Below are 144,179 nucleotides of genomic sequence, written 5' to 3'. Positions count from 1 at the left end.
CCAAACACATTTCCAAACGTGGAAAACTGTATTTCATTTAGAGAAAAAGAAAATAACGTATAGTAATTTTCTTTTTTACATCAATGACTACTAGTTTTAGAAGAGTAGCAAAGAAGTAGGAACAACATTAAATTATATTAATGTTGTGCCACCATCCCAAATCTCTATTTTCAAATTAATGTTACATAAATAAATGGAATGTCACTTAAACTGAAATAGTTCTGAATGAAGATGATTTTACATACCTGAGGTACCCATTTGGATGAAACAAAACTGGTCACTTCTATTGCAGGCAGGCCTGTTTTGGAAAGCTGGTTGATGAACTCAATTTTTGTATCAGTTGGGACTATCATCTATAGACATGAAGATATACTTTAGCGAAGTATTTCATGCATAAGAAACTTTTGTAAGACAAATGTTTCCTGTACATAATCAATACTTTTTTAAAAATAATGAACTAGACTTACACATTTTACCATAATTACCGTTTCCTGAAAGAAGGAAGTATAAGGAAGGTACTAGGCAGTATACAATGATCTTACTCCATTTTCTGTCCATCACAAAAGGAAGCACTTCTGTGTAACTTATTATAGACCTGTCCTCGTTATTTCTTATTAACTAAACACCAAACTAGCAAGAACTGACAAAGGAAATACTAACAGTGTGACCAGCAAAAAATGGGAGGAAAAAAGTTGCACAGCTGAGGCAGAGTAACTCTTATTCTGCTAATACCACTAGTATCTCTGATATCAGTAACAATGTATGTGATCTTATCCTCCCATTTGTGGAAATAGATGACTGTTTCTACACATGTACCCCATAATCTCTTTCAATCTTCTTCCCTGCTTCCCTACGAAGCAATTTCCCTTCCCCTCCCTTCAGGCAAATAATGCTATCAAAAGAGCAATATTTTTTTTCCCCTGTCTCTCCAGCAAGACGCATGACAAAACCTATTTCACTACCCCTTCTACATTAACACTTGAAGCAGAAACACAAGTTACAAAGATAGCCAGTGTTTCATAGTGTTTACCAATTATGTCATGACAGAATGTTACTGACTGACAAGACAAATTCCAGTAAAAAGAAATGTTGAGTAACAGAAAGGCTAGACAGCCAAGTATAGAAAGAAATTACATGATCTGAAAGCTGGGTAAATAGGAATACACTTTCATTCTAATATAAAGGAAAGTTATCAATATGAAAATAGATATATTTAACAGGATGGACATGTTCTACACAATGAAAATAATGCTAACATCCAAGTCAAAGCACACACAAAAATAAAAAGAGAAAAGTTACCTTTTCATTTTGTAAACCATCCCTCGGCCCAACTTCTACAATCTTTATGTACTCAGGCAGACCAGATGCTTGAGGTTCCTGAAATAAAAATCAATACTGAAATAAAAACCCATTAAGGTCACCAAGATCAAAAGGCACAGCTTGTACTTGTCCTTTTATATGATTCAGGGTATAAAGTTATATTATCAACATTAAGTTTGCTCAGCGCATTTAAAAATCTGTGAGAGTATGTTCCACACCTTGACCTAAGGAATAAAAGTTAAAAACAGGAGTTAGTGAATGTTCCATTGCTCCTTTTTGGTCACAAAAGTTTATTAAAAATGTATATAGAACCTTAAATGAACATTGAGTTTTACAGAGAGAAATATTTCCATTTCAAAAATCTTTCCAATGAACAATCCAGTCCTCCAAACTTATAACTGAATGTTCTCAATTTAACTAAACAGGTACTTCTTTGTAAACGTTTGCAAGACTTGGCTATAAATCTGAAAAGAACATAGCAGTCAAGAAATGTTAAAGAGATTATTAATGAAAAATTAAAGTTATTTCTCTGACTGAAAATGAAGGTTTTAAAAAAGGATTTAAAGGAGAATAAGAAAAGCCTCTAGTAGAAAAGAATTTTTCAGGTGTAAGAGCAGCTATGGAAAGGCAGGCAGGAGGCCGACAGAGACAAGAGAGAAGGAAGGCAACAGTAAGGTTAAAGGGCTAAGGAGAGTATGGGGAACTGGAGGGGGAGGAAGGAGAAATTAGAACAGGAAAGCAGGTGAAGGGAAATGAAACTTCCTTTTTTATTATTTAGCTGCTCTGTGATTGAATCAAGTTGACAGGTGTGGCAGTTAATGTAAACTGGACCTATAAATCCTGAAACAGTTCAGAGCAGTTGGCTGGATTAAACCCCAAAAGCTGTGTGCCCTTAAAAACACACCCCATGGCTAATTTGGGGAATGCTGCCCATGCTCAGGAGTGGACAGGAGAGACACAGGCAGCCTCGCCAGAAGCTCTGGAAATTTGCTGTTTTCTGTATTGCACTGAGGACAGAAGCCAAACCAGTTCTCCATTCCAGTGTTGAAAGCCTGAGGTGGGATTAGCATGAGCTACCTGCAGGACAGCTGCTCCACTGAACCCACCACCTCTCCTGGGATTCTAACACCACTGGAAGGGTGACACTGTCAGCTCAGGGAGACAGCTCCTGGCCGTGGGAGTAACAGCTCCTCCAGACCAGAGACGCTCCGTAAATATAGCCACTAATCTCACAACATCCACAGCCAAAGGAAAACCCCATATTTTACTCCTCCCTGACTAGTATCATCAGGGTTGTTCTAACCACACAGCAGCTAATTTCTCCTCACTAATGGAAAATGAGCATGCCTATGAGCACCCTTGGTTTCTCCCTGCATTCTTGGTGCCTGTGGGCAGTTCTCTGCAGGACTCGCCAAAATACAATAAATATATTTCAGACCATTTACTGTGTATTTATCTGAGCCCGGTAAAAAGAATGGGAAACAGCTGTATAGCATCTATTTGATCACATGGAACATCTGGTAAGTTGAAACTCTGTCAGGCCCTGCTAAGCCCACACTCACTGACAGTATAAACCTACTTAAATGTGAAGGTAAAACCTTCACATCTGCTGCATATTGTTCCTCTTAAGTTATTTTCACAAATATGGCACTGCTTCAGCACTAAGGGCATAAATCTGGGTTATTTCATGATTATCAGATCCTTCTTGTTGCAAGACAAATGCCACAGCTGTGCTATGAGTGAAGCTGTGACTGGAAAATAAAGAGAGAGCTGAGATAGATTATGTGAACCAAAGCATAATTTAGAGCATGGAAAATGTCCATAAACTTTGAGAAAAAAAGTGTTCATTTTCTAGACCAAATCTTGTAAATCCTGTTTAGTGCCTACTGTGGCAAAATTTTGTGGATGTGAAGAGCTGTACTTGTCTTTTCAGAACAGTTCACACAGACACATCAGGTGATGTCCGCAGCCCTTGGAGTTCATAGGGGTCAAAAGTTTGGAGGGCATATTGCAGAAAGACATTCAAGTATTGGTTTTATTTTCTGTCTGTGATATTAGATAAACAATCTCTCTGGAGCCATAGTCCAGGCCTCTCAGCCCTTGATTTTCTCTATAGCCTTCCTGTTCACTAGTCAGTCTCAACTTCAGTTCACTGTTCACCAAGTGAGAACAACACTGAGAACCACATAGGGAATGATTCCCGCATACTGGAAACTCAAGGCAATACTATAGACAAATTTGTATACTCTTCAAGCTGATGAACTTACAACAGCTTAGAGTAAACTTCTTGGTTCTGAGTCCAGAAGAGTCTTGTTTTACATTGTATTTAATCTAATTTTATTTATGGTACCTTGATTGCTCCTATCTTCAATGTTACTTAGTTTCTCCTGTGTGGCATCCAATGTTGTACTGAAAATGTCTCCTGTCCTTCTGTTATCAGCAGATATTACCACCTCGATACTTTCTTGTGAAAACTTTTGGACTAACATCATTACCTTATTTTAGTACAAACATATATTATCTCAAAAAAAAAATAGATTAGAAGAAAGATGTTTTAAAAAAATCATGGACAAACTCCACCAGCAATGTCTTTCCAGTCTAATAAATCTGCTTTCAATATTATCTCCTATTTCCTCCTCAGCCAGTTTCTTATTCATCTCACAAATTCTGTTCTGATCATCCTTCTCACCAGCATAACTAATAATTTCTCTTGTGCTTCATTCCTAAAGCTCAGATAAGAAGCAAGTCAAAGACAGGCAGAACACTTAGGTTCAAATCCCAGTGTACTACTTATACATTTTACAGTCCATTGCTGCTGGATAGAACTCAGAAAAAAATTGGAGACTATAAGAGTATGTGTACCATCTTCTGCTAAAGTGACTAGCATTTTTCTATGATGTGGCCCAAGTTGAATCCAAGGAACAAAGGAATCTCACCTGTCCTGTGAATAATCTGTAACTCTTGGGACATTCTTCCAAGAGAAAGAAATATGTACTTGACAAAGCTGTTGGGAAGAAAGAGGAGACTCCACTTTCTAGGAAGTTTTCTGATCACAGTTGCACACTTGCAGAATATCTGGACATTACTTAAATAACATCTGAAGAAATCACCTGAGTCACGAGTCACATTCTGTGCCAGGCTCAATGCCATCTGCACTTACTAGTCAAGCTCCAAATGTACAGAACACACTGAAGTCTGTAAGAACTTAGGCAGAGTTTAAACACTTATCTGTTTACTACCTGGATGGCATCAGTCCATTGAATTGAAGGACTCATTTCCCCAAACTCTAACTGGAGCATTTCAAATGTACAGCACACCCTTGGGCAAAAGGGATGATTTTCTGAACCAACGAGACCAACTTAGAGAATTTCAACTCCTTTAAGTATGGTATTAAATGTCCCACAGATAATAATTAGAAAATAGAAACAGAAAAATGAAAACAAATTTCTATATTTTCAATGAATGAGAAATTGTGAACTTTGCAGAAATACACAAGTACCAATTTTAGTACGACTAAACATGCCAGGTATACAATTTTGTTTCAGAAAAAATATTTACTAACTTGAACTATATGAACTGTTTTTATGTAATAATATATGAAAAGTAGTAATGGCAAATACTTAGGGGTGACTGCTTATTGAATAATACAGGGTCTCTGTTAAAAAAGTATCATGTTTTAAATATCAAAAAGGAAATAGCTGACATAAAAGACTAAGAGCCTGGAAAATTTTTTTTCCATGTATCAAGTCTTGCCAAGGGAGCACAAAAAGCATATAAAACCACACAAAAAAAAAAAAACCCTGCCTCCCTCAAAACAGAATGCAGCCAAAGAGTATTTTTAAAAGAAATAGAAAAAGGAAAACCAAACCATTTAGCTTGAGACATTGAATGCCAAATTTCTGCATGGAAACATTTTCTCCCAACTATAAATAGCTGCAAATTCAGGTTCATTATAGAAAACCCTAGTAACTTTTAATTAAAGCAGTAAAATCTCCCTAATGTAACAATAAATGTAAACAAATTAAATAAACACACCTTTTAAGCTCTGTCACTATTTCATTACTTCTACTGAAGGTGCTGAGATTCCTTCAGCTTTCTGATTTTTATTCCATGAAGGTCCTTCATAAGGACAGACACAGCAATGGCAAATATTCTCTAGAGCTTCTCAAAAGTAACTGAAAAACATAAAAGAGAAGGATCTGGAGGTTCAAGTCTTTTCATTCCTTCTAACCAAGCAAGCTAAAGCTCTGCTTTCCTTTTCCACAAGGTGGTGTTCTGGCATAGAGGACAACTGAACTAAGGTAGGTCCATCTTGTACAAAGAAGAACAACTCAGGAAAACAGTTTTCAACAAGAATCAGCAGAGAGGTGGCATCAAACTCCATAATGCATATCTGCAGTGACATGGAAAAATACCCAAAAAACCAGGAGAAGGCTCTATGATAAATAATATGATTGCTGGAAGGAGAACAAAGAAAACTGGTCAATCATCTGAACACATAGATGTCTCTAAACTTTGCAAGACCTAGAGGAAATAAACGGGAAGAAATTAAAATCCTTGTTGACATAGCTCACACTACTAGAAGGAAGATATAAAACATATTCATTCCCATCTTAACTAGATAAAAAATGGAGAAGATTCAAAAAACAGTGGGATGCACCTGAGGAATATCCCTCAGTAAAGATAAACTGAGCATTCTGTAACTGCTGCTGTATGCTGCTGACATGACCGCTCGGTGAAGAATAGCCATGAATGGACCATGACTAGCAAAAACACTCAACCCCAGACAATCTTTCTTCAAATGAAGTTTTCTTATGATATCACTTTATATGCATGACCTGAATGTTAACACAGACATACCCCAAAAATCCCATTGACATACCAGATGTGTTTCAATAACAGCAATACATAAAATAACACTTAGGACCCTCCATATTGTTTCTGATGCTAAGTAAAAAAAAATGAAATGGCAAAACTGATCCTGGGCTATAAACTAGATGTCATAGATAAAACAGTAGCCTGGCATAGAAATATTGGGACTTCTTACTTCAAAAAATAATTCAGTCAACAGAGACATGTCCAAAATATAAAAAGCAAGTAAATCATCACAGAATAAAATTAGTTAAGAGCAGATATAACTTATCTGAAAGAAACCAAATAATTGTTGAGGTCAGAAGGCCCGTTTGAGCTCATGAAAGAGTAGTGATTTACATATATCAAGAGATTGTCTGAATTGACAGAGAAGTCACTGTAGGGATTGCTATGGTAAAGTATTGGTCCTAAGATTCTTGCTGCCATTTATGTTAATTATTAAAATCCAATATAATCTGATAGTACACTACTTATTGTTGCAGAGTTGTTTACATTCTTACAAATGTAAGAAATATGATTTTAAACAGAAAGAAATTTAACTGAGCTACAAGAATTATGCTTATGCTGCTGGAGTGGCCAGTTGTTTTCTCTAATCCTGCTGACAAAGAGGACTTTAATGGTAAAGGGAAAGGTGACAAATAACAAATAATATTAACTAATAAACAAATAAAGAAAAAAAACCTATTACTTCTATTTAGAAAATAGAAATTAAGACTTGGAAAAAAAATCTGACAAGTATTCTGATTAGCTGGAAAATCAAAAGGTAACAAATTACATAAATAATGAATGCCCAAAAGAGTGAAGAAAAATGTTGCCATATTAAGAATATTATTCTTATACAAAACTACAACATTCAAGTCACACTCAACTGCACTACTCATGAACACAGCTACAAGTTTTAAAAAGCAATAGAATAGGTCTTCTAAAGCTACAGCAGACAAGGTATTCAGATCAAGATTAAGAAACTGCACCTCACTGCTGTTGTCTACATAGATCTACCTGGAGTCATTCTGGATGACTTCAAGAGTTCTGGCCTCCAAGTACTGCTCAGAAAGGGAAGGGTCCCACTTTGTCCATTTAATGCAGGTCTCATTTCAAATCTATCAAGATGTCTTTAAACTGGCAGGCACTTGAAATGGCACTAGAACATCTGTTTGACAACTAACTGAGCATCTAAATGGTCCCCCCATGCACGTTTATGAAGGCATAACAGATGTCTAAATTGCCATTTCCACTGAAGAAGCTCCAATATGGCTGATGGAGATAAAAAATAAGTCAGGTCATCCTAAGGTTCACACCTAGTGGCTGATGATCTCAATTGCCAGGTATGTTTAACTGCTAGGAGACCGAATGACACTCCAGAAGGGCACAAGTGTCTTGTGCGTTTTTCAATCCATAGAATATCACTACACCAGAAAGACGTCTCATGTACTGTTTCAAATGGCATTAGGCACCTATGCTTAGGCAATTGAGTCCTGTCCCATGACTGCAATGGCTATCACAGGAACTTCAGGTAGAACTGTACATACTTACTTATGTCTTAATTCAGGTGCTGTAATCTCAAGGAAACATTTCCTTCATATGAACTATGTATCATCTATAGATGATTTCAAGAGAAATCAGAGGAACTTCTTTGAGTTCCTCATTCCTTCAGTAGGGAATATATTCTTTCCATCATTCTAAATCAAGTTTTCAGTCTTCCTTGCTGACATAATTCCCAATCCATCCTGCTGCTGATTTCACCTTTGCCGTTAAATTCTTCCTCACTGAAAAACTCGAGGGCATATAAATATGTAGAAAGGATGAAACTTCACTGTTTGCAGCAGACAATCCAAAATGTACTCTATGTAACTGTCACCTTAAACATCAACAATTTTCCAGGTACATGAAAGGCATCATATAGCACGTGGATACTGAGGTAGCATCAGGCCAATAAAGATACTAAGTCATTTCAGACCATCTCTTTGGAGCAATTGGTATGATCTCCATTCTTCTGCCCAAACAACACCTTAGAAGCAAATCAGACCAATTTAATTCTTGCCTCCTTGTTTTCCTGTGACTCCTCTGTAAACAGAGAATTCACAGTGATCCAAACCTAGACCCATGGACCAAGTTTGCAGTTTGACCCTGGATCTCTCTCATCACTATGGATCTGCCTGAGGGGTACAGGGTTGCATGGCCAACTCTGCTTACCTCCACTGGACAGAAGTCAGACCATGACTCAATGACCTGCACTCCCAGCTGTAACCTTGGACTTCCTTTAGCATCACAAACTCGCCCAAATGACCTGGACTTGTGCTTGAACCCTCTCTAGGCCTACCCTCTAGGATACCACCTCTAGGCCTACCCTTCACATCCTACTTAGCTCCCATGGAATGCCTAGGGACCTGCCTGTTACCACCCTCAGGTCCCTCCCTTAGGGAGCTGCTGGCCCTCACCTCTCCCTGACAGAGGAATTTCTTATTCTAGAGCACCTTGTAATATCTGAACCTTGTTCCTTAACATCCAGTTCAGATATATACTCCTTGAGTATTTCTGTACCCCAAGTCAAACAGGCTGGGATTAGAATGCAACCTATATCTCCCTTTCTTTGCCCCTTTCTATCAGTTGCATCTGAAACAAAAGTGTAGTAGTTGCTAATACCTAGCATCCTAAGGATAAGCTTTGTTGATGGAGGCCAGAAATACCACACTTTTCAAATTAGAGTAGCAGCACTCATAAAATACATCTGAACATTAGTGTTTTGTGTATTAGCTCTCTCTGATTTATCTCCTTATCCACTGGAGGATACAGCTATCAGATGTTATGACAGTAATCCCAAATAATAATGTTTTATTCAAGCAATGAACAAGGGTTTGACATTAAAAAATACACTGAAATCCAATAGTAAAAGAGCTCTGTCTGATACACAAACAGAACCATGTTTATAAAAGAGAAAACTTTGGTATAATATGCAATTGTGGTAAATCACCTATAACACAGACAATTACCACACAGGTACTAAGTTTGCAAACCAATTTCATAGTACTTTCCTGACATTCTAAGCAGAATGCAGTGAGATGTAGCAAAACAAGTAAGGAACTCCTTTCTAAAAGAACGAACACTTCTTTCAGACAAACACAAAATAGCACATTTTCTAAAGAGCTACAGAGTTAATAAATCAATATAATCTCTGTCTGCAGGAGTCCGAGAGAGGGGAAAGGAGGAATTCCTCACTTTCTAGACTATTTCCTTTATATTAGATCAGAAGAAATCAACTGTCACATAATTTGGTCAAACACCTGCAGATTACTTTCTATGATTTGTAGTTTACTATTTTGCTTACAGTAGATGTACTTAATGGATGGGAAACCAGAACCTGCAGCTGCCCCCAGTACACAATTTACCTCATATGACCAACTGAAGTAAACTCAGCTTGAAATATGAACACATAAACTGAAAGCCTGGAACTGTTTGGTTTAATTGAAAGGGCAGTCATACATTTGAATACTGTTTGGAGGTGTCTACTTTCATTTTTTAAAAAGCATAAGAATAAAATATAACAATAATACATTTTAAAATGTATGAGAGGGTGAAAGCTGTTTTCTGTCATACTTTTCATATCACATAAAAGACTAAACTCATGCTCCTTCTTAGGTTATTACTCATTTTTGCCTTCTAGGAGGAAGTGCATAGTTCAGAAGTAGTAAACAAGCTTAAAGAATCTTCACTGTTTTTTTACCATGTCGCGTGTTTGGAATGCATTCTGAAACTACTACTCTTAGTCAAACTAATTACATGGGTTACCATAGTGATCTTATAACAATATTATTCTGTATTTCTTTATGACCTTCTCAGTTTCTTCATAAACTAGATATTCTTCTGGATCTCTAGATTACTTGAAGACAACACAAAATATAAGAGTGTTTCTTCCAAAACTGACAAGTTACACTGAACTACTACACCAGGCAAGTGTTCTTCTGAGTAGCAGGATATAAAGCCATGATTTGTTAGACAATATTCTTTAGCTTTACTCCTGATTAAATCCTTCCTTTCTAACTTTTCATGTATCACTTTCAAACTCCAAAACCCAACAAACCATAGATATGGTGAAATGATAGCACACAACTTAACTGGTGGTGTTATCTCAGGGATACAGTAAAGGCTATGATGAATAGAAAATCAATAAAACAGTATTTCCCACTTTATATAATAGTCATGAGCAAAATATATTAATATACACATTTATGAAGAAATATGTAAGTTTTACATAAAATACAATTACTGGTACTATTTGAAATAATATAAGTAAATATGGAGAAATTTAAGCATATAATTATTAACATTTAAGATTTATTATGAATTTAGACATTTCATTGTTATTTTCACAACTCAATAGAAACAAAGCCAGTGAAAATATACTGGAAAATATCTATGAAGCAATTTTGATGTGAAGATAGTTATAGACCCCCAGAAGTTTTTCCCTTTATTAAGCAAAGGGAAGAAATATGAATTATATACATTGAATTTTATACATTGAATTATATACATTACATATTTTAAATTGTGATCATCAAAATCATGAGAGTCCATGCTACATTCTAACAATGTGGCCAAGGGCAACTTGTCAGTATAGAGTCACACAGATATCTCGTGTAGTCATGGCTTAAAATTTACCAAACACAAGCTCCAGTGGGTCAGAAAATCCCACAGGCCTATGGCAGGTTAACAAAACTGATGTTTTGAAAGCTCTTCAAAGAAAGAAATCTCAGGAACTGGAGACTGAGTGTCTAACAGAAGCAGCCACTAGTTCTAAGAGTAACTGGAAACTACGTCCAATGCTCTGCTAGGTTGTTGGATGCTCTTAAAAAAAATGAAGTAGCATAACAGGATGAACAGAAAGATAAAAACAAGCCCAAAGATTGCACACTACCTCTGAAAACAAAGAAATACCTTCTTTAATATTAATGTCTATATTTTACAAAAATTCATTCATAACCTGACAACAAAAACGACAGGCTACATTTGTCAAATAACAGTCTCCTGGATGAGATTGAACTTTCTGAATTATCACTGACAACTCGATACCTTCTAAAAACCATTTGTTGCTGTTTTCAACAAATGTAGAGTGCATTTGTATACCCAGCTCTGAAGATCTGAATACCCAAATTACAGCAAACAGTTCTGCAACCTAAGAAAGCACATAGCTGTTCTGAAGTCACAGACTATTTTTGGTAACTTGAAAAATAATGATCAAGGAATCAATTAGTAGTGTCAGGTTGTAGCAGAGGCATACACAACCAGAGTAAGACTTGTGTTACAAGGAAACGAATAATAAATGGTACTAGATACCTCTATTATTAACAGGAGGCCAACACAGCCACTCCCTTCAGCAAAAATTAAAAATGTATTTTCAGGACATGGTGTATACATTACTTTTTTCTATTTCCCTAAATGCTTCCCTTGGCTAACAAGCAGCATTTCTCCATTAACCAAGCTGATTTACAGCCAACTCACTTTCATCCATATCCCTATCTTGGTCAAAGCCTGGAAAAGCAATTATACTCTGCCATCTGGGCTGGATTAAAATGATACAGAGAACAGAGATCAACAGCACACTGATGACACTGGAGCCAAAACCTCCCACACTTTCCTTTACTATTATTTATGGTAATAGTATTATGGTGTGTACAGTGCTTTACAGGCAAGACTAAAGACAGAATTCTAGAAGGCAGAAAGAGTGGTGTTTTTCCACACACATTGAAAAAGCAGAGGCATGATCATCATTACAAATCCAACATGTGCAAGTAATTGGCTCTTTAAAATACTTTGGGATATCACTGACAGGGAAAATGAATATAATGACAATTCAGCCCATCCACCCTATCAGGTAAGTGTCTCTGAATAATTCATTGTCAATAAAAGTGAGTTATGCATAGTTCTTTAAGAATTAAAATTAAAAGCCGAAAGTAAATCAACTATTCTTCATTACTATTGCAATCAAAATCATCTTCTGTGTCCAAATACTGGGCCTAAAAGATCAAGTAAATCATGAGTTCAACTACAGGTGGCCCACCACTATGCTCTCCATAGCTCTTTTTCCAAAAGACACTGATTAAAATGACAGTATTTTAATGGCTATTTATTTCATCACTATTGGCAACTCATCCTGCAGGAGAATTTGAAATTTATAAAGTTCTTTAGAAAAATAACATCTGTAAAGTGTTACCATAATAATTTCCCAATAATGGTAAGGAAATTATAACTTGAACACTACACCATTCTTGATGTTATAAAAATCTTCATATAAAAATCTGTTATAAAAAACTTTCACTATGAAATTAGTCAAATGTGAGCATATTTAAAGAATATAATTTTCTTCCTATTTAGCTGAAAATAGTTAAAGGCATTAAAAATTTTCCTTATATGAAATATTAAAAATGTATAGATATAAGGTGCTAGTTTTAAAATAAACATTTAAAATAAATTATCACATTCTATAAGCTTACTAAAATATACTCATGTAATAAGGATATGTCACAGCATCTTCTGAACTGGTTAAATTTCTAATTTATTACAGTAAATAGTAATGTAATAGTAATTTTAGCACATTCTAATCATGCAAACCTGAAAACAGTGAAATGAACAAGTGGAAGAAAATATAATGGTACTGGAGGAACTATGACAAACTCAAATTGGTAACATATCACTTCAGACAGTTTGAGGAGATTAAGGGTTGTCACGACAAAATGAATCATGGTATTTCCTGATTTTTTATTGCTTTCCCTTCTAGACTTTCAGGAAGTTTGGGGTTTTTTAAGCATCCATATTCTGAATAATAAAGTGATGAGAAAGAAATGTATGTTATTGTAAAATGGGTAATAACACCAGTGTTAAGGAAGGACAAAAAAAAAAAAAAGATATCTAATAGTACTACTAATTGCTGTATTTTCATTTTACTGTGACACATAATCTTAACTGAAGGATTTTTCCCAACACTGACAAAAGATAATGCTACATGGACTAAATGGCAATGCAGCCATACCACTTTTTAAGTTCAAAATGTCCTGAAATGTTCTTAATGATAGGACTCAACTGGACTTTAAAACACCTGAACTTAAGTATCTACAAGTTATGTCTACAGGTGTCCTAGGTATCCATGTACAGCCAACATAAATATTAGCATAAACTGTCATAAGATTCCCTAAACACAGCATGCAGGACATAGGACCTGTGGCTTTTCAGAAGCTGGAAATAAAGGAGGATATTATGGGGCATGGTGTCATCAATGAAGAATGGCCAACTGAATTAAGCCTCTTCTCAGCACAGTCAGAAATGGCCAAAAGTATATTCAACCACTCAGCTAACAGTAGGGGCACAAGTCAGATGGCTAATTACAGGCACCCTTGTGCATTTGGGATGCATCTGACTTGACCTCTAGCCATTGTGCCAGAGAGCACAGGTCTCCTGTAAATCCTGTTCGGTACCTGCCAACCCTATAAGCCATCTCAGCTACCTTAGGGCATCTCACATCTAGTGCTTAGGAAACTGAATCAAGTCATGAATATCAAAAAATGGCAAGGAGACAAGACAAAATTCTCAATCACCAGTTGATTCCTCTCTGCATAGCCAACAGCAAACTGACTTAGTAGCTTGACTTTCCATCATCTTCATTCATCCCATTCTGGCAAAAGTGATGTGCCAAGGCCAATGAACTGGCCTATACTCTGTCTTCTCACTCCCCAGTAGAGTATTCTAGTAAGCTAGTATGTAGTTCAATTCAAATTATGTTTCCAGGGTTTTAAAAATTCAGCTGTGATCAGCTGCAGATTCTGTTAAATCTCTTCCCTAATCCCAGTGTTCCACATGATATACCTTCATCGCTTACCTTGTTCCTCCATTTCTCACATACTAACACCTATATTTAATCTCATCTTAACTGCTTGCATTAAAAGTAAGCCCTAAAGCCACATACAGTTCCTTTCCAGATGCTGCTGTTGAATTATTTCCCTATGGGTTTCACCTAACATTCCAGCAATGTCCTCTGGCGCTTCAGTCCACACATCTCATCCATTCAAAGCCTTTAAATGTGTTTTTCCAAGAAACTCATAAACTAACACCTTTATTCCCACACAAAACAGCTAACATCTGTGGACAAAAAAACCCCACTCAAAGAAAGAAAAAATGTCTACACAGCACAGTTTTTTCACCAGTGCACCTTTTAGCAGTTTTTGCATGTAATAAATCTGTGTTTTTGTCACAAGAGCTGCTGAGAATGACTCTCATAAGCATATTTAATCCAAATAAATTCATGTGTAATGCCACAATTGGAGTAATTTTCATTCATTTACACTAAACTGTAAAACAAATCTCCATTTAACAAGGGAATTATCTAAAAATAGTATCAGCTACAACAACACTGCAACAGTAAGCACAGTTTCCTTCTGATCACCTGCAGCATCTTTTGCAACATTAGAATTTTGTCCCAAATGTTAATCAAAATCTTCACCATTGATATGATGCCTAAACCAGTAAAACGTAGAAAAGCAAAGCTGTAATAATCTGTAATAAACTCAAGTATGAAAGGCAACCCTTAGAACTGTCCCTGGAAGTACTTTTTTGAAATGTAGACCATGCATTTAGCAGTTTTCTGGTATCTCTGAAGTGATTGATTAAAATAACAGATAACAAAATATGTATCTGATTAATAATCTCTTTATGTAATAAATTTTTATTATTCATTGCATGGTATGACCCTATCAACATATTATAAAACAGAAAAAAATCCTTCATTTTTATTGCACTGCTTAATTTCAAAACACATGTACTGTTTTGGCACTTCTACCATCAAAAGGGTTATAGAAACATATGTTAACACAGCAGTAATAAAATATTTCCCTTTTGCTGAAAACCAAAGATGCTGAATTTTTTTACAGGTATTTAACACAGTATGAAATTCTGATTTTAATCATGCTCTTATCTCAAAAATTTCAGATCAACCAATAGAGCAACATCTCTCAGAATTTCAATATCCTGATGAGTTTCCCTAACAGACAGAAGGTAGATGGATTAGATAGAACCTTTTCCTACAAATTTCTGCCTGATTTTTATTCCCATTCTTAAAATTATTATTTTGTTCTGTTTTAGCATTTTCTGAGGTTCTATTAATTGATGAGCCTTACTGAGTGCATAGTACATGACACGTATGTCAAGGTCCACATTTGCATTATCATGAGCACCGGCAAACTTTTAAGGCAGCACATTTTTCCCAGCAAGTTCACAATACCACATAACATCATCTCTTTCATACTTCATCTATCTTTTTAAATATATATTTGGGAAAAGAAGGATGATACAGAAAAATATTATACCTTTGTTAAATGAGAGATTATGCCTTTGTTAAATGAACGAGAGAGCTAAACAATAGAAGCGAATTCAACATAGCCTGAAGTACTAAGTAACTACTTTTCTGAAGCCCTCCACAGTTTCCTTAAAGATACCTACTTTCATACTTGATACATGAAAGATACTCAATAGCCTTCAGTTCCTAAAATTTCTGAGAATCATCACTTTGTTTAAACACCTCAAAAGTTTATGTAAGGAAAGCAGTACAGATGACAAGAACTCAGGTTTATCTCTGGACTGTACCTACAGTGCACCAGTTTCTTACTGCATGATATTCACATATAAACTGAAGTTCAAACACACTTCCATAAACATGTGAGTCTTTCAATCCAGGTGCTGCAAGAGTTGAAGCTACCTTTTTCCTCAGAAATACCAAAAAATAGTCCTATCATTAAATGTAGAGAAAATAGGTATAACTTCATCCTACGTACCCAGCATTCCACCCTTAAGCATTCTAGGTATTCAGCATTCCTTCTAAATGAAAAAACCCTAAGGTGACATACAAGCCACTCCACTGACAACAGTTACTACTATTTATTAGTAACCACATCAGACAGTTCAAAACCTGAAGATTTGATTAATCAGGAATAGTAAATATTTTGCTTTATGATAACTTCTATGTCTAACCAGCTGATACAGTATTCGTCTAAGGTGAAATTTCCTTACCAAAACTTAAATACAGAAGATCCACAAATCGTAAATAAGATCCTTATTAAAAGATACTTTCATTTATTTTAGTAGGAATTAAATTTGGATGTGACTGATCTTTGGCAATTCACTTATCTTCACTCTCAGGTAAAGCAATGAGAAAAGAATTATCTCAAGATGCATGAATTTTAAAATGATGATTTGACATGCGGGGGGTGTCTTAAATCAATCCTCCTCCTTGAGCTGGCATGCAAGGAAATGAACATCATTGTGCCCATATTTAGGCTTTGAAGGAGATGGAGGTGAGTAAAGTCAAAAATGGGATCTCACCAAAAAACAGATATGGGGTCTGAGTAAAAACTTCTGTGCACTTTTTGGTTCCTAAATTTGCAAAGCAAATACTTTACAGTATTTCCACCTTTATTATAAAATTTTAAACTCCCTTAATAATCCCAGTATAGCAGAGCTATTTATCAACTAAAAAGTTCCTGTTATCTGTCCAGTATTTACAGGCCAATGGTATATAAGAACTGAACGTCAATGACTGCTGTAGGTTTGACCTACACCTTATTACCAGCTTCTTAACTTCTAACAAGCTGTTTAGCACCCCCAACAAACTAGCTGCTCAGCCCTTTCCAACTGTCTCTCTTCAGCGTTCTGGAGATGTTATTCAGCATATAAAATACCTGACTGAAAAAGTTGCCACGAGTCTAGTGACTGCATCTTGACTTCAAAGAACATTTTACAAAGACCTCAGCATTGCACTCTCCCTACTCCAGTTAAATTCAGTGTGAGGGCATTTTATTTACCTTCAGTGTCAGTATGTATTATATGTCATTCATAATTTCAAAAATCAACAAGGAAAAGCAGCATGCTGATACAAACAATATATATTGATATCTCTCTTCTACTTTATTCTTCTATTTATTTTATTTTTATAATAACTTTATATGCTTTACATCTTATGAACACTAAGAAAATAAATGTTCCTTGGAATATGCAGCAAAGCAAAAAACGAAAGTCCCATTCTTGGGACATTCTTGTATTCACTGAGGAAAAAAATCCATTTACTGGGTTCTGTATTGACAGGGCCTCTACATATAGAATAATACGGAAGGGCTAGAAGAATGTAGGACTGGAAACCTGGAATTCTGTAGTGTTTTAGCAATCAATTATTTGGTCTTAGGTTATATGAAAGACAACATAAGATCAGGATGAAAACACAGACTGAGGTAATAACAGTGGGCAAAGGAAACAGGGAAAAATATCTTTGTCCAATGAAATTAACATATTTTTTCTATAAAGATTTAATTAATTATCTTTGAATAATGCCATCCTTTGAAAGAGTTAAGAAACAAAAACTGCAACATAGTCCAGGAAATCTACCTTGTTTTTTCTCTACTTATATGCAAATTTCATCAGATAACAAAAAAAAAAACCAAAAAAAAAAAAAACAAAAATAAAAACCCCAAAAAAAACAGCAACAAGGGTGCAAAAAATAATGTATTGTAATTGTCATATTATATTAATAAATTTTCAATATTGTTATCAGCAATTTTGGTAGTACTTCTTAACTAGATAAATTAAATTAAAAAATGAAAATAGCCTAAATAGTTCTTTGATGAGAGCCTGCAAATGTTAATTTATTCCTGGAATACATAATTAAATGGAGATAAAAAGAACACGAAATACAGTATGTCTCAAATCAGCTCCTCTGAGGTGTACCTAAAAGACTCAAATAAAAGAGATCTGCTGTCTCCTCCCAGGCTGCATAATACCATATGCCTCATTTTTCATGATGTAATTTGAATCAAAAATCAAACATAAGTGAGTAAGACATATATAATTGTCACATGGACTGTGGGTTTTGTTATTCTTGAGTTAGTTTAAAAATAAATGAGAGGTTTCTAGCACATGCTTAAAACATGACAATCTGTTACAAAATCTAAACTAGCAAATTAAAACTCCAAAAGTAAGACACTTGTGTGCATCTCTTGATCCAAGAGTGTCATGCAGTGAGGAGAGGAGGGAGTCTTAGTCTGTGCATTTTCAGTCTGGATATTTAGGCATATAACATACAAATCATTGCAGTCAAGGCTCTGAAACAGAAGTTACCTGTCTAAATTAGAGGACCCAAGTTTTTGCTCATTATTTTACATATTTAGCATCTAGCATTTCTGCTAGCTGCTAAATAACCTCTCCAGTTATAGAACTTTCCAATGGTAATATCCTGAACAATTCTGGATAATGATTCTGGATATTTTATTCCATATGACAGCCTTTCTGTGACAGAAATCATACAACATAACATAGCACACATTAGAATTGCTTAGATTACACTTCCAAGAGGCACAGCTACATCCAGCAGAATAAGAGACTAGAGTCTTATTTTTGACTTATTTTTGCTTTATTTGTTGTTGGTGTAGGTAGCCCTCATCAATCCATATGACTCCTAATACATTCTTATTTTACTATACCCATTAGTACATCTAGGTAGTAGTACATAAATGCAAGGGTTTAAGAAAAAGATGCTTATAATTTAGCTATGTTTAGCCACTACCCTCTTGCAGAGTAGGATTCTCCAGGTTAAAGTAGCAGATGAATACTCATGTTGAAGTTGACAATCTGACCTTAACAAAGTATAGTAAGCCATGCAATATAATTTTAAAAACTGGACATGGAATTGTCTCTATTTCAAAACATTTAAATATCTAGTCCTCTATTTTTTATTATATAATCTTTAAAAGATCTTAAAAACCAAATAATTTTCACTACTGTGGAAACCACATCATATAATCCTTTTAGGAAACCTAAATCATATCCTCATTACTGTGATTACAAAGCTCCTAAAGAATTCCACCAATGGAAAATTGCCTTTTAAATTTCTACTTTATATTTATTATATGGACTGAGTATAAGTTTGTGTTTGTGGGTTGCAACGTTATCCTTTATTTTAAGCAGCTCTTCCCACCCTGCACATCCTTCAGGTCTTAACACTTGATACCAAAAAAGCCCAAGTCACTTTACATTTCACCACCCTTTTCCCAATCATTCCAGTGGTGCAAAACCTAACTTATCCCTTAGCTAGAATCAAATTTCTTGAACATGACTAGCCGAAATTGAACAGATAACTGTTCCTTTGAAATGGCATCAACATCTCCCTGTTTGACTGGAAATACTTGATCTACTCTATTTGAGGACCTAACTTGATTTTTTTTTAACAACAATATTAGCAGCTCATAGTCATCCTTTGATTTGTGAGGATTCCAAAGCTCTTCTTCAATCTCTTCTGACAATAAAGTCAAAGTTTCTAGTTTGGCTTATAGGTCTCAAAGCACCTAATTATTCTGTATCCTTGAATTTCATCCCAGTCTTCTACACTTTTTTAGCCATCCAGCTCTTCCATGCTGTGTCCTCAGCATATTCCATTCTAGCCTACATGAAAATAGAACATTAAGTCTGTAGGATGAGACTAATGTCAGTTACTCTCAGACCATCTCCTCTCCAGCAAGAAGGTTCCTGCTAAACCAGAGGACACCATCAGCAGAAAAACACCTTCCCTGCTGCTCAGCCTGAGCATTTCACAAAACAGACCATAAAGTACATTACATTACACACTCTGGTCAAATCCTGTCAGTCACCATCAGTAATGACCTTGATTGCTGCAGAAATATCCCCAATATTGCAATATCTACAGCTACCTCTTTTCTCCATAGATGCAAACACATTTTACAGTTCGGATATAAATCCATGTCTTTGACAAATTCTGATATGACTGTAGCTCTTATTTAGTAAAAATAAATCAGACCTTTAATATTCAGTTAATCAGGCCTGTTTATAAAAACCATATACATTGGGGCAATGCTAAGCAAATGAAGCTGTATTCCTTGTGTGAATCATTACAGAAGCGTTCTGAAGCAAACGGTTAGGAAATTAAGAAAATGGAGAAAGATGAACACACTGCAACAGGAATGTGGTGTCTCATTGACTAGTCAGGTGTTCAGTAATTTTTTGACGCAATACAGACTAGTCTAAATAAGACTGAAATAGGTATTAATAACTTCTACAAATAGGAGTAGAAAATTCTCTTTACTGTCTATTTAGTCATCTAGCCAAATTACCTATTACTTTTCATCTCTCCTTTTTAATAACTTTACTACTCAAGCAAGTTTCTCTTTCAAAGACAAATATTGTTATAAAATACCACAAAAATGGCTGGCTAAATGAAACAGAAAAAAGAAAGGGAAAACAAAAACTAAGACATTCCACTACCCACTTTAGAACCCATTATTTCACCTTCAGTACAGCTTCAAGTGGTTAAACCTGGACAGGACTACAAATTAGTAAGCACAGTATATAACTAAATTTTTATATATTTGGGATTTTTAGACAAAATAGAATGATTTTATTTTTACAAGAGCCCTGGCAGCAACATTTACATTTTACTTGGTAGTTAAAGAAAAATCCTGAGGAACTCCTGAAAATATTTCCAGCAAGTAAATAAACTCTTTATTTTTATCAGCCATGAAAGCATTATTTCTGGGAAACTGCTCTTGCACCTAAACTCCCTTTCCTATTTTATTTCTTAGTGTACCCTCATAAATGTCATTATAGTGCTGCTGCCATAACTATCTTGCATACACTGGTCATAAAAAAAAAGGACCAACAAACCTTTTTACAACCATTATTTGAGCCAGTATAGTTTCTAGATCAAGTAACAAGAAACACTTTTTTTCTTGAAAAGGATTGGTATGGAATGCACTCCTACATAAGGAAAACCTCTGTGGGTTGTTTAAGAATCCACGTGAGAAAAATGGAAATTTGAACAGATTCATGTAAAATCACAGCAAGGTAATGCAGAAGCAAATGTTAAAACAAACAATGACCAACTCTGGATTTAATTAGTGCACTGTGCAGCTCATACCCACATCTATGTGCACAGGGAGGATGTTTGCTGTTAATTCTCATGTTTGCTGTTTACTGATGAAGATATCTTTCTGTATCCTTGGAGGAAGAATAATGGTGATGAAAATGAAAGAAGAGCACTGCAAAAATTAAGTAAAATGATCCATTACAATAAAGAAAACCTTTTTTTCTTTTAATTTCTTTTCTAAAAAGATGTTAATGATAGTTTTTGACTGCTAATCCACTTTATTGCAAAAGCCTTTTCAAATGCTTCATCTGATAGGGGGGGAGAGAGAGACTGACACAACCAAGTGGCATATCAAGGTATTTTGAAGGAAACTTTTTAAAAATGTTCAGATCTTTTGAGAGGAAACGGTGCAGCAAAATGTAGCAAGGGCACATGAACGGAATTATAGTGCTTTGCTTCAGCCCTAATATATAAAGGTCCATTAATTCTATTTTATTTCTTTACCATAAAAAATATTTTTTTCCACTAAAAAAAATAAAAGTTTATTTTTTCCCCAAAATTTAATGCTACTGGATAGACACTATTCCCAGGGAAATATGATAGCTGGAAGCTGTATGGGCTTTACCTATACAAAGCCCTATGCTCACAGCATTGCTTTGGGTATTCAATATATGCATTTTCTGAGATATGTGGCCCAGACCACCTGAAGCAAAATTAAAATGCTGCCACTCAGAACATTTTTCATCATCTCTACCTCTGAAGACACATTGTTACCTAGTAATTAAATTTCACTTTCTAAGAGTGGAGAAAAATGGAAGATGATCCCACCGCCTATCTGAAAACAGAAGATGCAACAAACAAGAGGTACTCAAAAAACAAAAAAAAAAAAATTAAATGTAGTTTAAACGATTTTGTTCTAGGCTTTGCTTATGTTTTTAAATGTTTGAAGCACTGACTGCTGAAGCTGGACTCAATGACTATTCAAAGAGGGTATGCGGGTAAACTTTCCTTCACTTCTTCCTCTACAAAGGAATGTTTAGGACAGTCATGGCCTACGGTGTTGACCCGGCAGCCTGCCTGGGCGCCTCATGTGTCCCTGCAGCCGCTGTCCTCACCTGCTCACAGCTCACAGCCCGAGGGTGAGCAGCCCTCCGTGACAGTGCTCCGGCTCTGCCCGCGCACCCCTGCGGCTGCAGGGACTCCTCCCTGGACAGCAAGCACGCCCGCCGCACTCGCCCGAGCAACACCAGCTGTGTGAGCAAGAGCGGCGCCGTGGCCCCGCCCAAACGCGTGTCACCCTGCCATTTTATGATTTTCACACAGTGTACGATCACGCGTGGCGAGGACCACTGCTGGGTGGTTTGCCACTGCCTCTCCACTGTCTGTGTGTGAACACCCACCTGCGTTCGCACTGCCTGGAACACGGTGTAACACCGGCCGTGTGCTGAAACACTGCCCAGGCAAAGCCCAGCGGCGCGGGGCGTGTGATAAGGGGCTACCCTCTTTCTCCCCCCCTCCCCCGCTACCTGCCAGGGGGCAAGGGCAGCAGCTGAACGGGGGACGAGCCGGGGGACGAGCCGGGGCGGCGAGGGGGCGGCGAGGGGGCGGCGAGGGGGCGGCGAGGGGGCGGCGAGGGGGCGGCGAGGGGGCGGCGAGGGGGCGGCGAGGGGGCGGCGAGGGGGCGGCGACCCCCTGGTGGCGGCCGCACTCCGTGGGGCCGGCCCCGTCCCATCCCTTGACCCGCGCCGGGCGGTACCTGCGCGGGGTGCGCGGCCGCGGGCGGCTCCGCGATCCACAGCTGCTCCTTGAGGAGGTGCTGGTAGCTGAGGCAGTGCTTCAGCGCGGACGGCACCGTGCCCATGGCTCGCCCGGCAGCCGCCGCCGCAGGGTGGGCGCAGCCTCCCGGCCCGCGCGCGAGCAGCCCCGCGATTGGCGGAGCGCGAACGCCGCCGCGTCCCCTCCCGCGCGGCTGCGGCGGCCGCCGCCTCACGCCCGCCAGCCCCGGGGCTCGCCTCTTGGCTCTCCTCGCCTGCTCCTCTCGCCTCCTGCCCCCTTCTTGCCTCCTGCCCCCTTCTCGCCTCCTGCCCCCTTGGCCTTCTGCCTGTCCTCGCCTCCTGCCCCTGTCATCGTCCCGGCTGAGGAGCCGCGGCCGTGGGTGGTGCTCGGCGGGCGCCGCAGCAGCCTGCAGTCGCGGGGTGTGCGTGCGGGAGAAGCCGCTGAGGAGAGCCGGGAGGGCAGAGTGTGGGGACCGCCAGCCGTCCTGCTCCACGTCCCCCCTGGCGCCCCGCACGCCCCCGGGACACCGGGCCCAGCCTGACCTGGCAAGGCTTTGGGCAGCAGGGGGGAAAGAGAGGAGCAGGGAGAAGGACAGGGCTGCTTCCAGACCAAGCCTACGTGTCCTGTTCGGCGTCCCGGAGCTGGGCAAACGATGCAAGATAATCCGTGTCGTGCTCGCTCGGGCGTACAGGTGACACGAGGCTTCGTGCTCACAATGGCATTTCTGCTTTCCGTTTAGGTAGCAAAAACTTAGAGCATAGCAAATGGAGTACTGTTCAGGTTTTAACAGCTTTCTCCACAGCAGCAAGTTATATTTTGTCTGTTCCCTTTCATTGTGTCTGCCAACTTTCCAAACTCCTCTCAAGCACAGATTGTTTCTGGATCATTCCTTTTCTGGGGTATCAGGGATATTTGGTTTAATTTATTAACCTTTCCATCGATCATTTTCTGCAAAAGATTATCACGTTTACCACCAAGTCTCTGTTCCAGTTTTTCACAGATAGACATGATGCTCTCAAAGCCCCATATTTCTTTTGCAGGTTTGCATTTCATCTTGTTGTGCTGTACATCTAAAAGTTGTATTTCCACAGCCATTGTAAATCAAAACTGGATGCTGATTGATTGGCTGGGAAGCTTTTGTTTTTCAAGGATAATAATGGCTTTTCAGAAATAAGATACTTAAAATACAATGTAAAAAATTAAAAATGCTACTGGTGTTCATCTTTGCAATTTCAAATCTGCCTACTGAAAAGTGACAGGAGTTTTTTTTTTACTGACTACTATCTGATGCAGTTAGTATCTTTTCTGCCTTTTTCCAGCAAAATGTTTGTGAATTCAACAGTATTTTATTTTCACAGTTCAAAATTCCACTAAGCTTCCATTAAATGCTTGCTCTAGGTACTTGCTTTGGTCTTGTAACCTCTATAGTTAGGGATAAAATATAGAGAAGCTGGCAAAAAATCATGCCTTTGTTTTTTGTGTCTCAGTGAGAGAAAGTTTATCAATGATGTGGTATATGTGAAGGGAAAGACTTTGTTAAGATAAAGTTAATTTCTTTATTATAATAAAATTAAATAGTTAATTAAAATTAATAATTTAATTTTCACTTTTCTGTACATTTCATAGACAACTGAAAAAAGGATAAAAACTGCAATCACAAGAAAGTTAAGAGTATGTGAATAAAGTGTACCTCTCCTACCTACCTCCCCTGTTCTCTAGTTACTCCAGTTCCAAAGCCAAATTTCATATGGCCTTTAATCATCTTTCTTACAAATACCTCTGAAATTAGCTGTGTTGTAATTCTTTTCAGGTAGCTTATATGTCAAACTGCTACTTTCTCCACATTAAATCCCTTCTAATGGTATTGTTTTTTGTCTGTTACTGTTTTGTTTTTGTAGGGTCTAAAACCTTGGTGTGCTCTTCCAGCCTACATCCAGTGTAAATGTTTACTGTCACAAACATGCTTCAAGACTCAGAGTGCCACTACGTATGCTGAAAAAGAATATCTTTATCTGAAATCCTGGTGTTGTTGGGCAGAGAAGGAAAATACAACATAGACATTTAAACTAATTCTAAACTGAGTTCTCATGCAACAGTTTCTCATTGTTTCTTTTCTGTTCCACCTCTCATTCTCCCTGCAGTCAGAATTTTTCACCCTTGCTGATTTTGCACTGAATTTTTCAACTGGTCCTTCTAAATGCAAGGAGTTGTTTCAAAAACAAGAGACATATAAATAAAACACATTCATCTGAAACACACATGTTTCTTGGGAGAAGGGTGTGATAACTTTTTCTATTGAAAAGGGCCCTGTGTGTTAAAACCCTCAGAGCTAAAATGGATTGTTGTTGCTGAACATGAGTCATATTGGACAGCACAGAGAGAAAGAAGCTCCAAGAGGATTGTGTCTTAGGCACACGGAATCATCTTGATACTCTGCTTGCACAGGCTACAAAACTTACTCCACCCCACTTTATGAGTTAGCATGAAGGCAGATACCCTTGTCCTGTGATAGTACCAGTGTATTTCTTTACGAATTGAAGGGTTTGCAGGGTCATGCAAAGAACAATGGATAAGGGGCTGGCAGATCTTTCTGTAACAGCAAGTGGGCCTCTCGTGGTCTGGACTTTTATGTGCCCTGTGCTGCTCCTTATTTTATTTCTGCATATCTTTTGTTCAGCAGCAGCATTTTGCAGCCACTTCAGTTTACTAGAACACATGGAAGGGCTCAGATGTGTTTAGTGCTGTATCAGGATAGTGAGTAGAAATTGTGCACAACTGGCTTTTGGCTTTCCATCTGTCTCTTAAAACTGTTTATCATTCTGATACTCCTCCAAATTTATCATTGTCATTGGCTCACACTGTGTTCTGGTCAAAGGTTTTAAAACGTTTATTAAAAGGAATGCTTTTCACTAAAATAAATAATATCTCATAGAAGTCATGCCACCAAGCCAACCAGATGGTGAGAACAGGCATATTTGTGTAATATGCAGAGTAACTCCAAACACTATCACAAGAGATGTTTCTGTACTCCTTATTGTTCCCATGCAGTTACACAGGTAGTTGGCAGTCAGATCATTAGTGGAAACATAAAGCTGTTGGATTTCCTGCAGTGTGACACAGAACCTTGGCCAAGAAAGGCAGGGTAAAAATAGGTTGATCGTTTATAAGCATCTAAAAGAAAATAAGAAAGTTGTTTAAAGAGTGATTTGATGACAGCAAGAAGGACAGAATCAGAAGCAAGGGAGCTATTCATACTGATGATAATCATAAGTGCCAAACTGGCAAGCAGCCAAAGTGCCTACTAGGCAGGGATCAAAGACACATATGGTGAGTCTCAAACAACAAGTAAGCCATAGAATTCTGGCAAGCATTGCAGAAATAATATGCTCCAGCCCTGACAAAGATGAGGGCTAAAAAAAAAAACAATGGGGCTACCAATACTGGATCATACCTCAGGGAAAGCAAACCTTTCATCATTTCAGTTTTATTGGAGAAAAATGTAGATAACTTCTCACATATGGTAGGTCTGGTTGATCTAAATTGATGGGAAGTGTAACACAATGTTAAAAAAAAATCCTTTACAGTTGTGGCATTAAATCAGTATTCCATTAGCTGCAGCATCATTCGGAGACAGCATTCTTCAGAGAGTTAGTAATAGATTTACTTCGCCAAAGTAAAACTATATCCCAGGTGATAGACACCTGGCATTTGAAACACACACAATCAAGAAGAAAGTCCAAGTTCATGTCTTGCCAGATGTTGGAGCCTGTTCTTTTCTATTCTTTCACTAATTTGGTCAGATGGCAGGGTTTATAACAATTAGAGTGCAATGTAAAACAAGCAAACACAAAAAGGGGCACATTTTAACTTTATTCTCACGCTACTATGCAGCATCAAATAGGAAAAGAAGGAAATTCTGTGAGTTTAGACCTGCTTTCATAGTTGTACACCCATACACAGAGTCATTATAAAGGGGATGTGTCATAGGCTGTGTTATTTTTAATTTTTAAAGTGTGCTGGCTTTTACACTGGCAAGAATGGTACTCGGCAGCCCTTTGGGTCTTTGGGTGGTCTCCAAAGAACCAGCAGTATATAGCTTCATAAAATTGTGATGAGGCATATCAAGGACAGCAGAGAATTGTAGCAGAAAGTGCTTATTTATGGCTAACCTTTTCCATTTGAGATATTTCCATAATTGACAGAAGTGCTGCTGAACCAAATGTGTTCCTTGTCCGACTCCATCATTTAGACTGGCATTCCTTTGTCTCAGTGACCTGACCTACCACTCGACAGTATCAGGAGAAGCTATGAGCCAATTCCTGAATGGATTTTCAAGGTGCTATTATAATATTTAAGAAAATATTTCCTTTTCACAGCAAGTGTTTTTCCTACTGTTATATAGACTTTGTTTATGTCTCTTTTTTTCACATCAATGTACTTAGTATCTGCATCTCCACCCAGCCTCCTCTGCCAATAAATACTGACATGATTTCTTATAGGGATTATAAGGTGCAATATGCAGTAACCTCTGGTTTCCTTCCTCTCTTTATGTTATTAAGAGACGACAAAATAATACTGATTGTTACTGAAGCCAGTTTTCTTGTTTTTCAAAAAAGTAACTCTTTTACATCATGTAGGATAAAGAGAAACTATAAGTTACTCGTAGGAGTAATGTTTATTGGATAAAGAAATGCTGTGACAGCTTTTATGCTATATCCATTGCTTCTCAAATAGAGAGCAATTATCGGAGTTTAGTCAAAACAGAACAAAATAGCCACCTGAAAATTGTGCCTCTACTGCATTCTGGTAGTAGTGCTTTCCAAACAGGAAAGAAGAGTTAAAGACCTGAACCTTTTCTGTTCTCTTAGGGAAAAATTATTCTGATTTATTTTAAATATATATTTTAGTATCAAATGAGCCATCTTCTACAAACCATATGAAATTTCTCAATTCAAACTTGTCCAGCAAGTGTAAATGAATTAGGCATTATCTAATAAAGCACAAGTGTATGTATGTGCTATGAACCCAAAAGCTAAATTTACATGTTCTTTTTAAATTTTATTCTTCTAATTGCTAGGTTAACACACAAAACATATTTTGTATACATACCAGAAATAAGTGAGGGTTTTTTGAAACATTTGCCATATAACTGTACTTTTAAAATTACCTGCAGTATGTCCATATTGCTATACATCTGTCATTAAATTTTTCCAGAGCAATAGCAACAGTTTAAAGTCTGACACTAGAATTTTTCTGTTTCTTCTGTCACCAACATTATTCAACTTAGGACAAAAAAGCCCAACAATGGAGAAATTGTCTGGTGCAGTATAAACTTGATTAATTTGGCAACTAAACAGTAAAAAAAGCAGAGTTATTACTTAAGAGACAAAGCAAAGTTTGTGTTTGCACATAAAGGATGTGCTTGCCAAGGTAGTTTCCTCATGTTTAATATGGCAGTTTCATGTTTTTCAATTTACTTGATATAATTTTGTTGAAACAATGTGCAGTTAAAGTGTATATCCGCAGTAACTGAAAGCAGTTTTTAAATTATCAACACAACAAAAACTTTTGGACAAAATACCAGTAAATAATGAAAAATAAATTAGAATAGCGTATAATGTAGGATAAAAACAAATATCACGTGTGCCATAATGCAAAGTAATCTGAGATCATCAAGTAGATGTGTGCATCATTTTTTTCTCCATTTCTGTTTGTATTTAACTTCAGAGTCAGATTGAAGTTTTTAGCTGAGTCCTATAGTCTAAAATCCTCTTTAGTAGTATGCATAAGTAGGACATAGAATTGTGTCTTTTGGCTTCAACAGTAAAGACTGAACCAGGCAAATGAATACTGTAACTCTAGAAGAAAGACTGACATCAGAATTACTGGAATGGTATTGACATTCAGATATTTCCTTTTTAGCAGAATGGTAGCAACAACACTATAAAGTAAAAAAAAAAAAAGTGAAAAAATTTGGAAAAAGACAGGTTTTTTACATCTTGTTTTGCTATCTTCATCACTAATACAAGATTTAGTCACATAAAAACTGATGTGCACTCCTTCCTGTTGCATTTGCAACAAAAAGCACATGCTTGAATCCACAGCATTTCTAACAAAAACTTATCTGTAAACTTCATCTGGACAGAAAAAACCTACAATACCTTTAAATTGAAATGCTAATGTCATATTGTGAAGCAGAATAGTCTTACTTTTGTTATGTATAGGACTCACAGTGTTGCTTAAGCAATATTCTGTGAAACAGAACAGTGTTCTTTTTCATAATAAGAATGCTATTTGCAGTAAGAACCATTCCATGCTAGCCTTAATTATTTCTTTCCCCAATTAAAAACACAATTCACCTCCAAAGCAGATGTTTGTATATAAGGATGAGATTTGTTTCACATACTACATCTGGGATTTTTAAACTTTATGTGTCAGCTCATAGAATTATCTGCGAATCATAAAATTGCTTAGGTTTAGAAAGACTTTTAGAATCATTCAGTTCAGCCATTAACCCAGTACTGCCAAGTCTATCACTAAAACATATTTCTAAGCATCATAATTACTTGACAACACAAGAAGTATAATTTTTTTAGGAAAATGCATAATTTTCTTATGTTTTTGATTGCAAATAATGACTTTTAGAACTGTTAGTGTGGTTGTAGTACAACAGGGTGCTAGTTTTGGCTGGTATGGAATTAATTGTTTTCATCACAGCACAGTATGGTGCTGTGTTTTGGATTTGTGATGTAAGCAGTGTTGATAAGACACCCATGTTTTATTATTTTATTCCTGATCATTATCAAAGCCTTCTCTGTTTCTCCCAGTGGTAGACTGGGGGAGGGCAAAAAGTTGGGACACAGCTGGGACAGCCAGCCCCAAAGTGATCAACATATTAATAAAAGATGAGGAAGGAGGAAACAGGGTTATGGCATTTATCTTCCTAAGTTGTATGTGATGCTTTGCTTTGCTGAAAATGGCAGAACACCTGCCTGCCAATGGGAAATGCTGAGTCAATTCCTTATTTTGCCTTGCTTGAATGCACAGCTTGGCTTTCCCTATTAAACTGTCTTTATCTCAACTCACAAGTTTTCTCACCTTTGTGCTTTTGTTTCTTTGCCCCATCTCACTATGGGGAAGTCAGTGAGTGTAGGGCTGAACTGCATACCAGGGTTAACTCACAACAAACAGATCCAATCTGCATGAGACTTCCCGCAGAGGAAAAAAATAGACATGGACAGCATTAGTCAAACCTGCTATTTAAGGCACTTAAATTAGGCAGTGCAGCATTTATAAGCCTCTAGAGAGATTTAAGCTGCCTAAGCTGAATTTTTTCCAGAGTAAGTGGAGGGATCTAGGTGTCCACATCACCCTCAGGAAGTGTTTGCTCTAGTTTGGCTACAGACTTGCTTTTCCAGTGTGATGAAGGAAACTTCCGCGTTTTCTAACCAGAGAAACATCTGCATATGTTGAACGGGTAGGCTCTGAATTTTGGCCAGTAGGAAACATCAGCACAGAGGAATAGCTAGAAAGTTCCTGGTTGAGTTTGAGAAGCCTTCAGAGTATTGGACCTACACTTCACATTTACTAGGAGAGATTCCTAAATGCCAAACCAAATATTGACAGTGCATCACTGTATAGCCAGGAATTTGAGTGATAAGGAATCAAAAACAATGTATAGAATGTTTCATTAAGTTCTGTAGTAATACATTAGTGTTACTGTTCTGACTTTTCTTTGACCTTTACATTTCATGGGTCCTAGTGCAGAAAGATTCTTTAAGATCTATAGTTTTCCATGAGGTCCACAGGTAAACAGACTTTTGGAATTAAAACTACTGTGTTTGGGGTTTTTTTTGGTTTGGGCTTTGTTTTGTGATTTTTTTGGTTTGGTTGTTTGGGGTTTTTATTGGTAAAATGTTTTGTTCCCTTTCTGCTCATGCAGAACTTCAATTAAAATTTTTGAAGTGTTCTGTGTCATGTTAAGGAACATCATTTGACACAATGCCTCAATTATAAATTATATATCAGATTTGTTATTCTGAGCTCAGGGAGAGTGCTAACAGAGATTGGAGGTAGTATGAGTTTTTGTAATTCTCTTTCAGTGGGTCTGTTGAGATGTATGAGCAAAGGAGAACAGGTCACCATGGGGTGCCAGAAGACCCAGTGCAGACAGGAGAGACAGCATTGCAGCCACAGAGGCAGTAGGACTGCTCCAGTGCTTGACAGCCAGGAAGGGGAGCTTTAACTTTCTTTCACAATTGGTCCCAGAGAGACTTTGGCTCTTCAGCCTCATTAGCATCCATTTCCTGATCCTTCTCATAGTCTTGTCACCACATATGTTCATGAGACAATGACCCTGTATTCCCATTGTAAACACAGTGGTGTTTACCCATGTTACATCTGGACCTGATGTAGTGACCACTCTATTTAAGTTGCCAAAACTTTTCTGTTACAAAAGTATGTCCAACTGTTTCAAAAAGGACAGAGATCTCCATGTCTTGTAGCAAGCATTTGGAGTTTAGCAGTGGTATAGCCTGGAGTCAGGAACATGTCTTCTGTTGTCTCAGTGAAAATCACTTTAATTTCTAAGATGTTAAGAAATGTCATTTTCTAGCTATGATTTACTCTTTTATGTTTACCAAAGACTAACAGCTAAGCAGTTTAATATTTCAGTTGCTCTGAGCAGATTTTGCTCTTGCATGTTACTCCAGCATGGGAAACAATACTGAACCTACATCTGGAGCCCACATAACTCAATTCCTGCCACTGCTCCACAACAAACACTCTCAAAGAGTAAAACTTAGTGAGACACTAAAGAGGAGTTCTGGAATGACGATAAAATTTCATGCTTTTGGGCTTCAGACAATCTCTTAAGTATCAGGGTTTAGGATGAGACCTTCTTAATAGAGAAATAATCCAACATCTGCCTACTGTAGGGGGGTTTTGCACCTTTATGTAAGACATCTGGTGCTGGCTACCATCACGGACAGGATGCTGTGCTTCAGAGATTACACATTTGATACATATGTTTTTTATAGTATGGATAGAAAGTTTATAGAATGCTAATTCAGAAAATACAAATTCTAAAGGAATTTGGTTGTACCTGTAGACTATTTTATTTCTACTAAAACAATGATTTCCAGCCAGAGATCATTCAGGTAATGTGTATAAGATGCTAATGATGAACATATGACAATATAGCCATACTTGTGTGCTTGCCTTGAGATTGACTGTATCCAGACATAAAACATGTTTCCTATGCCAGTTTATCAAAAGAGAATAGAAATATGGTTAGAGAAAGGTAGTCAGAAAAAATACCAACTTTTAAAATCCTGTTATTGACAAAATAATATAAAGTATAGCCAGCCCTGTTCCTTTTAGACAGAAACATCTAGGAAAATATGATAGACAGAGTAAAGGATTTCTTGCTGTTCTCTGTTTATCTGTGAGTAGATTTTAGGAGTTAACATGTTGATTATGAAGAAGTTACATTGTATGCAATTGTTACAAACATTTTAACAAAACCAAGAAAGATTTTTATTTGTCATAGTTAGATATCTGAATAAATCATTGCTATGGCATTTGAATAGTGATATGGTACAAAGGGATTTTGTTCAGCCATTCTTAGAGGGAAGAAAGATCAAAGCCAGCTCTAGCAGCAGCAGAATGGGGGGGGATATCTGAAGCTGGAGGTAAAATACTAGCCAAGACATAAACTTCTACTTCAAGAGATAAATCTGATGAAGGCTATACCCAGAAAACAATTGTATAGAAAAAGCAAAAATAGTTGAAGTGTCTTTTTTTCTGGAAAATATGCAACAATCAGCTAAATTAATGAGTACTGCCCGATGAATAATTCACCACCATTATTCTCGTTAATCCTCTAGTCTGTCCAAACAGATTTGAGATCATTCTGTAAAAATGTAAATGGCCTGTTGCATTATATTCAAAGTGTGGTTTATCTGAAGTATACAGTCATGAATTATTGTCCAGATGGTACTATATACACACATGGAATAAAATAATTCATTAAGGAATTAAAGAAATATAATTTTTTATTGGACCTTAAAGGTCTTTATGAACAACACCAGTGATTTGGGCTTTCCAAAGTATGAATCAAAGTGAGAGTGAATGAAGCCCACAGTCTATTAGATGCACATTCAGGATTAACTGATCATAAAATAAGTGGCCTATTATTCTACATATTCCAACAAAAAATGGAGACTTGGAAAAAAGCATATTTGAAAGAAGTCTTTATAAAAACAGTAATATGCCTTGCTTAAATAGGTTGTGTCGCTAGTCTGAGAGAAAAAAGTGGGGGGAGATATAACTGAAAACATATTTCTTAGGAATAATATCTGAAAACAGTGATTCAGTTTTTAAAAACAAACTGCAAATTATATCTCCATACCATTAAGAAAACAAGTGATTCTTTTGATTCCTAATACTTCATCATGACAAATCAGGAAATTATGACTTTTTAACCAAGGTTAAAATTGAATGTGTCACATTTTCCCTTAAAACTTCAAAACAAGGATGTATCGCATGCCAGGCAGAACACTTTAAACTCGTTACAATGTTCTTATTACAGTACAAATTTAGACAATTCTTAACTTGTAGGGATTGTTTTCTTTGTCTAAGATATCTTGGAAGCTAAGAGCTCATCAGAATTCTAAGAAGGACTACTGCCTATATGCAAGAAAAGATAGCTACAAAAGAAAGTTTAAAAATATAATAATTATTTATCCAGTGGACATTAGCTGGAATTAGAGACTTCTACTTAGAAACATATTTAAATTACTGCCTGATTTCTTATAGTAACCAATGGATTCCAGATCCTGAGGCAGTTTATTTCTTAGTGAGACTTTACAGCTGTTGTTAACTGTACCTTAAAGAAAAGGTATCTTAATTCATACATCTGATGTAAACAAAACACATCATATGCACCAATATACAATGTTACATTTTTAATATGGATACCAATCCGGTCCTAATTTTAAAGACTTGGTTGCTCCCTTTTATGTTACCATAAGGAAGCCCTTCCGTCTGTAGCGCTACAAAACATAAGACTATATACAATAGCTGAACAGACAATAACCATGATAACATGAGCATCACATGCTCAGTTGTGACTTCACCTAGCAACACAGTGAGGGATGATGTCAGAAGTCCATAAAGTTGATGGATCTGTGGCTGTGATAAAATCAACTCTCTCCTGAAAATGCTGCCTAGCAGCAAAGGATATCCAGGCAGCAGGGGATACCTGAGTTCATACAAGATATGAATCAAGACTTTGATAGTGAGTCATCTTTTGGGGGGTGGCTAATTAAATGGAGCATTCTATTTTTGGTCACTCAGTATTCTGCAGAAGGAAAAAAGCTCGCTAGCAGCTGGTCATTGGGCTGGTAATTCTTAGCCATTGTACACTGGTCTGTACAGATACATACCCTCAAAGTCTCTTATACTGCCCTGTGCTGCCAAAATGCAAGTGCAATGCAGGAGTAATCTTGGCCTCAGAAGTAGGATTTGCTCCTAGGCAAAGAGAAAAAGGAGAAAAAAGGAGAAAACACACTTTTTTTTCCCCCTTGAAAAATAAGAAATCCTGAAATCCTGCATAGTGACGAGATAGTTGGCCTTTGTACAGGAGTTACATCTAGGTTCTGGAGGAAGACAAGTGGCCACATGTTCACTTCTGCTCTAGTCTTGCACTACCCCAATGAGTATTCACAGATTCACAGAATCAATTAGGTTGGAAATGACCTTTGAGATCATCAAGTCCAACCTATGACCAAAACACCACCTTGTCGACTAGACTGTGACACTGAGTGCAACATCCAGTGTTTCCTTCAACACCTCCAGGGGTGGTGACTCCACACCTCTCTGGGCAGCCCATTACAATGCCCAATCACGCTTTCTGTGAAAAACTTCCTAATGTCCAGCCTAAACCTCCCCTGGTGCAGCTTAAGACTGTGTCCTCTTGTACTGTCACCTGGGAGAAGAGACCAAACCTCAGCTGGCTACAGCCTCCTTTCAGGCAGTTGTAGAGAGTAATGAGGTCTTCCCTGAGCCTCCTTTTATGAACAACCCCAGCTCCCTCAGCTGCTTCTCATAGGACTTGTGATCCAGACCTTTCATCATCTAGTTGCACTTCTCTGGACATGCTTCAGCAGCTTAACATCCTTCCTAAACTGAGGAGCCCAGAACTGGACACAGTATTCGAGGTGTGCCCTTATCAGTGCCAAGCAGAGAGAAAGGACCACTTTCCTAGACCTGATGGCCATGTTATTCCTGATACAGGCCAGTATGTCACTGGCCTTCCTGGCACACACAGTTTCATTTTCAGTCTGCCATCGATCAATACCTCCATGTCCCTTTCTATCTATTGTCCAGCCATTCTGTCCCTAGGCTGTAGCACTGCAGGGAGTTGTTATGGCCAAAGTGTAGGACTCAGAACTTGTTCTTGTTAAACCTCAGCTATCTATCCAGGCTGTCCAGATCCCTCCCAGGGCCCTCCTACCCTCCAGCAGACCAACATTTCCCCCAGCTTGGTGTCATCTGCATATTTGCTAGTACTATTCATAACAGATGCAAAGCACACCTTTTTATGAAGCCCAATATACTGTCACCCCTATTTCCTTACTTATCCCTTCTTAAGAGCACTCATATAATTTAACACAGAAATTTTATACATGAAAGTTCTTCTGCCACACAAGGCTCAAATATATCTTAGGATAACATCTGTGAAACTCTATGTGCCTGGGATTTTACACTGCTATCTCTTCCTGCAGTGTTTGATTACTTAATATATAGAATCAGTAACAGCAATTACTTTCGGGGGGGGGCGGGGAAAAACTCCCTTTGGACTAGTTTGTTCTTGAGAGGCAAGATTATAGTTGCTAATTTTTGTTTATATGGATATATTCTTAAATACTAACACTAGAAGCAGTGTTGTGACTGTGATAGATATGCACAAGAAGTTTTTGGTCAGATGCAATATCTTTAGTAGTATTCATCAATATTTTTAGAAAAAAACAGACGATCTCTTGGGCACATTAAGCCATCCCAGTCCATCAATTTCTAGCTACAGGGTTAAGGAAGTTGACTAGTTGACAGATTCAGTGTTTTTATGAGCAAACGACAAGTCAGGGTTACAAATATTGTTTTGCAGCGGCAAGTTTCTTCACAGAAGGATTTTGTTAATGGAATAAAAAGTTTCATGTTGTAAAAAAAAAATAAATCTGTTTTGTCTAGTCTTACCAGATTAACTGGTAAAACAAACACAAAACTTAGTTCCTCTGGAACATGATCCTGTAAATTTCTGTGTGTTGCTGTTAATTTAATGCTTTGTATGTACTTTTACAGCTGGATTCATGAGCTAAAGCTGTTAAATTTAATTTCTACCAAGCTAAATAGCTTATGGTCTAGTTTTATTATTATTCATATTTCTGAACCTTAAGCAATAAGACATTGCCTGCAGGGATGTTTTAAACCAACACATGACCAATCTGCCCCACAAGAGCATGAGCAAAGGAGTGGCAATATATCCATAGCAGATCCCCAGTGACTTTTTCTCATTATTCCTGCAGTCAAAATAGTATCATTTTAAAATTAGTATAATAATAGAGAATAAAGATTGGTGACTAACCTGATGAACTGTTTAAAAAAATTAGTAAAGTAAAACAAGACTGAAAGATAAAGTGGACTGGAAAAGATCTTCTTGGTATCATTCTTCACCTTTGACACACTCACCTGCTGTGAAAGGACATTTCCCACTGAGATGTTTGAGACCCTGATCTGCAAGTCACAGAGTAAGGAAACCAGTCTGAGGTGTCCCTTACTCTCGAACTGGAATTTATTTCAAATCATTCTGGAATTTTGCGGGTCCATATTGTTTTTTATACCAATATTAATCTTAGTGATAAAGTATATTTTTTCAAATGAAGCACCAGTCTTTATTAAAACAGTCATTCTCTTTTATATTTAAAGTCCACTTAAGTGTTTTTCAGCAAAATACAAGTTATGCATATTTTTTTCATGAAAAAATGAGTCAGACTGCAGTTGTGTTATTTGATGTATGAGTTATGCTCTAAATTACAACTTTCAATTTGACCCATTTTGTTTAGGGGAAAGCCTCTGTATGGATGAAACCTACCTCATGTCAGATGAATGCATCAGACACTTGCCTCCCAAATTTGATAGCTCAGCAAAATTGACAGGCTTACGTCTGTGATAATCCTGGTGTGGCCAATCAGAAGCAATGTGGAACAGGAAAACAGTACTAGGGATGGTTGCTTAGTATTTCTGCAATATATTTGTTTTTACCAAAGTGCAGCTGGTGGTACAACATTGTAAACTGGCCTCTTACTGTAAAGCAGCAGCAACAAACCTGAAAACAACAAGCCACCAAAACATGTGAACAGTACAAAATTGATACCTAGTCTGAAAAGTGTATGTTTAATGTTAAAATAATGAAACACAACTTTATGACTGTGTTGCTTAAGAACTCTCTTTTGTGAGCTGCTGAGCACTCTTAAGACATATAATATCTTATAATGAGGAGCTGTGCAAGGCAAAAAGAAAGACATTTCAATATGTCATCAGGTCTAATAACCCAAAATGACAGTGATTGAGTGCATATATCCTATATACCAACTTTATATGAAAGCTATTAAAACTTAAAAGCATCAAGTCCATAACACCTCCAGTGTCTGAGCAGATTCATTATTATTATTTTGTTCTATATAATAAGGCTGTTACACTAGGAAAGCATTAGTACTGTGTTTAATGTAAAATTTAGAAATCTAAATAAATGTAGCAAATTTTACATAGGAAAGGTACCTATTGATCCCAATTGGATTTTATAAGCATGTGAGTTAGATGACGGTACATAATGCATATCAATAATGTATGTTAAGTTTAAAGAAATAGTTCCTTCTCGATATGTGCAAAAATGTAGTAGATTAGGATTTCCAATAATGTATTTCCTAGGGAGAAAATTTGCACATGTAAACGCATGCACGTACACACACACCACAGAAACACGAGGGAGATGTTATTGAGACATGAGCTTGCACATCATTCACTTATATTTCTGCCAATATTCACATGTTGATGTATCTACATCTAAATTATACACAGTACTTGTTTACCCACAAAAGCACCACCAGATATAACCAGTGAACCATCCATCATAAACTCTTGCAAGGACCAGTTTCCCTTATGGCTTCTTCACAATTAGTTCGGCAGTGACTCAGGTTCATAAACATGGATGCCTGATACCTTTAAGCACTGTAGTTACCAAGTTGTTTTTGTGAGGATTACAGACAAAATTAGAGGATACTTTGAATGGGGTTGGCAGACATACGGGACTGTGACTGCTGCCTTTCTAGAAGGTCTGTGCATCTGCCACAGTTGCCTAACAAGTGGTTTAAGACTAAGAGTAGCAGTTTTGGGTCCTCTGAATTTTAAGCTCATACTCTGTCACAAAAGCTTCTGGTTTTATTTTCTAATGAACAAAACTGAAAGAAAAGAAAGGGCATCCATATATATCACTCCATCTTACTTATTCAGCTGAGTATTTTGCATAATTCAGCGAAGTCAAACAGCTTTTCGGTTTCATCAGTCCTTTTGATTTCATGTCTCTCACGTGGCCATGGGGAGTGTCAAAATCTGTAATATAATCTCAGAAAGATTTGTTCTTCTCATTCTGAGGGTCATCCACAGTGTTTTTGTTCAGCCAGAATTAATGATTTTTTTCATTTGCAATTATATGTTTTGGGCTTAAAAAAATTGCATATTGCCACAGTGAGAACTGATTTTACTGGGTGCCAGCAGTGTCAAAAAGCCCCAAAAACTTAATTTTCCAAATTAAAAAAGATAAACCATAAAAAATAGTAAACCTGTATTTTGATATTTTCCCTCTTTTTATATTTTGAAGGGGTATTTTACTTTTATTATTTTCACAAAAAAATACATCTAAAATGCTGAATTTATCCATAACTCCAAAAGCCCATATTTGAATTACAGCATATGAGCAGGCAGTTCAGAAAACTGGCCTCTTTAAACATTTCAGAATAGCTGGAAATATCATCTGCCAAAAACACATAGAACACCTCTTAAACAGATGCAGATCAGCGTGCTACAGAGGACACTGAATTCAAGTGCTCTTTAAAACAGTTATCCACCCTTAAATACAAGCTGAAATGAAAATCAAAAGACATTCATGAGACTGAAACAGCTTGGACTTCCTCAAGCTGTGTGCTGAAGAAAACGCTGGACTATAAAAGTCATGAGCTGAGCTTCCATTGACCTTTGCTCTGCCCTCTTAACTGTGAAGAGTGCAGTGCTTCAGGACTGTAGATAATTGTAGTCATGCTTCAAGAAGAGATATTCCAGATTCAGGATACCTGCTAATGTGCACATAAGTACCAGAGAGGGTAAAAAATCAAATCCTCAAAGGTAACGTATTTCTACTAGGTAATTAAGCAAAATAAAGTGGTTTAGGAATATCACTTGTATTTGATAACGAAATTTTAAATTAATTTTTTTTCTAACTCTATGCTAGTTCCTTTTTTGTTCCGGATGTTCTCCTGTGTTGGTTTAATGGAAATATTACAGAAGCTGAAAGATGGAAAACCACCCTCATTTTTGTAGTCCAGATTATTTTCTATAGGTTGAAAGCACAATCTTGAAAGCAGTCCTGTTTTGCCAGATCTCATGATGGAAGGAAAAAGAGTAGCATGGTCCATTTCTAACTCCTTTTCCTTCCTTCTTTGCCCTTTTCTAGTCACCAGTTGCAAGAAATTTCTGTGTGGCCTCCCCAAGCTTATACTCTGTGGAATTCTTTTACTTCCTACTGAGTTTCACCAGCAACAGCAGAAGCAAATTTGTTACCATGATCTCAAGGGAACTACTAAGTTATGTCTTGAACTTACAACATAACTAAAGATTTACCGAAAATCCAGAAAAAAGTATCAAATACTACTCCCTCCTAACTCTATTATTGATCTTACCTGGTGCAAGATGGAGTCTCATAGATGTATAAAAACTTATGTTGTGTATGTGAAAGACTTATAACTTAAAGTTTATTCATTCCTGTGATCACTGCAAATAAAAAACCAATTATCTGGTGGCATTTTGATTCAAAAGCATAATTTACTTTTTTTTTTTAAAACAACTGTTTTTCACAGTTTAAGTTGTTAAGAACTGCACCAAATTCTTCCTATAACTGTTGATTTCCAGCTGTTGAGATTTGCACTCTGCCAACACTTGTGAATCTCTGCAAACTGCCTGTAAGCAAGGTGTGGGACCAGGAGGCCTTCAACTCTCTATTGAAGAAAGACAGCAGAAAGGATAGCTGGTAAAATGATTAAATCAAAAGAGAAAAACTTTCAACAGGTAAGAAATACAAGTCAGAGAACAAGAGAGAAAAATGCTCCTCAGGAGCGTCACGGAAGGGTTCACTTGCTCCCACTGACATGAAATGAAGGTAAGACAGAATGACAGAGAGTGGGAAATAGGTGATTAGCATTTCAGAACAGCTAGGAAACAAGAGTCCCACTGGAAGGGACATGAGCCACAAATATGATCCTTATATTTATTTTTCAAGAGTAAAGAAGAACTGATATGGAGTACTTCAGGGAGTACTTGTTACTTGTACTTTCACTAAAGAGAAAGTACAAGTAACAAGTTGTAACTTGGAGAGAGAGATGTTTTCTCTACATGGGACAAGCACCTACATAGAGCTTAGTCCTGTGAATTCACATTCCTTTTGAGTAGTTCTGTTGAAATCAGTGGACTCATTCCAGATCAAGGAAAGGCATAGACTCCAGTGGGCTTTCAGTTTTCACTTAGGTGTGAATATAGAGGGTAAGGGGATGTTGTCAGGGCTGGGGACAGTTCTTTGTTTTGGAATCAGGAAGGTCCTGAAAATTTAATGTTTTGAATTGTGGAATGATAAGAGTGTCTTTCTCAAAAAGAATCCATTAATGATATGTATCTCATGTCAGAACATCAGTGAAACTGGATTTGATCCCCTACTAAGTTAGCAGTGGGAGATTTTTTTTTTTTATTTTTAGCAGAAGGCAGAGCTTTTAAAACCTACATGGAATCCAGAGGTTTGCCTATGTGTTCCATAAAAATACTTTGAAGAGAAGATGGAAGTATCTCTTTTCCACCCTTCCCCAGTGCTACACCTTCCATAAATTATGTCACTGTATTTGTGAAGGGCTTTCTTCAAGGTTATAGTGGGAAGAGGTGAAGCAACTATAGGTGAAAGTCAAGTCAGCACTCAAAGAGAGTGATAACGGTGTCTGCTTTTAACATTCCTCAGCATCCTCTCTTTCCCTTGAACTCAGGCCCCTCAGTACTTATTATAGAAAAGTTGCTCTCTTCCTGTAAGCTGTGTGTAAGAGTCTGATTGCTTCACCATATTGAAGGCAAAATACATACTTTGAAGAAAGCACAGTTCATATTTTAAGGTATTTCATCACTCAAGACCACAGCTGGCCAATACCAAAAGAATGATCAAGAAACTAAGGACTGTCAACAAAGAAGAGTTCTCTACATCAGAGAATCAGACACATTTGCACTCAATTAACACTTTGCTTAAAAATAGACAAAGATAAGCCCTAAAGAGTGTGGTTCTCAGCAACCCCATCATTATATATACAATAGCAATGCATAGCAGCAGTTATCATCATGCCTTACCACTCCATTTGCTATAACAACAAAAACATCCACTATCAATTCCTTATCATGTTGGATATATTTGGAGATATTATCATAAAGCTGTGTCTGAGTTATGGTCAAAGGGATGATAATCTAGTTTGTTTTAAAAGTGAAATTTGTATAATCTTATTCTTTTCTACTTAAATTCCTTACTAAGTGCTGATTAAGAACAAGCCCCTGTCATGTATGGGTGGGAAAGATGGTTTTATGTCACTTTCACTGTTTTTGAGGTTCAGCAGAAACTATTTTGACTGTTGTTGAAATTAGCTCTGCTTCAAAATGACACAAATCTTTGCATAGAGCCAAAGATACAGGACTCAGTGGAGTGCAGAAATGCTGTGGACTATCACCTCTTCAGGGAGAGCCCACTTCTTTTTTTTTATGGCTGGAAGTCAGTTGGTACGTAGTTTTTCATTCCTTTTCCATCCTCATGACATGGGGATTTAGGCACACAAGAAAATTCAAATCTGCATAGATCAGCTAACCTAGCAGATGTTTTGCAGCACCTGAGTAGTGCAAACCAGAGACAATTCGGTTAAGAAGAAAATGTATATTATAGCAGGTCACAATTCAGTAAGGCATTCATCCTCACCTCAGATATTTCCATCCGCAAAGCAGTATCTGGAGAAGGCATACAACATTTACAGAGCACTCAACAAAAGAGTAAACTCTTTGTCACTTTCCATGGCAGCTTTCTAATGAAGGAAAGCACTTGTAGAACAACAGTAATAACTTTCCTTTTACAGAAGTACAGTTCACTTGAGATGGTTCCCACATGGAGAAGAAATGCCTCAGGTTTTTTTTTTAGCATTTACTTGGCAGTTGGGGCCTATTTATTACTTCATATACTTGGATGTAATGGCAGTTAACACACAGTTATGATGGGGAAGTGATGTAGGATTCTAAAAGATACAAATTGCAGAACATATTAAACTTTAGTTTGCTGCCAATCTCAAGTTCTCCAGCTTTTTTAGGACTGGAGTGCCCTTCCAGAAGTGTGGTGGACATGAGCTATATTAGCTGTTGGTCAATCCCAGTGCTGCTAGATAGCTCACAGGGGGAATAATGTCAATGTGTTCTATTCTCTTTGCACTTTCCTGATGCTGTGGAGAAGGCATGCATAAATAATTGCAGTTTTTGTGAAAGTTCACACATACAATACCTGGCTTCCATGGCCAACTTAGAGTTAGGTGATTTTCAACATTTGCTTTTGCAGCAATATGTTCTCTAAATCCTAATAATTTTACTGATCACAGTGAAAGTAGTGGAAAATGTGACAACTAATTATAAGATTCAGTGCATGATTAAGACACCTGAATTTATATGCAAAATAATATATGAAAACTATATATCTACATGCAATTGTTTCTCCTTGTGCTAGGCACATGAGCTCCAGTGGCAGCCAAGGAAATCTTAGCAAGTGCAGTCCTTAGAGATGGAAAAGCCATTCCCAGCTCCAGGCACAAAGAATTAAATCACTCTCTAGACTGTGCTGATTAGATAACACCAGCTTAAATGCCCTTATTGGGATTCAGTTGCCTAAATTCAACATCCTGCTTAACAAATTTGAGATGTCATAGTCCCATGAATACCCATCTAGAGGAATAGTCTCCTGCAGGCCATGTGACATCTGTCAAACATGCCACAGATGTCTTGGACATCCCTGAGCACCTCAAATTTAAATGCTGTAAATAGGAGATTATCTTCAGTTTCATGCCTTAAAAGTTTGGGATGCTTAATTACAGATTAAAGAGATACCTCTCTCTCTTGATGTTTCAGTTTGAAAACTGAGAGCAAATTTTTTCTTCAAAGGAAACCAGAACAATCAAATACCTGCTGTTTAGTCCATAGTCCAGTGGCAGCGATCCACATCCTGCCTGGGCAGAGCTGAGCACTTGCATTTAACTGCAGAAGTTCCCTAGCCATCACCATAATTTTTCCAGGGTTAATATGAATCAGCAGGCTGTGGAGTTACTGACTTACTTAATCACAGCCACTGAATAGAAAACATTTAATCAGGCAGTGGAAAGCATTAATTAAGCAGGAGAAACTGACAGCTCATATTCCCTGAAACCTCTGAAGCCTGGCAGTTTAGAAACACTGTTAGATTCAGACCCTTTCAGCCAAAGGATGGAACTGAAACCCTGTTTCTCAACAGTGGTAGGTGCATTGTGCACTATGGAATTCAAAATTAAATCTCTGTTCTCTCTTCACCTTAAGACTGAATTGTCTGTGTGTGTGCTGAGAAATAAAATTTGTGTTACTATAACTACTCTGAAATCCACATTTAAATCCATGGGAATTTTATATGCTGCACAGTTGAGTAAGGAGTCAGAAAATCTGTGCTTTAGAGTTAAGCTGGTAAAGAGGCATTTAGGTATATAAACTCTTCTTTAATCTCCATTAGCCCAGTTCTTAAGTAACTGGATGATTTGTCAGGAAGGTAATTGTCTGTTCATTGAAAAAAGATGATTTAAAATGTTCAAAATTTTAAAAATCTTTTAACCTCAGGTTAGAAGTGAGTTATCACATGTTTTGCATATAAATCTGTTGTGGATTAACATTTAATTTTTCTGTCTTGTTTTCGACCTTAAACCATTATACTGCCTAAGGAAAAAGAAACAACAAACACAAAAACAAAAGCAAGCATATCATTATTTTATTATTTAGTACTGAAGCATAAAAATGTAAGAAAATGTCACTGAGAGCTTGCTGTGCTGAAGTCAGCTAATCACTGCAGAAATAAATACAGATTGGAAATATAAGGGAATCTGAAAAATAACTATGGCTATTTTAAGATAATGACCTCCTTCCACTCCTTGAATGATGATACAATAACCTTCAGGATGGGAACTTCTAAGGAACTTGGACTGAGTTCCACACGGCATGTATAATCTCAAGAAAGGACAGTTCACAGAAAAATGCATCTGAAATTTTTCTTTTGCCTTTTAGTATTATCTGCTGGAAAATGGTATAATGATTTCTTTCTCTTTTTAATTACATTTTTCTTGCTTGTACCTTTAGAATATTTGTAGTTTTTCAGAATGAGGACAGCAATCAGGAATGCACTGGCAGTCTAATAGTGATAAAGCACATGAAGTCTAAGAGTTGCCTAAGAGTTTACATTTATGCTACTGAAGGGTTTCTCGGTTTTCAAACAATACTAGTGAGCCTGGTGAGTTAAGTTTTACATATTTAAACAAGAAATATTCTGTGCTCAAGGGAAAAAACAAGGATACATTCTGAACTGTACTATACTTAGGTTCAAATGATGAGCATCTTTCAGAAAGAGAAAAAAAGGTCTGTTAGCAGTCTTAGGCAAGAATGGATTAATTTTTATCTTAATCTGGTTTATAGAAAAGCATTTCCTCCTCTTTGATGTGGTACATGCTAAGTGAAAACATCATGCTCTACCCATCAGAATCATGCAAGTGGTCACTCTTTCTTTTGCACTGATGTTACAAAAGGAGATAGCCTGCATGGCTGGAAGGTATCCATGATATTAAACAGTTCATGGGGCTGTGAAGTGCTGAGAGCAATCATGCAGAGCAACAGGCCACAGGAATGCAAATCATCCACAAAGCCAAAAGTGGAGCTAGCAGGTGGCCTTTCCTATTCATCTGATGTCAACACACTGTTCAGATCAAGCCCTTTTAACATCTGGGTAGGCCCACTATTGCTTTTAATTAAATATAATACAGCCATTCAATGTTCTCGCATCCATGAAAACCACGCAGTAAAAAGTGTATCTTCTGCACAGAGGGTCACTCTAGTTATATAAATAAATAGTACCATTTAACTTAGATTGTGAGGTAGTTTAAATTTCATATACTTTCCATATACTGCTCAGTTAGAGCCTCTTTGACATTTCAGTGACTGACCATATTTCCATGGAAAATGTTCCTGCTCCTTCAGTGGATTTAGAAGGGGGGAAAAAAAACCTTGTAATTAACTTTTTCTACCTTTGAAACATTTCCACTGTAAAAGATTTTGAACAGAAACATTTGTTCTCAAAATTAGTTTACAGAGAAAATTTAACTATGTTAACATATAAGCCATGGAAACTGTCATAATATCTAATTAAATTATTACTGACATTCCAATCAGTAGCAAAAAAACATCTGTAACTGTAATTCTACTACAGAGAAAGTATAATTAAATCTATTCAGTAATGGGTAGCAAGCTATTGCAGAAGTATACTGCAATGCTTTAGAAAACTGGAATGCTTCAAATATCTTTTACAAGTATAATAAACCTTTTTTTTAAGTGGGAACATGAATATTCTTCTGAAGACCCTTTATTAGGATTTAATTTCAATGCATTTATGATTACATTAGTTCTTCTGTTTGAAAAAGACTGGAAAAAATACCATCATTCAGAGCCCAGGATAGAGAAGCCTGTAAGTGTGTTTTCGTTCTATCTCTATGGAGAGCAAACGGTAACAGCATGCTTCATTTTGATTTCAGGAGATAAGCAAAATAAAGCACACAGTGGAGTGTTTTCTTGAACAGAAACATTTTCCAGAACTGGAGCCAGAAATGTGTGACAAAGCTGAAGAGCATTATTGTAAAAAATTAGGAAAATAGATGACTTGGGAGGAAAGTAATGGGATGTGAAGCATTTAATGTAAGGTCGCAAGGTCAACTGTTGGTAATGGACTGAGAGGTTTTATGTGAATGATGGCTGCAGGGTAACTCTGTGTACAAAGAGAGATGGATGTCCAGCCCCTAACAGGCAGATGTGGTCACCCCAGAACTCCATCACAGTTACCTTTTTCTCTTTCTCCAGGCAGAAAAGGCTGTATCCAACTGCAGTCTCAGTCTATGATGCCCTTTCCCAACAGCACTGAGGTAGACTGATATTTGTAAAGAAGCTTTGCCTAAATTGATCTACTTTCTAATTATGCACATAACATGGATATTTCTCTCCCTCCTCTAAAGCTGAAGTTCTTACTGAACAACAGTTTCTCAGGAAGAGAATAAAACCAGCACCACATCAAAATTCTGTTTCAGCCACTCTTTATGTCAGAGGTTGAATTATATACCGTAATGTTTTTCTAGTTCCTTGGACATACTATCCATCCATAAATTCCATTTCATTAATTCAGACGCTCAATAGCATATATTACAAATAAACAATGTCTACTTTTCATTCATTATTCTGATATAACAGCCCATATGTCTCCTAACAACCATACTATATACAAGAAAATGGCACCTCAGTAGCATTTTCACAGTGAACATCAGGTTTCAGCTGCATAATCTCTGTTGTTTTGCAGAAGATTATATACCAAAAAGCCCATTAAATGCTTTCAGAATTTATGACTATATAACTTTTCCCAATGTTAAGTTAGTCTAACTGTAAGCAAAAATATGTGGTACAAATATGCTGCTGTCACTGTCCAAACAAGAAGTTTATTGGCCTGCTGGAGTAAAGGAGGTTTAGAGAGTGCTGCTCTTACTGAGGTCATTGGCAAAACTTCCACTGACTCCATCCCATGCCACAGAGTTGGGTGTGAGGGAATGAGATTTTCTTTCTCTTTGCTGGACTATGGAGTTGAGTTGGGTTGGGCAGGGTTGGGTTGCATTGTGTTGGGTTGTGTTAAGAGTGGTTGCCTGCACTGAAGAGAGGGGAGGAGGAAACTGCTGCCCAGGGCCTTGACATTTCTGAAACACTTCAGGGCAGGAGGCACCATACTGAGTAGAGATCTACCTGTTCAGCTGATTGCTCTTGAAGAAGAAATCTGTAACAATGCCAATTACTCCATTCTGATCACCTGAAAGCTGATATTAGGCAACAAGAGCTGGCAGATTTACCAACTACATAGTTAAGGAGCAGCTATATGTGGTTATGCAGTAACCTAGCATTGCAGCATTTTAATGTATAAACAGAAAAAGGACACTACTTAATTTTGATAATTGCATAAAATTTCTATTTTTTTCCATTCTGAAAACATCAGAATAAGTAACATATATTATTATTTCTTTTTAGAAACATATATTAATATATAAATATATTAATATATATTAAGGGAATTTAAATATATACTTAATGAAAGATCTTATCAGATGTCTGTCTTTTTAACAATTCTTTTTTTTCTACCCAGATATGCTTTCTGTAGTTTGCAATCTCTTCAGCAAAGACAGAAACACCATCTGAAGTAATCAAAAGGAAATAAGTGTCTCTCTCTAAGTATAGCTCTGCAAAATTTTGAAATCTCAGAAAGACAACAGAAAAAAAAAAGGCTCCAGATTCGCCTTAGTTTATAAGTCAGTTTGGCAGCTATACTTATTCAGAATGTTATGTCTTGTAGTGAACTATAGTGGTTTTGAAAACAAATCGTTAGAATAATTTTCACAAGACTTAGAGTTAATTTTAAAGCCCAACTAAAATACTTCTCCTACCAATCTGTATCTTAAAAGTCCTAAAGTCACATTAAAAAACTGGTATTTTGGAAGCCCTCCTTAGAGTGCTGATATTCTGCCCTGCTCCCCCCCTCTCCGCCCCCCTTAAAAAGGTTCAGCACTTTTCTTGGAAAGATTGGTCTTTCTTAGGTACTTCAATAGAATATGTAGGCATTCAGATTCATCATATTGAAGCCTCTTTTTTAAATAAATTTGAATTTGGAAGTAATTATGTTTTGGAGGTGTTATCTCTGTTAAATACTTTCTGAACTGTTGTACATCTGTCAAATCTATTTTGCAAATATGATACTCTTCAGAGGAATTCTGAGGCATTCATACAGATTTCAGCTAGATTAAGTGCTGTAATGAAAATCCTGCCCAAGTGTATTTTATACTACAGTAAGTACTTCAGAATTCAGTTATACCTACAGGAATATATTCTATGTCTGACTGCCTGGGAATGCCAAAGATACACAGTGTTTTGGCAGAATGACTACAACTCTGTTAACTAAGTTAATGACTTTGAAGAGGAAATTGGTTGAAAATATTACATACAGACTGAATTTCTTCCTCTGGTTTACCAAACAATGCATTTACTTGATAGAAGTGTGAACAAGAAGGTTTGTATCTTTGCTATCTCTATACAAGCTTTTCCACTACAGCTATGTGATTGGAAATGTAGCTGAAGAAAAATAAGAAAAAGAATATGACAGTCAGGGCAAGTACTTGGTAAGAGCTAGGCTAAGATCCTCCTGCAGTACAAGCAAGAAAGAAGGGAAAAGGGAAAGAAATTGCTGGGCAGAAGAATGGGTTGCCTCAGTATTTCATTCTGAGTATGTTTTGAGAAGTAGCAATCTTAAATTTTTACTGTGTTTGATTAGCACTGAATAAGAAAAATAAATAACATTTCTGTTTGCATTTCTTGTCATTTTCATCATTCACTCCTAAGCAGAATTCATTGATAGTTTCACCCCCTTTTAGCTGTAGTGAGTTCTTTTGATGATATCTTGATGTACATTCAGGAGCATTTCAGTTTTACTGGTTCATTGACTACTTGAAGACTTCATAGTCAAACAAATTCAATTTTACCATCAGTTTAAACTAAATTTTGTTGTTTTATTTAGATGTCAGATTTATGAGCCATTTAGGACTGTTCTGGTTTTAATTACTTTTTTATTATCTTTATTCTTGTATTATAATTTTGCAAAACAGTTTTTTTAATCAAAATAATGTTACTGTTAGTATTAAATGTATTGCTGCTGTGCATATAAAGAACAAAATATACAAAATCTGACTAAGAATGTAATTCCTGTTAAATAATATTATCATTTAGTTTATAATTTTGCACCTCTTAATCTTTATCAGCTATACTATTCATAACTTACTGACCCATCCTTTTGTCTTTATTAAGAGCAAACTAACACATTCCTTTCTTATCTTTCTGGCATCTTGATACAGTGAAGCATTTAAACTTTTAAAAGTTTTACAATGTGTTATATGATAGTTCCCACATAGAATTGCCCATGTCTTATCTTTAAAAGAGTTTAGAAAATTCTGTATGTTTAGCAGATATCCAAAATGAATTTGCAGACAATCTCAGAATAGCTCACCTACAGATTCCTTAATCTGTGGTTTTCAATAATACAGGGCAAGGATTTTAGGGGGAGTAGGTATTTAAAAGATCAGTGGTGTTAGAAGTAACAGATACACTTAGAAACACAGAACCTGGCCGTTCTGAAATGCAGGCAGCAAACTTCAAATTAATTACAGACTGATTTTAACACTTCTGAATTAATTATATTGTCCAGATTATTTGAATAAAGGAGGATGTCAGCAACAGGAAAACTTACAAAGTTTGTGTTCCTTAAAGAGCTAAGAGACACATGTTAGGGAACTCTGTTCTCTGAAGGATTGTATTCAGACTTTTTTGAATGTAGCTGAAATAGAATATTGAACATTCTATTCTCTATATTACAGTGAACAACTTCTGTCCTAAGATTCCCCCAACATTCCTTGCTAAAAGCAAGCCAATGGCTATGCCAGGCAGATAATTAGTATATTCAGGATACCAAAATATCAGGTATAAGGGGGAAAAAGAAGTTTGGATAGAAGTACAAGTGAATACAGAGATGAGTTTCTCCCCAGTTGATCCTCCATTGCGATTTGAGCTGCAGTACATTGTAACATGCACTTGGTTTGGCTGATATTCTCTTGCTTGGGCACATTCTGAGAAGAGTATGTCACTGTGGCTTAACTACATATGATTTGCAGGTGACAGTTTTAGGAAATGGAATTCATAACACTGAGTCAAGACTTTGAATTCCCTATAGAATAAATTGAGAAAGACAGCCTCCTTGGGAAAGGTGTGGATAACATTAGCTTACATGAATATGAGGGACACAGACAAAGGAGAGTGCTCAGACTTCTGACCCTCGCACATACTTCACCTGCTCTTTAATATGGATTCAGATGTTGAAACTGCTGTTCTAAAGCATTACATTTGGTTTTTTTGATGCAAATTGTTGGCCTGTTCTTCAAATAAGAAGTGACAGTAGTACTACCACCATCCAGTAGTATTCTGATGCCTATGGTATTCACCCAAGGTCCCACCTTAACTTCAGGTGATTTGGATCCTTATCTTCTTCAGAAGATGAAACCATTTAGTGACTGTTTTGCTGAAGATACATCACAGGACTACCAAGAACACAAATTGTGGAACCTAAAGGAACTATGTTTCTTAAAATAAAGGTGAAGAGACACTGGAATATATTGCCTAGAGAAGCTGTGGATGTCCCATCCCTGGAAGTGTTCAAGACCAAACTGGATGGGAATTTGAGCAAGCCAGATGTCCCTGCCCATGGCAGGGGGTTTAGAACTAGATAATTTTTAAGGTTCTCTCCAACTGAAACAATTCTGTGATTGCACAAGTGCTGTGTACATAAGACCGAGAACATGCTTGCATTTTTTATCTATATGCTGTACATGCATAGAAAAAAATAAAGAACATCATCTTGATAGCAAAGACTAAAACAGATAATTTATTAGATTATACTGATAGATTTGGCTAGAGAAATATTTTTATATCAGTGTTCTGATGCTAATTATTTCTTCAATGAACTTGACAAATATAACCATCATTATTTTCACTTCATGAAGAGCTGTATTATAACAGAATACAAGAATCACTGAGTACACTCCACTTAATTCTATTGACATAACTAAAATCAGAAAATGTGAGCTCATGTCAGACAAAGTTCTATTAATTTTCAGATTATTAATATCTTTTGGCTTGTCAATGTTAATTTTATGGAAAACAGTTTTGTTTAATTACAGTTCTGTAAAGATTTTCAAATAAAAATGAGTAACTACATCAATTTTCATATTTACATTAAGATAAAAATATCTGTAGTGTTTCAAAATGAATCTGGCAATAAATTGTTATGCTTTGACTGAAGAATTCAGTGTTTGGCTTCAAGATCTTCTTAGCACTTCTCTCATCTAGGCTCCTATGAAGTCTTCAAAATATGCAGAATGATACATGGTGTTCTGTTTAATCACTGAGCATATGAATTGATGGGAGTTTTCTAGATGGGAAAAGGGGTTCTGAAGTGTATTTTTTATGGTCTACAGTTCTTTACTCATGTTTAAGCAAACACAGACGAGCCCAACATTGTATGTTCTCTTAGTGAAATAGTATTACAATCAAGCTGATATTCTTCTCATTTATATAAGCATGGGCCCTTTTTTTCCTGTTTGGAATCTTCTTTGACTAACATAACCCATCTGTGACAGCTGCTGTTGATAAAAGCTTTTTAAAAGCTGCTCTACTTGAAAACATCATGTGCTGTTTTAAGGGTTCTTTTATTCCTTTCACAATACTAAAAATTATTATAAATGATTGATTGGCTTTTTAATCTGGTATTTCCAATATCTAAGTGATTTGGTTCATTATCCATAGAAGGCAATTCTAGTATGAAGGAGCAATCAAACTGAAGAGTTTTTCAGCAATTGATTGGAATTTTATATTAGACAACTAATAGATAGTTAATTGAAAAAAAAAAAAAAAAAAACAGTTCAAGAAAATTTTTCAAAGCAGAGTAATAAAAAATTACATGTTGGGAAACAGAGAAAAATGTGATTAATACTTGTAAAAAAAATCTGATTGTGTTTTATACCAATGCAAACTATAAAGTATTTTCTATATTTATGTTTTATTAAATCATAAATAAAATCAAATATTTAGAATATGTACTAAGAGGGTGGAAATGCCTTTTGGTCTGGAAATTCCTAAATTATGAGTATCTGAATAAACTGTTAGATTACTATGCTTTTATGTATGAAGAAGGTCTGGGTTTTTCATTTTAAAGGAAATTTAAGGAATAAATAAATAAATAAATAAAGATAAAAGAGAAACCTGATATAACAGCTCTTTGATCTCCCACTAAACCAGACAAAGTTTCTTCCACTTGAACAAATGAAGTAACTTGATATCACACTTGGATGGGTCTTCTTCTTTGTTGATTATCACTGGAAGGGATAGGTCACATTGCTAGCATTTGCTGATAGTGGCGTGATAGTGGGGACAAGTGTTGGGCTCTGGATGGAGAAGAGCTGCCTTTGGTGAATAAGGACTGCTTGCTGAGATGTACCCCTTCTGGTCCTTCTGAGCCACTTTGATTTTGTCCTCTTCACCAATCAGTCTGAAAATATGATTACTGAATATCTGAGTTTTGCTATAAATACCCTTATTTTTTTCTTCCACGAAAAATATTTGTCCTGAAGGGATTTGCATACCCTATCAGTGTGCCTTTCTGGTCAGGCAAGTAGCTAATTGGGCTACTGAGTGCTGAGAAACATCAAAGGAATGGCTACAATGCACAGGCAGACTTGGAAGAGTAGTGAATTCAGTACATCATAGAGAAACAGCTCAGTGCAGTAATTTTAGCATGTCACAAATAAAAATTTTTAAGTGCATATATATTGCACATATTTGGGGACACTAGATTGGGTGTTATATAGTATGGATGCAACCAAGTTATCAGGTGTCAGGGCTAGAGGGTGACTCCTGGCCCTTTTTGATTGCTGAATGTTGGTCACAAGCATAATGTAGAGCTATCAAATGGCATAATGCATTGTGAGGCATGTCCTAAGGACTTGGAGGATTGGTGTCTGCCTCTTGAGTTCTGGCAGCAGTAGAATCTGGAGCCCTGTCAATCAAGGGACACTAGAGTGCAGCTTACAACCAGTTGACGTTCCTTCAGGTGGCTGCAGCAACAGCAAACAAAGCTGCAGTTACAGGGCAAGCTGCAATTTTTGATGTGTACACTTAAATCTCAGCCACATTATCAGTGAAAGAGTATTCACCTAGATTAGCAGCTGCCAATATGCCAGCAACTGAGTTGGCAGACACTCCTGCTGCTGTGAAGGCATCAGTTCTCACCAGAGAACTGCATTTTTTAATGTGGCAAAAGTACTGCTTGTAAAGCAAAGTATTGGTGATCTTAACTTTCAGGAAACTGCTGAAGGGGCTTGCCTGATAACTTCAAATAAATATGCACTTGCCCCTTACAAACTTCTGAATCGGAGGTTGGCTGTTGACTTGAAATATGTAGGATCAAATAGTTCAATTTCGGCAACGGGAAATTAGATTTTGTACTGGAAAGTGCCAGGCAACTTTAAATAAACAGAGCTGCCAGCCCTGCTGGTAATAAAAAATTGTGCATACACAAATGCATACACATGCACTTCCTCAGAAACCTCATTTGTGCCCATGTGTCTGCTCCTGGACAGACTCAGCAGAGCTGGCCAGAGGCAGACAGGAAGAGAGTTACAAGAGCAAGAATAAACAATCTGAAGTCAGCCAGAAAATGAAGCTCCCACCTCTGCAGATGTTGCTCGTATGTCGAGGTTGTGCAGCGTGTGTGAGTGACAAGCTTGAGAGCTATGAGTTCTTAGAATGTCTTCCAGGTCATATGTGTGCAGACATGACCAAAGGGGAAGAGCAAAGCTGTTCAGTTCTGCCAATAATGAGGGTGGCACCATTCCCTTCTCATTAGCATTAAATCAAGCCCTCTGTAACATTCCCTGACTGAACAAATAGCTGTCAAACAGGATAAGGTACTCACGAAGACAGGAGTAAAGAGACACACAGAGTATTTCGTTGCACCCCTTGACATCATTCCCATTGGGCTAGCTGCCATTTAGAGTGGATAGAAATGTGAACTGTACTTCTTGAATAGTGGGTGGCCTATTTAATGCCTAGACTAGTGTGTGGTTATTAATGTACCCTCTCAAAACAGAGGAAAACCACTAAAGCTGCATGTTGAGGGAGTTTAGGGAAACTCCCATAGACTGACAGCTTCAGGGAATGCTCTCTAATAAACACAGGTCCCTAAGAAACAAACCAAATGGTAATATATTATGAAAATTAAACCCACATTATTAAAAGAAGGACTTTATGAAAGTACTTGGACTATTTTTCAGGTTTCTTGGCTCACACTTTCTTCCCTGCTGTTCCAGACTTTCCCACAAGCATTGTCATAGCTATAGGATTCGACAGCCCTTCATCTACTCTTGAGGTTCTTACAACTTTTTTTCCCCCCATTAAAAACTGCACATAGAGCTCTTTACTAGTGCCAGTTTTGTTTTCTTTTAATTTAAAAAAGTAGCTTATAATGGGAAAACTTCTTTCTTGAAATGAGAAGTAATAGTAAAAAACCGCTAAAATAGAAAGAGAAAATACCAAAAATATTCTTCTGTTTCTATTTTACATACTTTTTTCCCCTGGCTTGCACTTATATTGCTTATTGCATTTCTCTTTTTGCAGTGGTGGGCTCACCTTTCTTTCCATGATAGTTTTCAATCTAATCAGTGATAGCTATTGGGGAGAGGGAGGGAAGGAGAAAAGTCAAATTTGAACAATAGTCAGATCCATGGCTCAGAAAACAATTGCTCCCTGCTTTGGACAGTGGGGGATTAAGAAGTAGCTAAGTACTTGTTTGGGCTGTCTGAGAAATGTGTAGGTTCTGTATGTTGGAACCAATAATCTATTTACTAGTACTTAACTTCTACTATATCACAGTTGCTCTGCAAATAACTAAGCAACAAATAGTATGGGGATATAATTTATATAACTTTAAACTTATTATAATTTGTAAATAGTGTGAGAGACTGTTCTAATATTCTGTTACTTCAATAAATGGGCAAAAAAAAGGAAAATAACTGTCATGGTATAAACAGTTAAGTCTTGCAATTGGTACTGCATTTTAATATCAGAGGGCAGAGTCAAAAAAAAGGAATTTGTATGCATTGTGCTCTAATTATAAAACAGGATGTCTTTTTATTTTCCTCTTTTTATCTTTTAGGTTCATGACACAGTTAACATTTTTGTCCCTTTGTAAAATAAACTATAGACAAGCAATGTTCCCTGGTCTCCTGAAGACATTTAGAACATCTAAACAATACTCAGGATATTGTTCTCATAAGAATAACAGCTGTTGTCAGGTCATATCTTTCCAGAAAAGAGTGGAGACATTATATTCAAAGAGATCATGTTCAAACATGAAGTATAACTTTGTATGACTAAATGTGTTAACACTTTAACATAATTAATTAGAAGAACATCTTAGCAGTAGTTTACAGTGGTAAGAAGGCACCAGTTTTTTTCCCTTGAAAAGTTCTGTCACCTAAAACTATGCATAAATCCTGCTGAATATATACAATAGCTTCATTTGGTTTTCTTCAAGCCAAAATTTTTCACAAAATATCTGGTGTGAAGAACCTTTCGCTGTTCTTTTTATCCAGGAGTTCTGGGGTTAAAGCACTAATCTAGGCAGTAGCCAATGAATTTTCTGGGTTCAAGGATTTTAATCCTTACTTTTAAAGGGCTTGAAAATTAGAAATCTTGTGGAAGCAAGTGGGTAGACTCAGCTTCTGTTGAAATATCACTCTTTTATACACTATTTGTTTTATACACTAGATCATGTGTATAAAAATCATGTGTGGACTGAGATCCAAGCAATGAATAGTTCTGTGGGTAACTTAACTAGAATCAGAACTTATACTGCTGAGTGAGGAACATAAATCAGCCCTGTCCTATGCATTACTGGGTCTGGCTCATTAGCCTCCCTCTCGCAGTCTGGTCACAAGACCAATATTGATACTGTCCTGCAGAAACAAAGCTCATTAGTTTAGACCTGATTGCTAACTCATATTCTTTGCAATCATGCCTTATCATCCAATTTGGAAACCACTGGTCTAAGGTTTACAGCATTCATCTGGAGCAGAATGACCAAAGCTTTTATTTCCCTGGTGGTAGAAGACAAGATAGTGCTGGGAGCTCGGCCCTAGCTTGCTTGGAGGTGTGTTTTTCCAGGAATATGGGAACATGTTCACTTCTTAATCACTGAAAGTTCTCCTCCTGTTGGTAACTTGAACCTTCCATACTGTGGTTTCTGCCTAATACTTCTTGACCAGTCTTTATCTGACCAAGAAATCAAACTTTTTTCTTCCTCTATTTCAGATCCTCTCACCAGGCACACTTCTTGAAGTTTAACATCATTAATTCTTCCCAGATAAATCACAACTTCAGGACCTTAGATAAATCACTCTGCTTTCCTTTCTTATTTGAAATACATCTTTTTTCCGGAAGTGTGAGGCACAAAACTGGCCACAGCAAGACTTGATCAGAATAGGATTATTTAATGAGACCTTAAGTCTGTTAATCTCACATTAGAAAAACTTTTCTTTATACTTCAGAGACTCCTGAAAAATTCTTGCTCTGTACATGAGTCCATCTTACAGAGGCTTCAGAATCTTCTCCCCACTCCTGCCACAGTTCCCAGGAAATATTGAGGAGCTTAGTGATTAATTAAATCCAGCTGGCTTTTTCCTACCTCTGATAATTCATCCTGTCACAACAACCATGTAATTAAAACAAAATAAAACAGTCATTAAGAACCCAGGTTACCCCATATAATGGTCACTAAAAAGTAAGCAGTCTTTAGACCAGCGGCTAATCCAGCCAGTTTTTAGACCTTCCCCTACCCAAAACACAGCATCAAATTTCTGTATTAGCTCAACATAATGTATCCAGGAAATCATCACCCAAATATTTAGGGTGTGAGTAGCAGGCTGTGCAAATAATTGCTCTTTCTATATGACCACAGAACCAGAATATACAATGCAATTCTTATTTCCTCTCTCACTAATCAAAGTAACATTAACTAATTGTTTCCGTGATGTTTGAGGAGTTTAAACTGGAGTTCACAGAGAGTGGCAGTGAGAACCATCACTCTGCATTCAACTGGAAGAGGCTTGGAACACTTCAAAAGAGAAGACGATAGAGGGCTTGAGTAGGACATAATTTAATAACATCCAAGCTACCATGTTGCATTTTACCTATGGGTGCACTGACATTGGCAAGAGAGTTATGAATGTTGCCTTAGACTTGCTGTGAACAAAACCATAGAATTTAAAGCATTTGGAAATTTCTCATTACCAAATTTTGCCTTTATTTATCATTTGGCAGGAACAATTAAAAAAATGCAAGTCAAATTTGCAACTTTTTTATAAATCACCTCAAATTGTATTTTAGGAAAGGAAATGAAAGGGTAAAGGTAATTGTTATGGGAAGAAAAACAATAATCCAGTTTCAATAGTTAGGCAGTGTAAGCAGAGTACACATCTGAGCCTCTATTTAGAGCAAAACACTGGGAAAAAAAGCCTGCAAATTTATCATGACAGTATAATAAAAATTTAGACAATATAAACCACTTTAAACTGCTATAAATAGTAACTTCTACTTAAACTCACATGCAGATGAATTTTTCTTAGAATGGAGGGCAAGAGATTAAAGATGTTCTGCCAAAAAAACAGGATTAAAAGATAGACTTCAAATGTATATTTAGGGCTGGGAAAGATGAGGGATGGTAGTGATTATTTTAGAGCTCCACCAAGCACCTTTGTCCAATTATCCAAATGCTTTCTTTTTCAGAACAGCTTGGAGGAGTCCAAAGTTGCTGGCTGGTCTATGGAGCAGATGTAAGTACTGTTGCTGGAGATTGTTAATCTTATTGTTTTTAAACTTGGTATTCTGTAGAGTGAGAGAGAAATACTACCACTTATTGCAAAATGTTAAGTGCAGGTACAAGGGCTGAATAAACACATTGAGACTTTGCTTCATAAGAATTTTGAAAATGTATTCTTTCATTTCACATTTTTTCTTTCTCTTGTCTAGACCCCAAGCTTGAGATTCCTCTTTCAGAAAAAAAGTTTGGGTTGTCTCCCTAAGGGGCCCATTTCCCTGATTGATTCAGCAGTCTCACCCTGGTGTCTGTTTTTCTTGAATTCCCTACAACCCAGCGTGTGACAGTTTAAATGACCTAAAATCTTTTGGTTGATGTGCAGGAATCTTCATAATGATTATTTTAGCAAATACTTTTTATTAAACTGATCATCTTCAAATCACAAATATTAAATGGTATAAGAAAACTCCATCTGAAGGTTGCTGGTAACATCAGAAGGTTCTCATGGAAAAGTTTTAAATTATGACTAAGACCGAAAAACAATAATAGTCGAAGTAGTAGTAGCAGTAGTAGTAGTAGTAGTAGTAGTAGTTGTTGTTATAGTAGTAGTAGTAGTAATAATAATAATAATAATAATAGCAGCAGGTTTTCCCAATTCTTTTCAGTATATGTGAGAAAAACTATCAGAATAAATTGTCACTAGGCTTGTCTCTAAATTGTCACTAAATTGTCTCTAACTTTCTCATTGTTAGAAGATGGTGGTTATTTGTGTACTCAGGAATCCTCAGATAGTTCCAGAATCCTGTTGCATTTTTTTAATTACATCAGCTTCAAAGTACAAAACACACCCCAGGGGATTTCTCTTCAGCACTAGAATAATTAACACAGTGGTAACTGTACCACTAGAGCAGTTATTATCAACATAATGAGTCAGCCCAATGTTTGCTCTAACAAACAAAAAGTTTGGGTCAATATAAAATGATTAGCTAGGCTCTTTTGTTTAACTCTTTACACTTAATTAAATCTTTAAATTAAAATCTTTTCAAATGCAGAAATAAGCTTTAGGTTTAAAAGTTCCAAAACAAAAAGATTTTCTGCTTTTATCTCTATGCTCTGAATTCATTGGCATTTGCTTGTGGTTTCAGTCCTCATGAAACTCCTATTCTGTATGAGTTTACAAGGTCAAAACGTTTCAGCAGATGTACTTATACACAGTGAGCAAGTCACCACTTTGCCTTCTTTTTGATAACCTAAGCAGATTGAGAGGGTTTTGACATTTTCTCCAGCTCCCAAATCATGTTGCAGCCCCTCCAGTTTCTCAGCATCCTATGCAAAATGCAAACACCAGAGATGTCTATGGTGTTTTTTTAGTGTCTATCTCATGGAAAAAGTTGAAAGTGCTCCCTAGAGTGTCAAGAGAACAGGATAGGAAAAATAATAATGTGGAAAATTCAAAGTATCAAAAGATATTATAAACATAGTGGAAGTACTCTTCAGCTCAGAGTGAGTATAGATGGTAGGAAGATTATGGCTGTGTCTCACTTCACTTTGGGCAGTGAAGCAAGTTTTCTGTGAGCAAGTTCAGAGCATCCTGCACATCTCTTTGAAGGCAGTATGAAGACTTGTATTTTTTAAACATCACTAATATAGCACTGATTTTAGAAAGGTGGTGTCTCAGTTTCAGAAGCAAACTGATACTGAATAAGGAAGAAGCAGTTTCTCCAAGGATTGTGATGGTGTGCATCTCGGGTCTCCCCGAGGAATGAAGGTAAAGATACAGAAACCAGAAACGTGGAATTGCCCATTCTATTTGATCAGATATCTGTTTCAATCCCTACATCCCTCTGGATTAGATTCAACACAAAGCACGTGCTGCCTTGAGGGCTCAGTGTGTGCTCACTGCTATTTACGTAATGGAAATTTAGAAGATGGCCTGGAAATCAGCACAGTCTGAAGCTACTTAGAGAGGACGGGGGAAGGGTGTAGTCTTCAGGCAAATGCTCTTTTGACAAGCCTGCCCTTAGTCCCATCTCTTGTGGCTCCTTTGGAGAACAGCTGTCACACAGGTGTAAGAAAAAAAAGAAGTCCACCATGAGAAACAGCCTAGCATTAGTATTCCAAATTTTATGTCCCAGTAGCCCCACTATATTGATCTTGCAAACACTTTCCTTCTGCAAAGACAAGTGGGAAAGATTCCTACCACTGTTGTCAACCTTATCTTGATGATGATGGCGATGATGATGATTATAGCTATTATTATTAGTGGTGGTGGTGGTGGTTTTTTGCTAACTTTATTTCTACACCCCTTTCTTAATCTTTTCAGCATCCTCTTCTGTTACAAATGCCCAGAACAACCCATTAGATACAGTGGAAAAGTCAGTCTTCCTGGCATGCTCTTACAGATTAAAAACAGGCTGTTAGAGGAATAAAAATGCAAATATAATTGCAAATATATAGTTTCTTTATCATCATTTTGGAGTTATATTGGAGACTGTGCATTTGTTGAGACTGGGGTCCTTAAATTCTTGGATCATAATCCCACTACAGTGTCAAATGGCTATGCCAAAGCCAGTTAAATCACCCAAATTCCTGACTTTCCATTTGCTGCAGCAGATCATCTGTGCCAGAAATGTCCACCAGAACACTTCCATTCCAGGAGGGGTAAAACATCTCGGGCAGGACTAAAAGGAGCAATTCAAAGATCAGTGGCCGCTAGAGTGGAAACCTAACCCTGTTAAAGCCCATGAAGTATAGTGGGGCCAGGATTTCACCCCAGCCTCTTTTTTCCTGCTTTAAGTGTGTGATTTGGCAGGGGAAAAGTTCAATTGAAGGCACACAGTTAGGCTATACATACAACAAAGAGGCAGGGAGGGGGGAAAAAAAGGCAACACAAAGGATTGCTTTAAAGTTAGACATCAGCTCCTTTAGCTTTACACAATGAAGGAAAGCACATAGGTTTCAACAGGATAAAAGCAGACTTTATTTTGTAAAGAGATCTCAGAATGAAACAAAGGACTGTAATTGTACCTCCTATCTCCAGATCTGAGGTGGTGAAGGAAAAGAAAGTGGGTGGATGGTTAACAAGAGTAGCTTGAAACCATGCTTTGTTAACAGAGTAAAATTAGCTTGCTGAGAACTTTTATTTTCCACATAACTTTTAACAGGAGCATTATTTTACATATCTCTATGGTAGAGAGCCCATTAACAAATTTGCAACAAGTAACCACTGAACTTCAGCTAATTTTTCTCTGTTTTCTGTTTCATCTATTTAATTAATGACAATACATGTGAGGTGGGTTGCTAGCACTTCTATAGCTGAAAATTTGTTAGAATTTCCATTCTAGGCACCTCAGGCTTTCACACTGGCTTAATTTCACTCTGTGAAATCAAATCTGGAAATGGTTTAGAGGTAAAAGTATTGTTTGGTTTTTAAAAAAAGCATCATTCATATAGCTCTGTTTGAAATGTTGGATGTACCAACTCAAATTAAAACAGCAGAGGATTCAGTTCACATGTCCTTTTTGTTTGCTGATTTTTGAAAATATGAACAGCCACAGATGGGTGAGACCAGATATTTGGCCAAGCTGAACATCTGCCTGCTTAGAGAAAAGTGATCCCTCTGTCCCTCCTGCCGTGCCTCCCAGCTACTGTCATAGCACTCTCTTACATGTTCTTCATAGAAATGAGTTCAGAGATGTGATTTATCTTTTTTTTTTCCTTTTATGGTTGCATCTTAGCAGACATATACTGTACTTGACATCATAAAACCTGCTTCTAAGTACAGTTATGTTATTGTCAATTCCTTCTGCCATGTCTACAAAACATCTGTGATGGGGTGTGTGGGAACATACTTTTACTCTCGAACATTTCTGTTTGCCTAGTGCTTAGCACCAAGGAAGTGGTGAGATCTATCAGTGCTGCCATCCAAAAACAGAATTCACAATTCTGTTTTAAAAATCTGACAGCTTCTCTCTTTTTCTTTTCTAACCTTTTCCGCAATCTTCCAAATGCAAGATGCAGGCTATCCCTGTCATCCAGTTCAAAACCTGATCGGGTTTTGGCTGGAAGTCCTCTCTACAACTCTGCTTTCAAATTCAGAAATAGAGATTTTCCACTCATTTTTTAGGACTTTTCTACTTTGTGAAGTGAATTTCATGATGACTTATGTTCATGGCAGGTGTTCATCTCCCCTCACCTTCTTAATGCAGGAAGCATATGGGGCATTACCCACAATAATAACCCCACTGAATGTGTCTACCAGCAACGATGACTGGAAAGCCAACTGGCCAGCATGGAGTTCCCTTTCATAAGGGAAATTCCGTGGGAGTTATGGGACTTGTATAATAATAGCCTTATTCTAGAATACTTTCCTATATGAACTTCATGTTCAGGTTATGGACTTGGGAAAACATTTTTCTTAAAGAAAGAAGTAGATATTTCAGAATAGCAATTCAAGAACACATCAATTCAGATTTAATTTCAAATTGTCATGTTTTGGGGATTATGGATTCAGACTCTTGATCTTATCAGACTATTTTTCACACATTTCATTCTTTCTTTAAGTGTTTTATTTAATTTAAATTTATTTAGCAGATCTCTCTTTGGAGCAGGAAATCCCAACATTATTAAATTCAAGGTCTCAAAGAAAGGAACGTAGAAAAAATACGTTATTTGGAAAAATCTGTTGATTAATACTGGAGGGCTCTCAAACCAATTTAAAATTAAGATTAATCTGAATCCATATAATATATGGAAAGTCATTCTAAAATTGAAACATGAGAACCTGTATTTTAATCTTGAAAAGTTTTATTTCTTCTGCTACACCAAAGTGAATGTGCATTTGCACTTGGAATTACACACATGACTCATCCTCCAATTTTTTTAGAGTATTCATTAACTGTTCAGGAATACTTCAAACATTTTGTATGAGCTTTTTTTTTTTTTGCAATACAAGAGTCACACTATAAAAATGCAATACAAACCATGTAATATAGACAAATGTTAGGGGGTTTACAGTGCTTCATTATTTCTTGGAGTATTTCCAAATAATTTTTTCCTTTCTAATTTCCCTCTCTAATTTAACACATCAGTCAGTCTTTCTTTTCTTCTTCTGTGGTTTTAGCCAAACTGTGCTGCCCAGTCCAGACTGTGTGGTGTTATTTATGCTCTGCTCTCAGACTGGGACAAGGCAATCCATTTCCCTGGTAGTGGGAAATACAGGACATACTACGCAGCACAGGGTGAAGATTGACCCAAATGCATAGATTTCACAATGTTTTCCATAAAATTTTATATCTGCATATCCCTGTCTACATATTTTCCTACTCTCCTTCTGGCCAAAAAATATTTGCCAAGCAATCTCTGAGATAACATGTGAAAAACATTATGAAAACTATTATTTGTTTTCTCTTTCCTCAAGTACAAGAAAAGATAGAAGTGCAAAACGAACAGAAAATAAAGATAAGTAAAAAAACAAATTATTAAATTTAAAATTAATATTGAGAGCTACTCAAAGATATTTATTAAAACTGCTGAGAGTCTTATGGTCAGACACAGTGTTGGGGTAACCATGACTTCCTACTGCTACCCTGCTCCTGTAACAGGGAATGTTGCACCACCAGAAACCCTCTGAAATGGGACTGAATTTATAGCAATAAACTTGTGCAGAGGTTTACTGATATAAAGCTGCCTAAAAATCTTCCTAGTGCTAAATTCTGTGTTTTCAATCATGTATAAGTTTCCTCCCATATGTTCTCAGGTATTGTAACATAGGGTTTAAGTGCTATAGCGGAGGAGGGTTGAAAATACTTTTATTTTTTTAAATCTTTGGAAAATTATTTTAAACCTCTTTGACACATACTGATCATTTGGAGACAAAACCCTTTAAAAATGAGACGTTTAAGGACTCTTGTATATGGGGAGGAAGAAGTTAAAAAAATGCAATATAGGACCTCTAACTGTGCTTCTGTATAATCCATGCTCAAGGGTACAAGTAGTGCTCTGAATTGTCATTGCATTGCATTTTGAGCTATGAGATTTTTATCCCCTGAACTTTTCTGGATCTACTTAATGCAATATTAAGCAGAATATAACTTCACCACATGGTTTCCACTATTTTAACATTTGGTGGTCTTATTTCAGGCATGCAGAACAGACAAATCAGGTTATCATCAGGATCAAAGGTTTTGTGACAATAAGGAGAGAAACATAGATTGTTCACAGAAGCTAGAAACTAAGATGGTTTGCTAGTTAAACACCACAGCATTAAAACTGGTGTTAGGACTCAAAAATGGTAGCATATGTACTTGGTGGGAAGTGGTCACAGCACCAAGCATGTCAGAGTTCAAGGAGCATCTGGATGGGGTTCATACTCATATGGTTTAATTTTAGGTAGTCCTCCAAGGAGTCGGGAGATGGACTTGATGATCCTTACAGGTCCCTTCCAACTTGAGAGATTCTTTGACAATACCAACTCACTTTTGATAAAAACTGCTGCAGAAATGTTTGTTAAGGCCCAAATTGTATTGTAAGCAGCTGTCAAATTATAACACTGTCAGTCACCTGACATGATTGGTCCTACTACTGTTTTTAATCCAATTACAAATCCTGGTGAAATAAATATGCAGTGTCAGAAGATGTTCCAGCAAGTCACAGAATCACAGAATGGGTGAGGTTTGAAGGGACCACAATGAGTCCAGCTTCTCTGCTCAAGAAGGACCATCTGAGAGCACATTGCAGGGAATTGCATCCAGATGGTTCTAGAGTACCTCCAATGAGGTAGATTCATCAACATCTCTGGTCAGATTGTGGATGTGATCACTTGTGGTCACTTTCTCAGATGCTGGTGGGATTTCCTGTGCATCAGTTTCTGCCTGTTCCCTCACTAAGATGAGCCTGGAAACATCCTCTTGATAGCCTCCCTTCAGATACTCATAGGCATTGATGAGGTTCCACCTCAGATGTCTCTTCTTGAGGTGAACAGGCCCAGCTCCTTCAGGCTTTCCTCATAAGAAATGATCCAGTCCCTTAATCATCTTCATAGCCCCCACTGGAGGCACTCCAGGAGCTCAGTGTCTCTCTTGTACTGAGGAGCCCAGAGCTGGACACAGCACTCCAGATATGGCCTCACCAGGGCTGAGCAAATGGGCAGGATCAGCTCTCTTGACCTGTTGTCACTACTCTACCTAATAGAGCCAAGAGGCTTTTGTAGCAACAAGAGCACAGTCTGGCTCATGGACAGCTTGTTGTCCAACAACTGGACAACAGCTGGATCCCCAGCTTATTTCCTGAAATGTATGATGTTTTATGTCTCCTAGCATTCTCATCTGGAAATTTGGGCTTTACTAGTCTAACTCTTGAATGCTGGAAATGTACTGGTACATATCCAGCCTTCCTCAGATCCAGTCCCAATGATTTCTTACAGCAATGAATTCCACCAGCTAACCATGAATGGTATGAAGAAACATTTCCATATGTCACTTTTCTTTCCAGTTGCTGGCAGGAAATCACTGTTTTTCCTTCTTTATTTCTGCCAGTTGATCTTTCTACTGGACAAGGTGATCCACCCAGACCTAGCAGCTGTGACTTGCTGTGATTCACAGGGAGAGGAATGTGGTGATACTTGGGATTTTCCCTAGGCTGAAGCGGATTAATGGGTTTAGAGGGTTGATATATGCATGATGCACCATGGCTTTCTTTGCAGTCAAATTCTGTAGTAACCTGTAAAACTAGTTTGGAAGTGGAAGAGTTAAATGCCATTAAAGTATTTTTTTAAGTGTCACAGGTATTTTTAAAGTAATTGTTGGTATTCTTTTGATGAACTTTGCCTAAAGAATAATGACTGTAAACATTCCTGCATAATAAGAGGCCTCATTAGCAGATCATCAGCGATTGTCTTGGAAAGGAAAAAAAAATGTAAAATCTGCATGGCTTGAAGGAAATTATGTTTTTTCTTTTTATTTTTTCAAAAAATTTTCTGGTGCACTGAATATGTTGATGTTTTGGTTGCTTTTTCAGTCTATGAACAGTATGTTTTTACCACACTTTCCCCAGTGATATTATGAAACAACTATGTTTTTCTGATACTAAGAAGTCATGGGGTTTGCAAGACAAAATTTGGATGCTTATAATGATACTGTTTGATTCTTTCTTTTTTTTTTTTTTTTTTTTAAGATCAAATTATCCTCCAAGGAGTTTATTCACATTCTATATATTTGTTGAAAGTTGTTGTGAAATCTGGCTTAGTCAGTAGCATGACCTGTTCCAGTTGCTCTTCCCATCTCTTGACAACTAATGTTATTAGTCTTTAATATATTAACTTTATATTATATTAACTTTTATGAGTGTCTACCAGAAGATATATAACACAGGTAAAATCATAGAAAATATATTCATCCTGGAAAACACAACATCCATGGCAAATGTTCACCCGTACTTGAGAGGTTAATTATGCATATTTTTATTCCACATGCTTTTGTGTATAAAGTGTCCATTATGTGAGTAAAGTTTTTCCAAAATATTTTTGAAGGTTTTGCCCTTTTGTCGTTATGGAACATTTGAAGCAGACAAGTTTGGAGTCTCTTCTTTTTCTCTTCCAAGGAATAGACAGTGTTACAAAACAATTTCTCTTCAGTCTTGTTCAGGGAAATATTTAAAACAGTGCTGAGTAATAAGTGCAAAATCGAACAAAAACATTAAAAAGACATGCATTAGAACATTTTGAAAATAAAAAATAAATCCATAACAAAAGAACAGGAAGTTACAGACAATACAAGACATTAATGTGTTTTTAAAAATTGATTGTTGGTAGTTATATAGACAAAACTTTTTCTTTATCTACTAATCAGTGGGAGTATGGATAACATTTTCCAAAATTTTATTACATTTCTAGTAGTTTTGGTCTCATTCCACAACTGCTGTCAGCAAAGGCAGAAAGCTCACATAGCTGTTTCATTCCCAGAGATACCATAGCAGCTACTCCACCTGTTATGACCCAGCTTTCTTCCACAGGAATGATCTTTACAAATTGTGCTATTGATTTTGCTGTGCTCCTTTCCCAGCAATCTGACGCTATGGAGTGCTGGCACCGTTGAAATCTTTCAGCATGGATGCCCTCCATCACCAAGGCAAATAAGGAAGCTACAGTTTCAGTAACTGAAGTTTGTAGCATGTCAGCTTTAAATTATCAGTCCTGTAGTGACTCCTCACCTTGAGCCTTGCTTTATTCTGCTTGGTGTATTTGAAAAGAACCCAGTGAGAGTCTCCTCTTCCAAGACATGCTATTCCTGACTTTCCATTGCAGACCCATTGATCCATCCCATCTTAAGAGTTTAAATGCACAGAAATGCTACATTTATCCACCACATTCTTGAGAGGCTAAAATATATGTTATATATAGCCTTTTTATGTCAAATGAAGAGTAACCCCTAGGAAGACTTGAGGTTACTCTTGCCTTTCATTGTTTAGAGCTGATTTTCCCTCAGTGAATTCAAAGTTCATTTGCTATTTTAGGGGAATTCAGTAAGATTTTATTCGGGGTGGGTGGGGGGAGGGCAGTACAGTGGGGAAACAATGAGGTTTGGCTTGCAGCCAGAATTAGCTGGAGAATTTCTGGATTTTGGCTGCACTTGCTGTAATAGCAGATTAGTCTATGCTGAGAGATTTATCAGGGCCTGCACAAAATTAGAAAACCAAATCTTATGGTGAAAACTTCTCTACAATGTCATAGCCCACTTAGGTATTCTCTGTGCAGTCCAGCCTTACCTGTTTCCCTCAGATATCTGATGACTGGATCATAGCAAAGCATCTGAAAAATCATTTGTTTTGACCCCTTGGATCAGTTTTCATGAGCATATTGAAGTGAGAACAAAGACAGAGAAAGAACAGAAAAAGCCTAGAACTTCATTCTCTTCATTGTTTCTCCATAGCCTAGCAATTATTCAAGGGATAAATGACTGAATTTTAATATACATGGCAAAACATGTTTCCATTAATATTTGTGAATGAGCTACAATTATGAAACTGTTTTGCTGTCTCTGATTTTTTGCCAAACCTCTTCCAGGCGGACTATTTTTGTCATGGGAATTGGCCATAAATATTTTATGCTTAAGCATAAATTTAACCTAATTTATTCTGGATTTATATCAGTACATCTCATTTTAGCTCATGGCATTTTCCTCATTTAAAATAGTACAAATCTCAGCAGCATATGACTTAGTAAAGAGAACCATGGAGGTTCTATGGATAGTGAAAGTCATACTTTTTTTAACAAAAAAGCTGTCTATGTCAGTACTATTGAAAAATGTTTTGTGTCACAATAGTGCATAAAGATTAATTAAATCTTGGTCTGCTGTAAGGGATTTCAATCATCATTTCTGCAACTTTTTTTTCCACTTTTCTCACACAACTTGTATACTTGTGTTTTATACTGAGTAACTTTTAGAAGAGTAAATGTATTTGCATATATAAGCCAAATTTAGAAATGAGAAATATGAGAAAGCTATTTCATGGAATCAGCATCATGAAATTGTGGAGAAATAAATATTATATCTCATCTCTGACCATGAGGTCATACTACATCCAGTTATGAAAAGTCATATTTATAAGCTCCTACCTCTGTGGTTTTGAAGGAGGGGGACGGAATTCTCAGTTTGCACTCTGCAAATCACAAAACCAAGGGATTCACTCTTTTGGGAAGAAGTTTGTGAGTTATATCAGTCTAAAACTGGATACTGCTCCTAAAACCAGGGTTACATTATTAAAATACATAAATAAATAAATACATAAATAAACAGAAAGCTGTTTGCAGCTGCACGTCTGGGACAGGAGGAAGAAGTTATTTGCACTGTAGCAAGAAATCCTCGGATCAAGCAGCCTCTTTTCAAAGTGTGACTGTGGAATGTAACAGCTCCTCAAGGTTCTGCTAACTGTGGAAGATTCATGACCAGTAGATTAATTTACTTTTCACCAATTATAACTTATCTTACATCAGACTGTTTACAATTTCGCTGCCATCTACATGCATTAGCACCAGGTTAATGTGCAAACCATGCACTAAATTATATCCTGGATAAATCTCTCCTGCTAAATACCACAGTCCTTGTCCCTGCTTCCTGAGAATAACCTTTGATCTTCACATCAACAAAAAAAATAATTACTATCTTTGACCAACCCAGGACATGTCATTTCACTCCTAAATAACTGCACAGCTGGAGACAGATGTGTTCTTCTCTCTGGGCAGACCCTGCAGGGTCTTCCACAAGGCTTTATATCATACTTGTCATTCGTTTATCAGGATCCAAATGTTCTACACTGAAAATGTGTGTAAAACATTCTCAGAATTTCAAACAATAACAAATTAGAATAGGGGAGGGAGAAAAGGCTGAAGGAAAAAATAGAAGTCTCCCAGCTGTGCAAACTTAAGTAGCTGGATTAGCAGAAAATGTACTCCAAAAATTACATATTTTGCCATCTTCAGCAAAAGTTGATTCAAGGAATGTATTATCAAATTTTAAATTCAGTGCCAGACTAATGAAAAAAAAATTTCAAAGCTTCCTTTAGCATGCAGAAAGACATCCAGACTATAGTATTATGTTCAGTGAAGTCTTGGAACTCCTTTTCTCCCACCCCCCCAGTAAACTGGTATTTTCTGATGAAGACAAAGAACTCCTTATATCTTTCATTTCTTCTGTTAAAGAAGATTTTTCTTTGAAGCATATGTGTTAATGTTTGGTTCAGCTTTTCCCTTCTATCTTCGTGCCTCTTTTAGGCATTCTGGGTTTTTTGTTCCTTAATCATAAAAAAGATTATAATTTTTGCTACAATAGGAAAAAGAAAACTAAATAAGCAATATAATTTATGGAAATTATTTATTTTAAATAATTTTTGATGATACAATAGAAAGGAATATAAAAACCTCTAAGCCAATTTAATGAGCCAACTGATATTAAACAAAATTTTAAACAATGTTCTGAGATCAAATGTTGTATGAATTTGATCCAATATGACATGCGACTCAAAATGAAAAAGAAACATGAAATTAATCTGTATGGATAATTAATTATTTTTTCTTTTAATTCAGAAATCAGTGGTATTCAATCAGAAAATGTCAATCATGTCTAAATGAGGGAAGAATTGCCCGATTTCACTGATTTTTCTTTTTTTTCCTATTCTTTATAACTATTTATTTTGTCTTCAGTCTTCCCTGGTCTCTGCAGGACAGTCCTGGATTGCTGCTCCTTTGTTCATCATAACCTTTTCCACCTGACAGTGTCACTTCTCCCAGCTCTCTTAAAGTATCAGGGTGAAATCAAGTGGGAATACAACCTGGAGGGGAAAAAGGTGAAACAGCCTATTAACAAATGACCATGTTTAATTGGCTACTCTTTCTATACTCTGCTATTTGAAAAGTCTGGATTGATAGTCCTCTCTGGCTGAAACAAAGATTTTATCCTTGCAGAATGTTCCTTTTCACCCTGGAAGTGGGATTGTTGCTCTCTGTAGATCCACCACCGAGGGCTCACCGTGTGGCTCAAAGGACAGACGGTTTGGCAGGGTGATGTCCACAGAGCTAAGTGTGCTGTGTCCTTGTGTCCCGTGCAGGATGGCCTCCTCACCCATCCTGCCCGCTGGCAGCAGCCCCCTGGCACACACCATCCCTGAACTGAGCCTATGGGACAGTGCTAGCTAGTGTGAACAAAGCTGTGTCCAGACAAAACCTACAATTATTAACCAGCAGTTTGGAGATGGGCAGAAGAAGGGCACAGAAACAAGATGATCCCATGCCCCATCATTGTTAAGCTAGAGCAGACATAGTTACAGTGACTGAAATTGCCTTTCTGCTTCATGAGATATATTTTAAGTGTATAGAGGAGGCAAATGGACAAAATTTTTGTGAACATTTTCAGATCTAATGTGCATTGTCTTACAATTTTTTAGTTATAGACAATTCTCAAACAAAAAGGAAAACACAATTTTAACTGGTGATCATAGAACAGAAATAAAGCTAACAATGCAAGACAAGAAGAAAAAGCATCTGTACTTTTAGGCTGATTGCTGAAATACAGTCATGGAAGCAATTCCTTTACTTTCTGCAATGAAATCTCCTAAAATAGTGAGCTGAGTCTGATGAAAATTAGATCAGCTACTATGTGAGGGTCTCACATTACATTTGCTGGAGAAATGTAATTAGCTTTTTTGGTCTACATCTCTTTAACGTATCTGTGAATGGGAGGCTCCACAGTGACCGCAGGGTTCAGAGTCCAGATTATATATCCTGAAGCAGGCAGGGAGTATCACATTCTGTATAAAACATTTTTCAGCTAATATGGCGGGCAATGATACTTTCAAAAGTTTCTAAGGGACTTAAAGGTGTAAGTTCCCTTTCCAGCCTGGTCTGTATAGAGGGTATAGTCACCAAAAAGCAAAGCACTGTAACCCCAAGGGTTTACATACCTCACTATCCCCAAGAGTAATCAGCAGTAATCAGTTGCTGTCTCTGAACAGAAACTGAGAGAACTGTCTAAGCTAAGGAGCAGATACTGCTAAAGTAATTTTTGAAGATTTGCCAGAAAAGAAGACCCTGTGTAACTGGAATTCATGCCATGAATTCCTTTGTGAACTAATATTTTTGCAGTCTTAGGCAAAAAAAGGTGTGTGGTATTGGTGGTAAAAAGTAGTAATGCCAGTGTCAGTGTTCCCTTTTACCCAAAAAGCTGAGGGTTAGAGAGCAAGATGTGGTAATGTGGGGCACAGAGCAGCTTGAGGAGATTACAGCCCACATATCCCATGTGAGTTCTTCAGCCATGAAGGTAATGATCCTCATAATCATAAACATATTTTCTCTCCTACACAAAGATTAAGTATGCTACTGAAAGAAGAGCAATTTTGTCAGACAATACAAAGACCATTTTATCCCAAAATATCCTTCATAAGAGAAAGTCAGCTTGTAATATCTAGTTTGCACATATGGCTGAGAATGGCAAGCTGTGTGGTACATACCTGGGAAAGCAGAGAGGCATGGAGGAGCTGCAGGAACAGCTCATGGGTGGAAGAAGACAGTGGTTTCCCAGATTCCCAGAGGTTGGAGTAAGCTGGGCAGGATGCTCAGCTAGGTTCCAGGAAGGGCTGGTAGTGTCTGCTTCAGTTGTTGGGTCACCTGCTACCACAGAGAAAATGTGGGATGCAGAGTAGCCCATGTGATAGGGTCAGGGGATTTGGCCTCCAAATGAGAGCCAAGCTTAAACTGCTCATGGCAAACAAAGCAGATGGAAAAATGAATGCGCAAATTCACCATGGTTTAAGTGACTGGAAACAACCTTCACAGCCACTGGGGTGAGGAAAACATCTTTATTCCTGCTCTTTCCATGTGGTGTAATGCAGCATTTGCCAATGGTGGGTTTCTACAGCAGGCTGAGCTGGATGGTTCTGCCCACCCTTTGCTCCCACCCTTTCTACTGCACTCACCCGAGCATTTGGCTGGTGTTCTGTTGATCCTGGTCAGCATGCTGAGGGAAAAAAAACACCTTTTTCCACATCCAACATTTCCAGTTGATTTGCACGCTGATATGATTCAGAGAGGTCAGGATCCTGGCAAAAGGTGGGGTCTTGGAGAAGCTAAGGCGGGTTATGATTGCACACCAGCCCATTGAGCCAGAGAGGAAACAGGTAGGGAATGCCTCCAGCACACATTCAGGCATCAGTGTAAGCAAGTGTAGCCAGTACTAAAGTACCTCTCAATTAAGAATTTTATGGAACATTACCAGAAAAAATTAGAATTCAGGCAACTTAAGGATTCGGTGATGGCTATATTAATATTTATCTGAATTTTTATTTGGATGATAGTTTTTGCAGCATTTAAATAACATTTGGTTTCCTATATCAGTCTGAGGTTTCTAACTCATGATACCAAAAGAACTTTTTCAAAAGTTATGGAAATCTTTAATTACCCTGTGTATCTTTGAGAATTTTAGCCATTCTATTTCCAAACCAGGCTAATTGTAAAGACTGTAATAATTTCTATGTTTTACAAGAGACTCCTGATTCCAAGTGCCATATATTACTAAGCACCATCTTATCTATAACTCAGCTAGAGCTTTATTGAAAGACAGATTGTAACTAAGTGTCATAAATTCTGTTTTGTGATAATTATTATTACTATAGTGCTAGAGTAAGTTGCTGAAAAATACATGTCTATGAATATTTTTTTTATTATATAACTTCCTTTATTAACTTAGCCTCAGACAATCTTGTTTCCCAGTTCTTAAAAAAGACATAAAAAACCCAATCCATAATGTCTTGTTCTCCATAAGGCACTTTTACCCAAACCTTGATTAGATTTCTCTCACTTTCTGAGTGAGGCCCTAAGGAGCATGCAGCAAAGCCAACAGTCTGCCATTCTCATACTTTTACTTATTCTTCAGATGTTCATGAAGAAGTCTGAAATGCAATTATAGCAGTTGTAGCAAAAAATCTGCTAGCCAAGAGGACAATAGAGGATCACATCTTTATGCATTTTCATGCATTATATTTTATTATTAATAGTATCTTCCTGTGAATGTCTGATCTCTGAGAAATAAGAAAAAAAATCTAAATATCAGGTACAAAAATCCAGAAGACTAAATTCTCAAACTCTATTTCAACAGAGTTAAAACAGAAAATTTCATGGGAACCAAGAAGAAAAGGAGTTTATACTGGCATTCTAATCAGATTTCCTATTACTTATATTATAATTATAAAACCTATATTAATAACCACCTATTAAAATGGTTAACGTACAACATGTGTAGCTTTTCATAAAACAACAAGAATAAGATTAGAAATCATCAAATTTTCCGTTTGACTTTTCAAGACTTTTCCATTGCCAGTACAACCCATGGGATTAAAATCTATGCTTTTTCATCCTTCCATTATTTGGAAAAATACAAAAACAATCATTGAGATGAATGCTTGCTGTTGGATAAATTCTGAATCCAGGTTTTCTTTCTATGCTTACTGCACTGTATGATGTGGGAAAGCTTCATTTTTCTGTGCTGCAATGAGATTAGAGTGTCAAAACTCTAGGTGGTACCAGCCAGACATAACACTGCTCCAAAATGCACCAATTGCAGATCTAGCTCAAGGACCAAAACTTCTAGTCTTATGCATGACATCTCAAAAATTAATAAGCAAAGCAATATACAATAGTACCAAAATACAAGCCCAAGCAATTCTGTTTTCATTCAAAGGCATTGATGCCTTTCGACAATGTCAATTTGAGGTGATACAGATGGACAAACACTGGTGCTCAATAATCCCAAAATAACAGCAAAACTGGAACAAAGGAGGACAGAGGATCCCTAAAGCATGTGTGACATGTGCAGCCCTTCAGGGAGAAGTCTTGCTCAGCTCCTGAGCACTGTGATGCATACATTGTCTGGAGAAGCCACAAATCAGCCAAGCATAGATCCATTGCCCAGAGAGACATGGCTTTTTCCATGTGATTTTTACCTATCTTCCAGGCAATTCAGGAATATGAATGCAAAATGATACCATCACATTATGTTCTGGTCTTTCCAGCTGCATACTGAGTCCATAAGCCAGTTTGTTTTGCTCAGTGATTCTTTGCTTTTTTGAAATAGATGGAGTGAAAAAGGCTAACATCCTTTCTGAAGACCAATCTTTATCCCAACAACAGACATTTTCTTTATATATATACATACAAATAAAGCACAGGAAAAACAAATATCAGATGGAAAGACACACAGATAAATGTGAGACAAATGCTGAGAACATATGTTAACAAGTAGACATCCAAAACCGTTTCTCAATGATAGCGTGTGAAGAAGAAAAGTGCTTGGATATCAAAGGGATGTGCATGGTAGAGTCACTAACGTATTGAATGCAAATTCAATATGCGTTACAGTTCACCAGCGTGAACAGGCTTAGAGCTGGGAAAGTTAAGAAGAAAATTAAGAGAATCATGTTTTTGAGGGCCTCTATATTCTTTACAAAGGGCTTTTGCTCCCTGGGGCTGCTCTGACCCTACATTTTGTTGTGCAGAAGATGAAACAAATAGGTATAACTAGAAACCAACATAAGAACTAATTCCATCTGGGGGTATCATCTCGCTAATATTTTAATTGAACGCAGAGTCTGTCATCTTGCTCCAAGCTATTTTAAGATAGTTGTCTTTCTCTTGACCTTTAAAATGAGATCTGCAGTTACATCTACCTTTCTTTTTATTCTGAAAATAAGTGGAGAAATGATAGCAATGAGTATTCTGATCCAGTAAGTTCACCATGACTTGGGGAAAGGCTTCTGAAGTGAACAATTTTAGATAGCCCTGAGTGTGCATAAGCCCCAGACTACTCCATTTTTAGTGACACTCAATATCCCAGTGGAGCTATACAGTAAGGAATATTACTATAACCAACAACATATATTTCTGTTTGGTTTATTCACTTTTATTCATGAGGGGAATAAAGACAAACACAACTACAATGTCTATTTAGGCATTCATTTCAGTTTTCTCTGCCCTACACCTTGCATTAACATGTAAAATTCTGCAAAGACTGCTACAGTGCAATCAATTATCCTACTAAGTCACTAATTAGAGAAAATTCCTCTTAGATTCAGTGAGTGATCAACTCTGCACATTATGTTTTTCAGACTTTTTCACAATATCTAGAAAATTCTGAGAACATGAACAGTAACACTTCATAGACAGGAGAAAGTCACTTGAAGGGAATAAACAAAAAAAATATCTTGAGCAAATAATTTTCTTTCTTTATGACTAAAGGAGTTCTTCAATATTAAAAATAATTAGTACCTTGAAGTGAAGTGAGCAAATTAGAAAAAAGATACAATTTCCTAATGAAGGAATATTCTTTTAATTAAGAAACATATCAGATGGCATGTGTTTACACATTTGCATTTGTGTATGCAAATAACAAATATACACAAACAGGGCTATCTGTTATCTGACCCCCTCATTACTATTAAGGTGTTTATCCTCTTAATTCTCCATTGATACTGGTACATGTTATTATTGTATTAAAAATGAGAGCTAAAAGAAGCAAACATGTCTGTGAAAATTTTGGTTTATTACAAAAAGAAGTGTATGGCATATAAGAATTCAGAAACAAAACTACAGCAGCATCTAATGCCCCAAATAGCAGTATTTTTGCTCTGCTTAATGGGTCTGAATGTCAAAAGGTCTCACAAAGCCCAATTAATTTCACTTGTCCTTTATTAATGCATGTCAAATTCATGAAGATATGGAATACTTGTTTTCCAAAGTTTCATTGTGAACCAATGATACAAGTGGGGAAGCAACCCAGAACTTTTAAGTCCATCTCATTTTCTTGAACCAAGGAAACTTCTGACTCTGGTTTTGCACCCTTTAAACTGTATTTGAATTTTTAATAATTTATATGAAATAAACTAGATAAGTGACTTCAAACATTAGTCTCTAGCCTTTCCAAAATTAATTGACTAAATTGCTTTGATAGTCAGCTGACAGTCACTCTTGTGTTTTCTTTGCTGTCCAGATGGAAATGAGAAGAAAAGACCCTGTATTAGAACACAGCTAAGAGTTTAAATGTGTCTGATATGAAAAATGCAATTTCCTCTTGTAAAATCTATCCAAAAATTTCTAGTAACTTGCAGATCTACATCTTTGTGCATAAACAAAGGTTAAATAAGGTTAAAACCTTAATAGCTGGACTGTATTAATACTGTAGTAGACTCTTCAAAACGTCTAGCATACAGTCTTGACCTTGGAAGAGACTGAGAATGCAAGTGCTGTCAGTGGTCCTTACTTACAAAAAGTGGAGTCAGCATCAAAAATGTCAGCAGAACACTTTCTGTTTTAATTTAATTCTCTCAACATTTTCATTGGAAATGTGTGTACATTTCAACATTGGGCTGCCAAAGTTCAGGAATTCCCAGCTCTGCACAGACGATTGCACTGTATGGTTAACCACTTCACTGCACGCTCTGGAGCAGAAAGCAGGGGGGCAGCCACCTTTCACAGAGGTAGGACCCTCAGAGTTGCAATGAACCAAGGATAAAAATACTCAGAAGTACTCCTGACAGGATATTAGTCAGAAGATGGTGCTGTTATAACAGAACTTTTAAGGCAGCTGAGTCTCCGTGGGAAAACGCAAGAGAAAGTAAACCCTAAGCGGAAATTAAAAGCTGATTTCAATGCGAGCTGATGCTTTGCGTCTCACTGAATACACCTCACAGAAGTGTACTCACTAGGACACCCTTTAATTCTGCACCTAGGCTTGCTTGCATCAAGTGGGAAATGCACAGGAAAAGACACTTTAAATTGCCATTCACAAACTTTTGCACAGTCATTTGGATCTTAGCTCATTTCAGTGACCCTAAAATTACCAACAACATTTTTATGTATTTCTACCCCACATAGTGTGCTTCCATGTCGATATGTGGGTTCTGACTGAGCTGCTGCTGGTATTGCAATAATACAATTTCATGGCCTCTAGAGCATTATAACCTTAAATATCTACATAGAATCACTGTTTTGTGTCGTATAGAAATAGCTTTGAAAGCACTTCCTTTTGTCTTTATATAGGGAAAAAATGGAGTCTACACAGCTCTTCTTAAACAGAATACTAAATTTTCTGCAGTGTGAAAAGATTGCATTGTGACTGTGAAGGAGAAAAAGCTGATGTTGATGGGAAAATGAGGAAACAAACATAATTACTAAAATTCTGGTTGCGAGTAAATGAGCATAGTAATTGCCTATACAACAAATGTGTAGGTGATTAGAAATGCATGACATTAGAGCAGTCCACAGGAAAGCTAATTGTTGTAATTGATATGACTGATACGGATTCTGTAGTCTTTGGGAAATGACTAAAGATTATAAAGGCAAAACCACTAAGTAGAAAAGACCACAGATTTGTTTTACTGTCTGACAGAGATCTCTTCCTTGCTTGAAAAGCCATAGTGTTGTTCTTAATATCTAAACTATAATTAATGTACATGAAGAAAGCCAAACTGGGGACATGTATTTGGATCATGATCTCATCATGATCCAAATACATTAATGGAAGGGGTTACCATTCCTGTCTGCACACCAGTGCCCTTCTGAAGAGTGTTATTGTATTGAGTAAACTTCTAGTGGAACAACCTGTTAAAAAAATTGCAAAAATCATCTGTGAGATGAAACAACTTGATAGCCTGGCATTGCTTCAAAATTCAAGCAGAGTGCTTTCCTGGAAGGCTGATAGTGCTTAAAGTCAGGGCAGTGCCATGTAACTAATGACTGCAAGGAGAATGATACAAGAGCTTTATATCATGTTTAGTTACCTAATTAAAACAATTTAAATATGTACATTTCACATGATTTCTGCCTTAACAATTATTATTTGGCTTATATCTTACAGCTGTTTTTAACAGCGAAGATCAGCTAAGGGAAAAGATTCAGAGGAATGAGAGGAAAACACTATAGGAAATATTTTTCAATTATCTATTCTTAGCTATTATGAGTTACTTAGCTATTCTAGAGTAAATCCAGAGGAACACTGCTGCTTCTACTGCAGCATGTATTTACATCATGGGAAAAACCAAGAAAATGGGAAAAGAGACAGTCAGTGGAAATGGGGTGTAACATGATTGAAGAGAGGGGTCAAATTCTTTCCTGCCAAAAATGAGCAAACCTCTGTGAAAATGTCAGTGAAGCTTCACTCAGAAATGTCAGGAGAAATTTCAGCCAGAGTGGGAATTTCACAATGAATATGTTTCTGGTTTTTTGAAATAGAGCCGTATCTTTAAGCACTTTTATGATTAAATGCAAAGAATTTTCAGTGCACCATTCTATGAGACACTTTTCCTGTTTCCTTGCCCACCAGCCCCTGTGTCTGTGCTGTGTTAGAGAAGGGAACCCTGCAGCTTCCAGGCTCCTTTCCACAAATGTGGGCTGCTGTCTCCTCACTGAGTACGTCAGTGCCCTGCAGCCACAGCCCCTGCCAGGCTGATGGGGCTTCTGCCAGATGTCAGCACAGTCCTGGCTTCTCTGCCCTGATGACCAATTCTACAGCGCTGGTGTGAGCTCTGAAGATCTGCAAGGATCTCTTATAATACTTCTTGAAAACTGATTTCATGGCTGTTTTTCAAACTTCTAACTAAAGTTTGGGAACTTCCACATTCAGTTCAATTCAGAAGCATGAAATTAATTTCCTGTATTTTTAAGTTATCTTCAGCTCTATTTTGTTGTAGATGAGTCAGAGGAAAGAGTAAAAGCATCAGGCCTTATTTAGAAGGAGAAGAAATCTGAGAATTAGGAAGTTAATTGTATTCTGGCATGAATATCATTCTCATTACCTCACTGTCCAATATGGATAAACAGAAAGAATCAGAAATATGTTTACAGGTATTTCCAGGGCACTATTAATTTTGATAGATTTTGTAGGTACACAAATACATCTGAGTATATTGATCTGGCCCTTGGTTATATGTCCTGAGGTACACAATGTAGGTCCTGCTAATTAGAAACTCTTAAATTTTCACTAAATTAGCAGATTTCAAAACATGAAATGTTTCCAGGCTCAGTACTTTGCTAAAAGCTCTTTCCTTTATGTGGAATAGAATTAGCAATATATAATTCAATTTTCAGACATGTAATCAATTAGGGAGTTTTGTTTCTTGCTAAATGCAAAAATCCTTTTCACAGACAGGTTTCATGGAACCCTATGCACTTACATGTGTTTTTATCTGCAAGAATTCGTACCAAGATAACAAACCAAGAAAATTCCAAATGCACGCAAAAATTAAAAATAGAAAAAAAAAAAAGAAAAAAAAGAAACAGAAAAAATCTTTCTCAAAGTTTCACGTCCCAGTTAAACAAGTAACTGACTTGGCAGGTCCTGTCTTTGTTCTGTCCCTGCAGCACAGCCTAGGAAAGAGCACTCCCAGTGGGAGCTGTTAGTCTTGAATAATAAAACAGATAACATGCTGAGAAGGCTGAAAAGAGCCATTGCAGAGGTTAAGGGAGAAACACTAATTTTGGATAGGAATCCCAGTAGTGGATGTAAAATTTACCCAAATAAAAGGGAACACACGTTCTTGTGGCAGAACAGCTCAGCAACCAAGAAAATAACCGGGCATGAGAAGCTTTATTTTCCAATTAGATCAGTTTAGGGAGTTTGATATATGTGCTGTGTTTCTCCCCCATGTCTTGTCCAACTTTTGGTCTCTCTGAAGTCGAGTACCTCCAGGTTCAAGTCTGGACTTCTCTGTCAAAGAATTTATGGAGGCAGAGATGCCAGAAAGATCCCCCACAAAGTTTTCTCCTTACAATTTAGTCAAAGACCTTTCTCATTTTCACAAGTGTTTCTGCTCATAAGTCAGATTTAAACCCAGAAGAGACCAGGACAAGTTTTACAGAGAAGATCTGCTTCCATATCTCTGCTTCAATATTGTTCTCTGAGAGCTGTTCCCTAGAAAATATGTTGTTCTCACATCTCCAGCCAACATCTGGCCTGAGAACCCCTGCTACACAGATATGAACACAGTCCCAGTCTAACGCATTGCTGAACTTCCCACTGAGGAGGAGACAAATGAAAGAAAAGGGAGGGATGTAACACTGCCTTCAACTCTACCCATACAGATTTATGACCCTGTTGAAAAGGTGCTCCAAGATCTGCTGCAAGATAATCTTTGGTGGCTCCCTAGAAGTAGCTTTTAAATACAGCCACTCCCACATTGGAAAGGTGTGGTCTACATTCTGTACACAAGTAATGGTGAAAATAGAAAAATATTTTGTAAATGCAAAGTATACATCCAGGTAACCCCTAAGACTGCCTATCTTTCCTTAAAGTTATGAGCTGCATGGGCAGAGGGTATGCATCACTTGCCAAGAGTGTGCAACAGGGTTTACAGCACTGGGACACTGGAGACCTAGTTGTCTTCCCTGTACTGCCTCTCATCTTCTCTCCTCTTTGTCAAGCCTCTCCACTTTCCTGTACATGTAAATTTAGCAATACTAATAACACATATTTCTATTGCAGAGCATTAACATCTGCTAAAGCCATGAAAATTTTCATTCATATTATTAAGAATAATCGGCGGTGCCTATTGGAAGCAAAAATGTAGAGGAAGAGAACAGAAAGCATTGAGCTGGAAATATAGCAGTTGGGAGAAGTGTCTGTGTCATGTGTTGTAAATGTGGAGAGCAGAATACAAAAGGCCCATTTAATTCGCAAGAGATTCACGACCCCTCATGTACCACATTTGATGCTGATTTATTTGAATTAAGATGGCAAGAAAACCTCCTCTCACTGTTTTTTGTTGCATTTTTAATTTAGTTTTCTTTTGTTTTTAATCAAGCTCTTGCTCAATTGCTGTGAGTAAGAATTCAGTAACACATTGTAAATCACATTTTGCAAGTTCTGTGACTTCAGATGAGATAGTAAAAGATAATGTTGTATAATTCACATGTGGCTTTGTCATTCAGGCACCACATGTCAGATTCTCCCTTTGCACAGCTGAATGTGTGAGTAAAACAGCAGAGGAGACTGGAAGTAACATAATTTTAAGGTCCTGGTAATTAGAATGCTTTGGTTATTGCCGAAACACTTCAGTCTTATGAGTACAAGCCTAAGTCATTTTTTTAACAATCTTTGAGTAAAATTCAATTTATCATGAAACTTTTCCAAAAGAGGAATTGACAAAAAAGCCCAAAAAACAACCAACCAAAACAAAACAGATGAAGCACATAGTCAGCAGTCAAACCTTTCCCAGTAAATGGTAGAGAAAATTATATTCCAAAGCAAAAGTGTGACATCCCAGCACAATAACAGAAGGTTCCTCAAAGCTTCACATGCAAAATAAACATCTGAGTTAAACTCTTTCAACAAAGTAATGTTATTTTTAAGGTGTCAGGGATTGTCACTGGCTACAGTTGCACGAACAAGGTCGAAACAGTCACTGTCCTAAACCTACTCTGTAGTCTTTGGAGAGAAATAGGTGAATTGCAATCCAAAAAAGCAACGTTTCTATGTGGTCCCTAAGAGAGTCGCAGTTAAGGTGTCTACAGCATAGGTGTAACTCACACTACTCATGGATCTGCTATTTACCAAAAATGAGGCTCCAAATGGCCTGACAATTGACTCACATCATAATGTAAAGTCTAAGTACTGTTTTATAGTTTTATAAATCCCAGTATGCAAAACAAACATCTGTGCTCTCATGTGCAGCAAGGAAAGGCCTGGCTTCTTGTTCCTAAAGACACCCAAAATCCTCATGTGGCTTCATTCTCACTACCTACCTAATCACTCACACAAATGGATATTCACCTAAACAGCCTACTGCAGAAGGAGGAGTCATGGCATTGTTGAGGACATGCCAGTCTGAATGGCCTTTCAGACAGATGCGCAGCTGAACCAAGTATGATCATCATTTTGTTTGAAGACATGCTCACCAATGACTCTCCAAGATACCTCCAGGTGGGCTTTGCACTGATCCAATGTATTGCTATATGTTGTCAGCTACCAGACAGCTTTAGAACACTAATTCTGTGGTTTTTGGCTTTTCAGCGCTTGAGGTTCCAGTTGTTACGGATGTCAAAACATTAAACAGCTTGAAAAAGAGCAAAGCTCTTGTGTCCTAAATGATAATGGAATAGTCTTCATAACTAGAGAAATGGATATAGCTACAAATAAGGGTAAATTTTAATATAATTATGTACACATTGTATTAAATATAAGTGTGAATATATTATGCATAAATATATATTAATTAACAGGTATTTGATAGGAAGAAGAAAATGTACAAAAAGCCTTGCATTAGTTGTTACTACTGAAGAAGAAGAGCTTAACTGAATAAGTTTACATGAAAATATGCCTACATTTACTTCTCCAGAGCATGCACAAAGTTTGGTGCCAGTATCCTTTAGTGCAAACAGAGGAATGTCCAGCTATGGGTTTATTAGGAATTTTAAAAACCATTTTTACTTTCCAGTGCATTTTGAGTTGAGTATCAGAACTTGGAGGTATGATTTGAAGGTATAATTTTTATTACTAATTTTTATTAGTAGTGTAGGTGGTTCACCATCTGCTGTTTAAGAAGCAACAAAATAAAAGTGATTTTGCAAAATGTCTGTACTAAAAATGAATTATAACAAAATCTGTCCATAACCATTGATGGTCTCCTGCTCTTCCTTTTAAAAGGATTCATCAAGTAAGTGTCATTTTGTCACGTGTCTAAGAAGCAAAGCCACAGCAGAGGAAAACATTATTACACGTTTATTATGTCTCCAAATATAGAAATATATTCCAACAGCATATTTTAAAGAATAATATAACAATAATCTTCAGCTTCTTAGTCTCAAAATGGTACACCATTATTTAAAAATATATTACTTAATGTACCCAAAATTTAGGATTCATCAAATTCCATTTAGAATAAATTGAGCACAAAAAAGCATATTCACCTACCCAATTTATACAAAAAAAACAGTATTTTTTTGAAGACAACAGAGGAGTTTAACTTTTTTGAAATGATAATTCAGATACAGACCTTTTTTCCTATACATTATTGTGCATGAACTGCAACTAAATGTAGATATGTAGGTAATGCCAATATAAAATACAGATGGCAGTGTAAAATGGAACAGTTCTATTAAGGGAAAAGTGTTCCCAAGGCTGAAATCAGAACTGGTAATACTATTATTTTTTTTAATTGAATGTATGCATAGAAAGTATTTATGTATTACTCCAACAGCAAGATAAAATAAATTAGTTTCTGCAAAAATGGCAGCTGCCTATTCACATGCATACACACAGTCACACACATGCTGATTTTATCTGTTTGTAATCATCTGAGTTTTCTGAGATATTTTAAATAACCAGAGAAGTCAGAGTTTACATGAATAGACTGTCTAAGAAGAAACTTATAAATCCTATCCATTTTTTAGCAGCTCTTTGAGAATGGTTTAAAGGAAGCATTATTAATGAAGGCACTTCATGATAAAAGCGTATGTTATAATTAGCCATGTAATAGAGAGAAAAACATTTCTATTTTCCCATTTTCATAACACTGAAACAAAGGGGTGCCCAAAGACATTGAGTGTAATTAACTAAAAGTAATCCTCTATAGTGGTGATAGGAATAGTAATTTGTAATTGGTTGTGTAATTTGGACAGCCAAAGGATTTAACTTGAGGCCAAAGTCTAGTGGGACTAAAAAGTTATTTAAAGGGATTTAAGAACTATTAAAGTTACAATAATTAATGCTAACTAAAAGGAAAAGTATCCCATATTGAGTCTCATTATTTAAACCAACCCCCACCTGATAGAAAAGCAGATGGGACTGCAAGTAGGCTGCAAGTTACCCAGAATCTTCTTATGAAAGTTGTTTTTTGTCTTTTCCTGAAAACAGCCACCACCAGGGATAAGATTGTTGGTTTAAAAAGTGACAACTGCTGCACCCCCTGTGTCTTCCCTTGTGCACTCATAAAACACATCCAAAATGGGAGCTAAATAAAGCAAAGCCCTTCCATACCCTGTATTCTGCATACTTTGTGTAAATAGTAACTTGTGTATGTAATGGGAAGGCTTGTGTGGATTTTTTGTTTGATTTTTGGCTTGTTTTACACTATTATAAAAATACCTGCCAGAGCAGTGTCATAGATAATAGAGTGATATTATTTGAGGTAAGAATGCTGTCATTCAATTTGTAGTGTTAACTTGCAAAGTCATAGGCAGAGGCAAGAGTCTCTCTACACAGAATTTCTGAAGCCTGGAGTCTTCTACAAACTTTGCAGTTCACAAGCCAAAAACTAACATACTCCTCCAGTTACACTCAACTTGTTAAAGAAAATAGTTACAACAATTATGTGCAATTTTTTCACTTCTATTTTTTCATCTTAAGCACTGTTCAACATTTCACTTTTCCTAATGGAGCAAAACTTCTAAAGGAAAAAATATGTTTAGCTGAGCAGTTTTGTTTAGTTTTTTTCCCTCCTGTGCCTTTTTCTAAATAAATATCTTGCCACAGTTTTCATTGGCATAATATGAACAAATGCGTTTTAGTTCCTCTAATAATACAAAGCAGTTACAGAAGTTCTGGAGTTTCTATCTTAAAAAAAGTTTTATACAAAAACGCTTTATTTAACAATATTGAAATGAGATAAAGCAGATTTCAGTATGTCAATTGAAAAAATTAATTTGTGAACTTCTACTGCACAGTGAGGTGACCCATTAAATAAATGGTTCTGAAATTTTGCTCATACAAAAGAAACTATATACTTTTAAATAAATAAAAGCTACTATATACATTATACTGTACAATTAAACAAGAGACGACATGAAATGGAATAAATTTAGGCCTGCCTTTTCATCAGCAATGCTTGTATCTTGATTTTATTACAATTTTGAATAAAACCCTCTGCTTTAGATTATTTTTTTTTTATTTTAGTGGCAGCCACATGAACGCACCACCATATTCCTGTATTTTTTTAGAATAACATTGGAACTGTCATCAAAGTAGAGCACGGAGATTGCGTTCAGTTTTGTTGGTGCACAGCATGGCTTTGGTACATGATCGGGGAACATCAAGTGAACCTGAAAGACAGATAAATACATAGCTCATATATCAAACAGAGAGGTGCAAGGACAATGTCAGTGCAAAACATGTCTTTGCAATTCAGCAAGGGCTGTGGTCACAAATTTTCCTCGGTTAGCAACTTTAAAGTACAGCTTACCTCCAGCACATTTTTCTGATTTCAATTGCACGGGCAGAGTTATACAATAAAAGCAGATGGAGAGATAAATGAGAAGCGGCCAAGACAGGAAGTTTGCTTTCAGATGAAATTTAAAGAATTGGAGTAAGGCAGCTGCTCAGGAAAAACATTTGAACATATTGTCTGTACCATCTTTGCTGAGGGCAGGGCGTCGCATGAAGCAAAGGCTCAAGCCCCAGGTCTCACCAGGACCCCAGCATGTGCTAAAATGCTTTCCTGTGTTGGGGGCTCAGTGTGGAGGAAAATCTATGGCAGACAGCAAAGGTAGTGCAGGCAAAGCCTCATAATGAAGCTGTTTCCAGCCTATGAAATGGTAAGATGTGGGGTCTCAGAAAGTATGAGTGCATTTTAAGGTCTTATCTAGGTATCAGTGGATCCAATTCTACTTCCACTGGAATAAAACTCAGTTCTTAAGCTGGTTGCCAGCTGGACAGAATATTTGGGGCAGGGACTGAGGCACAGAAGTCTTTATGTTCACCAGGCTGAAATATATCAATGAAAGGTTAAAGAGAAAGAAAAAAGTTTTGAAAAGTGTCCCAGAACAACCAAGATCTAATGGAAATAAAATGGGGGAAATACAAGTTCTTTGTACTTGAAAGAAGATTGAATGTAATATTCTACACATGCTGAAGGCTCGGAAACTGGGGAGGCCAGAGAAGAGGGAATTGTAATAGAGAGAGAGATTATTAAGGCATGGATGAAGACTTCAGCAGTAATAGGTTTTGTTTGTATGTTAAGTCTTTGCAAATCTGTTTGAGCCATCTGTCTTGCAGTGATATAAACCCAGAGCCTTTGCCAGACAACAGAGAACAGTCTATCAGGAAACGATTTTTACATAACAGTTAACATGAGAAGGTCTTTTGAAATGAGCAATAATAAATCGTGAAGTAGCTGTTTTGTAACAGTTTAGACACATTTAAAAACTATTTAACAAATGAATAGCAAAGCACTGGAGAAAAAAGTAACTGTGCCTGACCTGGGCAGATATTTGTCCAGCTATAAATCCTTATCCCACCAGCCCCTGCCACCCCTGATGGAAGATCTGTGGCCCCGTGATCTTTCACAACCTTTTCAAATATTTTCCCCAAATTCAGTGCAAGCCAATCTGATGATCCATTGCCTTGCATGACCAGGAAGTCAATGCCACCCCTGTGCCTGTTCTGAGAGTGATGCAGGAGAGGAGAAGGAAGTTTATAGAGCCCATTAAATGCACCCTGTCTTTTATTTATATGCATCTGTATTGTCTGTTTGCCTGAGTTCAGTTGCAAAAAAAATGAGAGAGAGAGTGAGTCACTGGCCTGTATTTCTCCTATTCATTTTCCAATAGAAAAATAAAAAAGAATCAGTGAAGTTTGGAGGGGTACCAAGGAACAATCACTTCCCAACCCAAAGAACAGGCTTTTTTAGAATGGTGTAATCACTATGGCCAGGAGGTGACTGCATTTGGATTAGGGTGGAGCGTATGAATAATTGCTTCCCAAGCCATCCCCATATGCACACCTTGTGTAAATCTGTATTTTGTATAATTTAAACCAGAAAGCATCCAACTACTGTTATCTCATCTAATTTATGTACAGCTAAAATTTAATTGGCCTCATGATTTTTTGGCTGCACTGAATGCATGTACAGTACATGCAAAGGGAGACACACAATTCCAAAATGGCCATAAAAAGAGGAAAAATTAAGTATCCAATTTAAAAAAAAAAAGGACAAACTACACACATTTCTTAACAATGGGAAAAGAACCATTTTTGCACTGGAAAGACACACAAGAGAAAGTAGCACTGAGCCAACTCTTATTTAACAGTCCACAATTGCAGGAGGGAACTCTAACCTGGGGATCTCAGTGATATTGGCAATTTTCTGGACAATGTTTCCATAATACTACATTGTTGCTTTGCTGACCTACTTCTTTTCAGCTCAGGACTGCAGATATGCTTGTTCTTCATTGTCTTCTAAGAATACTGCTATATTCCTTGCCAACTGGCATTTTCTGTTCCCTTTCACCTGAACTCCTTAACACACTTGTACTTATTTTCAGCCTCTGACATTTTCCCTTCTTTTTGTAAATCTTCCTGACTGGAATTCTAATATAGAGGAATAATGTTGCATTGATGACTGGACTTTGAGAAGGTAAGCGAAAAATTGAATGGAAGGGAAAATGTCTCTCTCATGTAGAAATACTTGGCAATTTTCACAAGCAGAACTTGTTTTCTATCAGAAAGAAATAAAATTTTATTTTTGTTTGTTTGCTTGATTGGTTTTGGGTTGTTTTTTGGTGTGGAGTTTAAATTTGAGGGGGGTGTTTGAACCAGTATCCCAGGTAATAACTCCACTCATTTCTCAAGGGGGGAAGGGTTTTCAGGCCCAGATTTTAATGTGAAAATAAAACAAAAACATGATTATCCTTGGACAGACGCATCAGCATAATCTGATGGTCAGGATACCTTACCATTATCAGTTTAACTCAAACAGAACCTTATTCCATGTTTCTCTGATCTCTGTTGAGTGCCTTGAACTTTCCAGAAACTAACTGGGGATGACAACCCTTTCCTGTTCTCATTTGGTGCTGGGACTCCCTCCTTGTGTATTATCTTTCATTCCTCTCCTTCTCAATCATTCTGCTAATACCAGTGCTATTCAGAGCCAGCTCTTCAGCTGACAGGTGAAAAATCAGGTTTTGACCAGACTGACCAGACTTTGGCCTCACAGCATTAAATTTAGTCATAGTCTGAAGGTCATGATTTCTGTAGCTGAACACTGCTGGGGTAGAGGAGGCCTAGCCAGCTGCCTCATCTAAGATCATCTTTTTGGCTGCTCCAGCTGAGGCACAGGACTAACATAAGAATTAGCAGAGGCAGAAAGCTGGCTGCAAATCCCCTTTTACATGTACCAGGCAGAGCAACAGATCCAAACACACTTATTTTTAAATTGCATTTGTAAGCCAGGCATGACTGAACACAATTTCTTACATGCAAATGCATCTGTTTGCAAAGCTTCCCATTAAATTACAGTGTAAGAATCTCTGCCAACAGTTGACAACAGAGGTCCACAGAGTGGCCAAGTGTCATCATTTCTGGAAGGTATAACATGTAGATGTTAACATTGAGCTTCAATAAGCTGCAAAAACTCTTGGAAGTCAGACCAGGGGGCCCCTTTGGTTCCTGTCTACACAATTCTCCAGCAATATAACACATTCTTCTCATGTGCTATTGCATTTGAAATGGAGGGGAAACCTACCACACAGGCCACTCCGAGCAGCTCATCCTCTCTCCAACAAAATCACTAAAGCAGGTTTTGAAATGAGTTATGATTTACCCACAAATAGTCAAAATTAAGGAGTGGTAAAGAGAAGGTAGTAGAGGTAGTAGAAGTAAACAGAAGAGCAAACTGAGCAGAGACACAAGGAACTGCAACATAGGCAGCTAGTTGCAGTCAGAGGCATACCAGAGTCTGAACAATGGCATGGTTTGTTGCGTTCATGTGGGCATTGAGGGGGAAAGAACACTCTCCATCACAGTAAAACGCAGCGTAGCCCTCCGGTGCAATAATCCAGTCCTAAAACAAGAACAAATAAATCCACTCAGTATAGTTTCACACTCAGGAAATTTGTAATTATATCAAACTAAGACTTGCTCAATGACAAAATGAACTTCAGAAAGTGGCATGTGAAATGATTGGGGGTTTTATTAAAAAAAAAGTACTTGCTTTGTTCATGCAAAATTGAGATGAAAATTAATTAAACCTAAATATCTGTACTGAATACCAACTAATGAAGCTGTAAGGCAGATTAAGGATTAAAATATATTTGCAGAATGCTTTTCCTTCCAGACTAAAAATCTTGAGCCCTTCTTAGTGCAACAAAAGTAGCTAAAATGCATTCTCTTCCTTCAGCATACTCAATACTATTAACTGTATTATTGTGTGAGACTGAGCATTGCTAGTGATTACCTGTTGGCATGTCAATGAATCATATATTTTCAGTATTTCGAGCAACACAGCATGGGAAAAAGACCACAAGAAGGAAAATATTTAAAAATATTAATGGAAGCTCTGTGTTTAGTTTGCTGAGTTCCTCCTCTACCAGGTAATGAAGGTGCTGCAGGAAGGGCAGAGAGGATCATGTAGCTACTTCTTGGGATTTGTATATTTTTTTTTTGGTGTCCTATTTCACTGTGTGTTTCACTGGTCAAATATTGTACAGTGTAGCTCTGGCTTTCCAGATGAAACTTTTAATTCTTACTGTAGTCTTTGTACAAAAAAATAGATTTTCTTTTTTCTTTGACTACCGTGGCCACTATGGCCACTGACCTGAGAGCCTAGCACATCTTGGAGCATATCAGAATTTACTGATAAAAAACCAACCAACCAAACAAACAAAAAACCCTGTTGATATCTGAAAAACCCCCAGTAATCAAGAGACAATGGCTCACTTTTTCAGTGGCCTGAGTTCAATACCACAAGCATGCTCTGTGGCTCTGGACAGGATAATTATGCTTTGCAGACTTGGGAAAACAGCCTCTGCCTACTTCTTCAGGGGAAGTATCCCTCTGCTGTGGGGATAAACATACTACAAAATGTCAGGCAGGATAATGAGACCATGTGAGAATCTGAGTTAGATACATAAAGGATGAGCTGTCACTAAAGAGATAGCATAATTTTTCTCCTCATAGACTTGTTCTGCTCCTGGAGAGTTGTTTTAAAATAATTCAGAGAACTGTGAAATGCACAGACAACTATCCCTGAGTTCTGAGCTACATATGCAATAGTTATAGATTGCTGAAGGCCTTCTTGTTCTTTCTTTATAGATATTTCCTTGCTTTCTGGGAAAAAAACCATAGACTGATCTCTATTTTCTTTTCCCATATTCTCTATTTTCTTCGCCTTGCCTCTGACTTCATGACCTTTTACTGCAAGTACATTATATTTTTGTTACTGTGTGGCAGGATGAGTTTTCCTCAGAAATTATATGAAATTAGCTATGGTATCATAAAGATCACTGAGCAGTGATCCAAGATTTATTTCCCAAAGGACCCTACCCCAGTGAAATCTCTGACCTGCAGCTGACAGCACTGAACAATGGAGGCTTAAATCTGAACTAGTGAAAATTTAAAATGTTTCAGTACTTGGTGTGGGGATTTTGGTTTCATTTGCTGCATGTTCACTTCTCTCTTGAGCAGTAGTTTAAATGTATCTTTATGTGAATGAATCCAAATAATAAAGCTGCTAATGTATGCAAGATTTGTGAGAGAAGAGCTTAAAAAGGTAAAGTCATAGTGATAGAAATACTGATAAGGATTTGTTACAAAATGCATTTAAAGAATTTGTCTCTCATCATTGGAATATCAATTTCCCTAAAGAAAACAGAGTGTAAATAATAGGGGACTTGAAAATCAATTGTCAGAGTTTGAACTGTTAGGAAAGAGTAAAGAATTTATAATCTTACCTGCCATCCTAAGTCTCGGAAACTCACATAAAGTTCATGTTTCTTACAAGCTTGTTTTTGCTCACTTGTGTTATAATCTACAGGAAGTAAATAACATTAATAAATTATTTGGAAGCATTGCTAGGACTGACAAGATTTAGCTATTTTTGAGATCTTTACCAAGCTGTACAAAGGAAAGGAAAACCATACTGTCATTTATATTCCTAGGGTTAGTTGTAAAGGCAATGTAAACCTGGAAATAAAGAATCTGTACAGTCAGACTGACACAATCTCTGTACACTGGCAAAATAATGCATACAGCATTAGGGGAAACAGGTTTACTAGATGTCTATTTGCTGGCTAGCTGGGTAACACATCTGAAAATATCCACACAGGTAATCAAAGAGGACAAGTGAGAGAGCCTGATCCAAAATATGGGGAAATTGTCTGTAGGTTGGCATGGTTTAATTGCCAGGTAAAGAAAGTAGCCCAATTAAAAAGATGAATTAGCAACAATAAAAAATGTCCTGAAACAAGGGCCAAAAATCTCTTAGTTAAACACATAGTGGCACATATTATACTTCTTCATTTTTACCATATATTTTAGAAATATTCATGACTTGACAATCCTTAGTTGCTAATACTATACTAGTAGACTGACAGGTGACCTTTAAAGAACTGAAAGCTCACTGGCAGAGGTGTGTCAGGATAAAAGGACACCAAGAACCTTCTATACATGCTTTTCCAAGACAACCTTACTCCTGGAGAAATTCTAGTGCTTGTTCCTTACTGCTCCTAAGTAACAGGAAAGGATGGGAACAGGGTCATGGCTTCATCACATTAGGCCCCAAGGTTGGTTTATAGAGCTAGTCAGCTTGGACAATAGAACAGAATGTGTTCTCTGCAAGTTCACAAAGGATATGAGATCTGGGAGGAGAGCTCCATCATCCAAACTACCAATAAAAGATTGGACTGAACCAGATCCAGAAGAGACTCAACAAGGTGTCATTCAAAATACAGTGACAATTTTTTCTCTCATTGGTAACATGCTCTTTGAATAGGCTTTTTCTTTATTTTTTAAACGATCTGTGTACCTTCTTTCTATTGAATACACATAGGTCCAATATGACTCCCAAAACTGTGTCAAAAGCTGTCCACAAGTCATGATATGTCCATTTCCAATACTAAATAAGCATCAGGGATGTTACGCTAGGCTTTCTAAACTATGATGCCTCAAATCCTCAAGGTTTTTAAAGGCAAACACTGTGTTCTTTCCTGTGGTGTGTTCCTAACCCTTCAAAGACAGTCATTAAAGGATCTTCACATATAGTTGGTTATGTGTAGCCGTCTCAGATACTCTCAGTTGTCCCAGGGCATGCAGGGTCAAAATATACACCCACATCTCATGGGATATCTCTAGTTTATTGGAGTAGTAACTGGAAGCAAGGCAGGATGCCCTAAGACATCACAATTTTTTAAAAATCTATATGCCTTTAATACAACTAAAATCCCTGGCTGCTTGAGTTGTGCTTGTGCTGACTTGTCTATAATAATCTAATGGGTTTTCACACTTCAGAAATGCAGTGAAGGTAGTTGAAAGTAAAGGAATTTTAAAAAAATGGTTCACTGATCACTCTTCACAAGGATCTATACATTCATTTTCACTAATGTCAGTGGTGAATGTATAGATAATAAAATAAATTAATAAAAAATAAATAGGTGGTGAATATTGAGCTTTTCCATCTCAGGTATTAGAGGGAATTTAAAATTCATAGAATACTAGTCACTTTGCAAAAAACTGACTGAAAAATGTGGAAAAGTGCACATGAAAAAGTCAGGAAAGTCATGATATGGTTTTTAATAGCACCCAAGCAGGTAAGCAAACAAAAGATGGAGATAGTGTTGTTGCTGGCTTTCTCTGCAGTGACATTTTCATATTCAAGAACATGTGCAGAAGTTTTAGGGCCAGGAACAGTTAAAGGCAAAATCTGAATTATACATATGTAAGTCATTGCACAGATATCATCATTGTTGTGATATTCTGACTCATTTGAATATAGGTTCAAATGATGTGTGGTCACACCAGAACACCTGATAAAATGGCCAGCGTGTACAGACTGTAAGCCACCTAACCCATTCACCTACAAAGAAAGTGAGACTCAGGAATGTCTGAATTCCTTCCTTGAATTCTATCTTTCATGTAAGACAAATGTTGTATGTAATATAATGTTTTATTTAAGTATGAAATGTGACATTTAAAATAAGATCTGGTGCAAAGGATTCAATTTCACACTCTGTAACTTCAAGGCCCATATGCTTATTCTGTCAAGAATCAAAACCATAGGCTATTGTGATTGAGAAAACATTGTTCCTCAGCTATTCAGGGACTGCAGTGGGAATCTAAACCCCTACAGAAAGAGCTGTGGAGGTAGGTCAATAAAATATATATATATATAAGAAATTTCATGAGGTTGTTTGTTTTTTTTTTCCAGGGGAAATAAAGACATAAAAATGTGTTTATACATACTATTACAATATACTTTATTTTGAAGCAGTTAGTGTAACATCAACCAATAGCATACAGAAAACATGGCCTTAAGTATTGTTTTCTGGTTTTATCTCCAGAAGAACAAAAATTTTGTAACTTTGTTTTTTAGTTTCCCGGTGTAAGTCACCATTCAGTATTTAAATGTAGATATTTTCTAGTGCCCAGTTATATTGTAATTCTTTTTAGACAATGCTAGAAAATTAAAATTAAGCCAGACATTTTTTAGGGAAGCGTTATATGACATACTTTGTAAACAAGTTGCCTGGTTTTGGTTTGGTTTGGGGGCTTTAATTATTTTTTCTTCTATCTACAGTTTGACAAAAATAAAACTGGGTAAATAAAGAAGGGTTTAATCCTCTGTGCATAGCAGGCAGGTAGAGCCTGAATGCTAAGCTTTATTCTGTCTGTCTCTTTCATTGACGTCATCTTCTCTTGAATTTCTTAGCAACACAGGGATGATGACCCCAACTCTGTCAACAATTTCCCAGGTGTTATAATAATTGACACATAAGATTTTATTTTCTTCATATTGTGATAGTCTATATGGCAGAATCACAGAAAGTTGGAAGTGACCTTAAAGATAATCTACTTCCAATTCCCCTGCCAGGGGCAGGGACTCCCCTCAGTTTCCACTTGACCAGGTCACCTCCAACCTAAACCATTCTATGATCTCGTGAAACTTCATGAATAATTCAAAAAATTTCTTGTCCTTTGGAAGAGCTGATCTGCCCAGTGGAACTTTCCATTTGACATGCTGAGAACACAGTAAAGCTAATCGCTGAAATCCAAGGACTTAAAAAATAAGAAGGGAAAAAGAAGAAGGCAAAATACAAAAGGCAAAAGGCAAAAGAAAGATGACAATAGGCAAGAGCAAAGGGAAACAGGAGGGAAAAAAAGAGAAAGAAAAAAGAAAAGGGGAAAAAAGAAGGAGAAAATGAAGAAAGAGGAAGAAGGAAGTGAAGACATGATTGTGTTAAAAGTGAGACATGTATAGAGAGAAATATCAAAATCTGTCATACATGAATGACAACATACCTATCTGGGTCTGGCTACATTATCTCTGTCTAGGTAAGTGAGTATTTTTCACTGTCAGTGTCTGGCTTAGATGATGTAGATACAAGATTATGGAAGAAGCTTAGAAACAGAAGACCTAAATCACACAACTATCTTTGCCCGTCACTGTGTCAAGTGCTTGCATCAAGGAGTGAATGAGAATTGAATATAGTCTATTGACATTCTTCCATGAGAAAGATGATGGGCAAAATTCTTTGGTTGTTTTCCCAAAAACTTTTGTGTTTAAATATGAAAATGTGAATTATACTTTTGAATTTTTGCTCATTACTGAAGCTGTAGAGAACTTGGACAATCAGCCTTTTTCACAAACCTAAAGGGATGCAGTATATGCCCGAGATCCTGGGGCTGGAAAAGAGAAGAAAAGAGCATAGCTTCTCTCTGATAGCAGGCTCTCTAGCAGTCTCATGGAGGGACTATATTCTGAAAAGGCTCAGAGATCAGAGAAATAAGAACATCTTCTATTCTCTGTGTCTTTTTCACACACTGGTGACATCTGGATAGAATTCATGCATTGCCTTTGTAGCCTTCCGCATGATCATCCACAGTATTTCATGACTGTTGTTGCAGTAGTTATTAAAAGTGTTCTGGATCACCCATGGCAGGAAAAGTCCAGTGAACGATCATTAATGAAAGAAGTTTGTTTATTTGGGACATGGCCATTGCTGAGGCAAATTGTGGGGCAGGAGCATGGAATGTGGATTGCCACGGTGCAGGAGCTACACCTCCAAGCAGTTTTGCCACGAAGGATGCTGCTATGTGAAGCTGTGGGCTCTTACATACCTTCAACTTTGCCATCTTTTCCAGCCTGCCTGTATCCTGCTGCCTCCCCCTCCAGGAAATGGTCAGTGCCTCTGATTTTAATGCAATTGCATGGGCAATTGCTTCTTAACCTGGTCTTGTCTTAACAATATGGTTTTCTTGAACTGCAATCTCTTTTGAAAGAGATCTGCTATGGATCAACATATGTAGGGATGTGCTCTATGCTTATGTAGACCTTAAAGAGATTAGGAGATAATTTGTTTCATAACGCACATTTCACTAGAGATGTTCTGATTTGTCTTGTTTTACAACAGGTCTGGAGCGCAACTGGATGCACAGACAAAGCTTAAAGACAGCTTTCAACTGAGCTGACAGACAGCTGTCCCTGAGGTAACTCATGTCAGTGTAACTTGCCAGCAGTTAAGGTTTTGTTTTCTCACAGGTTAAACCAGCAAGGAGCTTGTGTTTGGCTTTCCTGCTATAATCAATGAGGCTTAAGAAATCTGTTCAGTTCTCATTTTTTCATGCACTAGACACGTAGGATTCAATGTGAAAGTGTGATATTTATATTTAGGTATCTTGTGTGTACAATGTACTTAGGTACACACCCTTCACCCAAAGTAATGTGATTCTCAAAATTAGCAGACTTTCCAGGGACTATGAAAAAATATATAAATAATTTCTTTGATTTCTTTAGAAATTCAGCAGTATTTTTTTGTTGTTATCGTAAAATTATGCTTCTGCAAAAGATCTGGTAGAGGCTTAGTATTAATGCATGTATTAATGCAAATGTATGACGTTAGAGTAGTCTCTAGCCTGCCTCTGTCAACATTCTGAGACAGATATAAGTAATGCATATTGCTAATAACACTTCTCCTCAAATAGGTGAGCCCTACCACAAGGCTAAATTCCTTCCACAAAATACTGATTTGCTTACTTGTAAATATCCACGGGATTTAAGAGCAGCACTTACATTAAGGTTTTCATATGCTGTTACTAAATCTGTCATGCTTCTAGAAAGAAACACTTTCACACCCTTTTCCCAAAAAGGAGAAATGTTTGTTCAAAAGTGAGAATATATAGAAGGTGACTTTGCCTTCAGCTGAAAAGATTGTTTCAGGAAAAAATGGAACATAATTTCTCTGGACTCTAAAGAGATTAAGGACGTTTTCATGTGCATTATTGTCAGTATCTTTCAGGTAAGGACCAAATTCATTCCATAGAGGAATATATTTTATATTTACATCATTACTTGTCAGCTGGTCTGAACTTCTAAACAGTTTATGATTTTTCAGATTGGTTAAGCTTCCTCATTTCCAGTACAGAGATTTTTATGTTTCATCTTGGCTTCCTAGACAAGTAGTAGGGGTGCAATCATTTCCTTTACCTCTATCTTTTACTTATGCATAGCAAAGATATCATCCAGTTGCATACTGAGTAGGCTTAGGTTCAAGCTCAGACACAGCCTTTCTTAAACTAGTTGTTCATTTCACCCTCCTGCGGCCCACAATGTACATGTAACTGATCTGACTTACAGAAGGTAGATCACACCCAGGGCCAACATAACAAAAGAGGAGTGGGAACACTGCTTCTGACAGTTCAGCAAGTGAGCAGCACCTTTTTGAGCTGATGTGACTGCATTGCGTTTGAGCAGGTGCCCATACCTCCTATAAAAAGAGCAGTAAGTCATAGCTCCATCTTACCCCCAACGCTGGGCATCCTGGAGGACTCCTGTTGACTGCTGGATTTGTTGCGGTTCTGATTTTTCCTTTTGTTGTTGGCTGCTCGGACAGAGCGGAAAAGCACTTCACTTGCCTTGAAGAATGCAACCATGAACGGTTGCTTTGACTGAGGCCCATGTCTTCCAACCAGGCCAGCAGATTTAACATTGATACTTCGACCTAAAAGCAATGGAAATTGCAAGTTAAAAGGTGAACTTGTGTCCCTCCCAAAGCCACAGCAGGAGTTCAATTGCTGACTGAATCCTGAATAGCGAGGAATTTGCTTCAATCCTTAATTTACATGATTAAGAATCTTATTCACATTTTGTTGAGCAGAATTAAAAAGACAGAAAGCTCAACAATTTACAAAAGCTCCAACAACTTTTACAGGTACAATTTCTTATTGCATAAAATTGCAGTCTCTGTGTACTATATATCTTATTCATTACAGAAGTGTTTTAATTCAGTCTTATGCATACATCTATAGCACTGGAAAAAAAGTGAACCCACTAAAACCTGTTTTATATAGAAAAGATAATGTAATGTGGTCTTCTAATTTTGCATAGTTTCAGTGGGATGTGGAAGCTTATATCCCCAAAGCAAACCAGTAGCAAATAGAAGTGTAGAAAATAAATATAATTCTGCTTTAAAAACAAATATTGTCCAGTGTTACTTAAACTGATGTTCATTCACCACTAAAGGTAGGAAGCCATTCAGTTGTTCAAGAGAAGAGAGTTTGAAATATGTGTATTATTGACTCTGGTTCTGTTCCCAGGGGATGTGCATATTTCTTTAAAATATTTGTTCAGTCAGGACTGTGTGGTAACCTCACTATATTATGTGGTCTAAACCTCACTGAAAGAAAGGAAAGCAAATCAAGTCACTGAAACTGCATCAGTGACATTTTAGCAAATAAACCCTCACTCTTAACAGAATTTATTTTGGCAGCATAAACACTTTTGTGCGTACGTGTATTATGCAGAGCCCTTCAAGCGTCAGAAAATGAGACAGTGTCATGTGAAGCTGTGCAGCTGTGCAGGGTGGGGACACAGAGGTCCTTTAAACGGGAAGGTATGGGCACTGGCACCGCACGCCGGGCGGCACCGGGGCGCCTCAGGATTCTTCTAAACCCACCGGAAAATTTGTTACGTGCCCAAAGAAGGAGCATCTGCCTCACAAATGTGTAATGCTGTTAACACAATCACCCTGAAAAAAGAATTTGAAAACATTCATAGGAGTAAACCTTATAGAAATCAGCATATAGGTTTCTTTTTCAAACACAAACTTACAGTGGCTGCACGCCAGAGTCTATATTTCTTAAAAAAACTCTATCACTGGCGTAAATGAAAGAGGCAGTTTGATTTGTGGTTAAAGTAGTTTCCATTCTACTTCCACTGTAACAAATGTATTAATTCAGCTCAGACTTCCTCCTTCTGGCAGCCCTTTTGCAGTAAAAAGAGAAATTAGAAGTTCCAGCCAAATACCATACCTTGAACTGACCCACTTCAATACATAAACACTTTTACAACATGTTTATTCAGGTGTAGCACTTTAAATTGGTTTAAGATGTTTCCAGTGACAGAGAGCCCAGCAAAGGCAAGAGAAGAACTGAGAAAGTTAGCAGTTGTGGAGCAGAGTAATTGGCAACATATTCTGAACAATTTTGATAATTACTTTTTTGACTGCAAGGGAAAAATATATTTGTTGAAGCTTCTGATTTCATTTTAAATGCCTTTTTAGTCTTGTGTTTTTTTAATTCTTCTTTTCATGTGTTTGAGTTACTATTAAATAATTCAGTAACATTAATTTTTATATGTTCCAATCTTCTGTTGCAAGTCAGATATGAAAAACTGTACACGCTATTCTCTATTCATAACCACGTGGACAAGCTAGCTTCTTACCACAAAGTTCCACATTTCCCTTCATTTCTAGAGGGAATATTTTTACTATTTTTCTTTATTTTTTGTTCCAATGACTTTGAGAATTTTAATTTTATCTGTAGAATATTAATGCTTTACTGGTGGACATTTTAAGAATACTATTAGATTTATATATTGAGAACTGTAAAGGTGTGTGAAGCTTTTCTGAATTTAAATATAGGTTCTCTGAATTTACAATGGTGGATATTGTGTGCGAAGAAAAATATCCTTCAAACCAATGTGAACTCCCTTTAAAATAACTTTTAATATTATTAAGTTTCCTCTGGGTTTCCTTTAGACTTCAGCAATAAGATGGCTATTAAGATTCCACAAGTTAAGGCTTACTTGGTTATCCAGGGTATAGAGATATACTATAAAAAATTAATCCTGTAACCCACAGCCTTTTTAAACAGAGAAACAGCTTATGTGACTATATTCCTTTATGTGCTTGATTTTCAGAGCAACCAGCATAAGATTTTAGGACCCATTTGTTCAACTCATGCATGGTATATGCACTGGATCTGCTTCTAGTGCAGAGGAAAACTTTTATTGACTCCTGTGGCTGCATAGTTAAACTTTTCTCTCTCAGTTTATCATATACCTTAGCTTAACTGCAGCTTTCAGAAGACGAAGCAATCAAAATATACACTGCCCTTGAGACGCTATATTTCTTCTGAGGAGGATCTCTGTTCTGTTTGGTTTGGAAATTCAAACTACATATGTTGTCTCCATTTTAGATTGCTCCTTTTCAAAAGAAAGTTTTCATTTACAGAACTTCTATTATCCTTTATTAAAAAAAAAAAAAAAAAGAAAGAAAAAAAAGAAAAAAAAAAAATTTAAAAAATTGTGTACTGTGGTATATTTGCCTTCAGTCTAAAAGGCATTGCCCCTTCTTAAACAGGAGGTATTTCAAAGCATTCTGCCTCTGAAAAGCACCATGCTTTCTGCCACATCAGTAACTCAACTGTGTGTGCCATGGTCTTGTTAGGTAGTCCTTATTTTTGTTTGTAGTGTCAATTTCAGAATACCTTAAAAAAAAAATAAAATTAATCTATCCTGAATTCCCCCTTGTAGCAAAAAGCATTCATGGGCTTCATTTTTGTAAGTGATTTTAATCTATCATTTCTTGTAAGCATTTAGAAAACTCATGGCTTCAATGACAACTGAAAATCCAGGTCTCCAAGGCATGTAGTTGTTCCATACTGTGGCACTGAAGCAATACTTTCTAAAGTCAACTGAATGACTCAGGCTGACCTGCTTAACTACACTTGGAGCTTCAGCCAGATGAAACTCATAAAGCAAAACCAGCAAGGTTTGTCTTTCTGCTTCTCTTGAGCATCTCTGAACAATGTTGTCAAGCATTCTGAAAAATGGGTTTGGTTTTGCCCTTCCATCATATGTTTAATTCTGAGGATTTCAAAAGTTTTCTTCAGATTGCAGAAGAACATGCAAGCAACCAGCAATCTGCTAATGCCTGCTCCACTGAACTTAGCCACTGAAATGACCCTGCACCTAGAAAAAAACCCAAAATGGATAGATTTACTCTGTGCAGTGATAGTCCAGATCCTTTGTATTCTTCACATTCTGGCATGCACTTCTCAATAGTGCTCAGACGATTAATTATCTCTTCTGCATATTGGCAGGTATATTTGGAGACTAAGGCTTATTTAAAGCATTATGTTTCAAATTTGCTGAACTCCTTAGTCCTTATTCATAGGATTCTGAGTCTTTGGCAAGACATATTTGTTTGACTTGGCATTTAAACTTCTTTTTGGCTTTTATGCTATTTGATAGTAAAGTGCCCTTAGCTGTTTGCATAAAAGCTTGCATGGAAGTTTGGGTTTGACTGACTGAACTGAATGAATGCTATTTGCCTTTTCACATTCTCTCCCCTCATCATAAAGGAGTCGCTGCTGCAAAAATAACTGTGAAGTACAGCTTATGAAAAGGTCCTGTCTCAACAATCCTGACAACTTTGTGCTTTTTGTTTTTTCAGCCACAGAACAGGAATAGCACTCAGGATGATAACTGCAGAGGTATTTGCTGTGTCACTGTGTCTGCTTCAGTGCTGTCACATGCAGTCACATTATACAGTTCTTCTCATGAACTGATGGAATTCCATCTTAAAAGTTCATTTCCCCCCCAGCTGCTCCAAATGGAAATGCAAGAGCCCTTCAAGCTTTCAATAACGATCTGTCTTGCAGTCTTGACCTGGAGACATACCCTTGTTTTTCATAACATTCAGAAAGCTGACTTTTTCTGAGACTGCCAGTGTGTATGCCAATGACAGTAGGATCTATGCCTTGGCTTTATCTCCTCAGAGATATATATTTTAAGTAAAATATCGATCAGACATTTATTTTGCAAGAGCTTTCAGTCATTATGCATCCTAGCCAGATTTACACTGGCAACACAGAACAATGAGTAATTCCAAAATCCATTATTTTGTCCTGAGTCATCAGCCTGCACCAAACCACTCATTTTGTTATGAAAAACAAGAACTTATTTACTTTCAAAAGTGTTCAAGAAGTCACAAAACACGTTTTACAGATTAACCACTACTGCTAGGTCACAGTAGTTATTTTGGTAATAATTTTACATATTTGTCCTTAGAAATGTACTTAGAAATGAAAGATGTAGTGATTCTGGGAATTCATTTCAACAGCGTTTGCTGAAAAATAAATTAAAATTCCAATGCCACACCTATGATTTCCTTCATTTGGGGAGTGAAATTTGAAATGAGGTTTGGGAAAAAAGAAAGATCCTGATCATCCAGGGTCCAATAACATTTAACATTTGAGAAAAATAAAGGCCCATAGGCTCTGACTATGAAAGCTCACACAGTAGTTTTCAAAATTAGAGAGAAACTTTTGTGGTTTCTCATGCTGAACAGTACGCTTGAGAGCAATGGGATTTGAAACAAAAAAATTGAGGTAGAGCTTAGCTACATAAAATTATTTTTTAAAAGGGCGAGAGAAAAGCTAATAACAGCGATGTGATGGTCCTTATATAACACATTCTCAACACTCCAACTCTAAAGTATTTTTTATTGTCTCTATTGTATTATCTACATAAACTGTTGTGCAAGCTTTTCCTTTGGTGGACACATTTATCTATAACAACATAAAATATGCTTTTGAGACAATCTTTATGTGTTTTATTAACTCTTCTTCTCCCTGGAGGCTTTAAGGAATTCTGAAAAATGGGTGGTCTTGGATGTCCTGCTCTGCCTTTCCTAGGTTTCACAGCTTTAGTCAAGACAAGATTAATCTATTCTTTGTCAAATCTTACATTTAGTTGTTTTTACTCTGTTCATTTGAAGGAATTTTGGATATCTTTTTCTGCTAATTTTGGTATTCACAAAGCTCTTGAAGAAAGCACTTGGGAACACAAGGATATGCTGTATAATATGTATATGTATAATATGGCAGTACTATATACGCTTACGCAAAAAATCAGATGTAATTATACAAAAAAATGCTCAAAGTATGTGATTTATCCTTTCAAGTTAATGCACTTAAACTTTGAGTGGCTTGTGGGAGTCCTGGGGCTTTTCTCCACCATTAAAAAATGTGTTCAGGAAGACAATAAAACAAGGAGAGATTAGATTAATTGGTCATCCACCAAAGAATAAAATGGATAAAAGCCTTCTGAATGGAATGGAACACAAATGTCATTATCTCTAAAGTAATGGTGTTGAGAAGCAGATGTATCCTTCATCTGTCTGGGAAGCAGGGTGTGGGGTGATTTGCACAGCTGTACAGCCAGGACCAGTGTGCACCAGTGGTGGTAGGAGAAGGGTTGGGAGCCCATTTCACTCCCCTCCTTGGCTCTTCTGCTTAAATTGAGCGTGCCCTTACTAACAAAAGGTGTGTTCACTTGCTACAAGCCAACAATATGCAGATCATGTTTGTGACCCAAATGGAAACGTGGTTTCACCTATCTGAGCAAATTAAACAGTGCTGGAACTGGATCATCCGCTCTGCTCAGGGTGGGAGTGTGCTCCTGGTGCATTTACACCCTGTGCCAGCTCCACCACGGAGTCAACAGAACCTCAAGGCAGCACTGCAGCACTGCACCTTTCTCATGAGGGCAGCTGTCATGGGACCACCCTGTTTTGGAGACTGAGAGACTCATCCCTCCAGCTTGTTGCACACCACAGTATTCCTGAACATGTTTAATTTAAAACTAGTGCAAGTTTGGCCAAAGTCAGCTCTGAACCAGAAATGAATGTAGCTGTGCTTAGGCAGTGTCTGAGCCCAAGCTAATAAAACCTGCTGAGGGGCAGGATGTATTAGCTCTGGTTCAGTGCTGTGCTAACATGGCTATATGGCTTCCAGATGGCTCAGAATTTAGTCAGAGCTATTGCCTGCCAAAGTCTATATATATGTGTCAATATAAATACATATTTCCTAAGTTCCTTTACTATAAGGATAGTAATGAAGGTGAAATTGCCCCTCGTACTTTGACTTGTAAATGCCAGATCCATCAAGAGGTTTAAAGGTAACACCCCAGCAGCATCCTCCAGAGTACTTGATAGCTACCATGGTCATGTAAGTGAGGTGCCAAGGTTGTCTGGGGTCAGCTGTAGGATAAATTGATGACATTTAGTGTGGTAATGGTGAGGCCAAAACAACATCAAATATACATGAAGTACAAGTACAAACACATGAAGAGGCCAGAGTGCTGCCACAGGTTGCCATGGCTTGAAAGCAAACCAGCTACTCCATGCCACACCAAGAAAGCTGCCTTTCTGAAGGCTTAGTTGGATAAAGGCACCTTGGAAGATCTAGGTTAAAAGGAAGAGAGACTAAAAAAGAGAGACTGTGTTTTTCCTTTTCTTCCCCAGCATCTCTGGAGATATTCACCAATCCTTCATGCAGCATGTTAAGTTAAGAAACAAATTCCCTTCCAGGGGACACACACCAGAGAGTACCCAAATTCATGCTGAAGGGAGAACTGGCCTTCCACAGGCTTCACCTGGATTGAGGAATCTATTTTTTTCAAGTTTGATTTTGCTCTGAGGGAAAAAAAAATACTTGAAGTAAGAGCCAGTGTCTGGGAGCTGGGGGTTCCTGCTGCCTGCCCACCTCAAAAAGAAGGAAAGCCCAAATAAAACTTCTATGGCGCTATGTGATAACAGAAATCTTAATCTTCTTTGTTTTTTCAAAGTTGACACCAGTTTCCTCCCCTCTGGTGTGCTGGTAGATTTAAAATAAGTGAGAGCTGCTGTAACCTAATAAAAGGCACAGAACTACATGACTGTGGGGCTACTCAGGATGTTGTATTGGGAGCTGTGTATTTAGAATCTATTTTATTCTGCAGATCACCACCAATCACATTGCACATTATCTCCCTCTCCCATTCTCTGTAAACAACTCTAGGTTCTCCTGAGCAGTGACAGAAAAAGGATTACTCTTGTAGCTGTTTATACCCCTTCAGCAACAGTGATATTCAGACAACTGCTAATATCTACTTATAAAAATGCTGAATGTTAAGACAAAGATGCTGATTCACTAGAACAAATTTTAAGTCTTAGGAGACGTGGTGTATATATATGGGGAAAGGCTGCATGGAGCTTTTCAATTTGTTTGTGCATCTCTATTGATTTTATGCTGCAATTCATCTAACACCAATGCATCCATCATCATGAAAATGATCACCTCTCATTTGAATCACAACAGAGAGTTTTGGTGTCAAAAGCAGGGAATCAGCCAAAAGGGGATGCTGCAGAATACTGAGGATACACTAAAAAAGAGAATCAAAAAAACCTGATCCTTAATTTACCACAGCCTCAGGGAAACAGTGCATTATATGTTGACAGTTTCCATATGTGTCATGCAAACCTTTATTCTTACTGTTCAAAATAAAATGTCCCATTAAGAGAAAAAGACTACATTTCATGCTAAAATGAGACGTATGATACCAAATACTGTCCTAAAGAAAAAATAAAACACATTCCAATGTCATGTGGCTTTTTTTACTTTTTTTCAGGATTTTCAAAGGGGGAAAAACATGAATTGCAACAACCAGACATTTTTCCAAAGATTTATTTTTTTTCACACTGTTAAATTAAATAGTTATATTTTTTTATTCCTTATGTAGACATTATTATTACTATTACTATTACTATTACTATTTGTACACAATCTTCAGGGTTGCAAAAAAATATCTCTACACAAGTTATTGCCTAAAACATCTCTGATAGGTAACTGTAAGAAAGACTGCTTTTAATGATAGTGATAACAATATAGTAGCACCCTGGAATCTCAGCAACTATTGGTGCCCCATATTGGCTGTATGAATAAATCTAAAAATTAGTATGTATTTACAGACTTGATTATCCAGGACCCTAGTGTAGCACCGGAATAACTCGATCAGGGATCCTCTTACTTAACAGAATCCCATTTAGTTTAATTATCTGTTACAATAGAAAGGTTAATGGATCAGGTCTTATCATAAATATCTCCCCAGTTATGGGGACAGAAGTACTATACCTCCTGTAAACTTGGCTGACAGCTGGAGGCATGAAGAAATGTGCTTCAGACCTGCATGGGCTGAAGTTGACTCGAGCCAAGGGAAGGTTTTTCGGTTGATTTGAAGCAGTCCCTGAGCTCTCACAGAGAACTGGTTGGAGGAAAGGTGGGTGCGGTTCTCTGGGTTACAAACCGAGTCCACTACATACTGAGTCGTATAAAAATTCATGTTCCATCTGTACACAAATGTGTCATTCAACTGCTGGTGTTTCTAATAGTTTCCAGAAGTAACAGCAACCCAATAAAAATAATCAAAGCCTTAAGAGCAAAATTGTAAGAGCATGAAAGGATGATTTTGCTTGTGCTAAGCTGAAGTGATGTAGCACAGGTCTATCTGATAGTTTTGAAAACTTTAGCCCCTAGAAGTGAACTGCTTGTATGAATAAACTGAAAAAGGGAATAGAAAGTGAGGGAAAAAAGCAAATTCCTTCATAAGTCAAATAGATAACGTGCAAAAGGTAAAGTTGTTTGTGGTTTTGGAATTTAAAATAGAAAATTATCTATCACCTTTCTGATCTTGGGAGTAGGACAGTGGAAATATTTATGTGAGCTATTCTTTTACAATTTCTTTCAGTGTATTAACCAAAAGGTTTCCTTTTACCCATACAAACTTTCCTGTAGTTTACCAAATGGATGTAATTTTGAGGCTAGAACCAACAAATTGCTGGTTGCAGTGTTTCTTAATGAATGCCTTTCATGGATATTTAATTTTCAACAATTTCTGTGTTCAAATCTCCTGAAAAAAAAAAAAAAAAAAAAAAAAAAAAAAAAAAAAGGTCAAGGATGGAGTTTATTCTGGAGCAGGAAATCTGGCCAGAAGCCAGCCCACCTAATTTGGATTCCTGACGGAGGTGTCACCTCCCCAGCATTGTAAGAGCTTTAAAATGGCCTCACTAAACCAGGCTGCCTAAGAGATCTACTCCCCTTGCAGCCCAGGCTCAGGAGTGGTGCCTTTGAAGGCTGGGTGAAGGCAGCAACAATGCAGTCTACTTTGCACTGGTGCCCCCCTTGTCCACTGACTGTACTCTGACTGTACAGGTAACATTAGATGAAATGGCCATGAGCTTCTGTGCAAGCCTGCCAGACTCCTTTTAAGCATCCTGCCTAAAGGACAGATTTTTGCTTAACTCTCCAGCAGCCAGGGCACTTGCTGAAAAAGTATGAGACGCTTTGTTCACAGCCCAGCTGAGCCTGAGGGAGAATTTAGATCAAAACCAAGGAGAAAATGTAGCCAGAACAAAGAAGGAAAAAATATTAATCCTTACACCAGGGTTTCTTCTGCTACTCATTAACATTATGTCAGCTAAGGTTTAGATTAACTGGCATCATAGATCCCTTGACCTCTGACATAAAAAGCTTTTTGACAAAAAGAGTTAAATCTGAGTTTGCTTGTAAAGTGGTATGGATTAAGTGAACCATCACAGAAAAAACAGTATATAAGTCTCTTTTTATTAGTTTCTAAAGAAGTCTAAGTAAAGAACATTTATTCTAAAAATATTGTTTTGCATTGAGAGGCATTTTCAAATTTTATGAAGAGCATAACTATGAATAATGCAGTAGCCCAGTAAATTTGTACTATAACCCTCACAGCTCAAAACTTCAGTTTTGATAGTGGTTTTTTTCTAACTTTTAGCTAACCAAAATTTTCAAGATTTCAAATTTTAAACCTATTTCAAGATAAAAAACATAACTTTTTTTCAAATGAAAGAAAACCAGTTCCCACATTACCCTATTGTTACCCTTTCTTCAAGATCAGTATCAACAGCTGCTATACCTTCTGAATGGCTCTGAGGTTTATTTTATAACTTTCTCCATGCTTCAGCCCAAGAAGTTCTGCAAATCCGCCTGAGTTTCCTAAATGTAATCATCAGTAGTAGGACATTAAAATGGAACTCAATTTTGTATGTAGGAGCTCTTATCCTGAATCCAATTTCACTTGATTATGTTAGTTTTATAATTGACATATTCTAAAGAATTGAAATATAGAAATATATAGAAATATATTGAAATATATTGAAAATACTAGAAAATTTGCAGACCACAACAACAGCAGGATAAGGTTTGTGTTATTTGTTTATAAACTCTCAGTGAATTGTCACCCAGACAAGTTAAAAAACACCCATCCAGAAAAAAAGTCCCAGCAAGGTTTGGCAAGAGCACACATGGCGTTATGATCTATAGTTTCGATCTTACCGTCCCCGGTTTCAGCGCAGAGTTGCAAGCCCAGGTTGTTCTGTGGATTAATCACCCAGTGGTTGCTGGTCACAGTAATGTCAAAGACAAACCAGCCCACATCAGAAGCTTGAGCTTTTCTTGTGTCTAACAGGAACAAGTCTGCATCCCTAAGTTAAAGAAAATAGAGAGTCAAGGCATTCAAATATTTTTACCTTTGTCCCTAATTTTCTTGCTGACATTAACTTCTTGGAGTCCAAGTTAATAATGCTTTGACATATCCTCATTATGACACAGTACAGCATGTGCTGTAGCTAACAAGTAGTTGTTAAGTATAATGCAGGTATTTCCCCTAAGAGGCCTTTCTGAAATGGGTTTCAGCATATAAAATCGATAGCTCTGGAAAATCTGAAAAATACAACTTCCTGATATAACTACATAACAAAATACATAACTGAGGCTGTGTATAAGAAAATTCATCTTTCAACATCAGGATATATCAGGAAGATTCACTTTTATAAACTTTTCAGCATAAAAGATAAAAAAATGTCAAAATCGCTTTCCAATTTCAACTAAAACTCAGAGGCATAACATTGCTGAAAAGATCTGTTGTTAATAACGTGACGGCAGCTGTATCCTATGACAAAACATGAATAGATGGCAGTTCAGACCGTTTCATATTACTACAGATGTTTAGAAAATAATTCTCTATATCAAAGCAGAAATAACATATCCATTCAATAATATAATTATTACATTTTAACCCTCAGTTTCCTGGTATATTTTCAAATTGGTTCCCATGAAATCTTCCAGTAATTCAGAAGGGCTGCTCAGGGGAGTTAGTATAATTGTGTTACCAAATTTTTAGCATGGGTCATTTATTTGTTCTGTTTTCACGTATCTTGTGACACAATTGGTTCCAGATCATCATCTGTATTACAAATAATTTACTACAATGACCAGACTAAGCCCAAGATATTTAACTCTCATCAGTTTCATTTTACACGCTTCTACAAAGCAGCATGCATTATTAAAAACTGTTTTCACCATTTAATCTTTTAAACCTAAATCTATAGTTATAGAAACCTATTTCTTTTATGCCATAAACAGTAGCCAAAAGAATAAGATACAAGAAAAAAATGGTTAATTCTAATTTTTTACTGTAAAAGTCAGCTAAAGGCAGACTTGGCTCACATAGATCTCAGAATTGCACTGTTGCCTTAAAGACAGAATGAATATATGCTTAAAGGGGAATTACAGACCATAGGAACAGGCTCTTTATAAAAGTGGATTTAAAATAGCTACTGTCTTGTCACTGTATTCTTACAGTGTTTAATCACAACAACACCTTAGAAAGTTCCTGTCTTATCTAAACATGGTAAATGCACCTAGAAGGCCTGATAATGAAAAAAGCATCAAATGCACTTTTTGAAACTCTGATTGCTAAATACTGAGGAAAATAAGACCAAGGGAACTATGACAAGCATATGTTTACTTACATGTGAGATATATCTGAAAAATCAGGCTAAAGAGCTCAGAAATTATAAAGGAAGGTTATTTAACAAAAAAAATTAAGGAATTGAAAGGGCTTTTTTTAAAGTCACTTTTTTTTGTTCTGTTAAAAGATAATCTTTTGCTGAGGTCTTATCACTTCCATTCTAGTAGAACTGTGGTGGTGACCACACAAGGAGAAAACCTACATTCCCCCTCTGGAGTTAACATGAAGAAAATCTTACAATTCAAAAGAACCTGACCTGCTATGTTAGCACTGAACAAATTAACAATGTCCCACAAGCTCATAAATAGTACCCTCTGGAGTCTTAAATGCCAACTTTTTTCTTCTAATAAGCATTTTTATCAGAACTTTAAACATGAAAAGTTTAATTCTGACTGTAATTGTCTTTGAGATGTTTATTTAGAAGTACTTCTGCATCACTCAGTAGGTTTAATATAAAACTGTAGAAGTGTTTGGAATATAAAATACTACAATACCACAGTGAAATAATTCCACCCTTGTCTTTTCACCTTCTAGAATACATAATTGTTTTCTCATATAGAGTCTTTCCATTCCAAATCCAGGACAGATACCTAATGTTCTAAAAGTCACAATGTTTCCCATGCCAAATCAGAATAAGGCACTACTAATGGTATAGTCCAGAAATTCCTATGAAGGACAAATTTTTCCTCAATGTGACTTTTTTGCTTTGTCCTGCAGCAAAAACTCAAACTAAAGTACTTTGGTATTGATACATCAATTACTTTTCTGTCACCCTGCAAGTATAGTGATCTAGGTAAGGCAATAAACTTTAAAGAGACTTTAAAGATTGCTTTTACTCATTAACTCAGCAAATGAAACAAAAATGAGTTGGGGATACCTAGAGAAAACCAGAGAAGATTCCTGAGAACACATAGAAGAATAGAGAAATGTATCTGGACCAATACTAATGCTTTAGCCCACATAACAGCATGTTACTACAGAAATTCAAAGTACTTTCCAGGGAAAAAAAACAACTTCTTTCACAACTGGTACAGATACAGGGTAAAAACCTGATCCCTGAGAAGGCAGCAGGAGCTCTGGGAGCAGGGCTCCCCCATTAGCTTATGTCATTCATTTATTCCAGCTTCTCATCACATTTTGTGACATTTTTAATTTTAAAATTTTCCTTTATTCTGTGCAATCACACTTAAAATGAAAAACAGCCTAAAATTTGGGCTGAATTTTAAAATGCATTTCTATTTTAAAAATAGTCCATAATACATAATAAAAACCTTAAGCATTATGTCATAAATAGGCTGAAATGTAACAGTGAATACATTCAGGCAGAATACAGCTGATTTGCTTTATGTTTACAGAGGCTGTTTAAGTTTAGTGATTACAGTCTGGTGCCCAGTGATCAGTTTCCTACAGGAGAAATTCTACCACAGACAAGAATTTCACCAAAGAGGCTGCAGGCAGTATGTCTAAGAAGCTCCACATCTCCTGGGGCACTTAAGGAAGTAAAGGTGGAACAAACCATCTGCATGTTCCTTGAAACTCAGAACAGTTCTCAATCAGATCAAATAATCATTATGGTGTAATAGGCCATGACAATAATGCTGTTTAGCCTCATTCTGGAAACCTGCTTTTGTATTTTACTGCCACTTGAGCATTCCCTAATGGGGGGAAAGCCCCCAGGGTTTTCTTAAATTAATGGCTAGCTGCCACCAAATCATGAACAACTATTTGGCATGTTGGGCAATATTTGCCTTTGCCTTGAGAGCAGATCCAGGTAGGAGTCCATGGTGGGGCTCCATAGGAAGTCAGCCTGCTATGGGCCACACTGTACATGCTTCCTTAGACTGAATAGAAAACTACAATCCCAAAGGAACTTCAGCAAACTCCAAGGGAATTAAACACACACACTTCAGTAGCCACGCTGCCATAGAGAAAGAAAATGCCTGAGACTACAGCACAGACCTTAGTATGCAACTTGGAAACCCTGAACCTGGGCACTCCTTCCCTGAAAGCATAGCAGGACTGTGTTTGTCATTTCAGTGCCCTGTCAGACACCTGTGTTTCCTGCTCAAAGCAAAGAAGGGTGGAGGAGCAGTTGTGCTGTGGAATGTCACTACTGAAGGCTGTGGGACATTACAGAATCATAGAATCAGAGAAAGGTTTGGGGTGGAAGGGACCTTAAAGACCATCCAGTCCCAACCGCCTGCCATGGGCAGGGACACCTTACACTTGGGCATGTGGCTCAAAGCCCCACCCAGCCTGGCCTTGAGAGCTTCCAGGAATGTGGAATTCACAACATAAGTGGGCAGCATTTTCCAGTGTCTCCCCATCTTCACAGTTCTCTCACTCTCCCATTCTGTAGTTGCAACTTCTAGAAATTTTGCACCTAAAACTTCATGTACATATGTAGAACAAACCTGAGGTGACAAAAAGAAAATCACAAGTGAAATCTGAGCCCAAAAGCAAAATATGTGGCTTTGTTGGAAAAAAAGTAAATAAATCTGGGACCTCATCTTGGGGTCTCCAGTCTGGAGACAGCAAGGGGCTTGTGGAAAAATGTTATTGTTTCTAATTTGAACAGTGAAGAGCTTGTGGTCTTTTTCCATCCTGTTTCACTGAGGCAGTTGTCTACAGTATCTGTACATATGAGTAGAAACTTTCAAAATCAACAACAGGAGAGAAACACTAAGTCTACATCTGAAGTTTCTGTAGTTACACTGATGAAATTAAATGCAATGATATATCCTTGCCTGTTCCTCCTTTCAGCATCATGCTTCCATTAGAAGACATGGGGCTTTTATAACTGTAAATGCAAATATAAAGCATTTATAAATTTCTGTTTCTGCCTTGAAAGAACTCAAAAGCATTGTTTAATGCTTTTTCAGACACAGCTGTCATTTGAACAAGTCAGATAATATTAACTGATTTTCATCAGAGTGGTAAACAGTTTTGCTTCCTCTAAAATAGAATACAAACCATCTACTGTGAAAATATCCAAAAACTTCAAAAGAAAACATCAAAAGTATTAGAACAAATAACTTTTCCCATTAGTTCATTAAAAAAAATCTGAGTTCTCAGGTGAAGAGCTTTCATCACCTTAGGCTTCACCTGTGCTCTTTAAAAAGATGTGTTTTGTTCCTTCCTGCTTCATTCCTTCTTCCAAGAAGTTTTTTCTAGAACCTATGTTAAAAGAATTTTTGGGAAGCTGAAGATAGAGGTTAAAAAAAATAAAAATAAAAAAAAATCCCACATTGTTTTCTTCAGGCCCAAATTTACTAAGAAAGCAAAAGTTATTCTGGAAGGATGAGTGCTTTCCCTCCTGTTGATTCCATTGGTATAAAATGAATCCCTGTTTTTAGCCATAAATATTTTATAACTTGATGTTCAGAGATCTGACCTGGAGGGTACAAACTCAGAGTTCTGTGGGCAGAAAGATTTGAATTCTGGCTGGCCCAGCCTTCAAGCTAACTTCTGATGGAGTTTTTATTTCCCCCAGATTACTCTGAAAGTTTAAGCTGACCTTTTCTCTGGTTTTGCCAAACCTTCCTGGGATAGAAATGTTTTATCAGCTCCAAGATGAAGAAGAGTTTTGTTTATCTTAGAACAGAACTTTTTTTCCCCACTTTTCTGAGAAAAGACATAAACTAATTTAATTTCCATCCCCACATATTGGGTCTATGTAGTTTTTCAGAAGCAGCTTGGAATTTGTACTAGTTTTCAATCATAATTTTCAGGTATTTAGCTACTTTGCCTGGTGAAATCTGATAATTTACTGAGGTCTCGTAGAGTCTTGGAAACATGTCATACACAGAGCTCTGCAAACTCAAATTCAGGGATTTGCTCGTGTGCAACATCATATGTGGCACTGAGGGACATGGTTTAATGGTGGATTTCGCAGTATTAGGTTTATGGTTGGACTGAATCTCAAAGATATTTTCCAATCTAGATGATTCTATGATTTTTTTTTTAGTTTTCAGTTATGGTGAGCAGCATGTGTTAAGTATGCATTTGTCATCCTAAAACTAGTGCTTGAGTTTAAATTACCTTCTGCAGGATTGTCAAATGCAAGCAAAAAAGCTATGCTTCTTCAAAAGCAATCAAAGTTAGACCATCTGTGTGTCTCTAGGGAGCTAAGTGAATCTTGGCTTGCAGTACCTCAGTGTCAGCAAATGGTACATTTCCCAAAGCTAGACACTTAGACTGCTCGTGGGACTCCTCCATTTGCTCACTGAGAATATGAACCCTCACCCATTCTGTGCATGGGCAGATTATTTGGTGAACTTGGACATAAACCTGGAACAAATTACACTTAAGTTAAGTTTTATTCTCGTTCAGTGTTTGCTGCTGTTGCCTAAGAATTAATACCGCACAAGCGGCAGCAACGATGCCTTGTCAGGTGTACGCTTATGGTGGATTTTTCCCTCCCTCCCTAATGGCAAATGGGATGATATGCAACCTGTGGTGAGTCCATGCCAGGAGGGTACCTGTTGGGATAGTCCTTGATGATCTGATATATGCTAATCTGAATGGTTTCATTCTCAAAGCGGCTGTTGCTCCGATCTTTGTATATCCGGAATTCGGCTGCTGTCACTGCCTCTCCATGAGGGATCTGAGTAAGGTCAAAGCGGAATTCCTTGTAGTGCCTTCGGTGGTGGGAGAAGTCCTTGTCCCTCTCAACTGTGAGAAAAAGAATTGAATGCAAATTAAAGATGTAAAACAAACGCCCATTTCCCATGATTAAAGGAGCATTCCCTCTGCTTGGGAGTAAACAAACATGACAATATAAAACTGTGCAAATAATAAAACCACAAGCTCAGACATACTTCCAGCTAAAGGAAATTCCACCAACCCTGTATCTTCAGTTCAAAAGGAAAAAAACCTCCGTGGCTTTTATATAAATTCCAGAAGCTGGAGTGGAAAGAATATAAAAAAAAGCTGAAAGGGGGCATGTTATAAAGTAACTAGAAATATGGACAAAATAAAAACTGTGAAAGGATTTAGGACTTCAGTGTAGCCATAAGTACAGCAATAGCAACGTCAGAACTATAGACGACTTTGGAAAGCACTAATTGCCTCTAATAACCAGGCTGATGAGAGGAATGCAGCTCATTTCCGTTTAACATAATAAAAGTGGTACTAAAGCGCACTGCAACAACTATATATTTAAGAAGCAATTAAATCATATAAATTAACACAAGTTGTAGTCTAATGGCATGCACGTCATCTTTTCAGTGGTCAGAAGAAGGAACTGTGGGTTGGGGCCAAGTGGTTCTGGCAGCCCAGCAGCACAGAATGTACAATTCTGGCTTAAACCTGTTCTTGGTGGGCAGGTGCAGCTCCCACTGCTTCTGACACTGCCACAAATTAAAATAAAAAAGCAAACCTCATTATTGCTTAATTGAGGTTTTTACAGAATTTTAAGAGGAACACACAAGAGGATTTTAATTTACAGCTGGCTTGGGTCTATTTCCATTGTCTGCTGCAGTTCTGATTCTGAGTAAGGAGCAACTTTTGCAATGGAATATATGTTTTGATGTGACAACGGAAACTACAGGCCATAGCACTGGCTGATGATCACCTTATGGGATTCATACCTCACATTTTAAGGATGTGGAAAGGAAAATGATCCATGGTTTCCACTTCCACAGAGTACAATGTATCATTGACCTATGAATAAACTGTGCTCCGTGGGAAGACAGAATTTCTCCCTTCTGGAAAAGTTCTACCTGCCCCTTGACATACCTACTTTGTTTTACTGATGATGGACAAAGTCCGAAACTCAGAGTTAGGATTTTGTTTAGATAACCAGCTAAACATTTATGGCTGCACTCAGCTTCCCTAAACGCTATCTCCTGAAACCCCAGCCCTTTTATTTCATTTTAGTCCTCAGATCTAAGGGAGGAGCAATGTCAGTTTTGGAAAAGCACACATTTGGATTACTAAATGCTACATGTATAAATAATGTGTAAATTATTACAATATTTATACTTATATATATACATATCCCTCCCAAATAATTTTTTCTACATACATAATGTGTATGTGTTTGCCTGTATATACATATGATTAAATAATTTTATATATAAAACTACATATCTGTATTATTACAATTTATATGTTACCTTAAAAAATAGAAATGCACTAAAAGGTAAAAAATAATTTTGGGCTTGACTTATGAGTGTATAGTTATAGACATATTAAAGAGAGAGCTATTGAACAAAAAGTACTTAACACTATTTTCAGAGCAGTAGTTACTAGTTATGTCACCTGTGGTCATGTAACTAGTCCTTTACAGTGTTCTTCCCTATCACCTTTTCAAAAATGCAAACTCTCCTTACCTTCATTAGCTTTTATTTTGTTTTTTCCTTTTATAAGTACAAATCCGTGTTGCCTTAAGAACCACCAAAAATAAAATATCTAGGCTATAAGAACAGTTTATCTTCAGTGAAAATGAACTTTCTCTTGGCTGACAAAAGGAAAATTGTCTGCTAACTGTGAGGCTTGCTTGGCTCAAGTGCATATTTAGCTTACATGGGTTTGCCATCGAACGCTATGTATGTAGAAAAAGTAAAGCAGAAAAGCAGCAGAAGCATGTAAACTGGCTGCTCTGTACCTGAAGATGAATGGGCTGCTACTGAAGAGAAACAGGATACAGTCTATTTAGCAGCTCCACTGCCCGTTTCTAAACTGTGAGATATATACAGAGATCTGGAATAAGGTTTGGAATAAGGTTTTGCTTTTTTTTTTTTTTTAAATACCCATGTAAAGCCTTTCATTTCAGAGGAACTTGGCAGAGATTAGCATATGCAAAAGCACTCAGCCCAGAGGGTTTTTTCTAGTGCAAAGAGTCTGCTGCAAGTTTCTGAGGTTATAACTGAGCATTTGAAAACTGTCATGGAAGAGATATGTCAATTACCTTCAAATAAGAACTATATATATTTAAGACAGACTTAGTGTCTTAGTGCACACCTTTCTGCTGTCTCTGGAAAACATTTTTTCAAAAACTATTTGCCGGCATGCACAGGTAACTAAGCACTCACTACTCACTATGAATAAATATTGAATAATCAGACACTGAATAAGAGGTTTAATAATGCCATACTCCTGGACTGACTGATTTTTATTTCGGTTTGAAGCTTCCTTTTGTCTAGTTTCTACCAAGTACTTTCTAATTAGTAACCTCAGTTTAGAAACAGTAGTTATCTCCCTATATGTTATCATTTGTACAGAAACCTCCACAATACCCCCAACAGTATCAGTGGGGATCTCTCAGGATCACTCACAACTGCTAAAGAATACTGATAGCCCCTTTTTGGTAGGCCTCCAATTAATTGTTACAACTCACACAGGTAGTACTTATTTGTGTTTCCACCAAGAAAGACAGAGCACTGTCATCTGAAAGGGACACAAGTTCAAAATTTCTTTGGTTTGAGACAGCATTTGCAGGCAGGCCAGGACTTCAGAGTGGCAACAGCCTGCAGATGTGAAGGGTTGTAGGAAACAGACACTGAACAACACTGCAGAAACACCCCAAGCCCAAGGAGGTCCCATTCCCTGCAATGAATCCAGAATTTCTATCTGCAAATTTATACCAGCCAATGTATAAACCAAAAAAACCCAACAAAATTACATACAAACATAGATGTAAATGTAAATACGATTTAAAATCTTGCATTATACAGCAGACTGCAAAAAAACAGTGATGGTGATGTTGCAATAATGACCAGTGGTTTGAATGGTAGCCAAGTTAAAAAAGTAAAATATTATGTAATGATATTGAAGATTTTATTACTGAAAATAATACACAAATCTTGATCCCTTCTGCATCTAATAAATGCCTTGTCAGGCAAGACTGAATGCTCAGTAGGGTATCTGTCAGTTCCTTTGTCCTGCTGAAATGGCATGAAGCTCAGGGAGGCACCATTTCCAAAATATTTTTATTTCACAGTCAACAGGTTTTCAACACTGTCAGCCTGAAAAATACAGGTTAAGATTCTCAGAATCTTTCAGAATGTTCTCATGTCATTCCAGCCATGCTCAGTACATCTGCCAAAATGCATTTCTGTGGGACTAATCACAGCATCTATAAACCAGCTGAGCAGAAATCAGTAAGTATTCTTTTATTGGAGGAATATAGTTTTTCTAAGTAAAAAATAAGTAGAATATTAGGGTCAATGCTGATTATGAAAAAAATCTTCCTTTGCTCTCATTGGTCAGGATTCTTAACATTGACTACTAAAAATGGTGGTTTTATACCACCTGAAACTAATATATGCAGCACTACAGTTACATCAGACAAATCATGGCTCAGGGGAATATCACAAACACCTGTGTGTAAGAATGATATTTTCCACCCATGTGGCAAGCTGATGAAACATTCACACTGTATTAACACTAAGTCTAGCTCTAAGAAGGAAAAAAGTCAAATTTACAGAACAAAGGTATTTTGGAAAAAAGGTCTTCTTTGCACCAAAAGAAAATGGTGCAAATGTCATTCACTAATTTTCAATAACAAAACTGTTTATTTTATGGGAAAGAAAATAACAATTAAAAAACACGCAAAGCACTTATATGGCTGTATAACAAGAAATCAGTATTTTAGAAATTCAGCAATAAATATCTGATTATGTTGGCTGAGCTTAAAAAAATGTAAAAACTCCTAGCAATGAGATTAGGTCAGGTCATAGTGCATGAGGGACTATTAGATGTGCTGTTTCATTAGTGGTTATCTCCACACTGATATGTGCTTCACTTTTCCTGAAGATGTTGGTGCGTGGCTGTGACACATAGGCAAAGTGAAAGCTGCTTTGGCAAATGGGTAACAAACCAAAGATATGCTGAAAGACATGTTATAATAAGCTGATTTTACAACATAGGATCCCAGGATGCCAACTGGATTTACAAAGAGTGAAGCCTCACAAATCAAGTTAATGTCACTTTTTAACTACTAAATATATGTGCCAAGGCAAAATGGAGGGTCTTATAGACCTGTGTAACTGTAAAGGATCATTTACACTAATCTCACTGAATTTCACTGTTTGACTCGAAATTCTTTGTATAAGTACTAAGTAAACCAGTCAGTTTTAATCGCTCCAAGGTGATAAAGTTTACAGTAAGCTGATACACTACAAACGACACTCATTTACATCTTGAATATAATGAAATGATAGTTTATCTACAGTGAACACTTGTGGTTATCTGACCAAAACAGGTCAAAGGTTCCAGGCATTTTCTCCTGAAATTACTCAGTGCTGCCTCTAATGACTGATAATTGAAAGCAGAGACTGGAAATATCAAATGTGGTAGGTGACAGATAAGCAACAGATTAATGCTAGTACTCTGTTACAGGACACTGAAAGGTCAGAGGCCCTAGGAATCAGCTATTGTGCTACTGTGAAAAGACAGACATCAAATAGCTGTTTACCTCATTCTTGCTCTTCTCTCTCTCATTCAAATTCCAGTATCATAGATGAGACTGTTTAGTGACTCACCTTTAATAAATTAAGGCGACAAATGTTTTGTAGGGTGTGTGGAAAGGTGAAAAGTGATTCTAGAGAAGCATACAAAGTTAAAAAAACCCACCAAAATAAAACAGCTATGCTAGGTGTAAACATTTTAATGAAAGGCATCTGAGAGAAGTTAAAGACATTCATCAGAATGTCATTCTCAGTTGAAGAGAGACCAGATTACAGATTCCAAAATATGTATTTTGATATTTTTAAGCTTTGTAACTTTTTTGGCTTGTAAAAAATGAATATCAACTTTAGAAAATCATTTTATCCAGGCAGGCATACTTTTAATTTTTTTACCCTGGAAGTCCTAAAAATATAAAATCTAGTTAATATTGAAGTGGCAGCCATTTCATTCTGGTCATTGGTCATTGAATGAAGTTTGCAGTCTTCTAGAAAAGTTTTAATCAGAATTTTTAAATCCAAGAATGAAGAAAAATAACTTCCCAAAGTGGTGATTAAAAAACCAAAAGGCAGCAGACAATGATTCTACTTCTCTAAGCACTACTGCTTTACTAGTTTATCTGTTTCTTAGAATGGAAAGTTTCCTGATCTGAACTCAGGGAATCTGAGTTAGACATTGAAATTGATCAAAATAGTCACCTGTCCTTAAAGCATTGCTTTGGATACCAGAGATGGCTGCCTGATACAGTCAGTGGAGAGACAATTCTGTTTGTTAAAGGCCAACTGTTTTGTACCAGGCAGTAAACAGAACAAAGGAGTTTATTTACATGTCTCCTTCAGTCCCCTGCAGCTCCAGAAAATCAGACTGAGATAATCCTTGCTCAGTCAAAGAACAGTTCAATCTTTATCAGCTGATTTCAGGGACTGTATCCTAACTGCCAGGATGTCAGTAGCCCAGCAATGGGACATTCTGAGCCATTCCACAGAAGAAATGCAGGGGTTGAGGGCCAAAATGAGAATAAAATAAGTTTTTTTTTCCCACATCTGACTATTGTTTTTATTATTTGACATTAGACATTTACCATTTATATTACCATAATCATTCAGCTTAGTGTTTTAACTACAAAACTTCAGAGTTATGCACCCTATTGCTTGTCTTCCATTTAGGATGAAGTAGTCACCTCAGAAATGTGGTGGGATGGCTTGCACAACTGAAGTCCTGCTAAAGATGGCTATAAACTCTTGAGAAGGGATGGGCAAGGAAGGTGAGGCAGTGAGGTAGCCCTCTATATTAGGGAATGTTTTGATTGCCTAGAACTGAATTATGGTGACAACTGGGTTGTGTGTTTATAGGTTAGAATCAGAGGGAAGGCAAATGGCAGATATCCTGGTAGGAGTCTGTTATTGACCATCCAGCCAGGATGGAGAGGCAAGAGAAATGTTCTACAAGCAGCTGGGAGAAGTCTCCCAATTGCCAGCCCTTGTTCTCGTGGGGGACTTCAGCTTCCCAGATGTCTGCTGGAAATACAACATAGCACAGAATAAACAGTCTAGGAGGTTCCTGGAATTTGTGGAAGTGAACACCCTGACACAGCTGGTGAGAGATTCAGCTAGGGAAGAGGTCCTGCTGGACATGCTGCTAGTGAACAGAGAATGACTGGTGGGTGATGTGATAGTTGCAAGCTTCTTGGGCACAGCAATCACAAAATTATGGAGCTTTAATGGAGTTTTTAATTCTTGAAGAAGTAAGGTCAGCAGGACTGCTCATTTGGACTCCTGAGGGCAGACTTTGGCCTGTCTAACAGGTTGGTTGGCAGAGTCCCTTGGGAGGAAGACCTGAAGGACAAAGGAGTGCAGGAAAGATGGACATCCTTCACAAGAGAAATCTGAAAGACCAGGAGCAGGCTGTCCCCATGTGCCAAAAAAATGGCCAATGGAGAAGAGGAGCAGGCTGCCTGAACAAAGAGCTTTGGCTGGAAATCAGAAAAAAAGGCTGAGTTTATGCGCTTTGGAAGAAGGGGCAGGAAATCAGAAGGACTACAAGGATGTCATGAGGTTATGCAGAGAGAAAATTAGAAGGCCTAAAGCTCAACTATTATGTAATCTGGGCATTGCTTTAAAACACAATAAAAAGATTACTGTAAATACATCAGCAACAAGTGGAGTGCTAAGGAGAATCTCCATTCTATTGGATGTGGGGGAAAACACAGTGACAAAGGATGAGGAAAAGGATGTGGTACTTAATGTCCTCTTTGTCTTTCCCTTTAACAGAGCTGGGACAGTTGTTTTCTGAGTGCCAGCTCCCTGAGGCTGACGACAGCTACAGGGAACAGAATGAAGCCCTCAAAGTGATGGACTTGTCAGTGAATGTTTAATACTTAGAGTCAATGATCTTAAAGGCCTTTCCCAATATAAATGGTTCTATGATTCTGTGATATCCTACATAATAAATGTAGGCAGGGGTTGAAAATAGGAGTCCCCAAAATTACATTCCTCACATACCCTATCTTAGACACAAAAGTCATTGTCAAAAACTTAATTTACATTCAGATCCTCTTCCAACCGGAGCAAAGCTGTTTCCTTTATCACTGGGGATTTTGCTTAATTAGAAAGGGCAAGTCTGGAGCATATTTTTTCATTGCAACAGTTCTGTTTTAAAAATTGATTTATTGCAGTACTTTTTATTTTAGTTTCTCTGCATTTATTATTATTATATTGGTTGCTTTTAAAGTAATTATATATTTACAGATGTGGCTTTGAAATAATGATGTAAATTACTTTCACATGAAATATACTTTCTTTTCAAAACACAAAGAATACAGTTTGATCAGTCATATGCAGAAGCTAGATATACGGCTCTAAACTTAGAGTTATTTCATTAAATTCTTTATTTTCAGGTCAGCTACTGACATCAATGAGCAACATTTTCCTGTTTTGTTTGCCAAAATTAGAGGCAGCTTGAAATTGTTTGGTGAAATACTGTGCAGCTAGTGACAATTTGAATAAATGAAATATTATTTATCAAATCCAAATTTTTAGTGGTAGAAGATCCCTTCTATAATTGAATAGACTTAGTGAACTGTATGAATTGCATAATAATTCAAATCAAAATAAAGTCAATGAAAAAGATCTTCAACAGTGGCAACAGAATCTAGAGCAGGATGGAAAAGAGAAAACAATAAAAAAATCAAACTAACAAAAAACCCCACTGCCTGGATTTTTTTGAAACAAATATTTTACTTACTGGTTTTCTTTCTTTAACCCTAAAAGAAATGCATTTCAATATCCCATACTTTATAAAAAAAGAAAAAAGCTAGAATATATTAATGTATTTTAAGCAAGAACATAGTATTACATCTTTTGAGAGTGCTGTTTATTATTAAAATGTTTATTTCTTCATTTTGTTATTGTAGTCAATAAGATCTCATAGATCCTTGCCAATTAAAAAAACATACATTTCAAAAACTCCAAATAGTGTAAAGACTAAAACATTATTAAGGTGGACTTTCAAATAATGTGATTTCTGCTTTCTGATCCTCTTGAAATGTGCGTGGAACGTTTTCACTTTAGTAAGTGATAGATAGTACCCAAGTAAATAATGGAAGTTATACACCCATGCTAGAATATAAGTGAATATGTAAAAGGATAAGTTTCCTTTTTTTTTTTTTCATGAATTTTAAGAATTAGAATTCAGTTAATAGTTAAAAGCTTTCAGCATTCACCGTGAGAAGGAAAGAGTTCCCAGAAACCGTGTAACCGTGTTGCCTGCCAGCAACTTCTATATGCAGACACCTAAAGAAATGCCTCCATCAAAGAGGCATAACTGGGCTTGGCTTTCTCACACATAATCTTCCAGGTGATCTGGACACTGTGAGATTACCCATGATACCGTCTTGTTACTTAACATCAAAATATGGAGTGAAATAGAAGTTTTAATGAAATTGCTGGTCTTCATTCAATAGCCAATGTTTTGTTAAAAGTTTCATTGCTAAACATGTGTTATTCATTCAATTTATTCTTCTTCCAAGTAAAATGCACTTGCTCAACAAGTCAAAACAAGTGCTGAACTGCAGCTGGTCCAATAATAATTAAATGCTGGAAGGCTTTCAATTGTTGATTCAAAATAAGTGGGAAAGCAACACCCTGCTTTTCTTATGCTGCCTTGAACACGGCCAATACAAGAGAAGTAACCAGACAGAGAGACTGAGCTTTAGAAGCGAACAGAGCTTTCAGAGTCTAAGTTTGGGTATTATCACAATCCTAAAATAAAATAGTTAGCACCGTGATTCCTCAAAATCTTCTTTTTCTGGTGGTTTTATAATGCACTGTATAATGCACTGTATCTTTCAGCCTCACAAATGCAAATCTTTCCCTCCAGTTGCTCAGCTCTAGCAAAAAGCACAACAAAAGATACAACTGCACATATGTGATATTTAATCTTTAATAAGTAAGGACCTGTGGTTTCTTATTGTTTTAGTCCACCCTGTGTCACAAAGGCACTCCAATCACAAACACATACGTTAATCTAAATCTCCTAGATTTCTGATTGCATTCAGTTTCATCAGTGATAAATAAATCTTTACTTGAAAAAATAGAACTCATCAAAGATCTCTCTATTACGTAGTTTTGAACATAGATAAATTAGCTAATCCTTATACCACCAAGTCTCAGGTTGCTAATTTGTTCTGCTGCTTTCAATGATGCCTATTTTGCCTCACCTTTGGCAAAGCCAGTAAATTTTGATACCATCTGTCAATAGACTTCCATTTTTTTCTCACATTTAATTTTGTTTTTCTATAATCACAGATCATCACAAAGAAAACTAACAATTATTGCCAGGTTTCTGACTGTGTGTGAAAGTCAGGATGTCAGATCAACACAACCTCAAGGTTAACAAATGACAGAAAAAAAGATCCCTCTTGGGTTCAGCTGCAACTGAATAGAAACAAAAGTTATACCTCTGGGATCCAATGGTCAGAAAATAGGTGTAAGTTATAACTGTTTTGACACTGTAAAAGTATACAGATGGAACATAACTTCTGAGGAGGGTGAAAGGGCATATATCATCATAGGGCAACTGGCAGGGGAGGAAAAGCTAAACATTAAAGTGCACTCTATCTTCTCACATCTCCTTGGTTTCTGCTCATGTTAACCCTCTGCTCACTTCCAGCCAGAGGTGGCAAGTCACTCTACCATTTACCATTCACATATGTTGTCTAACAAACTCCCTCTATTTTCTGCAGTGGAATTTGTTGGAAATGTTTCCATGAAAGTTGTGTCTGCACACCAAACTGGATATGACTGGATAGGCAATATTTTCTGCTTATTCTGTACTCACATCAGGGTATTTTAATATTATCCATACCCATTAACATTGACCAAACATTCCATAAAAACAGTCCAGCTGTAACAAGGAAGGAAGCCTTCAAGATCATCTCATTTAGAGAGTAGAAGAAGGCTTCTTTACATATAAGAAATTAAAAAAAAATTGCTAGACTATGTTATAGACAGGATATTAAATACAGTTGCAAAAAATAGCTGCTCACAGGCCATGTACTCAATTATTATGTCAGCTTGGCTCAAATAAAATCAGAAGTCCTCTGATTTATACTTCAGTTGCACAAAGGTATATATTGGGATAATTGCTATACTGAGTCACCATCTTAAAATTAAAAATGTAAGGAGACTAAACTTCATCTTTTATAATCTGTTGGCCCTCGTTCTGAAGGTTGGTCCTGCACACTCTTGCTGTTGGCCAGCACCAAGGACCCACCTAGGACAGCCTAAGCAGTGGTGCTGAGGAGCAGAGCAATGGTGCCAGAAGCACAGCGGGGGCAGGCTCTCGCAGACACAGCAGGAGGAAGATGAGGAGGAAGACCAGACAGGAGACTTGCCAGGGGTAGTGAGGAATGACACTTTCAGATGGCAGGTTTCAACAGCCAGTTTGGGATCTGGCTGTGGTTTTAACAGCTTGTTAATACTGATTCAAAACGTACCCTCTCCTCTGCAGCTCTGTCAGTCTAATCTGATCATGATTTATTCTCACAGAGATAATTTCACCCCCATATGGAATAAGTCACCTCAACAAGAAGGAAAAAAAACTTGGGTTTTTTTTTTTCCCTGAAAGAAGTTTAAAACTTACCAAAGTTAATGATCATTTTGACCCTCTTTCTGGGCAGAAACTCACTGACCATTAGTGAACAAAATACCTCTGGGTTGGCCATCCAGCATTACATCTGCACTGCCAAAGGAAAGAAAAAATAACCTTCACAAACAATGTGAAGAGCTCAGATTAGCCCCAAGTAACATGGCAGTAGGTCATGATCCCTCACAGTAGGTTCTTTTGGACAGACTTGGGGAGAGAGACCCAGGAGTCTCAAAGTGACATAATAAGCAAAAAAAAAAATTCCAAATAGAAAGTATGACATTTTGAGCACACAGGGCTGTTCAACCAACCGTTGTCTGGTGCAAGATATCACTCCTCTCAAAAAAACCCAGTGACTGATGCCAATGTATAAGACAAGAGTAAGGTAAACTCTTTAAACAAGCAAACCCTCTTCTTAGTAGTTAGTCTGTCGTGGAGTCACAGAGGCTGCAGTTGGAGAGGACTTGAGGAGGTCATTTGCTCCTGGCTCAGTCACAGCCACCTAGAGCTGGCTGCCCAGGACTGTGGACATGCTTGTGATATTTCTGTATTTTCAGTGTCATTCCACCTGGGGCTGTATTTCCCATATTCCTCACACAGTTACTTACATACACAGTACCTAAGCTGATTGTAGAGGCATCTACAACCACACTGTAGCTGTAACACTTCTCTGGAACAGAAAAGATGGTCTCCTGGAGCTTATACTCTGCTGAGCTGATGTGCCCCAGAAAAAACCTGTGTGTCTTTCTGAGTAGAAGGTAAGAATGAGCAGGGAGTGGGAACATGACCTGCAATAATTTTGGTACAACACCACTAAGAACTTTTTACGAACATTTTGCAGAAGCTGATCAACCTTTGTCTTTGCCCACACTTGTGCTAAACCTGTGTTTCCACTAGGTTTGGAAGTGACAACTGCTCTTTTTTTTGGGGATAGGCTTATACTTTTTATCAAGTAAAACACCCCATTTGTTAATCTGGAAGCATCACAGTCTCTTCTTTTGGAGACGTACTTTCATTGCCATTTTGATGAAAACATGCTCCGTATCTGCAGACAAGGAAAAGCAGCATGATGTAATGGAGTTTGTGGTAAATCTCACCGATATAATGACGTAATGTAAATGATACAGTGATATGTCACTGTAAAAGAAGCTTCATTGCTGTACAGCAGCAGATGGTAATACAAACACAGCATGAACAGGTCATAACTTCTTTGGAAGCTGTGCCCATGGAGACAAGATTTCTGTTCATGAGTGTGCCTGTGTACCAGTTCCAGCTGAGTGATGAACACCTTTTAGACAAGGTCTTCCATGCATGCACATGCTAGTAAGCACATCTTTCGCATTTATAAGGAATACATAAAAATATGGAGGAAGCAGAACACAACTGCAGGACAATCAAAATAGTGGCAATACGCTATTAATCTTTATGACATTACTCTCTTCATCCTGACCCAATGAATTGCAGCATGACCTTGAACTAACTGACCTCAAGATTAGCTCAGTTAGCCGGAGCATGGTGCTAATATGACCAAGGCTGAAGATTCAATCCTCATATGGGCCATTCACTTAAGAGCTGCACTTGATCCTTGTCAGTCCCCTTCAACTCTGAATATCCTGTGATCTGTGCTTTAGAATTTACTCAACAGCATCAAGTGCCTCTGGATTTTGCATTAACATGTACCTTTATTTCTACAGAAAAATATATATGTACACATAGCTTATAAAATTATAAATATATTTAAGATACACTTACTTAAATAAAAAATTTGATATATCTAAAAATGTCCTTGTAAATGTGATCTCATTATTATATACAGCCTCATTAAACATTACTATTAATTCAATTGTTTAAGAAGTGATGAAAAAAATTACCTTTTGAAAGATCATTGTTGATAGATATAGGATATAATATAGAATATAACCAAGGAACTAAAGAAAAAACTTTATTTTGAAGTAATATGTAATTTTAAATTTCTGAAAAATATAATATTATATATTGTCACATTATACTACCTCTCAAAATTCCGATAAATAGACCAGCCCTTTCTGAGTGTCATTATATTTAATTTTATGATTTCAGGTATACTTTCTGTTGCTTAACACCCAAGAGGATTTAAAAATTATGCTCTTTTGAATACGTTACCGACATCCAGCAAATTCTGTGGGTATTTTTAAATCATACAAGCTTGTAATTTAAATCAATACACAAAAAATATTTAACTATGTAAAAGCAATTGTGTCTAGTTGAACCATGGGTGCTACATAAAAGACAGTACAGAGTTTTAACTTTCACGATAATGTACAGTTCACAGTGACAACCATGGGCAGTACTGCATCAGCCAAAGAGCTCACAGCACAGCCCTAAGTAACTTTTCTTTTTTGTCTAGAATTTGACTCATGCTGGATGATAAACCATTGCAATAATGCCATAATGATATGCAGTTAGCCACTACAAACAATTAATTTTTTGTGGTGCTTCATTCTGCAGTAAGTCTATTTATCATTGTTATAATAAAACAAAATTGAAGGTGTATTCTTTTGCCTTGCCTTAAATATTTGGGACTAGATTTTCACCTGGTAGTGATAATTTTATAGCTTCTGTTCCATTTTTCTTCATGTATTTTAGGAAATCAAGTTTACTACAAATATGTGTATATATATCATCTATAGTGAGACGAGAAGTGATATGGTTGATGCCACATGTTTCAAAAGCCATAGACTATATGAAAAGCATTGTAAAATAAAATGCACTTGAAGTTGCTTTCTGAGCCTTTAGAGTAACTATTTTCAAGAACTGCAGCTCTTTCTGGATATTGATTTGTTTTCATTTTTGTTTTTCTGCAGCTGCAGGGGATAATTGCTGCTCTTTAATGAAACCATAGATGTGCTCATAAATCATCAATGCACAGAAAATCTCATACCAAATATTATACAAGTCTCAAAAAACTCTTGGGAACTGGAAATTCTATGGAAGCATAAGAAACTGTGAAATTTTGGAAAACTACAGTGATACCATTTGTGTAAACAGAGGCTGCTGTTTTTTATATCATCAGATGTGAACTTCAGCCTTTGCAGTCCTGTTGATACCTCACTCCTTTCTTGATCTCTTTGGAGAAATACCCAAGTTTTTAGTCAGAGAGGAGAAGCCCTTCTCAGAACAAAAAACAAAACAAAACAAAACAAAACAAAACAAAAAAAGTGATTTTATTCACAGAAGTACCAATGATCCTAAATGGAAAAGGACTGGTTTAAGGATCCAGTTTTGCCACATTGAGTGGGTGAGCCACAGCTCTCATTACCCTCCCTACAAGACTACTCAGCACCTCATACCACTGAATTCTGCTGCCGTTTTAGTCTTCAGGTCTTTGGAGCAGATCCATAAACTCTCCTCCTTATTTCAAAATGTTACAACAGGATGTAATTAAGTACAATTAACAAGGAGGTCAAATGGTCATCTGATAAACACTGGTCCAAACAGGCAGCTTGAAAGGTCAGGGCTGCTAAAGCCACATAGTATTGATGGGAAAGAATATTATGATTTAAGGGGGAAAAAATTCCAGTGACTAAAACTGAAAGAGATTTACATGCTTTCTATATTACATACACAAAGCCATGCACACGGACTAATATACATGCACACATGACCCAGAGAGACACAAACGTAAAACCTGAGAACAAGAGCTAAGCTAGCCAGACTTCCTCTCTTCATTACACCAGAACACAAATATCAGTATTGGTGCTTAAATTCCAGTGCCTCTTTTTAATTTTCATTATTTTGTAAACTGTCTATTACAAGAGCAGTAAACTTGTTTCCCTTAGAGAGGAGCCTCTTTTAGCCCTTTCTAAAATAATATTTGAGATCACCATGATGAAATGCAAGGTGTTGTGAGGCTTTTAGAAGCAAAGTATTTTATGGAGCACACAGCCAGAGTAAAACAAGGCTTCACAAGAAGAAAGCTATACCAGTACTCTGCAACTTCCAAGAATAACAATGCACAGAAGAGAAAATGAACGCAGGCATATTTGCCTGTCCTCATTTTATGGACTGGAAAACAGAGGCACACTGTTTTCTTTCTCTATCTGAGGCTCTTCAAAATTTTCCTATTAGGTTACTCTGACATTTCGCTCTCTGACTTGGCTGGGGGTGGGATTCACTCACTGCAAAACCTTTGCACACATTTAATTTTCATGTATGAGGCAGCAAGGTAACTTGGTCAGGAGCTGCAGATTAACCTTTGGGATCACTAGCGTGTTATGACTTGTAGTTTTTGACAAATATTCCAGCTGAGCTAACCTTGGGAACAACCTTCCCAGAGCTATGTTCCTGCTGGATCTCCACCATCATAAATCACCCCAAAGACTACAGCTGTTATGGGGTTGTACACTGGATTTGGACTTGCTCCCATAGCTATATCATCCACACTGCTGCTCTCCCACTCTTTCAATTTCTCAGATAGTGTTTTTGAAAACTGTACCACCAGAATCCCATGGCTCTATGCACCAGATGCCCACTGCTCCAAAACCAGTCTCTACTCATTCAGTGTCCCTGCTCCTTCTTTTTCTAAGGCCTAGAGCAAAACAGAACACATATTTTTTCCAGATTTTTTTTCTTTGTCAGAACAGAATTAAACACTTCTACATCCAAAAATTACACCATTCACAATTGAAAAAGTCCAATAAAATGAGTTTTTGAAATTGTTTTGCAGTATGTTATGGTTGCATACCCCATGTGCATTTCCCATCCATTTTTAAAATGTAAATATTGAAAATGGATATGCCTAGCTAAATTGCTCTTAATTTACAATAATTACTCTGGAATAGGGGTACAACTTTACCTGATTATATTAATTTAACTTCATTAATTTGACTACAGTCAAATACCTGTTAATTAAAGCAACAATAATTTTATTTAATTGACCCAGTCAACAATGGGATATAATTACAGAATCATCGAAGTTGGAAAAGACCTTAGGTTCTCATAAGGAATAATTTTGTTAAGATAGATAAAGATAAACCTTAAAGAAATTTCAGTTGTTCAAGTTTCTTCCTCATCCTGATTCTCCTTGAAAAAGAGAATTATGTGGAATTTTGCTTCTGTGAAGTCACTGGTTATTAGCTACAGATAGATATCATGAACCAGCACTAGATGTCCTGGTTAGTTTTCTAGCTTCTGACTCATTAATAATTTTTTACTCAGTTTGCCTAGAATTACAGTGGGGAAAAAAGTAGAACCACATTTTGGTGAGATACCACATGTGTCTCATAAACCACATGTGTATTAAGTGGTATAGTAGTGGTTAATAAAGCCAGGTTCTTGATCTATTGCACCAGAATATTTGCTCAAAAAGAGCTGGGAACTAAATACTTAAATTCACTTCTTGGAGCATCTCTCAATGACTCGGAAATTTCTGAGTGGAGACCTGAGCTATAAAATCTTTCCTCTTCTACTTATATTACAGTCATGTTTTGTATAGAAACAAATTCATAATTCAGTACAAAACACAAACCAGCTCTTGCTTGGTGTACCCCACCCACAAACTTAAATAATGTAGTTGTCAGGGTTGACAGGTTCGGCCTGCTGTAGCATGTCTGTGTTTTATAGGAAATTTTAACCAGGGGTGTTATTTTAAGAGATGAGCAAATGGGGAAACCCCATGGCCTAGCCAATAAATATGAACTTTAGGTGCAATGGAGCACTCATAAATATGACTCAGAACAAGGGGATTCATTGTTTCTCCTGACCCCTCTTAGCTGCTCCTCTGATCTCAACCTCTGTGTGCGTCATGGCAGCCCTCATCCTTTAACCTGCGGTTTTTAAAAGCAGCTTCTAAGTTATTTATGGCAGCAAATGTTAGTAGCCCGTCTGTGTACTCCCGGCACACACATACCGAAGGGTGGGGGCAGCTGCGTTTTGTTTTGCAAGGATGAAAAGTTTTGCCCGGGAAGCCAAGTGCCTGGGGAGGAGGCTGAGGTAGAGGCTCTGCCACAAGGGGCTCAGAAGAAAAGTGCTCCCTTTGCCTTCGAGGCTTACGCAGAGAAGAAACCCATACCTGTGCTAATTTTGGCTGTCATTTGTACGTTATCTATCTTTATCATGCTCCTTGTTCTTTCTCCATCTGATTCACCTTCTCCCTACCACTACAATCTCCCACTTTTGTAGTTCTATTGGCCTGGGAAGTGCTCTCAGTGCTGCAACATCATGCTCCATGTGAGGCACAGGGGAGTAGGGATTAACCTTCCAGCAATTTCTGCAGAGGCAGTTTCTCTGTTGTGAACCTTTCCCATGCCCAGCAGGTCTGTATCCAGCCCTGCACATTGGCTGTTGCCTACTGAGAAGAGGGATGCCCTCCTTCTAAAGCCCAGCCTGTGCTTTGCTGTTTTTCTGTCATGCCTGCTCTCATTCCTACCCTCTCCATCTCCCACACTGTCGCCTGGTCTCACCACTTCTCAGACTTTAATCCTTTCTACAGCCAAATGCCACTGACATAAAACTAAAGTTCAGTGACCCTGCCTAGGCAGCAGGGGTTAGAGACAAGGGAAAGGACAAGAAGGAGAGGATAGGGAAAAGTGTGGGAAATAATTATAAAGTCTGGTAGCAGCCAGAGCTCTCCTGAAGCCCTGGGGAGCCTTTCTTTAGCTGGAGGCTGCAATTGGCACTTCATAAACTGTTCATTCTCAGCTATGTGGAAACACCAGATGACACCTAGAATGATCAGACTGCAATCAATCAATTTTTTTCCAAATTCCATTAGTTTGTGGGCCTATGAAAGCAAGCTGAAAAGAGCTGCCATGGCTAAAAAGAAAAGAGAAGGAAACTGTTCCTGTCATAATTACCCCCATAGCTCAAGCAGTAAGTAGGCAGGTAGCCACAGTAAAATTCCTTGTATAATTTAACATTCAGAGAAAATAATAACAGAAGCAATAAGTGTGGGAGAGGACATAGATTCCAAAGTTGTCCAGGTATCTAAGAAAACAACCCAGAACTTCAGGAGAGAACCAAAAGGCTCTCCATCTAATCCATGGTAGAATTCCGCCCCTAATACTCTCCATGCAGTCTCTCCACAAGCCTGCCTCCTTCTCTTTCATGGTTAGCCAGAGCCACTGCCAGATTGTGTTTTCCTGGGAAAATATGCACTGTACAATACATACAATCCCCAAAACCCCACCCAAAGTCTGTGTTTAGTCTGGAAAGGAACACTTTCTAAAGAAGAAGCGGAACTGGGTCAGCCGTTCTTCCCAATGGGAAAAATATTAATAATAATAATATATATTTTTATATATCCATACATATATATAGCTTTTCACCATGCACGTCTAACCATCTGCTAAATCAGTTTCTCTTCAGTTATCTGCAATTTCTTTCAAACCTGTCGGCAAGGAGAGTCAGACAGTTTTATACCCCAGTTAATGGAGAGCTTGACATTTTTTTGGCTGCGTAGATACAATAATTTACTTGGATTTAAAGTGTTAACTTTGGCAAAAAAATTAATTGACAGTTATAAAAACATTATTTTGTTAGATGATATTTATGGATCACACAAACCTGTTTTGAGGCAGAGCTATATAGTTCTTAAGATTCATGTAACTTGAGAGATTTCAAAGGAAATATAAAATATTTCAATGAAAACCAACAAATAGAGTGTAATTCAAAAAAGGGATATGGAGAATATTTCTTGCTAAAAACTAAAAGCAATCTCTAAAAACCTGCTCTGTCATTGCACAAAAATTGGTTAAAACTAATGATTTGTAAGTATTGGATGAGGATTTTTAGATCATGTCATCCTCTGAGTAAATTCCTTTTGTTCTAGGAACAAATAAAAATATTTTTCAAAGAGTTGTCTTAATATTTAATTTGTTCATAGAAAATTATTTCATAATTCATGGTTATTTCTAATGCCTAACTGTACTAGGTCACAAGAAATTTATTCCACTCACTGACTGGGTGACAAAACTTTAATAAAGGGGAAAAAAAATGTCTCAGGATTTCCAGATGCCAAGTGATGTCTACTTCGCATGAAAATTAACCTGCTTGCACTAAATGTTATGTAAAAGAGTAAAAAATATCATCTTATTGACTTGGGGTTGCCATTGAATAAAAGCTTCGCAAACGTTTTCTCATTTTTTCTCAGTATTGATCCAATTCCACAATTAAAGACATGGGGTCTATTTGTCATTTACCAAATTTTATCTGTGCAATAGCACGTTCAAGGCAAGATAATAGCGCTCTTTCCATCTCTTCAGCGAAGGCTGTGTCAATATTTTCATTTTAAGCCTGCGTTTATATACTAAAACTGTACCACAGCCAAAGAAATTCACGTACGGTTAAAAATAAGACAGCAACATCTGAAATCCTGTGGAAAAGAAAGAAAGTGTGCTCATTCCTAAGCTTTAGGAGAGAAGTTAATGATCCTGAGACCTTTTTGCGTGTATCCTTCAAACCCCTTCCTCAGCTCCTGGCATTTTATAGCTTAGCACTCCATATTCCTCGCTGATGATATGTTAGCTGTGAGTGGAAGGTTGTAGAAACTGAATTAGTTTAATTTAAGAAACGAGCTACTATGTATGCTCAGGGTCTGATTGCAGTAAGGAATCCTTTCTTTTTCGTGTGTAACAAAAATATATTTGTACAGGTATTTGGTGTGGATTGATGTACTATTGGTTTCTCAAAGTAGCTGTAAAATTTGTTCTATGCCATGCTAGCATTTGCCAATGAACACAATGGGCTATAAATCTTTTGAATTTATGTATTTGTTTAATCATTCAGCTTTTAAAGAAGAATATAATCTGCAAAACAGTGTTCAAAGTTGGGACAGAGAAGCTGGAGAAATATGAATAGTCCTCTGTGCCTCAGACAAAATTTCCATTGATTTCAGTGTCTGGTTTAAGAACTGAACACAGCATGTGCGGTTTCAAAATTATTCTAAGATTGTGGAATCATTCACATTGTCTGTGAAGAAGGAAAAATGTATTTTTTGGAGTGAACTGGTTACTTAAAAAGTCTGAGTAATTATTGTATCCTTCTTAGCATGTGTATGGTCACAAATTTTATTGTAATGTTCACATTCAAATTAAAGAAATTAATTTTAAATGCTAAAAAATAAAACATAACAGAAAACCACAAAAGCATATATATATATATATATATATATATATATATATATATCTCCCATTTTATGGAATGTTCATATCAATTAACAGGAAGATACAAGAGAGCAAACAGACTTGCTTAGCAAATGAAACAATCTGTTAGGAGAAAAATTAACAGATGTGTTGTAAAAAAAATGAAAATAGAGACCATTTGAATGGCATGAGCAGGAATGCCTAAGTATAGTGGATTTAATGATCACTTTGATGATAATGGAAAAATCACTATTAGAAATGCTTAAATGTAGCTTCCAAAAGTGCTGTTGTTTTACCATGCCTCATCCATGTAGATCTATTTTGTTCAAACCCCTTCTTTTTGTAAGAGGTGAAGAGTGGGAACACTAGCATTTATCTTAAAAAAGTCCTTCCCTAACTAAATTTTGAGTGAGCAAAAAGTGACTTCACCTGCATAAGTATTATTTGCCTGTTCTCTGGGGAACAGGGTATCCTATATATGTCATTTTGGGATACCAGCCAAAAAGAAGATGCCAGAACTCAAAAGAGTCAGGGCTTTGCAATAGTATAATAAAATATTATAATAGGATAAAAAACATCCAGTCAGGAAAACAAAATTCTGAATTTGAAGGTGATATAATCAGATCTTTGAAAACCCCAGCGTGTTTAGTGGAGGAATTATTCTTTGACTGCTGGACCAAACCCAGTTAACTCCTCTGTTACACTCATCAATATTTATGGAGAGTTGCCAACGCATACAGTCTTACACAAAACACAGGACAAGACATAGCCTCTGTCTACTTGTATCTTTCAAGAAAGAAAGAGATGGAAATTCTGATATAAATTCCAATAGAAAGAGCAGGTGTTTATAATTTTAAGTTCAGGAGAAATAAATGCATTCTTATTTTTGTCCCTGGTTAGCTGACAGAATCATGACTGCAGTTCCCTTGATAATTATTTTCTGAATTTGTATTTGAAAGTAAGGTATTTGCAGCTCCAACAGGTTGGGGTTTTAATCAAAGTTAGCATATAAATTAAAAATTTTATTCTTTAGTATAAAATTGTTTTCTTTTGTCTATTTTTTCTTTACTTTTCAATCTTATTCAGTCTTTTTAATTCTTATGCTTAATAATTTGTATCCAACATCTTAGCTACAGATTTCTTGTTTCAATATATATGACTTAAATTGTTGTAACTGGTACAACTATATACAAAAGTTTCAATTTAAAATATCAGGATGATTAATAGAGTTTTATAATTACACATTATGTAATTAATGGTGTGCAAGTATGAACATGGTGAATACTATTTTCAGAGGAGATTTATTTAATGCAAGTTGACTGGGGCTTCAATTCTAAATCCATTTGAGTTATTACTGTGCTGCATCAGCATTTATTGATTTTAAGGTACAGCATTAGCATTCACTTATCACTGCATATTTTTCCCCATTCTCCATTATAAGAGCTTGCCCTCATCTGTCACAATCTCATACTGCATAAATCATATAAAATGGTTACTTGTTTCCATGATTTATTTCATTTTTATGCTAATTATACCGAAACATAGGATTGTTTAATAAAAATGTTGAAGCTAATCTATATTGGTCATCAATATTTTTTACACATTTTACACTGTGGAATGTGTGATATACCACAGTATCCAACTTGTATGGAAGGGTATTTAAAGTGAATTAGGATTTAAACTAACTTAGAGCTGAGATGCATTTTAATTTTACAGATGCCAAATTAAACCTGATATTTACACAGTATTTTGTTATAAGTTAATGGTATCTATTAATATTAATCACTAGAAAAATAAGGCATCTCAGCCCCAGTTTTCATAGTTTTGAAACATAAGATAAGCTTTAGCTTCTCAGAATTACTTTCTTAAGGCAACGCTGGCATCCCAACAAAATAAGACAAAGATTAGAAAATTCCTACCCAAGGTAAGACACTCGGGAAACTTGAGTTCTTCCAGAGAAGGTTTTTGTCTGGGAAAGCACAGTAGGATCAGCCTAGGACATATCTGACACTGAAACTTCAAAGACTTCTACTCATTCACTGCAAGAAGTCCTATTGTAATCAAAGACATTTCTGAAATCAAAGGCTAGGTCCCGTGTAAATAGTCCTCAGAGACGCTGATGGAATGGTCCCTGTTACATTTACAGAGGGAACTTCTCAGGACACACAAGGAAAATTTTTGCAGGATCGGTGCCTTGCTAATGCTGAGGATAAAAGCATTTCTGATTTTTCCATATAACTTTGCTATTTTGAATGCAGCTGACTCCAGATACTCTGCGTAAATTGAGGCATGCAATGCTAATTTAAAAGTAATACATGAGCAACATATAACTGCTTTTTAATGATAAGGAGCACATATTCAGAAAACAGATTCCATTTCTTTCCTAACCTGCTATTTCCGGAGCAAAAACAACAAGCAAATGTATTTAGAGGTGTGGACATCTGTTACTCTTAAAGAAAAAGATCTCAGACTTGAACACCTCCTTGTCAGTCAAATAATTCATGAAATGTGACTTTATTATTATGGCAAATAAACTCTAGAGTGTTACCTTACTAGAATTTTAGTATTTGGAGTATTAATATTTACTAAAAATCTGATAGACATAAAAAATACAGAATGTGTGTGATAAAATGAAGGTATTTAGGAACCTGTGCCACTGTTAAAAAGTTTCTACAGGGAGTATTATCCTGGAAAACAAGAGTTCATCAGAATTTGTACCAGTTTATTGTGAAACTTCAAGTTTGCAATTAAATCTCTTGTTCTTTGGGTCCAATGAGAAGTAGCATTTTTAGCCAAATTTATGAGTCCTGGACATTAGAAAAACTTGCAAAAATAATAAATGAATTTCATTAATTATTTGCAGCTCTCTAGATAAGATTTAAGTTGTGTTTTATTAAAGAAATCTGTAACTGCTTTTTTTTCCTACAATGTTAACTGGCAAGCATGTTTATTACACTCAGAAGCCAATATAATTTAGTTTTATCAGGTTTTGTATCTGAATTTATATAATTTTCAAAAGCATTCTTTGCTTGCATGTTTCTAGTGTTTAATACTCTACTTGTCATTTAATTTATTTATGACAGAGAAAATAAGGACCATTGTAGATTCTGAGCACCACAGCAGTATAATAAAACACAGTCTGTTGTTATTAAATAGAAATAACAAAGGAACAGCAACAGATTATTTAAAATCCAGCCATCCAACTGAAAAGATAATAAAACTCTGACTCTTAACAACAGAAAAAAAACCCCACTAAATAACCTAAGAAATTTTTTTTTAATGGTTTAACTTTTCCCTTTGCATACCTTTCCAGACTTCAAAATATTAACAACTGATGTTTGCTCATGTGCAAGCTTTAAGGAAAACACTGAGGGAAATAACTGAGCAATAGGCATAAGTGTTTGATTTTTAGAGATTTAAAAAAAAAAAGGAGTTAGTTGGCCTAAGGCTAGAATTTTCATTACATCAATGAAAGAAAGAAAACAGAAGCCAGCAGAGGGAAGTTATAGAAACTGACTTTATATAAACAGTAAGAAAAATCTTTTTCCATGGCCACCTACAATGTAGCTACTTTACCATCCGTATGATTTTTCTTTTACCAGTGGCACAGCAGCCCGGGCCCAATCCTGCTGTTTCAGAACAGGTTACAGCTCGGCCGAGAGGTTTGCCCTTCGCAAGATCAGGCTAACAGTTTGTCAGAGAAAGCAAAAGCAAAAAATATTTCCACGTACCTAAATTGACAAAGCTCATGACCATGTCAGCATCATTCAGAAAGTTGGTGTCGTGCAGGCTGGCTAAAGGAGGATTCTGTGTGGTCAGGGGGGTCATGCGAGATAATTGTATTCTCCGTGAATATCCATTTGGAGAGGCAGGGTATCCTTTTCGTATCCCTCTGCTCTCCCCTGCCATTGATCCCTTTAGTGAATACTCCAGCTCCTCAGAATCCTCTTCATTTGTCATGGCATTATACAGGTCCAGCATGAAGAGGGGTGCAGAAGAAGCCTGCTTTCCTGGTGAAAATGGTCTGGGTCTGTGAGGTAAACCCAGGATAGAGAGAATCTCTCTCTGAATCTCCCTTCTCTCATGGTTCCGCAGCCTCCTGTAAATAAAACTTGAATGGACATGATTGTCTCCTAAACCTCCCTGTGCGTGACCCACCAGAACCCAGCAATTCCAGAGCAAGCCCACGAAAGCTTTGAGCGCAGTTAGGTTCATCTTTGAAAAGAAAAAGAACAAGTAAAAAAAAAAAAAAAAGCCAACAACTTTTCTCCTACTTGTTCTGAGTTCCTATGAGGTCTGCTTTCCCAGTAGTTGAAAAACAAAATTTACCTATTCTTCATGTCAATGTCATCTCTAAACGTAACATCGTAACATCTTTGGTGATTCCTCTCCCCCCACCCTGTTTAAATATTATGGAATGTGTCAGGTTGCAGTTATTTCTAAGAAAGCTGAAATTCAGACTTCCAATTTTCCACTGTTGTTATCGTTTTTTCTGCATTTATGGAGCAGAAGACCAGTATTTTGTCAGCTGACCTAGGCATTCCTATATAAACCTTAGATAACCAGGTCTTTGGTGGGGAGCTGTGTTAGCAAGAGATGTTCTTCTGACACATTGTAGTTCCCAGAGTTATCTTCCCTCGTTATTCTGAGTTCTTCGTACACCTTGCGCTCTTCCCAAGATAAAATCCTGAGTCACAGATTTGTCTTGATCTGTACCTTGGTGGTGTAACACATATTTGTCCAGCAGCCTGGAGATAACTTTAACATCTTTTGAATCGCTTGAGTGTAAAGTAATTCTAAAGCATGTACTAATCAAATTAATGTGTTGCCATGAATTTACTTGCAAAAAATAACCTTCTGTAAATCCATTCAACCCTTTTCAGCTTCTGAACTGTTATTTCCAACTGTAGCAGGCACAAATATAACAGCTCTCTTCAAGAGAGATCTAAAGACTAATGTAAGCACAACCCTGCTGGGAAAGAAGAGGCTTCTCATTGTAATTTGAAACGGGTATAGCAAAAAAGTCCTTAACCCTTCTCTTGCCAGACAGAGCTTTAAACCTCTCCCCCTGTCTCTCCAGTTTACAGTAATATACCTAATTTTGGCTATTGGCTGTTTTTTCGGTAACAGCTCGCACAATCAATTTTAACTTTAACAATTTGAGGATATATAGATGGTGTAATACAGAAGTTCTTGTGAGTCTCCCTAAGAGTCTGTTTTAGTAAACCTGAGTAGGAAACTCTCATAACAGACTAAAATAGCATCTCACTAATTCAAGAAAAGTTTATGTTTTTGGCAAATTTAGCAAACATAGGTGGCCTTTTTAATAAACTCAGTAGAAAATTTTGTCAGTGAGGCTTGATTCACTCTTTTCTAAAAATGCTGGGAACGCAATCTGAATGAAAACAAATTTAATCAGCGAGCAAGATTTGAAATTGTGCACAGCCAATGCTGTAATTATGGTTATAGTCACAACTTTCATAAACTGTAATTTGCAATGATAATTTATTCAAAGTACATTTTTACTCATAAATTGCTATACTGCTTTTCCCAGTAAATATGAAAAGCTAAGATTTAATCCCACAGCCTGTTATTAACTGAAGAAGGAAGCATTTTAACTGAAGAAATAAGAATATTAAATAGATTTTAAAGCTGCTGCCCATAAAGTTAAGATTCAGTGTAGAATTTTTTGACAGCCAGTAACTGGTGTTTTCCTCTCACTAAAACAAAGTCACCGTGTTTAGTTAAATTTCATACTGCTCAGGTTATTGGTGGTCATTTTCCATGCTGCTAAAATTTGCCTGTAGCCTTGAGGAGACTTTACTTTGATGAAGGGCAGAAAAAAGGGACAAAAAATTTTTTTGTCAACATGAATTTAAGGGAAAAAAACTAGGTATATAAAATCCATCCCTTTGGGTTTTCCTTTACATTACACCTACTCAGCAAATCACACACTAAAGTTAAGTAAACTTGGGAGTGTGACAACAAGTATAGTCACACCCTAAGAAGCCAGGAACAATTTATCTAGTATATTAAGCACAAACAAGTTTTACAGAGTAGTCCAGCCATCACCTAAATACAGCGGATTCTGTCTCATAAATCAGTACATGTAATGAACAATGCTTCTCCCAAGAAAGGATTTATCTCATGCTAGACCTGCTGAATTGGCACTAAAATTAGGAAGATATTTAGCAAAAGTCTTGTTCCTGTTAGCAGAAAAGCAGTCACAATCAGAATACTTTTTCTTTCCTCGCTAAGGTGTTCCTTCAAAATTTATTTGTTAAAAGAAAAGTATTATTTCCTGTTTTTTTTTTCTTTTCACTTGTTCTATTTAGTCAGTTGCAATGATACATGAGACTTTACCATATATATGTCTCTTCTGAATTTGGCCATCACATATGCTACAACAAGATTTCTTCCTCTTTTCCAGTAATATATTTCCTTTTTTCCCTAAGCATTCATAAAAGCCAGTGGATTGATTGCTCAGAGGATTTAAGTTCTCAGTCCATCAGTATGTCCAGCAATAGAAATTTCCTATATTATGTCACTAGTGTCGGAAGTTCCACATTAGTTAATTTTTTTTTTCATTAAAAAAGCCAAAAATACCTTTAAATTCAAGGATATTTTTATGTAGCAAATATCTTTCTAGACAGAAACTAAATAAGAACACATCTTTCCAGACAGAAACTAAATAAGAAGACATCTAGTCATCATATATTTGATGAAAAGAGCTCCTGTTATTTTTTGATATATCCACAACCAAATAAGTAACATAAATACAAAGCATTTATTTTACAATAAAGCATTTGCACTTGCAATTTTGCACTACACCGAGATACCAGATGTCCCAGACTAGAACACAAAAAATAATTTTAAAAAGTTTTTATTGATATAAAAACAATGTCCTTTTGCATAAACCTATATATTCCATAAACACTCATTCTTAGCATGGGTTATTTCATACAGGGCAGACACAGCTCTAAAACTGAAAGTCTTTTCTAGCGAAGTGAAAGGTGTCTGTTGTGGCTGATAGATCCCGTTTTGCATTTCCAACATAAAACAATGAACTTCTAAAGAAAAAGTACACGTACAGTTTCAGCATGTCACGATATACACAGACTTCTCTCTTCCCCAGATGCTGAACCTGGTAGCAACATAAGAAACCACCTGAACCGCCCTTACCCATCCCTTTAAAAATAAAAGGAAGACTGAAATGTCTGCAGAAGTGAGCTCCCCTTAGGGACAGAAATCTGCCAGAGGAGCACACAACCAGTGGTGCACCTGGAGAGCAGGGACTCAGAGGCAGGAAAGCAGCAGAGCACCGTGCAGGCACCCTGGCAGTACAAGATAGGAAGCAGCTGCATGAATTTCTTAAACAATGTGGCATGTATGCACATGATGAGTGAATTCAGAGCTCATTACGTTTGTACTAATCTAAACAACACTAGAGAAAATATCATAAGGGAAGTAATGAAACCTGGGATTCCAGATCTTGCCAATCTTGCATTCCAATGGATCACCATTCACTATAATGGTGAAAAAAATATAGCTACCCAGCAGACCACTGTAATCATTGAAGGTAGAAGTGTTTTTGTGGGCAATGCCCGCTATTCAAAAATATACAAAAATCAGTGGATGGCTACTCAGTGCAGAATCCCTTTGGTTCTCAATGTCGCATCAACAGAGGGTGATTCCCCAGAGCAGTGGTTCTCTGCAACTGTTTGGCATATTAGGCTAAAATGCAGACTCTCTTCAGGACATTTACATCTCAAACCTATGCATGCACATGGAATGATTCTGATGGCCCTTTCCCTCCTTAACGATCAGCTAAATTTGACATTCAGATCAATATTATGCATAAACAGATGATCCAGCATTAAAAATATTTAAATCTGTTTTCGTTACATCCCTGAAAAAAAGTACACAAAAGGTACATGGAGAAAGACTCCTATTAAAATGTTTCATAAGAGCTGGAGAATAATTATTTACTAAAGCTACAGATTCCCCAGCAAAAATAAAGCAAGTAGTCTGGACATCCCGAGGGAGAAATGTGACACTGACACCATAATTTGGCAAACCTGTTACACTACCTGTATCCAAGTCAGATTTACAGTGGTATGGACTGCATAAGGTGTACATTTGAGACTTGGACGTAAGTATGCAAAAGTCCAAATGTTCTAAATGTCCAATCAAAAAACTTGTTTGATAGCTTTCACTCAGTTTTTTATTTTAAGTTGGATATTGTACGACAGATGTATTCTTAAGCTGCTAATATTAAGAATGATGCAGAAATATGATTTTCTGCATCATTGAAAGATGCCTTCTAATGCAAGAATAATTCTATTTGTATGGGCACAGTGTGAAAACTGGTAAAATTAACTGCAGAAATTTGCAGCTGAGACATGAATTAAGTATGATGTTTGTAAACCCCTTTTATTCAGGGGGTTTACAAACAGGGCTATATTATTCAGGGCTATATTATTATTTATTTATAGAGAGAGTACTTCCATTTTATGCTACAGCAAAAGGAATCCATTGCAAAAATAACACTTACTGTGTGGAAGTAAGTTACAGTGTTATTTATTCAGTTACCAACCAGTTTCCTGTCGCATTAAGAGTTTTTCATCCAGGTATTCAAAAGCACAGGCAAGATCACAAATCAGAGGAGACAAGGCATCAAGCATTTTATGGATGGCATTTAATAGAACACTTTGTTTAAAAATTACAGAAAGGATTCCAGCTTTAAGTACAATAATTTATGAAGTTTGTTTTATTCACAGTACATACAAAATGTTGTAAAACTATCAGCACAGAATACTCTGCAGCATTAAAATTATACTTTTCTTTAGCATTAAGAAAATTGAGAAAAATAATTTTGCAATCTGCCTGGGGACTTTTTTGAAACTTATTGTATTCAAGGACTTGTTTCATACATACACTTCAGAAATGAGAACAACAAAATATACAATTAATAATATGATTCAACATCACAGTGCTATCATTTGCATAATTTAAAAACCCAAAGATCTCCCAGAAATCCCCTTTGGTTTACAGTAAGCCCCTAATTGTCTTAAAGGAAAAAAAAAAAAATGAAATGAACTGCACTGAAGCAAATACAAAACACTTGGACAAGAGCAACATTTGTAAGTAGTAAAGTACTTTTAAAGAAGATTATTCTTGGCTCAGCTTGTAGAAGGGTTTTATTGTGCCCCAGCTGCAGACTGGTACCTGCTGGTCTCCTTGTGCTGTAGCTGCAGCACGGCCAGAAGTATCTTGTGCTGTTCCCAGGCTGGTTGAAGTGCTTTTCCAGGCAACTTCTTCTGCTTCTTGATGGAGTTATTTTTATTTTCAACTACAGATTCATTCAGAAATTAATTTCTAAACAGATGCCTTCTAGGTAGCTGCACTGCACTATTGTTCATATCGTGAAATACTCTCCCTATCTAAATATAGGAATTATTTCTTCCCCTGAGCATTTTGCTACTCTGTTCCATAGCCATGGCTTTAGCACCTCTACTGGCAGTGGGATAGTGCAGCAGTCTCTTAATCTCTCTTTAAATTAGTTTGGGGGGGTTTTATACCACTTTCCTGTGCTTCATTTTATACACACACTCCCTCTCTTCCCAATACTTTCTCCTATTACATTTCTCTGCATTTAGTCTGCCACTTGAATGCGCTGCCTCTGATCCCACGTGGACTTTCTTTTCAGCTTTTTGAACTTTAAATCTTTTTTCCCCACCATCTCCATTTTCACATTTCTTCATTCCCTCCCCACATATCTGTAGACAGATGTTATTTTCTTCTTTTAAAATTACTTCCTTTGTTTAGCAAAGTTTCCCCTTTTGTAAGAGATCAGCTGGCCTCTCAGGCAATAAAAAAGGAGCTGCTGCTCCAGTACTTTCAATTGAAAGTGATCACTACCATGAATCACACAGTCCTTGAGAGACTAGTAATCGCCTGCTGTTGGAGGAGGATTGTGAAAGAAAAAGATGTGCATGGTACAACTGCTTGACTATGTGGACCTTAAAATTTTTGTTATGTGCTAACTGACCTTTCTACATAGAATCATAGAATA

General features: G+C 37.0%; 2 protein-coding genes across 3 annotated transcripts in view; both read right to left on the bottom strand.

Moving 5' to 3' along the window:
- The window catches only part of HMGCLL1 (3-hydroxymethyl-3-methylglutaryl-CoA lyase like 1), a 74,411-nt gene extending 51,397 nt beyond the window's left edge, over positions 1-23,014 (bottom strand). Inside the window, exons 1-3 of the mRNA XM_015622482.3 lie at positions 22,854-23,014; positions 1,300-1,377; positions 246-353 (exon numbers count right to left, since the gene is read on the bottom strand). Coding sequence (XP_015477968.1) covers positions 246-353; positions 1,300-1,377; positions 22,854-22,958 — 291 coding nt within the window. The 5' untranslated portion in view covers positions 22,959-23,014. The remainder of the gene's footprint in view (positions 1-245; positions 354-1,299; positions 1,378-22,853) is intronic.
- A 60,250-nt stretch (positions 23,015-83,264) lies between these two features.
- BMP5 (bone morphogenetic protein 5) lies at positions 83,265-139,061 on the bottom strand. Of its 2 annotated transcripts, XM_015620336.1 has the most exons (8): positions 138,821-139,037; positions 137,836-138,203; positions 113,912-114,104; positions 107,954-108,102; positions 97,288-97,485; positions 91,225-91,301; positions 89,226-89,336; positions 83,265-85,599 (listed from the first exon to the last, which is right to left on the bottom strand). In XM_015620336.1, exons 2-8 carry the CDS (start codon positions 138,083-138,085, stop codon positions 85,450-85,452), a joined length of 1,128 nt encoding a protein of 375 aa, XP_015475822.1. In that variant the 5' UTR covers positions 138,086-138,203; positions 138,821-139,037; the 3' UTR covers positions 83,265-85,449. The 2 variants fall into 2 exon arrangements, with proteins under 2 accessions (XP_015475822.1, XP_015475821.1); XM_015620335.2 differs by having other exon boundaries at positions 137,836-139,061.
- Between the last annotated feature and the right edge of the window lie 5,118 nt (positions 139,062-144,179).

The sequence above is a fragment of the Parus major genome, chromosome 3, assembly GCF_001522545.3.
Source record: "Parus major isolate Abel chromosome 3, Parus_major1.1, whole genome shotgun sequence".
Lineage (NCBI taxonomy): Eukaryota > Metazoa > Chordata > Aves > Passeriformes > Paridae > Parus > Parus major.
Note: the sequence above shows the minus strand (reverse complement) of the source record. Positions and strands in the feature narration are given on the sequence as shown.

What these genes read in the sequence shown, in the direction of transcription:
- BMP5 (XM_015620335.2), bottom strand. Translation starts at nt 138,319, where the DNA reads ATGAACCTAACTGCGCTCAAAGCTTTCGTGGGCTTGCTCTGGAATTGC. An exon ending in CTGCGCTGAAACCGGGGACG is followed by an intron (nt 97,486 to 107,953) that starts GTAAGATCGAAA and finishes CATTGCTTTTAG; the next exon opens with GTCGAAGTATCAATGTTAAA. An exon ending in TCCGAGACTTAGGATGGCAG is followed by an intron (nt 89,337 to 91,224) that starts GTAAGATTATAA and finishes TTCTTGTTTTAG; the next exon opens with GACTGGATTATTGCACCGGA.